At 45.1% G+C, this 144,179-nt stretch overlaps 2 protein-coding genes across 2 annotated transcripts; one reads left to right on the top strand and one right to left on the bottom strand.

Annotated features, from left to right (window-relative positions):
• The first annotated feature begins 41,535 nt into the window (after positions 1-41,535).
• On the top strand, positions 41,536-119,078 carry LOC130475217 (fibroleukin-like). Its single transcript, XM_056846962.1, has 5 exons — positions 41,536-41,759; positions 108,033-108,544; positions 115,644-115,688; positions 116,634-116,755; positions 118,485-119,078. Exons 1-5 carry the CDS (start codon positions 41,536-41,538, stop codon positions 119,076-119,078), a joined length of 1,497 nt encoding a protein of 498 aa, XP_056702940.1.
• A 7,586-nt stretch (positions 119,079-126,664) lies between these two features.
• On the bottom strand, positions 126,665-142,251 carry RPN1 (ribophorin I). The gene is made up of 10 exons (XM_056861089.1): positions 141,997-142,251; positions 138,033-138,097; positions 136,913-137,219; positions 133,798-134,007; positions 133,182-133,374; positions 131,376-131,475; positions 130,997-131,135; positions 130,647-130,766; positions 128,085-128,330; positions 126,665-126,868 (listed from the first exon to the last, which is right to left on the bottom strand). Exons 1-10 carry the CDS (start codon positions 142,234-142,236, stop codon positions 126,686-126,688), a joined length of 1,803 nt encoding a protein of 600 aa, XP_056717067.1. The 5' UTR covers positions 142,237-142,251; the 3' UTR covers positions 126,665-126,685.
• Positions 142,252-144,179: the final 1,928 nt, after the last annotated feature.

The raw sequence follows: 144,179 nt of genomic DNA on the forward strand, positions 1-144,179 counted from the left end.
CTACTTGTTCAGAAAGACATTACATGGCTATGACGTAATGTATCTATGGAACTGATAAAAGTGTTCTTCCCTCCCCCCCCCAACCTTAGCCCCAAATAGTCATTTCAAATGCGACAGGGGAAATCGTTGGAGAAAAGGGAGGCTTGGCTCAATAAATTCTATGAAGTCTGACTGACATTGATGCTCTCTGATAAGGCAGCTTCAAGACAAGACAGGCCTGTCAATTGAGTCCAGCCAGCTAGCCAGGTTGTCATCTTGAAAAGGCAAAGCTAGGGGAAGCGACAAGAAGGGCAGGATCCGAAGGCCCCGTTCTGGGCATGTTTACTGGGCAGCAGGGTCGGATTAAGACCCTAAGAGAGGCCCTAAGCACTTAAAAGATTTTGGTGCCCCCGTATATATGTAATCCAAAATATAAACAATAATAAACCATCAAATAAAATTTAATTTTTTGAAATGCAATGAAACTTACAGTAAGATGGAAAATAATGTTTATTTTTGTATACTTCCACCTTATTTATATTTGTGTGATTATTCTCAGTTCCCACTTTTTCTTCATTCTTATGTTTTTTAAAGGATAAGAGTAAAAATTGTGATGTTCCGTTTTTTTGTTTTTTGAGTCATAAGAACATAAAAAATGCCATGCTGGATCAGACTAAGGTCCAGAGTCTCACAGTGGCCAACCAGGTGCCTCCAGGAAGCCCACAAACAAGACAACTGCAGCATCACCATCCTGCCTGTGTTCCACAGCACCTCTCCTCTGATCCTGGAGAGAATAGGTATGCATCATGACTAGTATCAATTTTAATTAGTAGCCATGAATACCCCTCTCCTCCATGAACATGTCCACTCCCCTCTTAAAGCCTTCCAAGTTGAATGGGCAAATTCATAAGAACATAAGAAAAGCCCTGCTGGATCAGACCAAAGCCCATCAAGTCCAGCAGTCTGTTCCCACAGTGGCCAACCAGGTGCCTCCAGGAAGCCCACAAACAAGACAACTGCAGCAGCACCATCCTGCCTGTGTTCCACAGCACCTAATAGGCATGCTCCTCTGATTCTGGGGAGAATAGGTATGCATCATGACTAGTATTCATTTTGACTAGTAGCCATGAATAGCATCTTTTGATGGACCCTGGTTCAGCTGCACCATTTGCAGTTTTGCACCATATGGTCCATGGTAAATCCGGCAATGGGAAATTTCTGTGGTGCCCCCTCTTCCCTTGATGCCCTAAGCCCTTATTTTGCTTAATGGTTAATCCAGCTCTGCTGGGAAGCCATTGCAATGGGACTTACTTCCACAAAAGTATGCATAAGACGGGATCCTCTGTCTAAGCACTCTGCACTGTATTTTGCCTTCAGTTTTTTTCTTCGCTCTTTCTTGGAATGTTCCATCATTCAAATTAGTCTGTCTCAAGTGCAAGTTCCTTGCACAGTTTTCCAGGAAGTCTCTTTTTAGTCATGATAGGCCGCTGTACCATTCACAGGGAACTGCAAACCAGATAGCCTGAAAGGAGGAGGTTTACTCTTTTAAATAAAACTGGCTCTATATGCTCATGAAGAAAGCTTACCACTTCCAAACAATTTTTTTTAATACAGCAAACCAAGAAAAGGAGGAACAGTCTTGCTGCTATTTGACACTTTACAATAACTTAATAGCCCCCCAAGAAAATATATTTTAACACTTTAAAAAATCACAAAACCACAAAAAGAAAAAATCCCCAAGGTCTAGCCTGAAGGCACATGAACCTTGCTAAAGCAGGTCTGGATCTGATCACTGTGTGGATGGGAACCCTCATAGGATTCCCGCTGTCTGCTGTCTGGAGTTCCATGATGAAAAAAAGGCAGGATATCGATACAACCAATGAACAACAGAGACAAGCAAGATGGTGGGGCACAGGAAGGAAGTGATATCACAAGAGATAGCCAATAAGCACCTGTAATAGTTGTTCATCTCAACTCAACAATCTCAATAAGCAATGAAAGCACTACTGGCAGGGGAGGGATTTGTCATTTCCTCACGGACCAAAGAGGCATGTTTTGAGTGCTCAGGAAATAGATATTCCCACCCCTGAACCCCAACCTAGAGAGACTCTGTGTGTCTTGGATATAACAAATGAGGAACAGATATGTATTCAATGTTTTAGGCTGTTCCCCTGACTTGTTATGGCTTGTTTTATTATTGATAATGTTGATCTTATGATTTTATAATATAATTTTTACTTTGTGGGTTACCTCAAGCAGGTCTCTTTCATATAAATTTTCTAAATAAATAAATGTGTAAAATTATCCAACAATGTGAAAAGGTCCTTCCATCAGACAGGTTACCATTACTGATTTACAATGCCAATCTAAACAGAGTTATACCCTTCTAAATCCACTGAAATCAATGGGCTCGTGTAACCCTTCTGAGGATTGCACTGAAAGTAAACATGTACTCTACACACTGAAGCCAGTTTGAAACTGCTTCAACTGTTCTCTGGGAAGCATAGCTGTGCGCAGACACTGAGAATCCTTGTTAGGGATCCCCAGACACTTTAATGCATAGAGCCAGCATGATGAATTGGTTAAGAGTGATGGTTTGGAGCGGTGGACTCTGATCTGGGGAACAGGGTTGGTTTCCCCACTCCTACACATGAAGCCAGCTGGGTGATCTTAGGCTAGTCACCATTCTCTTAGAGCTCTCTCAGCCCCACCTATCTCACAGGGTGTCTGTGGTGGGGAGGGGAAGGGAAGGTGATTGAAGGCCGGTTTGATTCTTCCTTACGTGGTTGAGAAAGTCGGCGTATAAAAACCAACTCTTCTTCTTCTTCTTCTTCTTCTTCTTCTTATTCTTCTTCTTCTTCTTCTTCTTCTACCACTCTGCTTGTGGAGAGATACCTCCACTCATGGCAAAGGGATTGCTTAAACTGCAAAACAAAACTGGCATTTTGCAGCTACAAGCCTTGAAATACAGATGGCAGTAGTAAGAACAATGGCAGCATCAGTTAATGAGCCTTTCACATGAGCAAGAAGAAACGGGGTAACTGTGACCAGAGAGGGTTTTTTTGTGTGTGTGGCTTAGTTCTGTGACACACAAACACACATCCTTCCAGCAAATATAATGGTGCCCTGCCACAGAACACTGTTGTGTGTCCAGATCATAAACAACCGGCTCATAAATCATTCCACTACCAACATTAAAGACAAAAAAACGCAGACCTTTGTAAAAGCTCCTCTTGCCAGGCTTTAATTGACAGAATCCATTAATAATGTTTTCCAGCCGCCTCTCATTCGGCACTCAAACCTCCTTTTAAAAGTCCTGTCATGTTAAAAATTGACATGTGTTGACTTTGGCCTGCGAGAGGCCGAATGCTGGTTGTAGGTAGGAACTTTGGGTGTTTAGTCTGGCTTGCATTTTATTTTCCCCTTTCATCAAATTAGTTCAGCTGTAGTTTTAAAAAAGAGAAGAAAAGAGAAACGGCTTTACAATCTGAGGCTCCGGTTTAGAGTTGCAGCATTTTTCCTCCCTAAAACAACAACTCTCCCCCCCCTCAAATACCTCACAAATGTAGCACGATGAACATCAAATATAAGAATGGGAAACTGTGGCCACCAGAGAAAGGGAGGCACATGGAACGGCTTGGGGTAAAGAACACCTCTTTTCAGAGAAGCTCAGGAGACTCCTTTTCCTCCTTGCACAACCTTCCCTGTATGTTTTAAAAACCTGGGGCACAATTCAGGCAAAAGGAAATACTTTGAAGTTCCATTGATTTCCATGCAAAAGATTGAAGCTCATGCTTAACTCTCCTTTGGGTTGACTGTACCCTCAACAACCTGATGTATGGTAACCAATCTTCAGGTGGGCCCTGGAGATCTCATAAGAACATAATAAAAGCCATGCTGGATTAGACCCAGGCCCATCAAGTCCAGCAGTCTGTTCACATAGTGGGCAACCAGGTGCTTCTCGGAAGCCCACAAACAAGATGACTGCTGCAGCCTGTGTTCCACAGCACCTAAGTTAATAGGCATACTCCTCTGATCCTAGAGAAAATAGTTATGCATCATGACTAGTATTCATTTTGACTAAAAGCGCTATCCTCCATGAACATGTCCACTCCTCTCTTAAAGCCTTCCAAGTTGGCAGCCATCACCACATACTGGGGCAGGGAGTTCCACAATTTATCTATGCGTTGTGTGAAGAAATACTTCCTTTTATCTGTTTTTAATCTCTCACCCTCCTTGCACAACCTTCCCTGTATGTTTTAAAAACCAGAATTACATCTCGTCTCCGGACTACAGAGATCAGTTCCTCTGGAGAAAATGGCTGCTTAGGATGGTGTGCTTTATGGCATTATACCCCACTGAGGTCCCTCTCCTCCCCAAACCCCAACCTCCTCAGCAGCCAGCCCCAAAGTCTCCAGGAATTTCCTTACCCAGAGTCAGCAACGCAAAACCTGAGGCAGTGTAAGTTCTGTGTGAGTTCAGGGGAGGTTCTGTGGATCAGTGGTGGAGCACCTGCTTTGCTTGTAGGTCTCAGTTTCAGTCCCTGATCTAGCCTCTTTTAAAGGATCTGGAAGTAGGCAAAGAGACTCTGGAGATATCCTGAGACCATGGAGAGTGCTACTGACCTCAACAGGCCAGTGGTCTGACTCGGGGCCAAACTACACATTATGATTTGTAACAAGGCAGGTCAGGTTCCCTGCTTTCCCTGCAGCCAAACAGTAGTGGTGGGGAATGGCATATTATAGCCCCACAGAGGCTTGTGAACGCGGCATGGGATAGAGGGCTCCTGTTCCTCTCATTGTCTCAAGGCGAAACAGCCTGGGGGAGTTACTGGTTCCATTTTGGGGCCACACATGCATGGATCTCTGACCCAACTCATTACGAAACATAACACATAGTTTAGCTCTCAGTGTAAGTCATCTTCATGTGTACAAATGTTATTCCCTTAAACCTGGTCTCCTTGCGAAGATGAATGAACTTGGGATGCAAGCAAATGTATTTTATAGGCGTGAATCAAATAAATCAAATAAAAATACTCTTCCTAAAAAATGGGATTCTTACTCCCATTTGCTATAAAAATGATTCAAACTGAGTCCTTTATAATGCGTTGGGATTATGATACTTACAAGTGGGGACCTGTAAGAAACTTGCGGGAGCAGCTGTCCCATTCCCCCCACTGTTCCTTCCTCACCTTTCCAAATATTTCTCTCAGGCTCTCTCTCCCTTAGGGTTGCCAGCTCCGGGTTGGGAAATACCGGGAGTTTTGGGGGGCTGACCCTGAGGAAGGCAGGGTTTGGGGAGGGATTTCAATGCCATAGATTCCAATTGCCAAAGCAGCCATTTTCTCCAGGGGAACTGATCTCGATCGGCTGGAGATCAGTTGCATAAGCAGGTTAGGAAATTTCTGGAGATTTGGGGGTAGAACCTTGGGAGGGTGAGGTTTGGGGAGGGAAGTGACCTCAGCAGGAAATAATACCACCGAGCCCACCCTCCAAAGCAACCATTTTCTCCAGGGGAACTGACCTCTGTTATCTGGAGAGCAGTTGTAATTCTGGGTGATCTCCAGCCCTTACCTGGAGTTTGTCAACCCTAGTTCCCCTGGGGGAAATGGCTGCTTTCGAGGGTGGAATCTATGGCATTATACCCTTCTGAGGTCCCTCCCCTCCTCAAACCCCTCTTACCCCAGGCTCTACCCCTCAAATTTCCAGGAATTTCCCAATCTGGAGTTGCCAACCCTATCTCCTTCCCACCCAACAGCCAACCTACCTTTATCTGCCCCTCTTAAGTTTTCAATCTCCTCCCCACCTGCCACCTATACCTTGGACTACTACAGTTTTTCTCCACGGGGGGAGGGGGGGCGGACGGACCAAAACAGCTTACATTAATCTCCTCTCCTCCTTTTTATCTGCACAACAACCCTGTGAGGTAGGTTAGGCTGAAAGTGGTCCAAAATCACCCAGTGAGCTTCCACAGCAAGACAACAATTTGTACCTGGGTCTTGCAGACCCTGCGCTGAAGCTCTAACCGCAAAAGAGTTCTGTGCCCCTAGAGAAAATGGCCGCTTTGGAAGTTGGACTCTATGGCATTATACCCCACTGAAGTCCTTCCCCTCCCCAAACCCCACCCTCTTCAGGCTCTACCCCGAAAATCTCCAGGTGTTTCCCAACCCGGAGCTGGCAACCCTAACTTAGGTCCTAAGATAGCTGGCACTGTCTGAGTGTGGCAAGGGACTTTAATGGACGGGAAAGAATAGGGATGCCAACTCCAGTTTAGACAATTCCTGCAGATTTTGGGGTGGAGCCTGTGGAAGGTGGAAGACCTCAGCCGAGTACAATGCCATGGACTCCACCTTCCAAAGCAGCCATTTTCTCCAGGGAAACTGCACTTTGTAGTCTGGAGATCACTGATAATTTCAGGATATCTCCAGGCCCCACCTGTAGGTTGGCAACCCTAGGAAGGAATGCCTGTGGGCAGGCTGGTATCATAAAATGGGTGGATCTGGAAAGATGAAAGACTACAATTCAGAGCTGGAGATGAGACTGCCCTCCTCAGTTGGGCACATGGCCACTGAGAGACATCGTGAGGAGATCCAGATGGGGGGCCCTGGGAAGCCCTTGAATAGATTCAGCTAAGGGAGCCCATTGCAAGAGGACGGCAAAGAGAGAGCAAGAGAGACAGACATACAGAGGGAAATTATCTGAGAGATGTGCTCATCTGTAACTTAAAGCCTGGCATCTATGTATATCGACCTCAATAAAGACTTCCTTTTTAAAATATTGAGGATTTCTGTGGCAACTTTTAAGCAAAACGGTGAACTATTTATTGACTCTTATAATTTGAACAAACAGAGCTCATGCATTTGAGTCCACATCTTTTATTGTGTCACTTTGTATGGATCTGTCTTCATCACCATGCACTGAACTGATGCCAGTAGTGATTTTTAAAAATCATATTTGGATCATTTTGAAAACATAGCTTTTTAAAAAAAAATGTACTGGTTTTTTTTTTTTTAATGTACTGGGTTTTTTTGGTGGTGGTGTGCATGTGAGGGGGTTCTACTTCTGGTGCTTATTTTCTGATACATACCACTGACCTCAGTGCTCTGAAGTTCCTGCACTTCCCCTGTGAAACTATTTGACTGTTTAAACTTGGGTCTAAGGGTGCCAGTAGATTGCTGATGGAGATCCTGGGAGTCTGTGTGAAAAAATGTTTCCCAGTCAGAATACTGGACCAAACTGCAACGCTGCAGGTAGAGCTGCACATTATGTAAGCCCACCCCAAAGGTGGTCTTCATAGTCTCCCTCTTCACGAAACGTAATAAAACTGACCTGTATTCTGAGATCCTCCCATTCTGAGTTTTGCCATTCCTACTCTGCATCACTGGATCCCGCTGGTGGGGTGAATGGAAATGCCCGGCATGAGGATGTCAAGCCTCACTGTATGGAATGGAGAAAGCAACAGGGGGCAGCCATTTATAGCAGGCAGTTCCACCCTGTAGACCGAGCATTGGTCTTGCCCACCCTTCCTGAAGTGAGGAGCAGCCACCAAGCACGCCTCTTGTTGCCTCCTCACTTCATGTGCCATTGGTTTTGTTCTGACTGCAGTTCTTTGCTGCTTCTGCCTTCATTTGGGGAGCACGTTCCAGGGAACAGATGAGGGTTATCAAATCATTGCAGGAAGCCAAGCTGCACCGTGGGGCAGCTTAACAGGATTGAATGTTGCCCCGTGGTGCGTGTGCTCAGCAGGGTTTCTGTCCTACACAGCCTGTTCTTTCCATGCAAGGCGGAGTGACTGGCATGGCAGAGGCCAGGAGGATACAGGTTGCCGTTTCAGAGCCAAATGGAGTGGCATTTCTGAAACTTCAGGAAGTTAATAACATGCTCATGTCATCATGCTGCTGCTCGCAAATTGAATCCGTCTCTGCTCCACTCAGGGGAGATGAGAGATTCCGTCACAGAAAGCAGTGCTGGAAATAACAATGGAAAACCCCAGTGAGCAAATGACCTTGGAAAGGCGGGTAAGACCTGGCTGCTAGCAACTTGTCTTGTTTTAGGAGAGTCTAGAGGGGGCCACTGGCTCCAGATTTGACCCAAAGATGCCACATTTTTAGTCCTTGCTACAGCTGCCAACTGTCTGAAGAAAAAAATATATTCTGTCCCTTTAACAGAGGCTTAATAGGATTTTTTTTGGGGGGGGGGCAGGTGATATTACTTACCTCCATGCCATGAAAAGCTTCCACTCTCCCATTTCCACACATTAAGCCTCCTATTAAAGGGACAGTACATTTTTGTCTCCAGGAATCCTGTTTGTATAGAAGAACGGACACAAAGGAGAGAGCTAAAGTAGCTTGTTTGAGAGATCAATAATGTTCCAGTAGTGTAGTTTGTTCTGGGGATTTATGGCTGCCGTAATACAGAAGGATCTTTTCATGTATCCCTAAATTGGAGGCACCTCGTGATAAGACACAGCTGTGACTAACTGCAATTTGAGAAGCACCTTCCTGGGAGTAAGCCCCAGTGAATAGACCCGAGTAGGATTCTGAGTAGACCTGCTTTGATTGGTTTCTACCGGTGTCATCCTCACCAGGTCTCCTGAGAATCCTGCTCAGGTCTACTCAATACTCCTTGAAATGTGTTCTTAGGATTGTATTGTCAGGCTCCAATCCTGTGTGTATTTGTTTGGACGTATGTCCAATTGAAATTAGCCATACTGACTTCTGAATAGAAGGGGTTTTTTTACTGGAAAGCAGAGAGATAAATTTTAAAATATAATTGGTTTTGTCCTCTTCTTGGGGAGTGTTGCAGCACACCTTTTTTCTCCTTTGTGATACTACCATCACTGGTAAATCAGTTTTTCAGGATTGTTATAGCACAAATACTCACTAAAATCTGAATCTAAAGCACAGGCATGGTGGTGGAAAGTGCGGTCAAATCGCAGTTGACTCATGGTGACCCCATAAGGTTTTCAAGGCAAAAGATTTCAGAGGTGGTTTGCCATTGCCTGCTTCTGCGTAGCGACCCTGGGCTTCCTCAGTGGTCTTCCATCCAAGTACTAACCAGGGCCAACTCTTGCTTAGCTTTCGAGGTCTGATGAGATAGAGCTAGCTTGGGCCATCCAGGTCTGGCAGCACTCCTAAAATAGAGGGGTACATAATTTTATTTATCTGGCACGGTCTGGCTGGATAAAGCTCATGACATCACTAATTACACATACACACACACACTTCTGTCCCTGCTGCATGCAATGAGGACAGCACTCCTGAACTTTCCATAGTTGTGTAGAAAAGGGAATGTCATCCTGGACAGATTGTCATGTAGGACTGCTCCTCCTAAAATTCCCTCTTCCGTCTGATCACCCTTGAAGAGAAATGGCAACAGCCCCTTCTCTGAATCTTTTTAACCCACTGAGGAGCAAGCAGTGGGTCATGGGGCAATAGGAATCTGGGTTAGCCTTGGCAATAATTAGGGCTGTGCAAAAAAAAAAATCAGTAAATTTCAGATTTGGGTATATTGGGCCCAATTTTTTGGGTAAACCTGGAATAACCCAAATACCCATACCAGTAAATATCGGTATTCGGCTTATTACCGGGGTTACCAGAAAAATTGGGTCCATTATAATCTATAGGTTTTTTTTAAAAGCTCCTGTGGGGGCAGTTTTGGAGGTCGAGTCCCCAAATTTGCAGTGTAGACAGTCACCCAAGTTTGGTGAACTTTGGGACAGGTGGTCCAATTTTATGGGCCTGCAAAGGGGTCGCCCCCATCCTCCAGGCGTTTGTGAGCCGAGCTGTCCATTGGTTTTCAGGTTCAGATGTTCAGCATTGCCGAGGACTGGAGGAAAGAACAGGCTGGTGCCTCAAAGTCTGGGGATCCCTTCGTATCTGGGGCGCATAGTTTGATGTCCATGCAAATGAGCTTCCAAACTGAGGAAAATGGCTTAAATACAAGAGATGGTCACGGTGTGGGGGAAACGAAGCCTCTACTTGGGGTGACCTTCAGTTTCAGAGCAGGTTTTCGGGGTTGGTGTTGAAATTGGAGCCAGCTGAAGTCAAGACCAAGGCAGCTCTTGCGAAGGAGATTGCTCATCTGCGCAGGTTAGCAGACTTCTTCAAAAGCCTGGTAGTAGCAGCAATCAAAGATGGCCCTTTTTAGTTGGAGGGTATATCCCTCCAGACGGGACTTGGTGAGCCCCGCCTTTTAAAAAACCCTTATGCTTGATCCATATCAGCCCACTGAATGGTTGGTCAGACCAAGCTGGCTCCAATTACATGACCCCAACCTCAAAAGGGCTCCAACTATAGGACCCTTACAAAACCAGTCGAAAAAGGTTAGAAAAATGGGAGAAAGCACAGAGCCGTGCCTCTGAGCAAAGGCAAATAGCTGAACCCGAAAAAGCTGAATATTTATTCGGCTTCTTCCGGAATCACCTATTCGGCTTTGGGGAGATCCCCATGTTTTGGCGTTTGGTAAACCCAAAATCCAAATATTGCCAAAACGACTAATTTCGGGTTTATTTTCGGTTTGGGTTTATTGATATGCACAAGCCAAGCCACAATAAAATGGTTTTAGGAGACGCTGTATTATCTTGCTCCGTATATGTGTCCAGGTTGAGAGGGTGCTACATTTGCTGTGGGGATGCAAACTGCAGACCATTACACGGGTTCTGGCCATTCTGCTACAGCTGCATCAGCTGTTTAGTATGGATTGATGTCCGTTTCTATCTGCACTGAACTTGCTGATCCTGCATTTCACTGCTCTGCATCAGACCACTATAATTAGCAGTTGGCAATCTGCATAAGCACAGGGCAGTGCAGTGACTCTGCACTTGGGCTTAGCTGAAAAGGAGCACATCTCTCATTCCCACCACACCGCTCTCCTTGCACATTGGCTGCAGTGAACTGAAGTCCAAAACAGACACTGTGATAATTTGCGCCATCTACTTTTTTTCCTTTTTGGCTTTGTACAAGTGTAGAAATGTCTAAAAATAACGATTTGGGGATGTACCATTGTGCAGCTAAGAAGGTCCAAGTGGGGCCATTTAAAAAAAGAGGGGGGTGGCAGAGATACTTAAGAAATGCATATTTGGAGTGGGGAAAGGGACCATTTAGCCAGATTACATGTTTGATTTGTTTTTACACAGAGCATGCACTTTCCTACTGTTTATTTCTTTTCCTTTTTTAATGTCCGTTTCCTCCGAATCGCACCCCAGGCATGATACACCCACTCAGTGTTGTAGCTGGATCAGTAGCTACTCCCTTCTGGCCTATCTATGGCTGTACGTTTTATAAGAAATTCATACGATGCTTAAAGCCAAACTATGCATTACATGGGAGATCCACAATCAAATCTATAGATGCAATTTTACAACAACAACAACAAAAGTCCCGTGGGGTCAAGGCAACCCACACAGTCACACTCATGCACAAACACGCACTGCTTTTTAACATTAAAGTACACGTTGAAAGATCCAGCTGTGGATCCTCAGTGTAATATGCAAAGCGTGCTCTGTTTATCTTGGTCCCACTGAAGGTGGTGGAATGCCTATGGCGTATGTGAGCTGCAGTTTGAAGGCAGAATTAAAACCTTGCTTCTGTCAGAGAAAATCAGTATTAAGTGGAGCTATTTGAAACCCAGAGACGGTGCTGCTTCTCCACTGTGACTCTTCTAGTGCAAGACACTTTTCCAGGTTCCAGATCTGTGCTGGTTTAAGATCAAACTGGGGGAAACCAACTGAAACTTTTTTATAATAGAACAGCTACTTCTGGGGGGTGGTCTTATTACACATTGCATTGTAATGTGTAGCTCTGCCCTATGGTTACTTCCCCAGGAAGTGTGCTCACATGACACTATCCTGTCATCCACCCATTGGTCCATCTAGTTTAGGGTTGCCAACCTCCAGGTATAAGCTAGAGATCTCCTGCTATTACAACTGATCTCCAGCTGATATAAATCAGTTCACCTGGATAAAATGGCCGCTTTGGCCATTGGATTCTATGGCATTGAAGTCCCTCCCCTCCCCAAACCCCACCCTCCTCAGGCTCCACCCCAAAAACCTCCCACCAGTGGCAATGAGGAACTTGGCAACCCTAATCTAGTTCAATATTGTCTACTCTGACTGGCAACAGCACTCCAGGGTCTCAGGTAGAGAGGAGTCTTTTTAAACATCTGCTACCAAAGATCCTTCCACTGGAGATGCCAAGGATGGAATCTTTTGCACGCAGAGCAACATGTATCAGTACTCAGTCATGGCCTTTTCTCACCATTATACATTTTCCATTTAGTTATATGATTAGGGTTGTTTTTTTCCCCCTGTTGTAAATGCAGCCACTGGGGCTGCTGTTTTACTTGTACTCCTACTGGGGATAAGAATACTGGTTCTTTAAGTACTCCCAATTGGCAGTTAAAGCAGCTCAATCATAGCATTTTTTAGCAGGAAAATAGTGGGGATTAAAAAGAAGCCCCCCTTCTTCTTTACCGTTCTTCTCAAAAAAGGCATCTGCAGGGGATGCATCAAGAAAAGAAAAAACCCTGATAAAACGAAAGGTAATGGGGCAGTTCCACCCTCAGCATGGCATACTTCCAAGTGAAAAAATGTTTACGATCCATAATCAGGGCTTCTGTCCCTTACCTCTTGTTAGGGTTGCCAACCTCCAGGTGGTGGCTGGAGAGCTCCCTCTATTACAAGTTAAGTCAAGTTTATTTAAAACAGTCATAGACCAGAATATAAATAAGAACACAATTATTCCATAAGTAAAATAGCTTACATACTACTAATATATATCTTGTTAAAATACAGATTTACATAAGGCATCTTTCTATGCCACTCCGCCCTTTCTTAATTTTAAGAACCAGCCAACCAAATTTGGCAACTTTACAGGTAATCTCCTGCTGCTTATCCGATAGCAGGATTGAAAGAAGAGACCTTCTATTTTTATGAGGGTAACATGCAATTGTAGGCACAATCAGGGATTCTCTAATCTGCCTATATATTCTACACTCGAAAAGAATATGTTCTAAAGTCTCTACAGAGCCATCACCGCACTCACATAAACAACTTCCATATGGCACGCCTCTATATCTTCCCTCAAGAACAGCTGTGGGTAACATGTTATATCTTAACAAGGTAAAAATCCTCCTATATTCCTGGTTATCCAATAGCTTAATATATGGCATCATGACCACCCTATTCAACCCACTGATATCATAAAGAGGGCTCCTTAGCCTATTCATATCATGCTGTCTTTCGACATCCAATATACGGAGTTTAACAATTTCTCTTGCCTGAGCATAGTCATTTGTTTTATAAAGTTGTTTTGACAGGCCATGGTAGCTCAGTTTTTGCTCAATCATCTTACTCCAAGGGGAGACAAAGGTATCTGCCCGAGTGAGTGAAACAAGGCGCCCAGGGAAGTAAATCAGTTTAAGCCAGTAAAAAATGGCAGCAATCCAAACTCTAGCCTCGACCGTAACCGTTCCAACCTCCAGTCGAATGGCAGCATTTGACACTCCAGTAGATACTTGAAGGATATTTCTTAAAAATTTAGATTGAGTTTTTTCAAGCAACATCTTATTTGCCATTATGCAGAGTGGGGCTCCATATAATAATTGAGCCAAGGGTTTCATATTAAAAAGCTTAATAGTGGCCGCCACATTCCTACCCCCCCTAGACCAATAAAATCTTTGAATAGCCCCCGCACTCATCTGAGCATTCAGTGAGACATGGACTAAGTGGGCATTTTTCGAACCAGACTCTTGTAAAGTTACACCTAGATATTTATAGATATGTACCTGTTCTATCGGGGTAGTATCTATACGCCATGAGTGTTTTTTTGGCCTCTTAGCAAAGGCCATTATCTTTGTTTTTGAATAACTGATCTCCAAGTAGTTGTCCTTACAGTACTGGTTAAATGCATGGAGGGCTCTTCTGAGACCAATGGGAGTTCTAGATAATATTACTACATCATCAGCATAAAGAAGGAGATGTAGGTGTTTGTCAGCTAACTTAGGGGGATGAAACGCTGGACTTCTCAAATAATCCACAAGATCATTAACATAGAGGTTAAACAGTAAGGGAGCCAATATACAGCCTTGTTTCACTCCTTTTAGTGTTCTTATTTCCTTGGTCAGCTGACCCTGGGGATTACATCTTATTTTAATAGAGGTGTTTTCATGTAGGGCTCAAATAAAAAATAACAGTTGCCTATCTATATTGGTTGCTTCCAGTTTTTCCCATAAGATGATTCTAGACACAGAATCAAAAGCTGACTTAAGATCAATAAATGCTGTATATAGGGAGACTGTTGATTTAGAGGAGTATTTAGCTATTAAATGCTCCATAATCATACAATGGTCCAAGCATGAGCGACCCTCCCTAAATCCGGCTTGTACTTCTCGAAGGCAATTTTCCTGTTCTAACCAATCTCTAAATTTCCATTGCAGATGTCTTGCGTACAACTTACTAATTATGTTTAATAGATTAATAGGTCTATAATTAGCTGGGTTTTCTTTGCAACCTTTCTTATAAATAGGGACAATTATTGCTAGGCCCCAATCAGGAGGGATCCTACCTGTTCTATCAACTGCAGTGAATAGTGCGGCCAGGAGGGGTGTCCACCATTCCACATAACTTTTAATTAGGTCTGCAGAGATTAAGTCACTTCCCGGAGCTTTACCGTTCTTTAGTGTACCTATAAGATTCCTCACCTCTGCATACTGCACAGGGGGCCAGCATGGGACACTATTCAAGTTCTCAGTGGAGGGGGCTGGGCTCTCCAAGCTAGAGTAGAGGGATCTAAAATGTTTTTCCCATGCTTCAGGTAGAATAGTATTATTGAACGCCATAGCGGAATTGGTTAAACAGCTCGAGGTCAAGGACCAAAATAACGATGAGTTTTTATCCCTTATCGCTTGTGTTAGCTGTTGCCAAGCTAACTCCATCGACTCCTTTTTTTTTCTTACAGATGAGGGCTTTATAGTGAGACTTTAAGCTCTTTATTACCCCCAACAAGGCCTCATTCTCACTACATCGATATTTAACATAGGTGGCACTAAGGGCCCTCTTGGCTTCCCTGCATTCACTGTCAAACCAGGTTTTGGAGTGTACGTTTATCCTCTTTTTATGTATATAGTTAGGCTTAGTAATCACTTTGTATATTTCATCCGTTATCTGTTCATAGCATTCTAGCTGTGTGTCAATGTTGTCATCATCTAGTAATCTCTGAGCTAAGGCATTTAGAGGACCCGATTGAAGGAGTTCTTTAATACTTTTATCAACTCTGTCATTCCACCTAACTCTACAGTGTTTCTTCTCGTAAGTAAGGGTCTCTTTGTGTATTTCTATAATGCGCAGGTTAATATCTGGGGATTCAAACATCATGATAAGTGGTAAGTGATCACTATAATAAAAGGAGGACACCTCAAAGGATTCAACAGCTTGGACAAAATTGTCAGATACCATAATGTAATCTATAACACTCTTCCTAGTTCCTGAACAATAAGTAAATTCCGCTGAAAGATCGTTAGGATATGAGCCATTTAAAATTAAAAATTTACAGCTATTTGCCATCTGTGTCATCCTGTATCCGGCATAATTTGATTTTAAATCTTTAGAGGATCTAGGAAATGGAAGAACTGGATTCCTAATTTTGGGAAAGCAGCCCTTGTATTTCATGTGTAAATCCCTTCCCACCCTGGCATTAAAATCCCCGCCAATTATTACATGTTGTCAAATAGGTCTTTACCTCTATTGCAACTGATCTCCAGGCAACGGAGATCAGTTCACATGGAGAAAATGGCTGCTTTGAAAGGTGGACTCTATGGCATTAAACCCCATTGAAGTACCTCCCCAAACCCTGCCTTCCTCAGGCTCTACCCCCCAAATCTCCAGGTATTTCCCAGCCCAGAGCTGGCAACCCTACCTCCTGTCCATTGAATGGCTAGTCCACATGCTATAGAAGCTAATGAAACCAGCCTCTTAACCCTTGTTGGTGTGTCTTGTTTTTTCCTTTGCTGAATGCTCACATTTTGGTGGATCACAAGGTACCAGAGATTCCTGGACTAGTTCCCCCTTCGGAAACAGACATGGATGGGAAGAAAACTGGACACTGTGGCCTTTTAAAAAATTAATCCAAAATTCCTTTCTAGAAAACTTTGGCCAGGCAAAATGTCCCTGTGCATGAGAAATTATTCCCTTGTCAGTTGGTGGGAAGAAGGATGAAATATTTTCTAACAGCTACTTTGGTAATGTTAGTAAAATCAAAGCAGAATGTGTCAAAATGCCCATTAAAACACATTTAACATCCCAACCTTGGCCAGAGGTATAGGCCTTTGCCCGAAGGCAGGTTTAATGTTTTGTTTGGTTATTTTGCAAAGGCCACGAGAGCCTATTGGATTACAGAACAGAACAGCACAAGAATCTGCTCTCTTCAGGGGCAGGGGAGCTTTTCTAATCAGGATCAGTTTAAATCTGCATCTGCATTATTAGTCTTGCCCCGTCTGCTGCGTGTGGAGGAAGAAGAGAAAAGGGCTACAATTCTTCCAGGGCAGAGGGCAATGGGGCTAGCCAGCCAGACAGGCCCACAGGGTAATTAGAACCCTGTGTGTGAATGATCGGACAACTAAACAGTTTTCTTGGTTCCTTTCATTGTTTGAAAATGCCATATTCAATCTTCATGGTGTATATTTTAGTATATTTAATAACCCGCTTCATCCAACATAACCAATGCAACTCTCCCCCCCCCCCCCCACACACACACACAAACACACTTTGATTAAAGCCAATGTGAATCAAGTCTTTCTACACACTGGAGAGATTTTACTGCTCAAGCAACTGAGGCAGAGGTTGTAGCAGTTAAGAGCGGCAGACTAATCTGGAGAACCGGGTTTGATTCTCCACTCCTCCACAAGAAGCCTGCTGGGTGACCTTGGGCCCCACCTACCTCACAAGGTGTCTGTTGTGGGGAGGAGAAGGGAAGGCGATTGTAAGCTGCTTTGAGACTCTTTTAAAGGTAGAGAAAAAGCAGGGTATAAAAAACAACAATTCTTCTTCTTCACCCACCTCTCCTCTGAGTAGCATTGCCAGCTCCGGGTTGGGAAATACCTGGATATTTTGGGGGCAGAGCCTGAGGAGGGTGGGGTTTAGGGAGGGGAGGGACTTCAATGCCATAGAGTCCAATTGCCAAAGCAGCCATTTTCTCCATGTACTAAATTGGACCCTTGGTGTGCTTTAGACCTCTGCCTTGGAACGAATGGGAGGACTCTTGAATAAATACATGGAGATCCCTTCCCTTTCAGGTCTCAGTTAGACCTGAGTTTAATTAACTAAAATGTCTGCTTGTCTTTTTCTCCTGCTCGGGCTAACAGCAGCTTGGGAGAGGGATTTCTATACAGGCAATGGCAGGGGCTGCTTTTAAGGAAGATTAAAGATGTCACAAAATGTTCAATCCTATCATCACTGGAGGAAAGGGGTAGCATTTGCCTCCATCCCCCCATGTACAATGCTGCCTGTCGTCATAGAGATGCAAGCAAAACATATATTCACATCAGCAGCTGCTCTGCTTTTTATTGGAGCGACGAGGTGTGTGCAAGCATACCTTTTACACTTCTGCAGCAAAGCCTTTATACCAGGGCATGGAAGCAAATCTTTTGCCTCTTTGCCTAGCAGGCATAGCGCCAGAGAACAGAGTAGCCCAAGAAAATAAGCTTCTAAAGAATCAGAGCCACAGGCTCATCCACATGACTGGGAGGAGGATACCTTGCGCAAACAAACACTGATCTGGAAGCTTCTCTTTAGTGGCAAGTTTTATGCAATTCTGCTTATTTGTAAGCATCTCTGTTAGTTATAGATCTCCTAAACGCTTCCTTCTGATCCCAGGTACTCTGTGTCAGACCAGTAAGGCACTGGAATGGATCCAAATGTCCCCAAATATTAACAGCCATCATTTTTTAATTAGTAGTTATAATTATACTAGCCAAAGAGCATAATAGTGCATTTTTAATTAGTTACTATCTGAATGGACATCCCCGTTAGTTGAGTATCCCAAATGGCTAGAAGCTTTTCAACCTGAAAAGGCTAAAATTTATACAGAGCTAGGCATGTTTCTAGCTATTCAGGCTTTGCAGACCTATCCAAGAAAGTAAGTGGTGAGCAGAATTATGACTAAGGTCAAGTATCGGGGCAAGGCTCTTGAGATTGCCCTGGGAGAAGTTAAGTATAATACTACTCTGTAATTTTCTGCTTTACACTTCTTCACAAACCTGAGAGCCAGCATGGATTTAACAAAAATGTTTGGGCCGGGGGGGTGGAGGGGAGGATGGAGAGAGTTCTCAGATTCCACTTCTTAAAATTGAAGTCTACAAGGCAAATAGCTGTAGCAGGGGATTGAACCTTATGCCCCGTTACTGTGGTCTCGCATTTACCAGTCACAATGCATAAGCCAGTCCATGTCAAACGAGCCGCGAGTGAGGACCACAGGGTTGCTGCTGATGTTGCAATTCAAGGAAAGCATTAAATCCAGCAATCAGGTAGGTCTAGGAAGTCTATCTGAGCCTATCCGAGACTGAGGATATTCAGTGCCCTGGAACAGCTGCTTCTGCTCTCATCTTGCTTGCTAAAGAATTCCTTGCACTCCATTCACTCAACTGTAAAATAAAGGAATCCACAAAACCTGTGACTGAGGGGACCGATTAAATCAGGAGCAGGCATGCATATGGGATACCTGGGACTCAAGTCCCTTCCTCCATGTATCTAAGACAGCTACAACATTTTGGGAACAGTGCAGCCGGTTTGAATCTACCTGTGTAGTGCTGTTATGTTCCAGGACAAGTTCTGGGAAAACCAGTTCTGCAAGGTTGCTGCATGGCTATGTTGGAACCGGGTGGGGGACTGATAGCGGAGGATCCCTCTAGCAATGATTGGCAATTATTTGTACATTTCATCAGATCCCCCTCACACCTTTGCATCACGTCCTGTGCACAGCGCAACTGGATAAAACTGGGTTTGTTTCCTTATGTGAGGACAAGAGAGTGGGCTGCTTCCCCCAGGTTTAGTTTTGTTTTCCCAGTCCAGATAGGAAGAGTGGCAGACTCTTAGCCCATTCCTGAGGCTGGGGGCCGAATGGGCTTAGGACGCAGCATGACCCCTCCGCTGACATCCGTGCCACTTGCACCATGCAAACTGGCACAGACACTGGTGTAGGGGCAATTACGCCAGCCCCCCTGGACCGGGGTGGCAGAGCAGCCCTCGGATGCTGGTGCAGCCTCCCACCAGTATTGTGCAGGCGCAAGTCCCCACGCCAACATCCCAGGTGTTCTCAGGGCGCTCCAGGGGGGGGGTGGAGCTGCCGTTAGATAGCTTCCTAACCCCTTTGAGCCTGGAAATGCCCCCTTACGCTATGGCATTGCCGAAGCACCTTTTTGATGGCCCGGCATTGCTGTTTTCTATGGGGCTTCCCCCCATTTTCTGATTTTATTTTAAAAACAGCCCTTTTTCCTCCTATTGCAGCCGCGAAACCTCTGTGGAGGCGACACAGCAGTGCCTTGGCCGCACCTTGGCCGCGCCTTGCCCAGCCACTGCGGCTTTGAGGAATGGGCTGTAAGATTCAAACGGGCTGATTTGTGTTTCCGCTGGTGTAATAATCCAACAAACACACAATCCTTGGTGGCATCCCCTAACCAGTGAAGACTTACTCGGCTCCTGCATTCTATAGTTTCCGAGTTTCTTTCTTGAATATTGTCGAAGGCTTTCACGGTCAGAGTTCATTGGTTCTTGTAGGTTATCCGGGCTGTGTAACCGTGGTCTTGGAATTTTCTTTCCTGACGTTTCGCCAGCAACTGTGGCAGGCATCTTCAGAGTAGTAATACTGAAGGACAGTGTCTCTCAGTGTCAAGGGTGTAGGAAGAGTAATATATAGTCAGAAAGGGGTTGGGTTTGAGCTGAGTATTGTCCTGCACAATACTTGAAGGCTGAATGATTTTTTTAAAGTGCCACAAGTTGTCCCAGATGGCACTTCTGAGCATGTCACATCTCCGACAATGGTTCACATAACCTCTGTTTACCAGCTTTATTTGGGTTGTAGTCCAATGAGACTTCTCTCTCATCACTTGGGGGGATCAATAAACAAACCTGTTGTTCTCCTACTCTGTGCGCATCTACTGGAGTATCTAACCACACCCCAAGTACTAATTCATATAGCTGTAATACAAATGGATAAACTGGCTGTGTTAAACATTTTCCTTTTTTTAATTTTTGCACCTGGACTTCCTCATGGCTTCCTCAGAAGGCTCTGGGTATATTATCCTAGTGATGTAGCATGGCAGCTTTGGTTGCAAAATATATCCGGCATGGCAGTTGGCAGCTGTGTTGTGCAATTTTCATTAACTTACGGAAACCACTATGAGACTGGAGGGACAGGGAGAGAAATTTTGACCCCCATACATCACTCCAGTTGCATATGTTCAGCTGTCAGCTGACAAGGTATGTACACAGACAACACAAATTTTGTTTATATTTATCTTTGTTTTTTTAAACTGGGAAATAAACTTCATGGAATTCAAGTACTAGAACTACTGCTCCTATGTGCTAGACCATAGGTGCTAGGGAAACGATTTAAATAATACCTCTTGGGTTGCTTGGAATTTCCACCTAAGCTGGCGATTTAAAAAATGAAGCAAAAGCACTGACATTTTGCTAGTGCCATTGGGCAAAGGCATCTTGCAGCTGAATTAACTGGGTATAATCTATGCTTTTGTGCTTGAGAATGAAAAGAGAGGCCAGGATTAAGACCTGGGACATTAATTAGTTCAGGGGAAGTACATATTTGGTTTAAGGGGGGGCTACTAGATGGACAGAGCCCCGTGGCGTAGAGTGGTAAGCTGCAGTACTGAAGTCCAAGCTCTGCTCACGACCTGAGTTCGATCCCAACGGAAGTTGGTTTCAGGTAGCCGGCTCAAGGTTGACTCAGCCTTGCAGCCTTCCGAGGTTGGTAAAATGAGTACCCAGCTTGCTGGGGGTAAAGTGTAGGTGATAGGGGAAGACAATGGCAAACCACTCCTTAAACACAGTCTGCCTAGTAAACGTTATGTTGTGATGTCACCCCTTGGGTCAGTAATGACACGGTGCTTGCGCAGGGGACTTTTACCTTTATTAGATGGTTAGCCCTGCCATTTTGGACAAGGAGGTGGACCAGATGGCCCTTTGTCTCATTTAACTCCAAGATTCTATGATCTGAATAAAACTCTTGATAAAGATTCTATGATCTGATGTTGCCCACGACATCATCACAGCCATTCAATGAAAATCAAAGAATCAATTTCCAAAAAACAGACCATATCCACAATTTTATCTAAAGATGCTATCAGAACTCATGTTATCATGAGTGTCTGGATGACCTTAAGTTGGTGCAGTCTAAGGATCTGGGCAAATTGCTTGGAATAGTGCAACCTACCACCTCTGTGCTTGGCCATTTGAATGAAGGGGTTGGCTGGGCAGGCTGGAGAGCGGTACATCCTTCATTGAGGGAGAGTAAAGACCTGATTATTGTACAGCCTATCCTGAAGAAGCCTTCCCTAGACCCCAATGACTTGAGTATAGACCAGTCACAGATATCCCCTTTTGAGGTGAGGTGCTCAGACAGCTGGTGGCAGCACAGCTCTTTTAGATTAAACTTAACATATAGACTAATTTCATTTTGGCTTCAGATCTGGTTTGGGTCACCACCTTTAGTCATCTTCACTGGGAGAGGGGGAATGTCTGACTGTGTTGATTCTCGTGGACCTCTCAGTGGATTCTGATGCCATCAACCATGATAACCTTCTGGATTGGTTGTCTGTGATGGGTGACAGGAGCATCGTGTTCCAGTGCCAGGTTAAAACTTTGTTTTGGCCCAAGCATTCATTGATGGGTTGTCTAGTTTGACTGGTTAATGATTTTTCCTACTTCCCTTTCATATTCTGCTGCTATCTTTTCTCAGTGCAGCTATCAATTATTTTATCCCTTACGATGGTGGTTCCAGCTTAATGTTATACTGCTGTTTCATTGTGTATACATTTGGTTTTTAGTAGTTCATTTTTAATTTGTAAATTGCCTTGGGAATGTTGCAGACAATGTGATATAAATATATTAACTAAATAAACAGGCTGGGTCAAACAGTCTCTTCTCCTAGGGAACCTTAGGAATTGTGGCTTTGTGAAATGTGTGCAGGAGAAGAGTCATAGATCTCTAAGAATGTGTTCACACATACAGGAGAATGAAGTAGCAATGAGGTGGTAGAACACAGAGGTTTACCCCTTCAGAAAACAGATGGAGGATCATACCATAATTTGGAATACTCCCCTGTGTTAAAAGCTTCCTGCAAACAGAAGACAAGAACATGAAACAAAGGAAGGGGGTAGAATCTTACCTCTTGCTGTAATTGGGTGTGTGTTGTTGTTGTGTTGTTGTTTTTCCTGGCATAGACTTTTTTAAATGAAAAGAACTTTTAAAACTGGAATCTGCCACCTGCAGTCTGGAGATGTACAACCCATTCTACCATCTCACAGCCCTGCCACCTCATCCACCAGGCATAAAACAGAATTCTCCACATGACATCAAAGTACATGACATCAAAGTTACCTTCTCCCTCCCTCCCTCAACAGGCTTGCACACATGCTGTACATGTGTACAGGACCATTGTGCAAGGAGTGAGACATGCATTCACTTCACATGAGACATGCATTCACTTCACATGTGACTGAGACATGCATTCATTTCACATGAGCACTGCACAGGACCAATATACTTATAGAGGGAGAACAGGAATGAGTTTTCTGGCCATCCCCACTCATAACCAATGGGTATTCTCCCTCCTATGTGCTGTGGAACACAGGCAGGATGCTGCTGCAGTCGTCTTGTTTGTGGGCTTCCTAGAGTCACCAGGTTGGCCACTGAGTGAACAGACTGCTGGACTTGATGGGCCTTGGTCTGATCCAGCAGGGCCTTTCTTGTGTTCTTATTACAATTTCCTGAGTTCTTCAGAAGAAGTCACTACTGTGGTACAGAACTGATACAGGCAACCCCTGTTCTCAGCCCATCCCACAGTAGCCTCTAACAAGAGCAAGTGGTCTTTATTTTCTCCTACAGAGTTAGAATTTATGGATACTGGATAAGTAACCCATGTGTGAAGGAGTAGCAAAGGGGTCTCCCTTTAATCAAATCCTTTCATAAGCAATGGAAAGCAAGGAGGAGGAGGAGGAGAGTCACAGAAGTAATTATGAAAGGGACTGGAGGGAAAAACCCTGTCAGTATCATAATGTCTTTATATAAATCTATGGTGTGGCCACATTTAAACCGTGCATCACTCTAGTCACCTCACCTCAAAAAGGAGGTACGGTTGAAGAGCAGCTTAAATTATGCAAGTGTTGGATCATCTTCCCTTTAAGGAAAGGCTAAAGTGTTCGGGGTTTTTCTTTAGAAAAAATGTGCGTTATTTTATTTAGTCAGTTTTTAAAAGAAGATGAACAATCCATCAAAATAAGGAAACATCACCACCTGTTGATAATACACCCTGCTCCTGCCTCATTGCAATAGCTGACATATTTTTGAAATTGTGAATGGCATGGAAAGTGAGGGTGAGAGGGTTCTCCCTGCTTCACAAGGCAGGCCCTTGGAGTCACCCAGTGAAACTGACTGGAAGCAGGCAGTTAAAAAGGACACACATCTTCTTACAATGCACAGTTATGGGATCTGCTCCCATAGGTTAAGGTAAATGGCCACTAGCTTTAAAATGAGATCCATGGGGGATAGGTTTAGCAATCGCTATTAAGCATTAAAGCAAAATGAGTTGCTATGCCCAGACTGTCACTGCTTTCCAGATTATTGGGACTTATTGTGGACCCTGCCTGAGGGTTCTCAGAGAACCTTCCTAGTCACTGACACTGGACGATACAGAAGAAGAAGAAGAAGAAGAAGAAGAAGAAGAAGAAGAAGAAGAAGAAGAAGAAGAAGAAGAAGAAGAAGAAGAAGAAGAAGAAGAAGAAGAAGAAGAGTTGGTTTTTATATGCCAACTTTCTCTACCACTTAAGGGAGACTCAAAGTGGTTTACAATCTCCTTCTCTTCCCCTCCCCACAACAGACACCTTGTGAGGTAGGTGGGGCTGAGAGAGCTCGAAGAGAGCTGTGACTAGCCCAAGGTCACCCAGCTGGCTTCATGTGGAAGAGTGGGGAAACAAATCCAGTTCACCAGATTAGCCTCCGCTGCTCATGTGGCGGAGTGGGGAATCAAACCCGGTTCTCCAGATTAGAGTCCACCGCTCCAAACCACTGCTCTTAACCACTACACCACGCTGTCTCCTCTGTATGGAATGTCAGTCTCACCCAGCAGATTATTCCCCATTAACCATTTTGGACTTACTCTGCAAGCCAGAATCAAAGAGGTCTGCTGTAATGGAATGGAACCACCAGAAGGATGATATTGAGGCATTACCAGAGAACATTGTTCACAACTTTTCATTAAGCTGTTGCATTGAATTTGGAGTGAACCTTTGGATGGTTTCATTAGTGAAGTCTGAAGTTATTGGGGCATTTTACACCATTGGTGAGAGGGGAGGTGGTTGCAAAAAGGAACTCTCAAACTTGTAGATGAAATTCCTGTCCCCCTGTCCTCTCTTTGCTCCAGACTCCACATTCCCTCATTGCCATTCATCGTGCAGCTGCTTTTTCTCCAGCGCACCCACTTCCCCCGAGTCACCTTCAGTTCATTTCAGCCTCTGCAGACATATTAAATCTGGCGAAGTCTGCTGAGACAAAAACACCGCCATTATGTTGCTCCGCCATCAGCATCTGTTACACTTGTGAGAATCAGACACCGAATCAGAAAATAATAACAGTGGCATTCCAATTGTAGGAGAGAGAAGATTAAAAAATCTTTCTTTGGATCACGGAGGTCTCCTTGCTGCTTATTGCACATAAGGCTTTGGTCTATTTTTGGTCATCTATGTGGTTGTCCTTGTACATTTTCTTTCATGCTGCAGGTTGCTGGTTCATTGCAATCCCAGGAACAAATTGCTGGTCCTTCTAACCCAAAAAGTAGCATCTGTCCTTTTGGAAACTTTGTGTGACAGTTTTTTCATTTATTTAGCTGGTAATTCAAAAACATTATTCACCCCTAATTCATTGAATATCCATAAGGATCATGATTGGCAGAGATTAGTCCTGGTCATGAAAGTACAACCTACCCCTATGCTAAATCAATTTGCAGGATCAGACAGGAGCATGCCTCATTGCTCAACATGGAACCTACTTCCAAGTAGACCTGCTTAGGATCGCTTCCTTCGAGTGGCAATCGTGCCGGCGGTTATGGAGCAAAAACTAAAAACAAACAAGCAGGGCCAGACTTCAGGACAGGAACCCAGGAGTGGAATTATATTTTAAAACCCAGTTTTTAAAAATCAAAGTCACCGAAAGGGATCACTGAAGAATGCATGACAGACAGGTAAGAGCAGAAGAGCAACATAGGGGCACTCTCAGGACAGAACCCAGAAAAGAGATGGACCAAAAGTTCAGGTTGTCAGACGAGATCTGGGCTGGTGAGAAGCAGGGTGCAGGTTCAAAAAAAGGCCCGGGTTCATCTTTAAAAAGTCAGACTCATTGGGAGAGGATCTCCAGTTTTTTTATTCAAAAAATGTTTCACGTATCCAGCTTGCAAAGGACACAGAGGCCATTGGTGCATGGTTGTTTCCTCGCGGTCACCCCGCCCACTACTTCAGGGCTTTGCTTTGATTATGCTCGCATTTTCCGACTGTCAGAGGTTGCATCACTCTCCCCACGTGTTTCCACACATTTTGTCCACGTTTTCTGGATTCGTGTTTAGCCAGCATCCAGAAAATGCAGGTAAAACGCACGGAAATGCATAGGAAGAGTGAGGTGACCTCTGACGGTCGGGAAATGCATGGATAATCAAAGCAAAGCCCTGAAGTAGTTGGTGGGGTAACCATGAGGAAAGAGCCATGCACAAATGGCCAGAAAGTCCCTTTCAGAAAGTGTTGGAGGCAAAATTGATGCCATCATGCACCGAAATTGAGGTAAAAGAGCAAGATATGAGCAGCTCGTGACCATTCTGTTCTGTGAATTGTCAGTGCATGAGGCGATGGCCTCCTGTCTCCCAGAAGGCCCAAACAGGCTGCTTTCCGGGTTGGTTTACTTGGAGGGGCATACTGAAAGTTACCAACTGGCCGGGGGTGGGGAGTGTCCTGTCCCTTAATATTCAGAAACAGGCAGCTGAAGCTTTATTGTGGCACAAATCTAAATAACATCACCTGATGATTTCTGCAGAGCAAACCAATATTAAAGGGACTGCTAGAGAGATCCGTTTAAAAACTGGCAACTCCAAGCTTAGTCTACCCACACGGGTACAAAGTTGTGGTGTTGTTCTGGAGCCACTGCAAGTGGATAGCAGCAGTGGCCAGGAATGGTTTTTTATCATGCTGACTGCATCCCATTGTGAAGAGTCAACAGTGTAAACCCAGGTTCAGACCCTGTCCAGCACTGCACTTGAAGATGGATTGAAAGCTGCAGCTGGTACAGAATGAAGCAGTTTGCCCGTTGGGTGGATGTTCTCAAGTGGGAAGAGGTTCAACTAATTCTCTGTCGGCAGCACTGGCTTCTGATGAGATCCATGGCCTAATTTAAGGTGCTGGTTCTGATCTTTAAGGCCCGTCATGCTTAGTTCACTGACATACTTTAAAATTGCCAACCTACTTGCCTTTTAAGATCTTCGCTGGAAGTCTTGTTCTGAGTACCCTTCTTTGGGGAGGTAGAATTATCACAGAGCTGGATTTTCTCAGGGCTTCCCAGGCTTCGTGAAATGACCTCCTGCAAGAAATTCCTCCTCGTTCCTCCCTGCTGGTTGTCCTTTGGCCCCATCTCCAGCGAACAATAAGACCCAGACCAAGAATCAACATTCCGGATGGTGATTTAAGGGCCAGCTCCAAATCAAACACTCTGCCAAGTTACTACATTTATGTGCAAGGGATATTCTTGAAGAAAATATAAACCATAGCCTACCCTCCCTTCTGGTTTTCAGGGGCCTCTATAATGCTCAATTGTTCTGGAATGAAAGGAAGAAAGTGCTTCAGTTTTGTTGATGCTGCTGTTTTAAAATTCACCGTTTTAATGTTTACAGTTTGTTTTACTGTATGAAATTGTTTTAAATTCACGTTATGAACTCTCTTCAGCAATTGTGGAAAGCAGGGATATGAATATGTTAAATAAGCAAATAAATACATTCAAGCAGCTATTTAAAAATATCTATCTAAAACTGCGTTGAGTTGTAGGTAGGGCTGCCAACCTCTAGTTGGCTATGCAACAAAACTTCTAGTTGGCACCTGGAGATCTTCTGTTATTACAATTGATCTCCAGATGACCAAGAGCAGTTCCCCTGGAGAGAATTGCTGCTTTGGAGGATGGACTCTATAGCATTATACCCTGCAAATGTCCCTCCCCTCCCCACCATCCCCAAAATCTCCATGTGTTTCCCAATCCAGAGCTGGCAACAGCATGTTTGCCGTGAACTGTTAAACTGCTAGTCAAAGACTCACAATATAGATATGACATAGGAATTAACAAATTCTGTTAATTAATATGCATTCAAGGCCAGTTAGTAACTCATCAACCTATCTGCCAAGGTGTGACCTGAGAGCTGGGAAAGTGTATCAGTGTGTGTGTGTGTGTTGGGGGGGGGGGTGAGTGTGACTTCTGGCAGAAAGAAAGAATTTTGAGTTCTGGACCTGGCTGGCAAGAAGCAAATACAGGTTAGGGTCATTATCTTGGGGTCTGATGCTGATTTTTGGATGAGTAATGCCTGCCTGTGGCCATACCTGCTTCCCATGAGCTGATAACTGGGCATTCAGGAGCCACCAGAACATGTACCTGAGGCATCTGTGCTGCTGCTTCTTTCACTTCACCGCCTTCTTCTTTTTCAAATGGGTTATTTGCTCTGGATTCAATGCTGTTAGGCAGTGGGGGGGTTGCCACTCACCCATGGCATCACGGTACATTTGTGCACCTCTCAGGGCTTCCCTAGCTTTCACAAACCTGATTGGCTGCAAAGTTTGGGGAAAGATCCCAATTCCTGTGTGAGTGGGAAAGTTTGGATTTTCCCAGTCCTGTCCACACAGCAGTCATTTTCCCAGCCCCTGGCCTGTTGTCACAGTAGCCATCCCCCCACTACCACCTGGGGGCCTTTTTGTTTTGTTTTGGCAAATGAATATAATTATATCAACAAAATGATGCATGTGGAAGCCCCATTGCCACTGCACTGTATTGCTGCAGCAGTGACGGAAATATGCAAGCCTATCCCCATATGGAAAACACACCATTTTCATATGTATTTCTTGCTTGGAGGCATCCTTATTTTGATAACTGAAAAGCCCCCCCCCCCCCCACACACACACACACACATTTCCCCACTATCACCCAGATAGAAGCCAATGTCAAAAAAGGCAGGAAGCTTTGCTTAAACACTGGCTACTTTTTTGTGCAAATTCCCAAGGGGTGGTTCAGGACTTAATCTCTCTCTCTCTCTCTCTCTCTCTCTCTCTCATTTAGCATAAAATACAGCTGTATAACAATTTCACCTACGCAGCAAAGCAGAGGCAAAAATCAGCCAAAGGCCTGAGTGACTAAGGATGTTTTTACCCCCCCCCCCATGTAAATAGGGTTGCCAGCTCCGGGTTGGGAAATACCTGGAGATTTTGGGGTGGAGCCTGAGGTGGGCGGGATTTAAAGAGGGGAGTGACTTCAATGCCATAGAGTCCAATTGCCAAAGTGGCCATTTTCTCCAGGGGAATTGATCTCTGTCACCTGGAGATCAGTTGTAATAGTGGGAGATCTCCAGCACCACCTGGAGGTTGGCAACCCTACATGTAAAACTATAAAGCATAGGCACTGTAAGGTGCAGACACTCACAACTATGCTGAGGGCAGGGGGGCTAGCCTCCAGGTAGGGTGTTATATTCTGCTGAACTCCAAATCCTCCCTAAACCCTGGCCTTCCCACAAGGTTGCCAGGTCCTCCCTCTCCACAAGCGGGAGGTTTTTGGAGCACAGATGGTCGCACGCACGGCCACCGCTCCAAGCATGCTGCTGGACTGGCAGGCAATTGCCCACCAGTTCCAGCAACCTGGCAACCCTACCTCCCCAGGCTCCATACCCCAAATCTCCAGGAATTTCCCAAACCACAGTTGGCAACCCTAGCTGAGGGACTTCTAAGCAAACAGTGTACAACTTTATTCAGAATAAACGATATGAAACAAAGAAAAGAAAGTACTTCATGGTAGCTTGCCTAGATCCAGTCTACATACACCTGACGTAAAACCTGACCTGGAACTTTTCCAGATGTTGGTATCCTGAAACTACAGTAAAACATGGAGTAGAGTTTTGAATATTACGAGGCAAAGGGCTGTGAGGTGGGTATTCCAGACAGATAGCCGCTACTGAGAAGATCCTGTCTCTTGTTGCAGCGCTCATCTTTCTTCAGAAGATGAGTGCGTAAGAGTAGGGCCTACAAACTGGATCAGGGTCGTTGATATAACAACAAGGAAATGTTTCTGAAACTGAGCACCTGGAGAAAATGACTTCCCCAAATACGTAGGAGCAGAGGAGAGACCTCTAGGCTAGAGGGTGTGGCTTGTAGACAAGTTTTTACCCCAGAATTCAGCTGACCATTTTGTCGAACTGAACTCTTTTGCTGTACATACGTATGTGTGCTTTTGTGTGTGTATAAGGCACTCCTTTGCATTTAAATATTTACAACCATTTCCTCAAAAGGAGGCTGGGAGCTCAAGTCAGTTGCCAAGTGGAAATGTTGGCTCTAGTGCTGAATGTTTCAGAGAATGCTCAGTGTTTCCAGTAAAGCTCCAGGCTTGGCTGCAGAGAGGAGAATGGTATGGGGGACTGCGGGGGAGACAGGAACCGAAGCAGGAAGTGTGCATCGGCACTTCAGGAAGTTAGCCGTACAGGAGCCAAAGCTGGCTGGGCCGCAGCGGCATTCCTAGGCAGTGGAAACCTGAGTCGCTCTTCCTGCAGCATGCTTGGAATATTTCTGGCTTCTCTGGAGCCCTACCGCTGACCTGGCAGCTTCAAGGAGTGACTAACTTGCTTGCTGGTCAGGAGAAAGAGTGGGGGAAGACTATATATTGAAGGAGAGGATGATATTCCATGAGCAGACTGTAACCACGGCTCTACAAAGAACTGGAAAATGTATTCTCAGATTCCAGGGTCACACAGTGCATGCATTGAAATTGATATTGGTGGCTCGCTTTTAAACATTTCAAGACAGGGAAGGGGCCATGGCTCAATGGTAGAACATCTGCTTAGCATGCAGAAGATCCCAGGTTCAGCCCCAGCATCTCCAGCTAAAAGGATCAGGTGGGGGGTGATGTGAAAGAGCCTGGCCTGAGATCCTGGGGAGCTGCTGCTAGGCTGAGTAGAGGCAGCGTCATGTGTTCAGTGTTCATTTTTTTTTAACTGCAAAAATCATATATATGATTTTTATATATAAAGTGGTGGTTCCCAAACTGTGCTCCATGGAGCACTAGGTGCTCCCCGAAAAATCTCCTAGTAGGGCTGTTGAATTTAAAAAAATTCGGTATAGTTCAGATTCGGCTGAATTCGGCCCGTTTAGATTCAGGATATGCCGAAGTCCGAACTCCCCCGCTTCGGGTCCGTGCAATTCGGCGGGAATTCAAAGTTCGGGAAAAAAATTCGGCCAAATAAAGCCATTAAAAACACAACCGCGCCTTTCCGCGGCTCTGGGGGGGCATTTTTGGGGGTAGAGGTCCCAAACTTTCAGAGGAGCTTCAAAGGACCCTTCTTGCCAGACCCCCCAAGTTTTGTAAAGATTGGGTCAGGGGGGGCTGAGATATGGGCACCGAAAGGGGTCCCCCCACCCTTAATGTGCATCTCTGGGCAGAGCTTGCCGCCCATGCACAAAGCTCCCAGCCCCGACAAACAGCTGATGAGAGCAAGGGCGGGGCAGGTGCTAAGAACTTTGCAAAGCAACACAACTGCAAAGCAACACCTTTGCAAACATGCAAAGGGCGGGGCAGGTGTGAAGAATTTTGCAAAACAATACAACTGCAAAGCAACACAAGCACGCAATGCAACATCTTTGCAACAGTGCAAAGCAACACCTGACACCTGGGAGTTTGCAAACCATGGAAAGGGACAGAGGCAGCTAGCTATGCATAATGAGCAGGAGGGAGTGGAATTTCTCCTTTTGCATTGGACTTGGGACCAGACAGATGCATTCTTTAAGTCACCATTTGAAAACCAGTTTTGAGCAAGCATCAAAATAACCTAACTGATCTTATGAATGAGGGAAAACCTGAAGACATAAAAATAAAGCCCCCCCTCAAACCAGGGAGAGAGAGACTGGAGGGGGAACACACACCCCAGGCAGAACCGGCAAAAGCCCCCTTTGGCTTCCCCCACCCACCCACAGAAACTGCTCCCTCCCTCCCCACACACACACAGACTCTGCTTTCCCCCCACACACACACACAGAAAAGAAAAATTACAGATTAAAGCCCCCAAAGGGGTCTTACTGTGGCTGTCTTCTGTTCCATCAGGAGGGGCTGGGAGGCTGGGTAATCCATATGATTCCATTTGTATCCAATATGAGATCCATATGTATGCATCTCTTGAGGGTGATCCATTCATCCCAATAGGGAAAAGGGGAAAGAACATATCTTGGGGGGCCCTGAACCAATGTTTACAAAACTTGGGTGGTCTCTTAAGAAGCCTTGTCTGAAGCTCCGCTGAAAGTTTGGGGTCGGCACACCCAAAAATGCACCCCCTGCAGCCATGGAATGAGAAAGGGGGGGAGCCGATATTTCTCCCCCCACTGAACCCATCTTTACAAAACTTGGGTGGTCTCTTAAGAGGGATTGTCTGAAGCTATGATAAAAGTTTGGGGGCTGCACCTCCAAAAAAGCACCCCCTGCAGCCACAGAAATGGAAAAGGGGGGAGAGGAAAAAGGGGTGGAGCCCATATCTCGGGACCCCCTGACCCAATGTTTACAAAACTTGGGGGGTCTCTTAAGAAGCCTTGTCTGATGCTCCGCTGAATGTTTGGGGTTGGCACACCCAAAAATGCGCCCCCTGCAGCCATGGAAAGAAAAAGGGGGAGCCCATATCTCGGGACCCCCTGACCCAATGTTTACAAAACTTGGGTGGTCTCTTAAGAAGGCTTGTCTGAATATCCCCTGAAAGTTTGGGGTTTGTAACCCAAAAAATGCGCCCCCTGCAGCCACGGAAAGGAGCGAATGTGCACAAGCACCCCACACACACACACACACACAAGGATATCTCTCTCTCTCTCTCTCTCTCTCTCTCTCTCTCTCTCCCTCTCTCTCTCTCCCTCCCTCCCTCTCTCCCTCCCTCCCTCCCTCTCCCCCCCCCCAGCCGGGCCGCACATCAGCTGATTCCTCCAGTACTCAATCCTGACTGATTGGCTAGAAGAAGACCCAGCTTGGCCACCGATTGGCCGGGGGAGGAGAATGCTGCTTACTGACGGTTATGCTGCTTACTGACGGTTATGATGCTTACTGACGGCCCCGAATTGGCTGGATTTATTCGTGAACTCCCGAACTCGCTGAATTCGGCTCCCCGGTTGCCCGCCATTTTTGAGTTCGGTTCGTCCCGAACTAAAAACCACCGAATCAAGGGAAATTCGGCTGATTTTCAGTTCGGGCCGAACCGAATCAACAGCCCTATCTCCTAGTGTTCTGTGAAGAGATCAGAAAGAAAAATACTACTGACATTCGGTTTAGTATATAGGCCTGTGTTGGCGAACCTATGGCACGCGTGCCGACTCTGGCACGTATAACCCTCTCTGCTGGCACGCCCAGCTCAGCTGGTCGGCGGGGGCTCCACCCCTTTCCCTGGACTCCCCGCCGCTGGCTTTGAACTGCTCCGCGCTGCCTAAACGAAAACCTCAGTATTCAGGTTAAATTGCCGTGTGGGCACTTTGCAATAAATAAGTGGGTTTTGGGTTGCAGTTTGGGCACTCAGTCTCTAAAAAGTTCGCCATCACTGATATAGGTGCTAGGTGAAAATTAGCGCTCTGTAATGAATTTCTCTCCTGAAAAGTGCTCCATGGCTCAAAAAGTTTGGGAACCAGTGATATAAAGTGTCTCAATCAATACAATGAAGCAATGCAATTAAAAACACAATAAAAAAGTTAAATCCTAAAAATACTCCATGCACTGAACAAAAGTAGGTTTGCCAACTTCTAAAGGTATTGTGCTCTGCTTTAGGTATTGTGTGTCCTCGGGGGGAAGAAGTAAAGCTGTGGCTGATGAATTCCTCTGATAGCAGCCCGACTGGGAGCTCCTAACCTAATTTAAGAATTGCATGATTAAGCCCTTGTGGCTGGCTGATGAAGCTACCCTGTGTAGCGAAAGCGCTGGAATACTTCCGGAGCCGCGTTACCACCTTACTCTCCGTTGTTTGAAGAACTTGAAATTGAACATATCCATATTATTCTCTGTTTTCTGAAGAACTTGAAATTGAACAAAAAATGAGTAGAATGCAACTATATGCCTCATATGAACTTTTGCATATTGATTAGCTTTCGCTTTTTTGCTTTGTAACCTCGGTTGCTTAGCTTTGTTTGCTTATATCGTTGCACTTTGTAATATAGTAATAGCCTTGCTGCTGTTGCCTTTTGCTATATTTGCCCACTTTTTTTGCCTACTACTGTCTTATTCGAGCAACTTCTAAAGTGGGGCCTGGAGAGCTCCCAGAATTATAACTGATCTCCATGATTGCCTCAGAAGGTAGACTGGATTGGTATTATACCGTGTTTCCCCGAAAATAAGACATACCCATAAAATAAGCCGTAGCAGGATTTCCAAGCATTTGCGCAATATAAGCCATACCCCGAAAATAAGACATAGTGATAGGCGTGGCTATGCAGCGTACCATACCGGCGTGGAGCGGTAAAGAAGACGGGCTCCCCCTGTCAGTTCCCGGTCGTTCTGTGCGTGCTGCAAGCTGAGGCATAGAGGGAGACGTACTGGTAGAAACTGAAAGTAAAAGTCTCAGTGAAGTGAGGAGCAGGACGCTCTGCTTTAGGTATTGTGTGTCCTCGGGGGGGAAGAAGTAAAGCTGTGGCTGCCCTTTTACTCAGCACTGTGGGTCTCTCTCCCCCAGCACCCCTGGTTTGAGGGGGGGGGGCTTCGGTTGTGCAGTTGTGCATTTGCCTGGTCCCAAGTCCGATGCAAAAGGAGTAACTCCACCCCCTCCTGCTCCTTATGCATACAGTAGCTACCGGTACTTGCCTCTGTCCCTTTCCATGGTTTGCAAACCCCCAGGCATCAAGTGTTGCTTTGCATGGTTGCAAACGTGTGGCTTTGAATGGTTTGCATGGTTGCAAATGTGTTGCTTTGCATGGAGCCTTTTATTTAGCTGCCTTTAGGCCAAGTTATCAAAGTTAGTTCACATGCAGGGTAATCTGTTTTTGTCTCTTGAGTGAGCTCTGCATTTGAAATTCATTGGGATCCATGTGTTGGGGTTAATGATATTTGTCTTCTGCACCAGTTGGATTAATTTCTTTTCTTAGTCTGTGGCAGAAAGGAAGGCAGAGGCTTGGATCCCTTCCTTCCTTTTGTCAGCCCTTGGCCCACAGAACCAGAAATCACCACAAAGTCATATAGAGTCCAAACAGATGGCTTTTACTGATCAAATAGGCATACAGTGCAAACGAATAAAATGACAGCTATGAGAGGCTCACTAGCTGGGAGATATTATAAGGCAGGAAAGGCGGGAGATTACACGCATGAATACAGTTTCCCAGGAGCTGAGTTCCCAGGCCTAGGTATGCGACCTTGGGGGGCAGACAATACAGCACAGAGTCAGAGGCAATAACGAAACCGAGATAGCAGCCTGACATTCTGCTCCCCTCAAGGCCCCCTCCCAGTTCGCAAGGGGGCTGGCCTGTCCGGGTAAGCAATGTGAAAGGCGTCGACGAGGTCGGGGGCGGAGACATCCCGTGCGCGCATCCATTCGTCATAGGCAGGGGGGAAATGTTTCCAACGAACTAAATATTGCAGATTGCCATGGTGAATACGGGAGTCAAGGATCTTGGAGACTTCGAAGTGTTCTTCCCCCCCCCCACCATGATGGGTTGCGCAGGCGGCGGGTCCGGATGCCACTGTGGAGAAGCAACATGGGGTTTGAGGAGGCTTATGTGGAAAACAGGATGCACACGCCTCAAGGATTTGGGGAGAGCCAGTTCCACTGTGACAGGGTTTATGACCCGAGTAATGGGGAAAGGGCCAATGAATTTGGCGCTGAGCTTATGGCACGGTTGGGTGGAACGGAGATTTTTGGTGGAAAGGTAAACCAAAGCACCCACTTGCAGATCACCCCCGGGGGAGCGATGTTTGTCAGCTTGCGCTTTGTATTTACGTTTGGCCCGGTCAAGGTTGCTAACGAGCCAGGGCCAAGTGGTACGGAGGGCGTGTGCCCAGGAGGCAATGTCGGGGTTCCCCTCCCCCTCTACATCATCTGCAGGAGCGATGGGACTGAAATCTTGTCCATACACAGCAAAAAACGGGCTAAAACCTGTGGATTGATGCATGGCATTATTGTAGGCATATTCTGCTAAAGGTAACAGTTCCACCCAGTTATCCTGGTGGTAGTTAACATAACAGCGCAAATAACATTCAAGTACAGCATTGACACGTTCAGTTTGACCATCAGTTTGAGGATGGTATGCACTAGACAATCCCTGTTCCACCCCCACCAGCTTGAGGAAAGCTTTCCAAAACTTAGAAACGAAACCGCTTCCGCGGTCACAAATTATCTTACGCGGAAACGAATGTAAACGAAAGATATGCGTCACGAAGAGGCGGGCCAGTTTCTGAGCAGAGGGGATCCCTGCGCATGGAATCAAATGTATTTGCTTAGAAAACAAATCAGTAACAACCCACAACACAGTTTTACCCCCACTGAGAGGGAGATCAGTCATGAAGTCCATAGCAATCACTTCCCAAGGTTTGCTGGGCGTTTCAAGAGGTTGTAGCAGTCCCGGGGGTTTGCCCTGCGATCGTTTCGCAGCGGCACAAACGGGACAGCTGCGGATGAAGGAGTCAATGTCGGAACGCATTCCCCCCCACCAGAACTGTCTGCGCAATAAGTGAAGGGTCTTCAGAAACCCAAAGTGCCCAGCTGTTTTGGCTCCATGAGCTAAATGTAAAACGTCCTTCCGGAGAGCTTTGGGTACATACAATTTTGAGTCTTTGTACCAGGACCCCCCTTGTTCCAAAACACCAGGAGGTAGGGTATGAGCGGAACGTTCTAAAAGGCACTGGTCCCGAAGGACAGTTAAAAAGGACTCGGAGATGGGGATTTTGGAGGGAGCCCCCCCGTCGGTCATGGAGATCTGAGAAACAGTTATAGGGCTAGTGCTTACGTGCGGCGGCGCGCAGACTGCAGGCGGCTGAGCGGTCGGAGGGGTAGGAGGGGCGGGAACTCCGGTCTGTTGCGGTGGCGGCTGGGCATCCGGTTGGGCTGGCGGAGCTTGCGAGTTAGGGAAGGTGTGCTGATGCTGGGATCGGGTTTGCACAGCCAGCATAGGTAGGGCCCCACGTTGCATAGGGGTGAACAGAGAGTTGGTGGGTCTTTCGAGTTTTACCGGATATTGTGGTAAACGGGAGAGGGCATCCGCGAGAACGTTCTGCTTCCCAGGGACGTGCTTCAGGGTGAAACGGAACTGAGCAAAGAACTCCGCCCACCGTTGTTGTTTCGCCGATAGCTTATGGGACCCCGTGAGGGCAGCTAGATTTTTGTGATCGGTCCAAACTTCAAAGGGGACTTTAGACCCTTCCAAGAATTGCCGCCATAAAGTCAGTGCATGATGAACTGCAGAGGCCTCTTTCTCCCAGATGGGCCAGTTTAATTGAGCGTGCGCAAATTTTTTTGAAAAGTAAGCGCAAGGGTGAAGAAGACCGTCCGGTCCTTGCTGGAGGAGAGCCCCTCCCATGGCTACATCGGAAGCATCGACTTGCACAATGAACATTTGATTAGGGTCTGGGTGCCGTAGCACCGGCTCCGAAGTGAAGAGGCGTTTGAGGGCCAGAAAGGCGGCTTGGCATTGCTCAGTCCATAGGATTTTTGCGGAGGGCAAGGCAGCCGAGCTTACTTTTCCCTTAGTTCTCAGCAGGTCCGTAATGGGTAGAGCCACTTGGGCGAAGTTAGGGATGAATCCCCGATAGAAGTTTGCAAATCCCAGAAATTGCTGTACTTGCTTACGGTTGGTGGGGGGAGTCCAATCGAGGACGGCTTGGACTTTGGCGGGGTCCATGCGAAGACCTTGGTGGGAGATGATGTATCCCAAAAACGTGAGTTTGCTTTGGTGAAATTCACACTTAGCTAGTTTGGCGAAAAGTTGATGGTTACGTAGGCGTTGTAGAACTTCCCTGACCAGAGTCACATGCTCGTCCACAGTTTTCGAATAAATGAGAATGTCATCTAAGTAGACCACCACCCCACGATATAGAAGGTCATGTAGGATTTCATTGATGAGTTGCATGAAGACCCCCGGGGCCCCTTTTAATCCGAATGGCATTACAAGGAATTCATACATTCCGAAACAGCTAGAGAAGGCAGTGAGGTGTTCATCTCCTTCGCGGATACGGACTCGGTAGTAGGCTTCCACCAAGTCTAATTTAGAGAACACACGGCCTTCCTGTAATTGTCCCAAAATATCCGATATTAATGGGATAGGATAGGCGTTGGTCTGGGTAACCGCATTGAGCTTTCTGAAGTCAATGCACAGGCGAAGGTCGCCCTCTTTTTTCCGAACGAAAAACGCGGGGGCCGAGTTTGGGGCATTCGAAGGGCGAATGAACCCTCTGGCGAGGTTTTTGTCCAAAAAGTCCCGGAGGACAGTGCGCTCGGAAGCGCTCATAGGGTAAATCTTACTTTTGGTTAATGTGCAGTCCTTTACTACTTCAATCGCACAGTCCGAGGCCCGGTGGGGGGGTAAGGCATCACATTCCCTAAGGTCGAAGACATCTTCAAAGTCCCGGTATACAGCGGGTAGAGCCGGTGGTGCTGGGGCAGTAGAGGGTAGTGCTGGAACGGGCGGAAATGGCAGAGCAAAGTTTTGCCGATGCTGGTCGCAGGTGGGACTAGCGAAGGAGATAGTGTTTATTTCCCAATCAATACTGGGACTATGTCCTTTAATCCAGTTAATTCCCAAGACCACTTCAAATCGGATAGGGGCTATAGTGAAGTCTATTTGTTCCCAGTGGGAACCAATTCCCATTGCCACCCCTATGGTGCGGTGATCAACTGGACCCCCCTGGAATTGGCTCCCGTCCATTTGAGCAAATTGGACGGGGGCGGGTAAAGCCTCTGAGTCGGCTCTGAGTGCAGCAAACGTGGCTTCGCTTATGAGAGTGCGACAGCAACCGGAGTCAATTAGTGCTTTGACGGGGATTTGTGGGCCTCCGTTAAGTTGTTGTAAAACTGCATCCACGTAGACGGTGGAGTCCACTTCTTTGATTTTGGTAGGAGCATTCGGTTTGATAGGAAGATCCTGAGAGGTCTGTGGAGATGCTCCATTCACCACAGACCGGAGCCGTTTTTTGACAAGTCGAGGGGAGATTCCAGGTTTAAGGCTGGAGAAATCCAAGGATTTTCCTCATCCGAAGAGGGAAAGCTGTCCCCCAATGGGGCACTTGTAATCCGAGACCCGGCGGGGTCGTTGGAAGCAGGCAGGGAGGCTGGGTCCCCGGCATGGAGTGCAGAGGGTGTGGGCCTTCCCGGAGCTGCGCTGCGGGTGGCCGCGGTGCCTCTGCGTGGTGGACGACCTCGGGCGCGGGTTGTCGTGCTGGGACGAAATAATTCCTGGCGGCGTGGGCAAACGGCTGCAAAGTGGCCCATTTCTCCGCAAGTAAGACAGGCACCCCTCTGAAATCGGGCTTCACGTTCCTGGAGCGGACGTGGGGGATTTCGTGGGACGAGCAGTGGTGCCTTGGGTTGAGGCTTTTGGGTGCCCTTCTCCTTGTGCTTTTGACGGACGAGAGAAATAAAGCGGCGGCGGCTTTCCACTTCCTCGGCTAATAGGATCCAGCCTTCGAGGGTATCGGGATCGCCCCGCATGTAAGACCAGTTCAGAATGTCAGGATGCAAGGCTTCCCTGAAATGATGGATCAGGGTGGTCTCGGGCCAACCCACAATTTTACTTGCCAGTCGTTGAAATTCATCGGCAAATTCCCGAACTGTAGCAGAGCCTTGTTTTAATTGTAAGAGTTCCGTTTTGGCTCTTTCCCCCAGGAAGGGGTCCTCAAACCTCCTTCTCAGGGCAGTCATGAAGTTGTTGAGGGAACGAATCGCACGAGAGCGGGAGTCAAACTGGAGGACCATCCAGTCAGCCGCTTTGCCTGTCAGGAGGGAAGCTACGTACCGCACCCGGCTATCTTCCGTGGGGAAAAGTTGACCTTGTTCTCGCATATAACTGTCCACTTGATGCAAGAAACAAGGCAAAGTCTCAAGAGATCCATCATACGTAGTCCTCAATTTGAGTTGCTTCCAAGGGCCGGGCGCGGGTTGACCCGGTTGCACGGGTGGTCCGGGCGGAGGAGCAACAGGAGCTCCAGGAGGCAAGGGTGGAGCAGGCACATTAGCAGGTGGTTGCACGGGTGGTCCGGGCGGAGGAGCAACAGGAGCTCCAGGAGGCAAGGGTGGAGCAGGCACATTAGCGGGTGGTTGTACGGGTACCCCCTGACCCGGTATCGGAACGGGCTGTCTCTGAGTTATCAGGGTTTGTTGTAATTGCCTGTTCTCTTGAAGCATAAGTTCCATTACTTCCTGGAGTTGATCAACACGGTCGGAGAGCTCTCGATTCTGGGCTCGTAAAAGATGAACCTCCTCACTTGGGCCACCAGTAAGATGAGGCTTACTGGTTCGGAAGCTCGTGGCCCATTGAGAGCTATCCCCATATAAATCCTCGTCTTCAGACTCATCTGAGTCTCGACGTCGGTCAGCCAAACGGCGTGCGCGTTGGGTCGCACGCGACGGGACAAAAGCCGGGGAAAAAGTTAGACCTGATAGTCCCAGTACATAGTCCTTGGGGCGCGTGTCCACGTTCGCCTGATTCCTAATCCTTGCTGCAGCCGCCCTGGCTGCTTCCGCCGCCTCTCTCTCTCTTGCGACCCTAGCCGCTTCGGCGGCTTGCTGATCCGCAAGAACTTTGGCGTTCTCAAGTCTTAGGGCAGTCTCTGCCGTAATGCGCGGCAAAAGTTCTGTCTCGAGGAGCAAGAGTATGGGGTCAGGTTCCCCGCCCAGCAGAGGTTGTACTCGAACCGCCAGTGCGGATGCCTCGGCTCCAAACGTCGGGGTCAAAACTTGAGCCAAGGTGGCTACCGGGGTGTCCTTTGTACATTCCACAAGGAGAAGAGCGGTGCTAATAGCGACTCGCTTGGCCTCAGCCTGGCAGCTGGCTGCATCCGGGATCAGGGAAAAACCCTCCGGCGGGGCTCCCGCCATGGTAGAAAGAGTTTGTCGAGAAATAAGATTATCCAAAAGTCCAGTTAATATTTGTAAATCCTCAGTCGCCAATCGGGCATCGTCCAGTAATTGATCCAAGTCCTGAAGATCTAAACGAGCATCAGTATCCTCCGATGTTAACATCCAGAGACGTCCTGTAAGAGATTGCCACTGCGCCTGTACCAGTCCCCTCAAGCGGCAAACCTCTCGGGTCGTCCGGAAAAGTTCAGCGATTAAGTCTTGTAACAGAGTAGGGTCCTCTGAGAAGGGCTCCAGGGTAGTAGATCACCTGGAGAGCTGCACAGCTCCCATCCAAGTGGCAGGCGAACCCCCCTGGGCTCCAGCCTGGCTAGTAGAACGGTGAAGATGATAGTTAGCTGTCATAATGTCAGCCCTTGGCCCACAGAACCAGAAATCACCACAAAGTCATATAGAGTCCAAACAGATGGCTTTTACTGATCAAATAGGCATACAGTGCAAACGAATAAAATGACAGCTATGAGAGGCTCACTAGCTGGGAGATATTATAAGGCAGGAAAGGCGGGAGATTACACGCATGAATACAGTTTCCCAGGAGCTGAGTTCCCAGGCCTAGGTATGCGACCTTGGGGGGCAGACAATACAGCACAGAGTCAGAGGCAATAACGAAACCGAGATAGCAGCCTGACACCTTTCAGCTTACAGAAGGCACTTCCACCAGGCAAAGTTAGGCAATTTCCCCTCACACTGCATGCCCCTTTCCATGGTTTGCAAACTCCCAGGCATCAGGTGTTGCTTTGCATGCTTTGCATGGTTGGCAACCCTAATAAATAGGCATAACTAGCCAGGAGCCTTGTACTTTAAAGATTAACAAGTTTTTAGCCTAGCATGGGCTTTTGTGAATTACATGCGCTTTAGAGTGGCCGCCTGGTTGTGACAATAATGGCGGCGGTTCTGCAGTGATAACTCTGTCGGTTCCCCCCCCCATCGCATTCGCCGAGTCCCTATGAGGAGGAAGCGGCGGCGGCGGCAGCAGCAGCTGGGCGGCCATGGGCTCCCTGAGCAGCCAGGTGTGGAAGGGGCAGGGGGGAGCCCCGCGCGGAGGGGAGGCGGCGGTGACTGTGGCCATGAGGGGCGAAGGCCACGGCAGGAGCCACTGGAGCCACAGCGGGGCGGCCAAGAGGAAGCGGGGTGGCCATGGGGATGGCACAAGCAACAGTGATGGCGACAGGGAGGGCGATCGGGAGGAGCGGCTGCTTAACACCCCCAGAAGGTACTGAGTGGGGAGGCGGACGCCCTAGTCTGTGGGTCTCTCTCACCCCACACAAACACCAGGGGATAGGGGAAAAGCTTCAGCAAGCAGTCTTTGAATAAATGTAGATTGTTGTACCATACTTAATAAAAATAAGACATCCCCTGAAAATAAGCCATAGTGTGTCTTCTTGGAAAAAATTAAAAATATAAGATGGTGTCTTATTTTCGGGAAAACATGGTACCACACTGAGGCCCCTCCTCTCAAATTTCAAATTTCAATACCTTTATTGGCATACCATCAAGCAGTCGATCAAATAAAACCAACCCTCTAAACATCATTTAGCCTCCGCCTCTTAACAATTTCATTAAAAAAATTTAGCCACAGATTCAATAGTCTCAGAATCTCGGGAGGATAACAACAATTTGATCTTACTATCATCAGCTTGATCTACATGATTTGAGAGAAAGGGATCTAAAAGGACCGCACGAATTTCACAATAAAATGGACAGTACAAGAGCATATGGTCAATACTTTCAATCTCCCCCAAGGCACATTTACACACCCTGGCAGAGTATGGAATTTTCTTATATCTTCCATACAGAACAGCAGAAGGGAGAGCATTAAAACGGGCTAATATAAATGCCCTCCGGAGATGAGGGAAAGTAAGACAGGACAAGTACTCTGGCAGGGAATTTGATATTCCCCATTGCAGTGGTGAGCATATTCCAGAAGCTAGACTTCTAAGTTCTTGCATTTCAACATCAATAATTCTTTGCTTGATCAAAGCATAAGCTGCTCTCTCAGAAAGGAGCACCATATCCTCAACACTGAGCCCCAAAACAGTAATTCTTTTCTCAATATAAGAAGACCATACAGATATTTCCGATGCAGAGAGCATATTAGCAACAAGGGGATTAGTACTACTCCTAAAATGTAGACGCAACCAAAATTTAATTGTTGTAATCCATGCTTTTGTCTCCAGACGTCTTTGGTTTGTCTCCAGACATATAGCCGCATAAGACACACATGCTGGAGGCCCCTCCTCTCCCCAAACCTTGCCTTCTCCAGGCTTCACCCCAGATCTCCAGAAATTTCCCAACCCGGAGTTGGCAACCCTACAAAAAGTCTGACCCGTCAGTCACCAACATCAAAAAATCTCCAAGTCAACAAGGGGACACAAGAACACACCTCAATGTGGGATATGATATTTACTCTCTCCATCAGTGCAATGGCACACACATTAATAAATAAGTTTGCAGCTTCAGAGAACAAAGTTGTCCCGAAACAAGGGCCTTATATGCATGACAAGTTTGCCTTGGGTTTGACGCTCTCTTAGTGCACAGTTTTCTTATCCAAATTCTTAAAACATTATGCATGGGGCATACTGGCTGAAGAAATCCTAAGGATGTTAGTGGAGAAATTGGCCCATGCATATTTCCCCAGCCCAAACGCGAACTAGTGGCAGAATGGTCAGAGCGATGTCCTTGGTGTTACTTGGTTATCCACCCCCTTTTTTTGGGGGGGGGGGTGCATGTGTGATTTCCAACCCTCTTGCTTTTTTTTGTGATTGTCTGTGGTTTATTTTATGGCAAAACAGTGCCGTGGTTTGGATTCTTTATTTTTATGTGGAAAGAACCCCTTCTTTTTTTAAAAAAAAATGGTGCATTATCAGTGATAACATGATTAAAATATAGGATTTTTTAAATGTAGGGCAGACCCCAGTAAATACCCACCCCCCTGCATGATTACTTTACTCTTAGGTAAATTGACCCCGCCCCTCTGATGATGAGGGGATTCTCTGATCTGTGATTGGCCGGTTCCCCCAATAGTTAATTCATCTGAGCTAGGCAATGGCAATGTGAGAAATCCCACTAATGGCGCTGATTGCACATGTCTTCTTTATGGTCATAGACCCCCTATATTACGCACAATTTCCCCACAAACATAGTACCATAAATGCACCTATACAGTGAATATAAATCACCAAGTCAACGAGGGGACATGAGAACACACTTCAATGTGTGTTATGATATTTACTCCCTCCATCACTGCAATGGCACACACATTAACAAATAAGTTGGGTGTGACTCAACAGGGCTAAGAATGGCTATCACGATACTCCTGAGAAAACAAGAGGGGAGCTAAGGTTGTACTCCTTAAAACATCAATGGGAATACATACTTGTAACAGTAGGTGAAATGTTTTTGTATGAAAAAACCTACACCCCACATCAACCAGTGATTATGATCGCAAAGGAACAGGGGGGTGGGGGATGAACGGGACACAAGTGCCTTGCCGAATAATTGTATCAGCAATAATTTGATTATATCAATTAAAAATAATTCCGTGCAACTGGGGGAAGGGGGGAGAACACAATGGGGGGAAATTAAAACCCCAGCAACAAAAATGGCTTCTGGGGCTTCTGTAGCTTCGAGGGGTTTATAGAAGTATGGGGGAGGGGGAAACAAGAGGGTGGTCATTTGGGGCATGCATTGAGAAGCCCACCATTTGCTATATGCACAAATTGCATAAATTTGACACGAGTTGAACTCAAATTGGAATGTAAATTTGTGCTAAAACAGCATTGGGAAGACTTGGGGAAGAGTGGTGTGGAACAGAGTTTAATTTTGAAGGACTGAAAAATCAAGCATAACTCCAACAAAGAACCAAGTCAGACCGGCGGAGAATGTGAGTCAAAGTACCCAAGCATAAATGCTCTAGGTCCCTGATGTATGCCCCAGCAAATCTTACCTCTTCTGCTCAGGGAACTCATTGCATCTTATCTGTACTGGGCTTTTTGTAAATCCTCTTGGTTACCTTTTCCAAGCAATGGACAGACAGACAGACAGAGCAGCTACTGAAGAAAGCAGGAAACCTCTATTTGGCTGAGCATGTTAAGAGATACAAAAAGAGCAGCAAGGTAAGCAAAATCTTTGGAAAGCTGAGATAGCAGAAGAGCTGTACTACAAAGTTGGTGGTTCAAATCTCACTCACTGCTATGAAGTCACTAAGTAGCCTCAAGAAGTCATTCTTCACAAAGGTTATCTACCAGGTCCAATGCTTTTTTTCCTGCTTACCCACAGCATTGTTTTATATTAGTGCACCTTCTGGGATTTCCCCTGCTTTTCCACAATCTTTCTAAAAACTGCAATAGTTTGGGAAAGTTTACAGTAGAGAGAGGGTGGCTGCTGTTGCAGAGCTGTAAGGGGAAAGGCATTTCTCCACCTCAAAAGGGGGTAGAGATTTACTTTTTTTTTAATGAAAGCTGGGAATTCACAGCGCTTGCTTGGGGGGGTTGTGGCCCCACTCCCGCACTCACCTGCTCCAAAGGAGACTCCAGCAGAGGACGGCCTTGCCCACACACCCTACGGTTTAACTTGCAATCTGCACAGGCTTGATAAATAATTGTATATTTATTTTTGTATGTGTGTGTATATATTTTGTGAGACCACTAAGGAAGGCCTTTAGACCAAAACACATCTGGTTACAGTAGTTTGTGTGCTACCAAATTGTATTGCTTATATATGTTAGTTTTAATACCTCTTATGAGGCTTCTGTTTTTAATCTATTTATGAATTTGTGCACAATAAACTATTATTTTTATAGATTTTTACTGGAAGTGACATGGTGCCACAGCCAGAATAGTGTTTGTTTGTTTTTTAATTTCTTCCAGTCGCTGAAAGTGGTGGTGAGCAATGGGAGCGGGGGGGGGGGGGCAGAGGATCTCCTGCCCCACCAGGGGACTCAGACCTCCTAGCTCTGGCTCATGAAAGTTTATGCTGGAATAAATTCTGAGAGTCTTTAAAATGCCACTGGTCTATTTTGCTGCAGCAGTCTAACACAGCTACCCATCTGGATTTATCTGTTCCATACGCGAATGAAATGGAAACATGAAGAGAAATAGACATCTGCCATCATCTTGTCTGGTTGGGCCTGTGATAATGTGGAGCTGAGGACTTCAGCAAGTTAATATGACTCACAAAGTTACACTGTTCTGCGCATACTTCTCTGAAATAATGAGTCCGAAAGATTTCTGCCATCCCAAACCTCAAGTTCGCTTCAATAATCTTGAGCCCTAACATAGTGAGGGTCTCTTTGGATTTAAGAATTAAGTTTCACCTAATTTAAAATTCTGAGGTTTCAGATTTTCTTCCTTACCCACTGTGGGTGAATTATACAAGTAACACTCTGACTGATCTGCATTTATCTGGAAGATTATTAGAATACAGCTATATCTATCCTCCTTGGTAAGCAACAAACAAAACAATCATTTATATGTTTTGAAGAATTTCTCTGAATTCTATTCAGTTTATTGCTGTAGCCTGAGAACCCAATAATGTGGCAGTAGCATTGACATGAGTCTTTGCATATCCTACAAGTCATGGTACTCCCAACTGTATGTATTTGCATTTTGTACTGCCCTCTCATGGTGCAGAATCTAATGATGATTAGTTACACAGACATCCTATGACAATAGAGAAGAGCAAAAGTCGGCTTTCAGGGAAGGAAATCCCTGTGCTCCCCAGGTGTCTGTGCGTGCCAGAAAATCTCTGCCATCATGAAGCAGGAAGAGACTGTTAGGAATGAGCAAGGAAGTGGAGCCCTTGGCTCCAGCAGAGCAAAGTTTTTAGGACCGGAAAACTGGAAGTAAAAAGTTTGCTGAGATGTTGCAAATAAGCTGTGAAATGTTCACTGGGATCCTGAACTAGACATCCAGCTCCTATTGGAAGAGCGACAGGGTCTCGGGAAAAAGTCTCAATGAAAACTAACCTGTGAGTTGCCATTTCTACAAATCTATGAAAGAGGACCCAGAGGGACCATTAGGTCAGGGATATTGCCGTTGCAGTCTTTACAATCAGCGTCATTAAGCAACCGGAAAACCTCTGTTTCCTTGTCCTTGTTGTTAACCCTGCTAAACCCATCAGGTGAAGGAACATGAGTCCACTAAAATAGCTGCCGTCGCCACCCTAAATCTACAGAGAACTTTGGGGGCGACTGTTCTCAGGCACATCTTTTTTCTGGGCAGAAAGGTAGACTGGGCGAAGAAGCCATTCACAGTCTGTAATAGATTGTCTCCTTTTCCGGGCCTTCACGTCGTATAGCAGTCCTAATAAGCTTAACAATCATCTTCTGATAGATTGGAAGCTGGATCAAGAACAGGAAGTAGTGAGTAGGAGTAAACAGTCAGCTCTTGCAGCTTGGACAAAGTAGCTTGGATGAAACACCCTAAAAAATAATCAAGGAATGACACATAAGATGTAGACAAATCATTAGATGGCTTTGAAAGAATATTAAAGAAAGTCACTGATGATATCAGTGGCTGTTGGCCATGATAGATAGATGGAACATCCGAGGTCAGAAACAATGCCCCTCAGAATGCCAGTAGCTAGAGGGCAACATTGGGGGGGGGGGAGGTGGCTTCCCAGAAGCATTTGGCTGGCCATTGTTCAAAACAGGCTATTGGACAAGACGGACTTTTGGTCTGATCCAAAGGGCTCTTCTTACATTCTTACAGTTGTGACTTCTTTCTTCTCTTTAACAGACAATTTGCACATTATGACAGAGGTTGGGTCTAAGATCCCCACCCTTGTAACAGTCCAATGGGAGTTGTGGGTTCTCCTCAGTTTCCACATGTGTGGTGCTCAATTCAGACTGAGACCACTGAGAAGGGGCTTTCCTGCCATTCTCTCAATTGGAAAAGCTGCCCTAAGCTCTTTTTACACCTATTGGGGAAACTTATACATACTCATATTTTCCCCATAGTAAGCATCTTGGAAGTGGCTTTTTCCAGTGAGAAAATAGCAGGGGAGGAAAGAGTTAAAGCTTCCTGTATCCCCATACTGTTCTGTTCCTTGACAAAGCAATCCCAGCCGCTAAATCGGCAATAGAACATAAGATGTTTCAAATAAACATGGGAGAAACTTTAATTTACAGTTGAGCTCATACATGAAATACCAACGTGTAACTGTGCCCTCCTCTGCAACTAGGGAAAGGGTGTAGGAAGGGCATGCTGGTTTAGAGCTGACCAGGCAGCAGCACTATGTGTGTACAGCACCAATTCACACAGAGTATTTTGAAGAAAAATGAGTAGAAAATATGTCCGAATTAAAAATGCACAAACCGGAGCTGCATAGATTTAATATTCTGTTCAGAGATCTTTCCTAGAAAATCCTCATTAAATTCCAATTCTGACTTATTGCTCTCCTCTTGTTTTCTACAGCTTGAATCTTTTCACAGGCACACCCTTGAAGGAGCATGCTGATCTTTGGTCATTACTTCTCCAAAGATCTAGAAATCTAAAGGGAACCATCTTTGAAATAGCAAGACAAGAACAGGGAGGATCAAGCCATACTATGTTAGAAGTTTCCCATAGGTGGGGTTGCCAGCTCCGGATTGGGAAATACCTGGAGATTTTTGGGGCAGAGCCTGAGGAGGGTGGGGTTTGGGAGTTCAATGCCATAGAGTCCAATGGCCAAAGCAGCCATTTTCTCCAGGTGAACTGATCTCTATTGGCTGGAGATCAGATGTAATAGCAGGAGATCTCCAGCTTGAACCTGGAGGTTGGCAACCCTACCCATAGGACAGCATGATGCTGGATTTCTCAGTATGAGAAAGCCATCCTATCAGGAGGCAGAAGAGGTTTCCCTGGAAATATGTATATAAATCTATGCAATGGTGGGAGGTTTGGACTGAGACTGATGGGAAGGCGGAGAGAGTGTGGAGAGCAGCATTGCGGGAGGGCGACAGAGAGGGAGAGGAAGTTGGAGGAGAGGGGAAAAAAGGGTGAGTCCCAAAACCTTAAAGAGCAATTAGTCAAAGCTGAATTGTTTTTCTAAACTCTTAACGAAAACAAAGAGTGGGGCATGGCCCAGATGGTGCCAGGGGATCAAATAAACGTCGCACTCAGGAAGCAGGTGCTACTGGGAATGTTTCCTGCCAGCCTCCACTGCTGCTCACAGCTACTTTTATTATTTGTTATTTTTCATGACTGCAGCTGGGGTTTCCCTCCAGCTGTGTGGAAATATGTTTAAAGCTGGTTGTTGCTGGAAATAAGGAAAGGGAGGACTCACGAGGGCTGATCAACAAGCCTGTAACTTTAGAGTTTCTTGGGAAAAGTACAAGGAACCATCTGGATTCGGTTTCCCTGGTGAGGCTGGGATTTCCTTGTCTAGTCATGAAAAAGTCCCCCTCCATCAGCTTCTCCAGCGAGGCTTTTCCCCAGATCACGCTGGAATTGTATCCGTGCCATTGTTCCTTCCAAAACAGATACATGGCTCCAATTTCATGAGGCACTGAAGGCAGCTAAGAAACACTTAGTCCAGGGAACACCAAACACATCTTATGGCATCTCTCTTCAGAGAATTCTTGTCTTCATGCCCTACAATGCTTTCTGCTCACCCTGTCAAGCCTCTCATTTTTATGCAGCTATTGCATCATCTATTGTCATTTCAGCCAGGTTTCTGGTGCTGCAGCAAGTCCCAAGCGACGGTAATTTGTACTGTGATCTGTGTTCATACCTGGCACCATCAGGTTTTCCATGCCTCCTGAAAACATGGGGCATCTGATTTTGAGAAACCAATCCAATATCTCTTATGAAACTATAGAAGAAGAAGAAGAAGAAGAAGAAGAAGAAGAAGAAGAAGAAGAAGAGGAGGAGGAGGAGGAGGAGGAGGAGGAGGAGGAGGAGTTGTATTTTATATGCCAACTTTCTCTACCACTTAAGGGAGACTCAAACCGGTTTACAATCTCCTTCCCTTCCCCTCCCCACAACAGACACCCTGTAAGGTAGTTGGGGCTGAGAGAGCTCCAAGAGAGGTGTGACTAGCTCAAGGTCACCCAGCCGATTTCATGTGTAGGAGTGGGAAAACCAACCCAGTTCACCAGATTAGCATCTGCCGCTCGTGTGGAGGAGTGGGGAATCAAATCCAGTTCTCCAGATCAGAGTCCATTGCTCCAAACCACTGCTCTTAACCACTACACCATGCTGGCTAAGAGGAAGGGTTAGTTGCATTCACAAAGTTGGGTCATTCTCTAGAACTGCATTCAGGTTTTTCTATAGAAAAGAACAGTTTTTTAAAAAAATACATCTTGATGCTGGATTGGTCTGAATATGTTAATAGTTGTGTTGATGGGGCAGGGTAATCCTTTTTAGCTTTATAATTCATATTTTCCCAAGTGATCTGGGTTAGTAATTTGGTCAGCTCACCATAACAGGACAAATAAAAGAAAAACTTCCATGTAATCACCAAATTTTGTTTGTTGTTGGAAGCCAACCCAGGTAGAACAGGCAAAATTGGGTTTAACCTGTAGCAAAGAGGTACTCTCAAATATCAACTGTGTCTGTGTGCTTACTCATGATGTTGATAGTACAAAGAGCAAAATGGACAGTACATAAAACGCACTTGAAGCAGCAGCACAGTGAAAACTATCTCTATGATCTTGTCCTACCAGTCATAGCACTGGAGGTCCATTTGGACCTCAGCTTACCAAGAATGAAAGCAATCAGTTCCCACAGGAAAGGTCATTAAATGAAGGACCCCTGATCTTCTTGGAATTAGAATGCATCCTAGCCAACTGTTATTCAGCCATCAGGTAGGGATAATTATAACCTGGTGTTGGCAGGTGGGTTGAATACAAACAGCTCAAGATTAGCCTGATCTGCCCTAGAAACTGTGATACACTGTATTCTGTACCCGGAAGCATTCAGAGCTCTGCAACTGGGTCATCATTGAACTGCAGAGCATCTCTGCTCAAAGGTAACCAACACCTCTCTCTTTGAAGCAGTATGACCTGTCAATAGGGCTGCAAACTCCAGGTACTAGCTGAAGATCTCCTGCTATTACAACTGATCTCCAGCCAATAGAGATCAGTTCACCTGGAGAAAATGGCTGCTTTGGCCTATGGACTCTATGGCATTGAAGTCCCTCCCCTCCACAAACCCCACCCTCCTCAGGCCCCCACCTCAAAAACCTCCCACCGGTGGCAATAAGAGACCTGGCAACCCTACCTGTCAAACATGGACTGCTCCGTACCTGTTCTCATTCTGTTCCTTGTTGCTTCATTGCATGTTTGTGTCCAGCCCACTCTACCCACCTGCCTCTATTACAGGTCAAGTCCATTGGTAGAGCTCCATCAAACACAACAGCAGGGGATTGTAGGCCTGTTGGAAGAGAAATTCAAACTAAATCAGTCAGTTTTGTTGGCAGAGAAACTAAAGTAGTTGATAATTAATTAATCTCAGTGCTCTATTTGTCGTATCTCTAATTCTCAGGTGAGCCCCAATATTTTCCTATCTCATTCCTCTTGCTTACCTTGCAATCAAAGTTACGACAATTCCCATTTAACCTGAGGGGAACTCAGGCAATGATGTACCAATATCACCAATTATATCTACGTGAGGAAACCCAGGTTCAAGTCTAATATTCTCCTTTGGGCTGCACTGACCCAAAGGAGATTCAGTTGTGACCCACACTGCCATCTGACTGTAGCTTCTCAAAGTCTAATACCCTCCTTTGGGCTGCACTGACCCAAAGGAGACCCAGTTGTGTCCCACACTGCCATCTGACTGTAGCCTCTCAAAGAGCATTTCAGCAACGGGGTTATTACTAATGCACATTATTTCCTGTATCCTAGGGTGAAAGCAGATGTCTGCTTACTGCATGCTCACTGCTTACAAACCTCCCGCATGGCAGCTCTTAACCGCATGGGAAGGTAGCCTTCTGTAGGCTCCGGACATGTGGTGAGCCAAGCCTTATCACACTCCTGCAACCCATTGGAAATCCATGGAAACAGAACTGTGTGGAAAAGCTCAGGTCATCATGTGGCCAGATTTCTCATCTCACCTGTTTCCCAACTCTTTCCAAACAACCAGCTCACTGTTCATTGAGAGCTGCGGCACAAGACGTTTATAAGTGGTAAGCATGCAATAAAGGTGCATCTTCATCCCACCTGTGTCCAGTGCTTTGGAGGGCAAATCAAACTGCCTCTTGAAAGCCTCCAAAATAAAAGGGGGGAAATCCACTTTTATATAGGCAGGTTTTTGCTCATTAAATAAGCATTTGTTGCATTTCTGACACTTGGATTTTGACTCAGTTCCTCTTCCCTCATACTTGAAGTCGGGGCAAATTTCATATGGAAATGCTTGGAATGTGCATCAAATGCTGGTGTCCCGTGATGCCACATATTGGCATAAAAAGGCAGAGAACATGCCCATGGCAGAGAACTTGCATCTTGCAGGGTGTACAATCACCTCAGAGAAGATATCTTGCTCACTTGTACATAAATGCAGTTTTCATGGCTTTGCTGACACAAAGCTTGTTGTCGGAGCAGTGGAAAGGTCTCTGCTTGGACCTATCTTACCCGGTTCATTGTTTATGAGATCAGGCCTTGGAAAAAGAAACTGTTGCTCTCTGTGCTTGCTCTTAGAGCCTCAGGATGCAGATTTTCCATGAACAGCCATGGTTGGATGTGTACTGCTGTGAGCTTACGAAGGCCAGTAATGGAATATACAGCTAAATATATCAATCCGGAAACAGCTGAATGGCAAAGTCCATCCATTTATTACAGTTCTGTGGTTAGTTCATGCAATGCATACACTGCATTATTCACCTTTCTTTCCTATTACGGTCACTAATAATGACCCACCCTCCATTAGCCTAAAGAGAAAACCCCCTGGAGTCTTTTATGACAATATAAGCACCTGCCCAATGATAGGAGGATCTTCCTAATCAGTGGCAGCAACCCTGATTCTATTTCCTTCTGCAAATTTTATCTGTATTATTGGTGTATATAATTTCTAAAGTGTGCTTAGTGTGCACAGTGCTTTTAAATACTGATCTTGTACAGCAAGCATCTGAGGAACGCCATTAATATTCCATTTTATAAATGAAGACGTAAGTCTGAGAGACACTTACCAAGAGCCACTGTGTCAGACCAAGGAGACCCAGGTTCAAGTCAGCCTTAAAGCTCAGTGGATGACGGTGGGCTAGTCACTCTCTCTGTCAAACCTACCTCACAGGGTCATTGAGAGGAAAAAAATGAGGGATGGAGAACTGTATACACCAGCCTCAGTGGGTCTGGTTATGAAGAAACGTCAACTAGTTACTTCAGGAAGAGTGGGAGCAATTCCGCTAATGGGGGTAATTTCATTAGCAGAGCATGACTTGCTTGGCTCTCCCCTGCCCGCTGTAGGTTCAAATGATGATCCCAGGGGACAGGGACCCTCAGAATCAGCACAGGGGGAGTTGGTAGTCTGCTGTGGGAGGGCAAAAATTGCCCCCTTCCATAAGAACATAAGAAAGGCCATGCTAGATCAAACCAAGGTCCATCAAGTCCAGCAGTCTGTTCACACAGTGGCCAACCAGGTGCCTCTAGGAAGCCCCCAAACAAGACGACTACATCAGCATTATCCTGCCTGTGTTCCAAAGCTCCTAATATAATGGGCATGCTCCTCTGATTCTGGGGAGAATAGGTATGCATCATGACTTGTATTCATTTTTACTAATAGCCATGAATAGCCCTCTCCTCCATGAACATGTCCATTCCCATCTTAAAGCCTTCCAAGTTGGCATCCATCACCACATCCTACATAAGAACATAAAAATGGCCCTGCTGGATCAGGCCAAGGCCCATCAAGTCCAGCAGTCTGTTCACACAGTGGCCAACCAGGTGCCTCTAGGAAGCCACTAACAAGACGAGTGCAGCAGCACCATCCTGCCTGTGTTCCACCGCGCCCAAAATAATAGGCATGCTCCTCTGATACTAGAGAGAATAGGTATGCAGCATGACTAGTATCCATTCTAACTAACAGCTATGAATACTCCTCTCTTCCATGAATATGTCCACTCCCCTCTTAAAGCCCTTCAAGCTGGCAGCCTGGGGCAGGGAGTTCCTGGGGCAGGGAGTTTTACAATTTAACTCTGTGTTGTGTGAAGAAATACTTCCTTTTATCTGATTTGAATCTCTCACCCTCCAGCTTCAGCAGATGACCCCGCGTTCTAGTATTATGTCCACTCTCTCCAAACCGTGCATAATCCATCTACAGAAAACGTCCCCTGGATCCAACCCATCTAGTCCAACTTCCTATAAGGGCATCTTTTTGAGACTTTGGCCATTCCTGACTGACATCCACCAGTTTTCTTTTAACTATATATTACAGACGAGTCCTCCTAGGAACTAACAACAGTGTATACTGGATTCCTAGACAGTACCCCCATCCCAGCACCGAGCAGACCTAGAATTGCTTAGCTTCAGGCAGATTGCTGCATCCTGAACCTCAGACCATTCCCAAGAATATGATGGGGACTTCAAATAATCATGATGTGAATGATAGATATTTATAATCAGCACTGTCCCTAATTATCTGAGCGAGCAATTATTGCTTCTTATCTTATTCACCCATGCTGCAGTTTTGTAAGATAGGTCACTATTATGGATTTCCTATTAACAGGTCATGGAGGGACCACTGAGGCCAAGAGATGCTGGTTGAGGCCATTGAATAAGTGTCTGAAAGTATGTATAATTTGGATCTGAGGCTCCCTAGCTCAATTTCAAGAGTAAGTTGAAAGCCTATGTGGTGTAGTGGTTACAGAGTTGGACCAGGACCTAGGATACCAGGGTTTGAATCATCCTAAATTAAGCCATAAATTTTACTCACTGACCTTGGGTGATAGCAGTAGAAAAGAGCAAGAGTCCAGTAGCGCCTTAAAGACTAACACAATTTCTGGCAGGGTATGAGCTTTCGTGAGTCACAGCTCACTTCTTCAGATACAGCTAGAATGTGATTCCATCTATCCTTAAGTAGAGACGAGTGAATTAGACACACAATGGCAATTTAAATGTCAAAAGGAAGTAAATGACATTCGCAGCCGTGATTGCATTAGGACAGGGGTCTGCAAACTGCGGCTCCTGAGCCGCATGCGGCTCTTTGGCCCGTTGAGTGCGGCTCTCCAAACTTGGTTCGGAGCCCCTGCTCTTGCGCCCGCTCGCGCAGTAGACCAGGCCTCCAGATGAGGACTCCGGATGGGGAGGGGGAAATGGCAGGGACTTACAATTTGCCGACCCCTGCATTAGGACCATGGGTGAGTCACTCTCCCGCTACCTAACCTACCACACAGGGTTCGTTGGGAGGATAAGATAGATAAGAACCATGTATGCCACCCTGAGCTCCTTGAAGGAAGGGCAGGATTTTTTAAAAAAATAGATGGATAGATGGTTCACATGGCCCTCAGCATGTAGCCAGCATGAATCCCTGTTCAATTTGGCTATATATTGAGGAAGCACTGCTGCTGTTCCATCGCTTGCATAGTTTGCCTGCCAGTGTTTGGTGTGGGTTAAAAGATCTATACTTTTCACTGAGGTACACATGTTGAAGCCATCACATGATCTCTGCAGAAGGTGGTCAAACTGAATAAACATTCTGTTTATAGACTTCCATGTATAAACAAGACATGTGAATCATCCCTAAATGCTCTGTCTGCTAGGACATTTAATCTAATATGGTCTTGTGTCTGTTGGCACCCCCTCCCCTGATAGGGTTACCAACCTCCAGGTACTAGCTGGAGATCTCCTGCTGTTATAACTGATCTCCAGCCAATAGAGATCAGTTCACCTGGAGAAAATGGCCGCTTTGGCAATTGGACTCTATGGCATTGAGGTTCCTCCTCTCCCCAAACCCCGCCCTCCTCAGGCTCCACCCCAAAAACCTCCCACCAGTGGTGAAGAGAGACCTGGCAACCCTATCCCCTGGTCATCTGACATCTGCCATTCAAACACAGAGCATAGGAGCTAAAATTCACAGTATTTCCTGACTCCTCTTCCAGTCCTTTGAGTGAGCGCTAGATCAGGCTGCTCCTCTCGAGGGAAAAGTAGTGGCCTGGTTCCCAGGATCTCTGATCAAACATGGAGCCATAAATATCAGAGCAAGATGTTTCTCAGCCTCTGCCCAGACACTTCAGCGAGAGATTATTACCTTCCCAATGGCTGATGTGAAATGACCTTGAGACACAGAGTTGATGCCTGGCTCCAGAACAATAGTAAGGAGCTGGCAAAAAGGAAACTCTTTAAGCACCAGACGGTAATCACAGGGCCAGGGGGAGTGAGGGGCAGGAAGCTTCTGTGTGCCTACAGGTCATAAGTAAAGCCACGACGGATCTTACTGGGGCCCATATAGACAAACAGGAGCTATACGCAGGGGAATACAATCCATGTTTACAATTGCTGTGTTGGCGCACATTCCCATGCATGTGGGGCTGGGAAGGGAAGGACTGCGTCTCTGTCCTGATTACTTCTTCGATTCTTGCTTAGAAGACAGGGGGCCGTGCTTCCATGCTGTGTTCAGCGCTGAAATGCATTTGCATGATCCACATGGGGTTAATTGAATCTCTGGTATACCTTCCGCGTAGTGAACTCCTGTTGCTTTCATGTAATTATTATCATTGGACTGTCAACAGTCATTGCTATGCTTGGTTCATATCCCTAAAACAGCAGCAGTATTCTGCAGCACCACTGATACAATTTGGACACATTTATGGTGCTTTTGTAGCATCGACACAAGGCAATTTCTGGGAGCTTCACATGCTCACAGACTCTCTGCAAAGTCTCTGGGGCTTGTACTCAGCCTGCACTGATGTCCTTCTTATGTTATAGCCTGAGTACCAGTTAGACAATCCCCAGCAAGCAACAAGATTATGAGAAATTACTGGCAATGCAGTCAAAGCCAGTTCCTTTGTGGGTTTAGACTAGAGTAACTGTATAGGAATGCACAGTAAGACTGTCATTTTGTTCAAGAAACCTTAATCAATTAATCATATTTACTTCATTAATCAATTAGTCAACTGATTAAAATGGCTTTCACTTGCACATGTAAATTAGGGTTGCCAACCTCAAGGTACCAGATGGAGATCTCCTGCTATTACAACTGATCTCCAGCCGAGAGAGATCAGTTCACCTGGAGAAAATGGCCTCTTTGGAAGGTGGACTCTATGGCATTGAAGTCCCTCCCCTCCCCAAACCCCGCCTTCCTCAGGTTCCGCCCCAAAAACCTGCCGCCGGTGGCAAAGAGGGACCTGGCAACCCTAACGTAAATATTTTTGAAGGAAAAAGGTATCCTTTCTTAATTTTTAGAGGATTAAATTTTAGAGCATGCACATGTCACGGCAGGTACCATATTCTCTCTCACAGGAGGGAGAAGAGGGAATGCCCTTTTTGAAATAGCTCCTGTGCTTGCAGCTTTGTATATTTTATATTAAAAATGATCAGCTTATTTAAAAAATCTGATGCCTCATTAATCAAGAGCACCTTTAGTCAATCAAAAAGAGTTTAAAATCAGCTAACCTATCCAATTAATCAACTGCATTTTGCAGTCCTGCTATTTACATGGCACTGGATTTCCTTCTCTCTCTCTTTTTTTTTTTTTGCAGGGATTTCTTCCTATAATTCCTGCTCAATGCTAAAGCACCAGGCAGGAATTATGGGGCACTCCTGTGTACATTGACTCAAGAAGGTTATCACAGTTCCATCAGTGCTGATTTAAGGCATCAATAATGAACTTTTGACTGCATTGTCCTCAGTGGCAATATCAAAAGGATCAGTGCATCGTGGCACTAAAAATGGCTCCAGATAAAAGAACGCCAGCTTTCTCAGCTTCATTTTTTGTAGCTTAGACCCACTGGTCTCACATTTCTAGTAATGTTGTCCTTTTCCACTGCTTCCCTAATTCAAAAGGTGAGATTGACCTTTGTTTTCCGTTTCTTTGTTCATACTCAAAATGAGCAACAAAAGACAAGAAGGAGCAGCAGCTCAGTGGCAGAGGATTTGCACACAGAGAAGGCTTCAGGTTTAGTCCCTTCAGTCTCCAGTCAGAGGGATCAGGAGGAAAGGGCCATCAAGTCACAGAGTGAAGGAAGAAAGGGCCATCAAGTCACAGCCAACTTATGGCAGCTTGTAGGATTTTCAAGGCAAGAGAAGACAGAGGTGGTTTGTCGTTGCTTGCCTCTGTGTAGAAACCTTGGATTTCCTTGGTTTGCTCCTATCCAAGTACTAAGTGGGGCCAACCTTAATTAGTTTCCAAAATCCGATGAGATCAGACTAGTGCAGGCCATCCAGGTCAGGGTGGCTAGGTAGTAGGTGATGTGAATAGGCTTGCCAACTGCCCTGTGGGGGTGGGCAAAAGCTGTGAAAGACCCGAGACCTTGGAGAGTTGATGCCATTCAACGCAGACAATACGGACTGTGATAAACCAAGAATCTTCTGACTCAGTATAAGACAGTTTCATGGATTCAACAAGTGCTAATGTCTACCCAGAACATACCATTCATGCCATGTTGTAATGGTGTTTCTTTTCTGTTGATAGCACTGCATGCAGTTGCTCAGCTTATACAAAGAGGAAGAAGGTCTAGGGGGAAAAAATGGAATCCTAGCAATGGCTAGGCATTCCTAGCCCCAGTACTTGGAAAAAGCAAAACTGAATTCATATGGCATTGGGTATGAAATGAATGTAAGAGAGCAAGGTTCAAGGCCTTGCTTAACCATGAAGGTCACTACATAGAATAATCAGGCTCTCACAACCAAATCTACCAACAACACTCTTTCAAACCTGTAGTGAGGATAAGTGAGATATATTAGGAACATAAGAACTGCTTTGCTGAGTCAGACCATAGCACCAATATAGTCCTAAATAGTTGAGGTCAATGGGCTTAGAAAGGTGTAACTCTGCTTAAGATTGCTTTGTTCATCTCCTCCACCATTCTGTCCCCCATAGTAGCCAACCAAATGCATCTAGAAACTCACAAACAGGTCAAGAAGGTGACAAACATTTTCTGTGGCTTGTTCCCCAGTATCTGATTTTTCAGCTGTATATTTCCGGTGAACAGGGAGATTCATTTAGCCGTCATGGCTAATAGTCATTGGAAGACATCCTCCTTGGATTTTCTTAGGCCATTTGAAAAAGTTTGTTAAATTTTCTCATAGCCTACTCTAGGTTGACATAAGATAAGACAAGAACTCTTAAAATAAGACAAGCTGTTAACCATGGTAGGTATACCATGTGAACATACAAATGACAAAAGATTACCAACTCAAACCAGCTGGGGAGAATTCTTCTGCCAAGTGGTTTCTTGAATCTCATGGATTCTAAGACCCATCACTGCCAAGATTTATTTGGTAAGACGTATTTAACAATTATCAGTCCTTATAGCCCCCGCTATCCCAATCTTGCCAAAGCTTGGAAGCTAAACAGGGTTGACCACACTCAGTACTTGGATGGGAGTCTGCCAAGGAAAACGGGGGCTGCTCTGCAGAGGAAGGCAATGGCAAAACACTTGCCTTGAAAACCCCAGGAGGTGGAACTTTATGAGGTCCCCATGAGTCAGCTGCAACTTGATGGCTCACTTTGCCTTTTGCTTACCTTTTAATTACTTATCCTGTAATTAATTATACAAATAGGGCATACCAAGTAGCAACAGTCTGTGTTAAAAAAAACATGCACAGAGATTTGAGGTGTCCAGGCCCCTTCTGCTCTTGTCTGTGTAGGCACAGAGGCCAAATACCTAAAGCAGCATGTGTGGTAATAAAGCTCTATCACAAAAGCATTGTTCAGTTTTGATGCGAAAGGGTGGTAACTAATACATTTTGGAAAGGAACACTGGAGATAGAAGCCATTGTGGCAGAAAGAACACAAGCCACCCAGAGTAGCCCCTCCCTGTCCTTCCCTTCCCCCACCCCCACCCCAGCTTCTTCTGATGGGGGGTGGAGGAATCCAGCTTCCCAGGTAATGCAGGGAGCTGGCAGCAACTACACTTGGAGGATGTCATGGTGAAATCAGTCAAGCTATTTATAGGTGGCTAATTGATTAGGGTGGTAGCAGCCAGAGAAAATGACTTTCAGGACTGACAGAGAAGCGTGGTGTGAAGCCAGATTGGGATAGAGACCTTTAAGCAATCAGTGCCTTTCAGACTCAGGAAAGTTGGATTTTTTTGGAAAAGAAATTATGCGAGCAAAGACCAGTATTGAAAAGCTGTAACTAGAAAATCCTGGTTAGCATAGCTTTCCCTAATAGGGTTACCAGTTCCCTCTTCACCACCAGCGGGAGGTTTTGGGGCAGACCCTGAGGAGGGCAGGGTTTGGGGAGGGGAGGGACTTAAATGCCATAGAGTCCAATGGTCAAAGCAGCCATTTTCTCCAGGTGAATTGATCTCTATCAGCTGGAGATCAGTTGTAATAGCGGGAGATCTCCAGCCATTACCTGGAGGTTGGCAACCCTATTCTCTAACCATGATGTACCTCCTCATACTGTCCAGAGACTCTGGGCACACAGAAATCCTTGCCCATCCATAAAAGATAAAATGTGCCATTGAGTCACAACTGACCCATGGCAAAGGCAAGAGATGAGCAGAGGTGGTTTGCCATTGCGTTCCTCTGCGCAACAGGGGGGTTTCCCATCCAAGTACTGACCTTGTTCGGCTTCCAAGTCCTGACAAGATCAAGCTAGTCTGGACTGTTAGGGCTACTATTCACCATTCATAACTTCTGAAATAATACCATAATTTTAGTAGGATTTTAAAAATCAAATAATTAATTAAGATTTTAAAAATTGAAAGAACTATGTTGTGTCAGACAGAGATCCATCAAGTCCAACATTCTGTTTCCAACAGCATCCCATCAGATGTTTCTCAATGCTCACAAGCAGAACATGGAAGGGATGGCCTTCTCCTCTGGTTTGTCCCCCACAGGTAGTATTCAGAGGTACCCTGCCTTTGTATTTGGAAGTTCTACCATTTATTCCTGTAGATTCCTTCATGGCTTCTGCAGGGACATATTGGACTGTTTTTGCCTATGTGAAAGAAGGCAACATATGGAAAAGAAACATCTGGAGGCATAATTCCATGGTATACCCTTGGCTTTCTCTATACTATAGTTTGGATCCAATGAAGTGCTAGTGGAAGGTGCTTGCTGACATGGATTATTCCCATCTCTACCTCCCCCCAGCAACCCCTGAAGTCTCCAAAAAGCTGATGCTGAAAGTCACAAGATCTGTATGGACAAAAAGCCACCCAGCTCAGAAGTCTGCAGCAACAAAGGGGACTTGGGTGAGCTTGTCCTCACCTTCGACTTGGGACAGTGTTGCCTTTCTCACCAATGGAAGGAAAGTAAGATAGATATTTCCCTTGATTCCCTCCTCCTCCACACTACAGCCACCCCCAGTCTACATGGCTTTTGTCCATATGGGTCCTGCAGCATCTGCTTTTCAGAAGATGAGGGGATTCTGGGGGAAGGGAGAGGGCAGGAAAGATCTTCGCTGGTGAACAATGCCTTGGGGTCATGCTTCATTGAATCCAACCCATTGAGTTTGCCTCGGGTAACTAAGCTGTCTGACTTAATAGTTCCTAACCTCCAGCCTCTATGCTGAATATCTGGGCACTGATGTAAGCGCTATTCTGAAGTTCACTGAATATTACCTGATGCTTTGTGATCGTGGGCTGCACAGTACTGGTAGAGTGGGAATCATTAGCCTGATTGTTACATTGCATTATAAAGGATTTTAAACTTGCTGTAAAAAAACTCAAAAGACTTATGTTCATTCCTCAACATGTCAAGGCAGAAATACTCCAGTTACGTTAGATCTATAACCATCCCAGATCCAATTTCGCCAGTAGCATGGCCCTGTGCCTCCCTAATTTACTGATCTAGTGTCTGATCTTGACTTCTGTCGATGACTGACACAACCACACTCAGATTTTTGTGGAACAACTTACACCCCCTGTCTTGCTCCATATTTAGCAAATGCAGCATAAAATCAGACCTAGGTGGTCATTTATTCATTTTATACCATGTTGTTCATCAACATTGGCTCCCCAAACATTTTGCTATTAAAATTCATCAGCACACTAAAGCCAATGGCAGAGATACACTGTTCCATTGTAAGTTATTGGCTTGTTTGTTTTATATAATGAAAGAAGCATCACCAAAGACTACAACATTGGCTGGGACCTGTCAGGATACTGAGAAGCTGGGACTGTCCATTGGCAGAGATAATGGGGAGGGGAGTATCCCAGTCCTCCATGCTCACCTTCACCTTCTAGCCAGGCCCTTTGAGAGCCTTGAAGTGAGACTCAAATGTACCACTTTTAAAGATGCTGTCTACTTGTCAAATTCTAGACTATCACTTCACCACCTGGTACAACGGGTGGATTCCATCATCTGAAAGGCAAAATGTTCAGCTCCACCACAACAGATAAGAGGGCGTGGTCCTTTTTCCTTCCATTTGGAATGCAGGAGACATGTAAATACCAAAACACGGTAGTGCAAGAAGGTGGCCAGCTTTGCCTGGGTTTGGCCATGGGGCCTCTCTAGGCGAGCGTAGCTGAGCTGCTGAGAGTCCAGCAGGAATCCTCTGTCTCTCCGTTTGCTCATTGGGAAGTGGTGCTCTTTTCAACGGTCCTGTTATCAGATGGAGCATTTCCTTCATCAGTGTTAATATCCATGTAGCGAAACAATGAAAGGGCTTCCTATCAGTCCCAAATAGGACGTGAAAAGCTCTCACGTTAAGAGTAGAGGATGCTGGAATAGGGCAATGGGAAACGCCTGAGTCACTGAAATGCCTCTTTGATTCCAGTAGTCTGATACCTTCAAAGGGGGTGGGGGAGGGAAAGACAGACAGACAAAGCAGCTTGCTAATGATCTGATCTGAGAGACAGGAAAGGAGGGGTACATAGCAGGGATTCTAGGGGGAAACTGGTGGGCAATATACAAGTTGGCAAGCTGAAAAGCTGTTACTTAATATCTGGTGAAGGGAGCTTTGACTCTCAAAAGTTCACCACGCCCTGAAAATCTTGTTGGCCTCTAAGGTGCTATTAGACTAAAATCAAGATGTTATTTTCAACTGTATTTAGGGGCATTAACCTCCATAGAAAATGAATGTCACTTGACACATTACCCATCTTGGTCTCTCAACAGAGAGCTGCAGCCAAAATTACGCCTCGCCAATATGAGTGGATAATACATGTTTAGAAAATAACACTTGTCATATTTTCACTTCTATACGTACACATATAAAACATTTCAAGTGCATGCCTAAAAAGTTATGCATGAAGTCCCCCTAACATTGTCACCTAAGGTGCCACACCTCTTACCAAAGTCCATTGGAAGTATATTTGTTTACACCAGGGATGAAATTGACCAGTTAATTTTGACGACTTCCCAGTGGGATTGGAGTGGATTAGCCGGCAGCCATGGTTTTAATCGTTCTCTGCTATAAGTATGTCAGGAGAAACCACAGGCATAGAGGCCATGAGTACAGGCAGATATTAATGATGCTCTTGTCAGTATGTAACGGGAGCATGATAGATTGCAATACCCTGCGATTCCACACAATGCAAGACAATGCAGGACAATGTGATGCAGTACAATAAAATGCAATACAATGCGACAGACTGCTCTGTAACTCAATACAATGCAATATCACCCAGAATCAGACAATACCGTCGGTGAGCAGGGGAACAGAGTGCAATACAGCCTGTTTCAATTGCGGCACAGAACAATTTCAAGTGATAACACAGCCAAAGCCATTTAGAGTGAGGGAGAATTTTTCTCCCCCATGTGAAAAGAATCAGGTTTAATGTCACACTACATTAATTATTGCTTGTTTGAAAGATTCTAATGCAAGACAGTCACTTCCTCCCCTCACAAATCGGGTGCTATTGGGCCTCTTCGCACTTGAAATTTTGCCTGCATAGGACATATATAATTATATGAAAGAAATGTGTACATATTATCATGCGTGAAAACTATATCCCAGTTTTACCACCAGTGCATATGTCTGGAAGCTACTGGCATAGTAAAACAGATGCCCATATGATTTTATAAGAAGAGGAGTTGTTGTTTTTTATATGTTGACTTTCTCTACCACTTAAGGGAGAATCAAACCAGCTTACAATCACCTGCCCTTCCCCTCCCCACAACAGACACCCTGTGAGGTAGGTGGGGATAAGAGCCTGCTGGGTGACTAGCCCAAGGTCACCCAGCTGGCTTCATGTGTAGGTGTGGGGAAACAAATCCAGTTCACCAGATTAGCGTCCGCCGCTCATGTGGAGGAGTGGGGAATCAAACCCGGTTTTCCAGATTAGCATCCACTGCTCCAAACCACTGCTCTTAACCACTACACCACGCACAAGTGCATGTCAGAGAGTTCAGTTTGGCTTTTCCCATGATTGGTCCTACACACATACACCATGTGCACTGTGGCACTATTTTTCACAGAGGAGCATTCAAAACATGACATCCCCTCACCTTTCCCCACTAGATTTGGCTGCTTGCATCATAAATTGCCTTCAAGGGATTGCTGGGAGGTGACAGTATATCCCTTGTGAGCCAGCTTTATGATATGCTGGGGGAAAGCAATTTCCCAACAAGTGGTACCCATCATCTGGACCCCATGCAACTCAGCTACAAATGTGATTGCATTTGTCAACTGGAAAGTTAAACTGTTCCTTGTTATACCAAAAAAAAAAAAAAAAAGGATCCCAATGGATTATCTTGTCCTCACTCTCTGACCTAAGTTGGGATCTCCAGCATGTATAATATACAAATGAATATTTGACCAATAGTTTTTTTTAAAGCTCCAGAAAAGGAAATTCCAGTGCGTACTTGGGCAGTTTGTCCTACTATTGAACTGCTGAATCAACTCCATTCTTCCTCATGCTTAACCTAAGGCTATTTCCCTAAAGTTTTAAACTGTTTCTTCTAATGAATGCATTTTCAGCTTTTGAAAACTAGCACTGTATTCCTGGTTACTACTAGGGAGACTTGAAAACCCTCATGGCCTATTCACCAGTTATGAGCAGGGTTCCAAGTTTTGGACAGACCCTTCATCTGTTCATCAACCTGTTCATGGCTGTCCAGCAGTTTGCTTCCCCCGATTTCTTCCTAACAGTGCAGTAAGGTGCAACAAGCTTTTCACACACAAGCATTCACAGACACCTGCTGCACCACTGCTCCATCCAGCAGACAATTGTTTAAACAGACAGAGCAATCCTGAGCACAGTTACACCCTTCTCAGACAGTTGAAGTCAATGGCACTCTCAGTCAGTTGAAGTCAGTTAGGGGGTTAGGATTGCACAGCAAATCAAATACAAATCACACATATCCTACCATTCAGTTATGGAGCAGTGGACTCTGATCTGGAGAACCTGGTTTGATTCCCCACTCCTCCACATGAGTGGTGGACACTAATCTGGTGAACTGGATTTGTTTCCCCACTCCTACACACAAAGCCATCTGGGTGACCTTGGGCTAGTCACAGTTCTCTTAGAGCTCTCTCAGCCCCACCTACCTCACAGGGTGTCTGTTGATGGGAGGGGAAGGGAAGGAGATTGTAAGCCGGTTTGATTCTTCCTTATGTGGTATAGAAAGTCGGCATATAAAAACCAACTCTTCTTCTTCTTATCTAAAAGGGCAAGAGTCCAGTAGCACCTTAAAGACTAACAAAAATATTTTCTGGCAGGGTATGAGCTTTCATAAGCCACAGCTCACTGTGAATTATCTTCTTATCTAAGTAGACCTCAGCAACATTAAGGGCTGCCAATCTGTTTGGAGTTTCAGTATTTTCATGCATGGGTAGTTTTGAAAAAAATCTGTTGCCAGCTATTCAGCAGGCATTCAAGTCATTTGGCACCAAACTGAACAGACCAGGTAACGGGCTCATGTCCGATCATCACAGTCGTACATGGTCTGGGGATGGGCCTGGCCTTGGACTCCCGCCCAGCCCACCCCCAGCCTCAGTCTGGAGCCCCACCTAATGGGAAAACAACCCACAGGAGCCATGAGAGTGGCAGCCCTGGACTCACCACAGCTGGCAGAGGCTCAGCAGGGGCCCCAAAAGACTGGACCGGCAGCAGAGGAGATGGCATACCATCATACAGTTAGCTCCCTGTTAATTAATAATGTCAGTTAAGTAAATTAATCAATTATTAAATCTGCATAAATTTGAGTAATGTTTTAAAGGAGGGAAGCATATCTCTGTGAATGTTTCACACCTCACAGCAGTCATGATCTTAGAATCCCCTTCTTGTGCCCCACAGAAGGGAACGCCTCTTCTAAGATGCCACTTGCCACCTGAAGTTAAGTACATCTATTAAAAGGTGTTTGTTTGTTTGTTTGTTTTTAAAAAAAAGATCTGCTACCTAATTAATTGGAGAAAATATATATTCAATCAAATTGATTTAATCATTTCTTTATTTGCTGTATCACACCTTTCTCCCCAAGCAGGACCCAAAGTGGCTTACATCCTCCTCCTTTCTTCTGTCCTCACAACAACCCTGGAAGGAAGGTTAGGCTGAGAGTGTTTCTGTGTTTATGACCACAATAAGCTATTCAGGATTTATTCATTCCCTAAAATGTCACAGCACAAGGTTACTCCTGGTAGGATACTCAACCCTTTGTGGGGCAGGAATACTGGCTCTCTTACACCACGTGTGTCATTTCCTCCCTGATCTAGGTGGTGCATGGGGTGGGAAGGTGTGGCAGTTGGAGGGATGTTGAAGACATGCAGGGAGATACAACAGTGCCCACTGCATGTCTAATCTTGGTTCCATGTGGGGAAAATGTGTGGGGTGAGGCTCATGCGGCTCCACTTCGACTTTGGTGCTGAGCAATACCAGCTCTATGAAAAATAAGATCTTTATAGTATCAGACCTGTTGTATGTGGAACAGGTAGAACTGACCTGCTTGACAATGAATCTGATGTTGTCCGTTTGGCACAAGTAGTGCCATCTGTGTATAAAGTCCTTCACCACTCTCCAACTAGAAGATAAGGGGGAGCAGGGTAGTGATTATTTTCCATTGGTCTTTCTCTATCAGTAGGTATCTAGCTTCCCAGCAGGTTCCCTGGCTGAGCTGACAGAAGAAGAAGATGAAGAGTTGGTTTTGATATGCTGACTTTCTCTACCACTTAAGGGAGACTCAAACCCGGCTTACAATCACCTTCCCCTCCCCACAACAGACATCCTGTGAGGTAGGTGGGGCTGAGAGAGCTCTAACAGAGCTGTGACTAGCCCAAGGTCACCCAAGTAGCTTCATGTGTAGGAGCGAGGAAACCCACCCAGTTCACCAGATTAGCGTCCACCACTCATGTGGAGGAATGGGGAATCAAACCTGGTTCTCCAGATCAGAGTCCACCGCTCCAGACCACTACTCTTAACCACTACACCACGCTGGCTCTGTGTAAAGTTAATGTTAATAAGACCATACACAACAACTCTGGGTGATGAGAACAAGCACTTTGCAAAGGGGCAGAATAGGCCCCCTGACACTGTCCCATTAATATAAGGTTTTTGTTAGCCCATTCCTGCACAGTGACTTCGTCATGTAAATTCACTATGGAATTTGTGTTCTGATAATGTAAGGGGATCTGGCTGTAATCCTATTCCAGACCAGTCAGTAAAAGCTGCGGATTGAATGCTACAAAAATAACCCTAGTTTACGGATACAGACCACTGGCCATATGACCCTTTTGTATCCTCGGTAGAATTTTTGGGATTAGGAACTTTTTGCAATAACTATTCTTCTTTAACTAGCAAATCCCATAAGTAAAGCATTTGTAAATCTACATTTGTATAATGTGAGAGCAGAAGGCCACACATGGGCCCTGCACCACTGCCTACCTGAGCTAGGGCAAGGTTGGGGTGGGGCTGCAGTGGGCAGGGCAGCTTCCTCTTCCCCAGGCTGGATCCAGATAAAAAGTAAGGCCCAGCTGAGAGAGAAGAGGAAGAGCAGCAAGGAAAGGAGGTTGCCAAGAGTAAGTGGAATAAGGACCTCTTTGCAGGCAGCTCACTCAAGGGAGAGAAACAGAGACAGCTCTCAAGGACACAACAGGTCCTGAGGCTAGATACCAAGAGGACCAGGCAGCAGAGTGCAACAACAGGCATGGCTGCTCCCTGGGAGAGGCAGAGCCAACGGACAGGCTCCAGCCCTAGGGGAAGGCCTGCAGCCTCAGATTAAAGGGATGGAACTCTTGAGCTGCACATGTAAAAAATAAATAAAGGACTCATGGCTAGAGTTGCCAACCTCCAGGTATTGGGGGAGAAACAGGCACCTCTACACTAATACCAAAGGTTAGGAAAATAGTATAGGAGCGAAGAACATTTACAAACAAGGTGCAATTTATATAAGCTACTGAGATACCTATATACATACAATGTACAAACACAAGTAACCACACTATAACTTCACATCATGCAGTACCTTTTGGACATCTTATAGTAACCTGATTTATACTTACCCTGTGTGGGATATGAAAATGATTGTGTATGACTATACACCCTTTAGAAGCAATTCTCTGAAGGACTGAATTTGAAATGGCCGTATCCTATTGAAGATTGTGGCTTCTCATTCATCTTGAATATTGAACTTGAACTCATATTACTTACTTGGTACTCTGCTGAGACCTTTGAAAGACTTTTTGCCCTTTGATTGTATATTTTGTACATACTGTGTGTTGGTTATAGTGTGGTTACTTGTGTTTGTACATTGTATGTATATAGGTATCTCAGTAGCTTATATAAATTGCACCTTGTTTGTAAATAACCACCAGGTAGTAGCTGGAGATCTCCTACTATTACAACTGATCTCCAGTCGATAGAGATCCGTTCACCTGGAGAAAATGGCTGCTTTGGCCATTGGACTCTATGGCATTGAAGTCCCTCCCCTCCCCAAACCCCGCCCTCCTCAGGCTCCACCCCAAAAACCTCCTGCTGGTGGCAAAGAGGGGCCTGGCAATCCTACTCATGGCAGCTGATAATGAGGGTGGGCTAAAAGGGGAACACTGTAATGGGTAGGCTTGCCAACCTCCAGGTGGTGGCTGGGATCTCCTGCTTTTACAACTGCTCTCCAGGCAATAGAGGTCAACTGTTCAACTGGAGAAAATGGCATTACACACCACTGAAGTTCCTCCCCTCCCCAAACTCTGCCCTTCTCAGGCTCCACCCCCAAAATCTCCAGGTATTTGCCAACCCAGAGCTGGCAACCCCAGTAATGGTAGTAATAGTTCAGACCCCATTAGCCTATTCTTGAAGTTGGGAATTTTTGTCCCGATGTGCATCACCTCACACTTACCAACATTGAACTTCATTTGCCACATTGTCGCCCACTCACCCAATTTGTGGAGATCCTCCTGGAGCTCTTCACGATCTTCCTTGGTTTTCACCATCCTTCTCCCATGCAAAAGTCCCAATTTGAATGAGGCCCTGCTGTGTGCTTACTCATGAGTTGCCCCTGGGAAGTAGCAGCTACAATATAGCTGCAAGTCCCTGTGGCAAACTTGTGTAGTGTGTAGCATCTAGTTAGGCTAAAAGTTGCCAAGGTTGGCAGACTACAGATTTTGGACCCAATTTTTTTGCCTATTGTCCTCGTGAGTGGCAGGAAAGAAGTTTAGGATCTGGATCCAATCACTCAAGCAAATATTACTAAGTCTGAATGAAATATTGTGCTGGCTACCACCTGCAGCCCTCTGCATAATGTGCTGGAGCTGTCAGCCTTGAGAAATCCCCTTACTGGAACATGATGGAGAGAATGGAATATTTTTCCCATACTGCCCATTTGTTAGATCCCTTGGGCTTCCATGTTGTCTCCCGGATCTCATGAACCAGCTACAATTTCCCAAGACTAATGCAGAAATCTTCCAATTGTGCTATTGCCAGAATGGCCCAAGGAGCATTTTTCTCTATCTGTATGAAAAATGCAGGCAAACTCTCTACAAATTTATTACACATCATCCCTTTTCTTCTCCCTCCATGCATGCAAAATTCCTCTCTTCCTTCATACAACTCCTCCAGTTAGGTACTGGTGCCCCCTCTGGATAGAATGAATAACCTTGCATTTATTTAACCCACCTTCTTCATTATTGGACTGTCAGGTTGCTTTGGAATATTGAAATGGTCATATTTTTAAAATAATGCATTCATAGTCCCTGTGCTTCATACACAATTTGGACCTCAGAGAGATCATGCAATGTACTAGGATCTAATCTTGTATCATACCAACTGAAAGGTCAGACTGGACATTAGGAGAAATATTTATTTTGAACATATTAATCTCTTTTAAAACCGAATGTAGTACATGCATTTCAAACTAGTAAATTGTGGATAACCTGGGAAGCACAATCTGTCCACAGGTTAAAGATTATCCACGTTGCTTTTCTCACCACTGAGAATGCAGAGCCATTTTGGCCCTGGCGGCAATGGAGCTTCCAGCAGGGAGTTTTCTGTGCATTTTCTGGCTATCAGTCATAATGGCCACTATTTTCACCACGATGCTACTAGAGGGCTTTTTGAGAGCTTTTTTTTTTTAATGAGTAATTACTATAGTCCTATAGAATTATAACAATATAGCAACTACTTTTTTTTTTAATCCTTCAAAAACCCCTCTGGTGTTGCAGCAGTGAAAATGGCACCAGCGTGAGTGAGATTTTTGAAAGTGTGCACTTTCCCACCCAGAAGGCCCTTGGGCTGCATTCTGTCCTAAAAGAGTGCAGTAAAGCAGGTTTGGGAAAGAGCATACTAAGGTTGTGAATACCTGGAAAGAGGTCGATTAACAGCAAGAGGGCACACGCGTGTGTGTGTTAAGTGCCATGACGCGCCTTCTGGCTTATGGCGACCCTACGAGTCAATTACCTCCAAAATGTCCTATCGTCAGCAGCTGAGTCAACTTCAAGCCAGCTACCTGAAACCGACTTCCATCAGGATTGAACTCAGGTCATGAGCATAATCTGTACACAAGCCCATATTATACACTAGATGTTTTTAAACTGGAATAACCATTGATGTGACCTCAGTAGCCTGGTCTTCAGCTGGCAAAGCAGACAGTTTATGCATTGTATCTCTGGCATTTTGAGACATCTAGCCTTTCTGGATCTAAGTGTTTAGACTTCTGCAAATGTTGCCAGATTTAGAACCTTCTGCACTGCTAGGACTGTGGTGAGAAGCCCGAGCCAGTGAGGGATGAGCGCTACTCACTGAGGAGACATCAGAAGAACACTCATCAAGTGAGATCAACACTTTCGAATAATCCCATCTTGGGCAGACATGAAGACAAGTCACAAAGAGGATGCTGATAAAGGAGATGTCTTCAAAATGCCAGGAGGATTCAGTTGGCATCTTCTGGCCTGTTATTTTTCCTGTGCCAAGTATGCAGGCTGTTAAAAGCAGATTGCTGGAGGGGACATCCTGGGTCCTGACTTGAAGGTAATGAGAGGATCCACTGACAATATCCCAGCCTTTTAACTGAATTGCTTTCCTGAGCTCTTCAAAAGCGACAAGGCTTTGGGTGGGTAGATCTGCCTCATACCAGTCTTCCACCCTGAAAATAAGCCTTGGTTCCCAAGAGGAGGGGGGGAAAGCAGAGATGAGGTGGGTGAACTAGCCTTTTCCATTCTATTACCATGTCATTAAAGAGACCAGAAAACCTATTTGTTGCTGTATTGACTGTTGCAGTCCAGTCCTAACAAGGTTTAGTAAAAAAATAAATCTCGTTCAATTCAATGGGTCTTACTTTCCAGTAACTGTGCTTAGGACTGCAGCTTTCAGCAGCAGATGTAGAGTAGCCAGGTCCCTCTTTGCCACTGGCGGGAGGTTTTTGGGGCGGAGCCTGAGGAGGGTGGGGTTTGGGGAGGGGAGGGACTTCAATGCCGTAGAGTCTAATTGTCAAAGCGGCCATTTTCTCCAGGTGAACTGATCTTTATCTGCTGGAGATCAGCTGTAATAGCAGATCTCCAGCTATAACCTGGAGACTGAGGGAAAAATAGGCACCACTGTACTAATATCATGGAGATAGGGAATTCAGTACAGGAGCAACAATGTATGCAAAGGTGAAAAATATATTTATAATATTACAATACACATACACAGTGACTACACATCGAGGATAATGTTACAAAATTAGCAAAATAGGCAAAGTCAAAGTTTAAAGTCACAAATGAGTATATTTGAAGAAAGTCAGTCTCCAATTGTGATTAATTCAGACCAGCGAAGAGGAGTTGGCAACGAGGAGACGATCGTTTCGAGCTCCAAAAGAGACTCTTCCTCAGTCCTTCAGAGAATTTATGTATCCGACCTTTTGAGTCTTTACCCTATATGGGAATATTTAATATGACAAGATAGAAGAGGTCTCTGAAGGACTGAGGAAGAGTCTCTTTTGGAGCTCCAAACGATCGTCTCCTCGTTGCCAACTCCTCTTCGCTGGTCTGAATTCATCACAATTGGAGACTGACTTTCTTCAAGTATACTCATATGTGACTTTAAACTTTGCCTTTGCCTATTTTGCTAATTTTGTAACATTATCCTCGATGTGTAGTCACTGTGTATGTGTATTGTAATATTATAAATATATTTTTCACCTTTGCATACATTGTTGCTCCTGTACTGAATAACCTGGAGGTTGGCAACCCTAAGCAGAGGCCAGAACTAGGAACAGTGGGCTGCTGTTGAAAATGGTGGCTTTGGCTCTCTGTGTAATGTCTGGTACAACTCCTCCCATATCCTGATATTATAACTGGGTACTTTTCCCCACCCTACCTCTATGGAGGAGGGAAATGCCTTGGGGACAGCCATTTTAAGCAATGGTCCCATTTTTCTTGTAGTGCTTAGTTCTGTCCTAAGACTGCAGCTTTCCAGCAGCTTTTGGGATACAGAAACTTTGCTTGTAATTACTATTCTGACACTCAACAAAACTCATGACCAATAAAAACCTGTTCCTGACCATTACAAAAGGATACATTTGTTGAAAGAAAAATTAAACTGGACTCTTAGGGCCCCTTAAAGACTAAAAAGAAAAATTATACCAGAATAAGTTTTCATGGACTTCAGCCCACTTCTTTGGATGTAATGAGTGGATCTTCACTCTGCTGTCATTGTACATAGTATGAAAAACAAAGGGCAGTGTCAAGGGGCCTTGAATTGCAGGATGTACAGGGTGAATACAGGAAGTACTTAGTGAAAGAGTTCACAAGTACAATAGAGATTTGTAAGTCCATTTCCAGCTTTATCCTTTGCCCGTTCTCATTTAGTGAACCCCAATGACAATTCCGCATCTGTTCCTTTCATGCAGCTATCGGAGGACACTGAAGGAGAGGGCAGAAAGTGTGTCTGTTCTACCTAGGGTTGCCAGGTCCCTCCTTGCCACTGGTGGGACGTTTTTGGGGCGGAGCCTGAGGAGGGCGGGGTTTGGGGAGGGGAGGGACTTCAATGCCATGGAGTCCAGTTGCTAAAGCGGTCATTTTCTCCAGGTGAACTGATCTCTATCAGCTGGAGCTCAGTTATCATAGCAGGAGATCTCTAGCTAGTATAGGGTTGCCAGGTCCCTCTTCACCACTGGCGGGGCAGAGCCTGAGGAGGGTGGGTTTGGGGAGGGGAGGGACTTCAATGCCATAGAGTCCAATGGCCATTTTCTCCAGGTGAACTGATCTCTGCCGGCTGGAGATCAGTTGTAATAGCAGTCACTACCTGGAGGTTGGCAACCCTAAGCTAGTACCAGGAGGTTGGCAACCCTCTACGTCCAAAAAACAAATTTGGAGACCCCTTCTACCCCTGTACCTTTTGCCACCATTTTGAAAGACAGGTTGGCAGGATCCCCCTAGCTGTGGCCTGGGATACTACAGTCTCTGCCGAGAGTCCTAGATTCAGGTATGTCTCTAATTCCCTGGAGTGACAGGAATGCCCTTTGTGGAAGGCAAGATTAGAGCAAGCACACGGCTGCACAGCCTCGGCCCAGGTGACAGGAGAAGTGAGCCCTGCATTCTGCTGAAAAACAAGACGGAGGAGAGAGAGAGAAAAAAGTGACAGCCCTGGAAAGAGTCCAAAGGGGAGAGGGGGGAGGAAGAGGCTGAGGCACAAAGGGCCAGCCTGTCTTCACACCTGCTTGGACATACCGGGAGCATGGAGGCCCAAGGCGTACGGTTGTGGGGAGGGGGGGACACTGACAGATAGAAGCAGGGGGAAATAATTCTCACTGAAAGAAGCATGTCATTGGGAGATAGCTCAGTGAGACACTTCAAATAAAGGGAAGCAGCCGTGGTGACAGGATACATTCTTTGCCTCAAATGTGCTGCAGGGCTGTGAGTGCCAGAGACATTGGGGAGGGGGGGGGCGGAGAAAGAGAAAAGGCTATTTGAGTCGCATCAAAGGCAACCACCACTGACACACAGTTGAAAGCCCTTGCGCAACGATAGCCAACCTGAAAGCCGGTTCAGCACGGGCCGCTTTGTTCTTTGATTGGTCCAGTCACTTTGCTATCTCCGTTCTGACACTGGGCAAGTACAAGTAGGTTGGGAACGAGGCAAGTTTCTTTTCTCAAAGGGGAACCAGAACTTCAGCTGGTGTAGTACTAAAACTAGATGTGATGCACCAAACCAGGCCATGTCGCATTCCTTACAAACTGTGGGGAGATTGCACAGCAGTTGCAGAGCTGCTCGCCTCAGATTCGGAAATTCCTGGAGACTTGGGGGTGGAGCCTGAGAAGGGTGGGGTCTGTGGAAGGAGGGACCTCAGCTAGGTACCACACCAATACCTTCCAAAGCAGCCATTTTCTCCAGGGGAGCCGACCTCTGTCATCTGGACATCAGTTGTAATTTCAGGAGATCTCCCGGCCCCGCCTGGAAATTGGCAAGCCTAGGGAGAACTTTTCTCCCTCCAACTGTTTTTTTTTTTTTTTTGGTCAAGTTTTGCCCCAGAGGGGTTACTTCCACTCATGAAGCCCCACCAGAAGAAAAAAAAAGACCTCTAAAAGTGGCTGTGGCAGTGGAGTGGGGAGAATTAAAGGCAGGCAAATAATTCAACTCCCCACTTCCACCTGCCCAAAGTGTGCTTTAGATTGTCCACTTCGGAAAGGTTCAGTGGCAACCTGATCCTGACATACCAGACTGTTACCATCACATTTAGTTTGGGGATCTCCAGGAGACAGAACCGAAGGAGGACACAGAATAAACATGCAAACAGGGTAATGTGTAGTTCGTTCCTCAGGTCAGACCCTTGCTGTAATTCCTAGATGCAATTCAGCATCTGACAATTTAAAATGGGGCTCCCAAAAAGCTGGCTCTCAGATGATGATTTGATGATTGAAGAAGAGTTGGTTTTTATACCCTACTTTTCTCTACCTTCTAAGGAGAATCAAACCGGCTTACAATCTCCTTCCCTTCCTCTCCCCACAACAGGCATCTTGTGAGGTAGATGGGACTGAGAGAGTTCAGAGAGAACTGTGACTAGCCCAAGGTCACCCAGCAGACTGCATGTGTAGGAGTGGGGAATAGCTCTGGTCAGCACTACAGGAGCTGAGCCCCTGCTCTCTAGTCCCCAGCTGTGTGTAGCCCCAGTTAATGGAGTTGGCTAGGGTTACAGCATGATCAACAACAACAATATTGTTAGATGGATCTGCAACTGGTTGACAGATCGTACCCAAAGAGTGCTAGTTAATGGTTCCTCGTCCACTTGGAGAGAAGTGACTAGTGGAGTTCCTCACGGATCTGTGCTGGGCCCTGTGTTGTTCAATATCTTTATAAATGATTTGGATGAAGGAATAGAGGGGATGCTTATTAAATTTGCAGATGGAGGGGTAGCAAATCCGGTAGAAGACAGAGCCAAGATGCAGGATGATCTTGACAGGCTGGAGAAATGGGCTAGAACTGATAAAATGCACTTCAACAAAGACAAATGTAAAGTTCTGCATTTAGGCTGGAAAAATCAAATGCATAATTATAGGATGGGGAGACTTGTTTGAGCAGCAGTGTGTGTGAAAAGGATCTTGGGGTCTTAGTAGACCAAACACTGAACATGAGTCAGCAGTGTGCTGCTGTAACTAAAAAGGCAAACGCAGTCTTGGGCTGCATCAACAGAAGTATAGTGTCCAGATCACGCGAAGTGATGATATCGCTTTCCTCTGCTCTGGTTAGACCTCAACTAGAGTACTGTGTTCAGTTTTGGGCACCACAATTTAAGAAAGATGTAGAAAAGCTGGAAAGTGTCCAGAGAAGAACAACAAAGATGGTGAGGGGTCTGGAGACCGAGTCCTATGAGGAAAGGTTGAAGGAGCTGGGTATGTTTAGCCTGAAGAGGAGAAGACTGAGAGGGGATATGATAACCATGTTCAAGTACTTGAAGGGCTGTCATATAGAGGAGGGTGCTGAGTGGTTTTCTGTTGCTCCAGAAGGTCGGACCAGAACCAACGGGTTGAAATTAAATCAAAAGAGTTTCCGTCTAGACATTAGGCAGAATTTTCTAACAGTAAGAGTGGTTCCTGAATGGAACAGGCTTCCTTGGGAGGTGGTAAGCTCTCCTTCCCTGGAGGTTTTTAAGAAGAGGTTAGATGGCCATCTGTCAGCAATGCTGATTCTGTGACCTTAGGCAGATGATGAAAGGGAGGGCATCTTGGCCATCTTCTGGTCGCTAGGGGTGTGGAGGGGGGAGGTAGTTGTGAATTTCCTGCATTGTGCAGGGGGTTGGACTTGATGGCCCTGGTGGTCCCTTCCAACTCTATGATTCTATGATTCTAACCAGTCACACATAAGTTATGGGGCTGCTACACATATAAGCCAACTTTCAGACATGTACAGCTCTTAGGTGGATCAAGGGGATGGTTTTCAAAGAATCAAACACCAGGACACAGATCATGGCTGCTGGAAGACTGGCAATCATATGTACTTATGTACATATATGATATAGCTCTGACCTGGATGGCCCAGGCTAGCCTGAGCTCTTTAGATCTTGGAAGCTAAGGAGGGTCGGCCCTGGTGATTATTTGGATGGGAGACCACCAAGGAAGTACAGAGTTGCAACTCAGAAGTAGGCAATGGCAAACCACCTCTGAACATCTCTTGTCTTGAAAATCCTAGGGGGTCACCATAAGTCGCCCGCGACTTGATGGAACTTTCCTCCACCATAATGGTGGTCATTTTGGATTTGAGTCCTTGCACAGCTATGAAGCTGGGTGACCTTCAAGTAGGCAGAAAACAAGGCACCCGACACAAAATAAGAGGCCTGAGCATGAGCTACTGTGGAGACATCTAAAGCATCCTCTCATTTTGCCCAGTGAGAGGTGCCAGCCATCTTGGAAGGAAGGAAGCCTGAGAGCAACATTGGCCAAAACAATGGCAGAGTAGAGATCCCTCCCAGCTGGCCAGCGCTTGCCTCAACACTGAAAAAAAGGATACCCTCAGAGTAGGGTTGCCAACCACCAGGTACTAGCTGGAGATCTCCTGCTATTACAACTGAATTCCTGCCAAAAAAGATCAGTTCACCTGGAGAAAATGGCCGCTTTGGCAACTGGACTCTATGGCATTGAAGTCTCTCCCCTTCCCAAACCCAGCCCTCCTCAGGCTCCACCCCAAAAACCTCCTGCTGGTGGCAAAGAATGACCTGGCAACCCTACCCCAGAGGCCTCTCCATCATCACAGTGTCTTCTGTGAATATCCTGTGGTTTAGCACAGAGAAGCTACTTCAGCCTGAAAAGGGTAACAAAACAGCACTTAGGGTAGGGCCAGTGGAGATTCTGTGCCTGATGGGAATCCAGTCTGCCAACCCCTCCCTCGCAAGCTGCTTGGCATGGGATGATTTTGTCTCTCCAGGCTACAACAGACCATCAACACCCATTTTCATTTTAATCCACCACCACCCCGGACAGTTTTCCAAAATTAGCTCGAATGATACAATGCTTATCAGTATCTCATGTAGGCCGTGCACTTGCCACAAATGAATGTTAAATGAGTTCCTCAAAGAACACTGGAGGATAATTCTCTTTGGCCCTGTGCAACACTTCTTCCTAGAATCTCCTTAGAAGAAAAGTCAGGAAAGTTAAGTTGCATTACATTTGTTGGACAAACAACCTTATATTTTGTCTCCACGTTTCACTTATTTAATTTAAAGGGGGAAAATAGTAGGAAGTTCACCATTAGCCTCTGGGGTGGCAATGTAAAGCTTAGCTTTAAAAAGGCCATCCTTGAGGCCCTACACTCTGCCTAAGGACTTGCCTAGATGAGACGCTGGTACAAGGGGAAAAGCTCTTCTAAAGGCAACCAGCAGGCACTTGGGGTTCTGATTCAAATCAGGTGCAGTGGGAGAAGGGACTTAACTCTTCCGGCCCTGCATGAAGCAATTTTTAATGGATAGCCCTCCTCCAAGAAAACAACAACATTGTAAATCTTTCCTACAGAACATAAGAACAGCCCTGCTGGATCAGACCAGTGGTCTATTTAGTCCAGCATCCCATCTCACACAGTGGCCAACCAGTTATTCTGGAGGACCCAGAGTGCCCAACCAGTTATTCTGGCCTTGCTCCTAATGTTGTCTCCCAGCACTGCTATTCAGAATTTTACTGCTGCAGATTGTGGAGACTTCCTTTAGCCATAACAGCTAGTAGCCACTGATGGACCTATCCTCGATGAGTGTACCTAGTCTCCGTTTAAAGCCATCTATGCTTGGCCATCACTACATCCTCTGGCAATGAATGTAGATATTAGGATTGCCAACAAGTCGCTCTGAATTTTGGCAGGTAACACGTCGCGCAGTGTAAAGAGCTTCAGGGCAAGCACCATCCCCGGCTATATCAGGTTCTGCCCATAACATGGCAGATTCTGCCCATTATTTGTCATGTTCTGCCAGACCTTTTCTGTGATGTGCCACATTCTACCTATACTAACTAGGAAAGAGGACATTGGGGGATCTGCAGGTGTCTGCCCCCCTCCCTTAGGAATATTCCCTGATTCCCCTTCCCTGATTTCTTCAACTTTATTTTAAAATGTATGTTTTACCCTTTTATTTACAGAAAGAGAATGGAAAAATATACAACCAGTGTCCTACTCAGTTGCTCAAGAGTGAGATCCAATGTATCCAATATGCTTGTTGATCCTTTAGGAATGGGCTTTATGGCCACAAAATGATAAGAGGACAAGCTCACTAATCCTGGCACCTGTGTTAAACATAAGCTGTGAAGTGCACAGGCATTGTCCTGACCAGGAGATGTGGTAGTGTGGTGAGCCAGTTAAGACAATCAAGACACCCCTGACCTGGATGACCTAGGCTTGCCCAATCCCACCTGATCTCAGAAGCTAAGAAGCATTGGTCCTGGTTAGTACTTGGAAATACTGGTTAGTACTTGGTAAGTACCCAGGAAGTCCAGGGTTGCCACGCAGAAGCAGTCAGTGATAAACCACCTCTGTTCATCTCTTGTACTGAAAGCCCTAGGGGGTCACTATAGGTGAGCTGTAACTCGATTACACTTTCCACCACCAGAAAGGTTGGAAGGGAGCCCGCGGTCCATATTTCCCTAGGAAGGCTCATCTGAGACCCTATGCTCCGCAGCATCTTTATGAGGTAGTGGATAGCTCAATGAAGATGTCAACCCAGTGTGCAGCTGCTGTAAAAAAGGCAAATTCCATGCTGGCTATACTTAGACGAGGAATAGAGAATAAAACTGCTGATATCATACTGCCCTTGTACAAATCTATGGTGAGACCACACTTGGAATACTGTGTACAGTTCTGGTCACCACACCTAAAAAAGGATATTACAGAGCTTGAGAAGGTGCAGAAAAGAGCAATCAAAATGATTAGGGGACTAGAGCAACTGTCCTATGGGGAGCGGTTAAGATGCTTAGGGCTGTTTAGCTTGGAAAGGCGGCTGAGGGGAGACATGATAGAGGTCTATAAAATTATGCATGGTTTGGAGAGAGTGGACAGGGAGAAGTTTTTCTCCCTCTCCCATAATACTAGACCACGGGGTCATCTGCTAAGCTGGAGGGTGAGAGATTCAAAACAGATAAAAGGAAGTATTTTTTCACACAATGCATAGTTAAATTGTGGAACTTCCTGCCTCAGGATGTGGTGATGGCTGCCAGCTTGGAGGGCTTTAAGAGGGGAGTGGACATATTCAGGGAGGAGAGGGGTATTCATGGCTGTTAGTTAGAATATATATTAGTCATGCTGCATACCTATTCTCTCTAGTATCAGAGGTGCATGCCTATTATTTTGGGCGCGGTGGAACACAGGCAGGATGGTGGTGCTGCACTTGTCTTGTTTGTGGGCTTCTTAGGGGCACCTGGTTGGCCACTGTGTGAATATACTGCTGGACTTGATGGGCCTTGGTCTGATCCAGCAGGGCCTTTCTTATGTTCTTATGAGACGGATCACTTTTGCATGTATTTATGTTAGGAGTCTCCTCCTCTAGAACAGACTCTCAACAGCCACATTATCTTCATCAGCCTGTCCTGTGGATGATTTGCCTGATGTGCAGATTGTGATGATGACCTAATACATTTCCTCGTGCTCATTAAAGTGTCTCTAAAACCAAGGCAATGTAAGGAAGCTTCTTGCAACCACATCCTCTTGAACAGACCAAAAATAATTCACCACTGTTGGTCCAAGACACTGACTGGCTAAGGAGAAAGTTCTTATATTTTAGGCAATAGCAGCTCCAAGTGGCAAGTAATGGCATTGCCACTAATAAGCTGAAGAATATGGCTGTGGTGGGAGGGGGGGGGGACACCTTGTCTTCAACAATATTCTTTGCACTTCAGCTTTATCAGAATGTTGCCAATGAAACCACCTTGTTTGCTTATAAACTCTTATTTGTTTTCCTTCTTTCCCCCGATTTTCTCCCTTTTCTCCATGGTGACCACAAAATATGCCTCCTTGCTTTTATCACAAACATGAATTGTTACAACAACCAGTAATAAATGAGGCTCCCAGTCTCAAAAACTCGGCTTTCTGGTCCAATATACAACAGACCAGTAACAGTAACATGTTCATATGCTGAGGAGTACATACTGCATACTGCCACACTGTGGTGTAGGGTTGCCAGGTCCCTTAGCTTTTTGGGGGCGTGGCTGGGGCATGCAATGCACGTCTGCCCGGTGTGATGTGTGCACACGCCCTGCACACTGTGCATATGTCACTTCCGGGTTTAACTGGAAGCAATGTGGATGCTCTAGCAATTTCCACCAAAACTCTATGGTTTTCATAGAATTTCAGCAGATGTTGCTAGAGTGTCCGCGTCGCTTCTGGGTAAACCCGGAAGTGACGTGGGCATGGTGTGCGGGCGTGTGTACATGCGTTGTCTGCCAACCCTCAGCTGGTCGGCAGGCAGCAGGGTAGATTGGCAGGATTTTGCCCACCACCACCGGGCACTTGGCAACCCTACTGTGGTGACATGCTACTGTGTGCCAGGTAGGGATGCCAGGTCCCCCCTCTCCTCCGGCGGGAGGTTTTGGGGCAGAGCTGAGTGAATTGCACGCACATGCATCACTTCCAGTTTACAACCAGAAGTGCCGCCTCGCGAGAGGCTTTATACCACTCCCAGTTTGAGTGGTAAAGGGCCGCTTGCGATGCTGCACTTCGGGGTATAAACGCATTGCAAGGGGCCTTTTACCACTCAAACTGGGAGTTTGAGTGGTATAAGGCCCCTCATGAGGCAGCACTTCCGGTTTACAACCCGCAGCGTGTACGCGTCCATGTTTGCCTGCTAACCCTCAGCTGGTTGGCAAGCAGAGGGGTGAATTGCCGGGGGTTTGCCTGCTACCACCGGGCACCTGGCAACCCTAGTGCCAGACCAAGGCACAGGATGAAAGCTGCACATGTGAACCACCACTGATATCCACGTTCTCCATAGCCACAGTCTTGGGTACCATTTATGAGGATCAGAGAGCATTAAATGAAGGACTCCGATGTTATATTGAGCTGATGGCTGTCTCCTGACTCAATCCTTGAATTTTGTTTTTACTAACTCCTCATTCTGTAAGGATTTCAGCCTACTTTATATAAGAACGTTTTGTAGGCATTTGCAGTGCTCTTCAATTGACAGGAAGTGTTTCAAGATCAATAAGCAAGAAGAAGCCGGGACAGAGATGTCAGTGCTGGCGGTGCCAATTTTGTCAGTCACCCTCCTCTGCCCTAGGCTGGGGATGGGGAATGAATGGGTTTTGGGAACAGCAGCAGTCCTGAGAAACCTGGCCTCTGAAATCCCAAGATTGGGCCAATTTGGGCAGCCAGCTCTGAGTTAGGAAATACCTGGAGATTTGGGGGACAGAGCCAGAGGAAGGTAGAGTTTGGGAAGGGGAAGGACTTCAATGGGGTAAAATGCCATAGAGTCCACTTTCCAAAGCGGCCATTTTCTCCAGGTGAACTGATCTCTCTCACCTGGAGATCAGTTGTAATAGCAGGAGATCTCCAGGTTGGCAACCCTAGCACCAACGTACTGCTTCTGGGGCGCTGAGGATGATCTTCCCAGTCTCCCGAAATCAAAGTTCCCACAGGACTCTCCATCTTGAGCCCAACTGCTGTCTGCGTTTCCAGGGAGCAACACAGGAACTGGATGCTTTTGTTCTTGCTTTTCTTTCTGTCCTGGAAGTGCGGGGATGGGTCCCACTTTGTTCCCTCTCCGTTTGCTTCTTAATTCTGCAGCTCTTCTCCACATGGCCTTGCTATTAGGTCACATAGATCCAGGCCAGATGTCCCATCATGTAGCACCTGACTGGAAGAAATCTGTGCTGTCAGGCTCAAAGCATTCCAAACAGATGGCATCCTTTCAGTGATATCATTTCCTCTGGGGACCAGAGCAACAATAGTGAAGTGTGAATTTCAAGAGCCTTGCTCCACTGCTTGGAATAAAGTAAAGCTGCACTCCAACGAAATCAAAGGGAAGCAAATTCCAGAAGTAAAATTCTCTCTCCAGTGAAAATGTCCTGTCCAGGAGCATTCAGAGCTGGGGGTGTTTCTGGAAGAGTCCACGCTTACTACAGTTTTGAGAAGGCTTGTGTTTTAACAGCCAAGAAGGATCTAGCTCAGGTGATAAGAGATCAAATGTAAAATTGACTTGAAGGCACCATGTGAATAAGGAGCCAAGATGCCCACATCATATGCGCAACATATGTTATAACTGGCCTCAAAATTTTCCCACAGTGGGCATGAGTATACATGATTAGGCAAACACGGTGTTCCTAAATCCAACATTTGAGTTATAACACTAATTCTGGGGCATGGGATTTTGCAGGAGAGAATCAGCAGAGAGGAAAGGGTGCTTGACTCTTACCCTACCTGCCGAATACTTCCTGTAGCCCCCTCCACTGTCTGTTTTACCCTGGTCTGTTTCCCCAACCATGCTGTGAGATCATAAATATGTGTTTTATCTAAGGTGTTCACATTTTGCCTTTCCACTTGAAAAAAGGTCTTGTAATATTAAAATTAGGAGCCCCCTGGCACAGAGTGTTAAGCTGCAGTACTGCAGTCAAAAGCTCTGCTCACGACCTGAGTTCGATCCCGACGGAAGTCGGTTTCAGGTAGCCGGCTCAAGGTTGACTCAGCCTTCCATCCTTCCGAGGTCGGTAAAATGAGGGCCCGGCTTGCTGGGGGTAACAGGAACATGACTGGGGAAGGCACTGGCAAACCACCCCATAAACAAAGTCTGCTTAGTAAATGTTGGGATGTGACGTCACCCCATGGGTCGGGAATGACCCGGTGCTTGTACAGGGGACCTTTACCTTTTAATATTAAAATTACAAAATACCAATGAACATGAAAAATAAAATACTAAATATATATATATTCTTGCATTGTCTTCTAAAGTTGAGATCCTAGTCCTATTGCACTGTTCGTTGGAAGTTTTATGTATGCTGTCTGTTTGCAATGTTTTTATACTTTGTAATCTGCCTCGAGCCTCAGTGAGAAAGGTGGGCTTTAAATGAAGTACAATAAATAAAATAAGCTGGCTCCAGCAGTAAAAGTCAAATTAAATAATAATTAAAGGTAGATTATTCATAATTATAAATATGTATTTATTTTAGTTAAAATATTTATAGCCTACCTTTCTGCTCAATCCGGGCTACCAAGGCAGCTAATAATTAAAAATAGATCATTATGAAAACAGATCAGAAAACCGATTAAAACAACAATTAAAACATATATCTAAAAACACAAAACAGCCATTAAAACAGGGCAGGAAGGAAGGGGTCATTGAAGGAATGCCAGATGAAACAAAAACGTTTTGGAAGGCAGTGCTAGAAGGGGACAGATGAATATTGCTGGGGAGCAAGTTCCATCATTTTGGTGCCATGACCAAGAAGACCCTCACTTGGGATGCCATCTGTCTAATCTCAGATAATGTCAGCACCAGGCAGATCATCCTAGGAAAGGAATGCCAAAGTGGTGGTGGGGGGTGTTTTTCCACTGAGAAGGTCCCCTGACTCGGGGTGACTCCACATTAGTCAAATGTAGAGCAATAACCATCAATGGTACACCCAGTTATAATTGTTGGTTCCAGACAACTTTGTCATCATTCCTTCTTTTTTCCTCATTGTGGTCCTGTTTTTTTAGGAGATTTATGCTTTAGCATGGGATAGAAGCACAATTTCTGTGGTGGTTTGTGGATGGTCTTTGCAGTACACTTTGGCAATATTCTCAGGAGAATGTGGCCTTTTGTGCAGGGACGTTTCCCCACAGTTACCCCCGCTGACTGCTTCAGGGCTTCCTTTTCTGCCTGTCAGAGGTCACCTCACTGTCCCTGCATGTTCTGCCCGTGTTTTCCAGATGCTGTTTTAGCCACAATCTGGAAAAGACAGGCAAAACATGCAGGGGGAGCGGGAAAGGCATGCATAATCAAAAGGAAGCCCCGAAGCAGTCAGCGGGGGTGACCATGGGGAAACTGCATAAAAGTCCTGCGTGTTTTGGCACCTGCTGGAAAGCATCGTTCCAGTTGTCAGCCTCCAAACCGCTTGTAACAGTCACCTATTGGAACTATCACACCATTGCACTATTGTGAACTGGAACCATATAGATTTCTACCACGAGGTGATATTCCTGGGATCGTGATGTAATAGCTCTGTTATGCTCAAACTGGAAAAAAAATATTTTTCCAGAGGTATATGTCTACCATTTCAGTAAAAAGAGATGGAAGTAAATTCATGATGATAATGCAACTGAAAAGTCCAAGAGGTATTATTATTTCAAAAGCCAAATATCCATAGATTCCTTTGTAATTCTGCTACTAATACCAAAACAGTGATGTCTTGATGGCACAAAATGGCTCCAGTGTGGAAGCACTCTAGAAGTCATCCACCTAACCTCACAACAATCATCCCAGCTGTGAAGAAAAGAACTTGGGAAGGGTACTGTGGCTTGCATCCCACCAATTGTCCCTGGCAAATGCACTCTGGATTCCTGAGCAGGGTAGCAGGCTACTTGATGTGGGCTGGGGTAAGCCACTTGGCATCCTATGAATTCTTATGCCATGCCTTGAAGCAGTGACTCACAAGCTGTGCCCTCTGTACATGCAGCTGGGTACACCAGATCCTTGCTTCTGCTTCAGGTTCTCTGTTGCACATGCTCAAGTCCGGTTTTTAGAACCAAATTCAGCCGGCATGTTAGGAATACAAAACTTTGCCATGTAACCAAGAAATCCGGAAATGAAATTTATTATTTTAGCCTGCAGGAAAACTGCTTGTTCTTTTCCAGAGTAGCTCAGTTATAGGGTTATGCATATCTATATACCCGAACTGAAAATAAACCCCAAATTAGCCATTTTGGTAATTTTTTTTTTTACTGAATGCCAAAACCTGGGGATCTGCCTGAAGCTAAATAGGTGATTCCCAAAAAAACAAATAAATATTTGGCTTTTTCAGGTTCAGCTATTCACCTTTGCTCAGATGCACGGCTCTGTGCTTTCTCTAATTTTTCTCTCTTTTTTTTTTTTACTAGCTTTGTTAGGGTCTCATAGTTGGGACTCTTTTGAAGTAGGGATCGTGTAATTGGAGCCAACTTGGTCTGACCAACTATCCAACCACACAACCATCCGTCCATCACCATTCAGTGGGTTAATTTGGATAAAGCATAAGGGTTGTTTAAAAGACGAGGCTCACCGGTCCCGTCCAGAGGGATATACCCACCAACTAAAACAAGACCTCTTCTACAGCTACTCATTGGCTTTTTGAAGAAGTCTCCTCACCCATATGGATGTGCAATCTCCTTCACAAGAGCTGCCTTGGTCATGACTTCGGCTGGCTCCGATATCCCCCCCTCCCCCGAAAACCTCCTCTAAAACTGAAGGTCGCCCTGAGTAGAAGTTTCATTTCCCCACACCGTGACCATCTCTTGAAATCAGATTTTTTATGACAACAATAAAGGACTGTTCATGGGATGTCATTTGCCACCAAAAGAAATGTTTTCCGTTCCATATTTTTCTTGCATATAAGCCATTTTCCTCAGTTTGGAAGATAGTTTGCATGGATATCATGCTATGCACCCCAGATATGAATGAAGCCCCCAGACTTTGAGGCACCAGCCTGCCAATCAGCTCTTTCCGCCAGTCCTCGGCAACGCTGAACTTCTGAACCTGAAAACCGATGGACAGCTCAGCTTGCAAATGCCTGGAGGATGGGGGAGACCCTCTTGCAGCCCCATAAAACTGGGCCCCGTGTCCCAAAGTTCACCAAACTTTGGTGTCCGTCTAAGGAGAGTCCCTTGCAGCCATGCTGCAAATATAGGGAGACTACCCCAAAAATGCCCCCACAGGAGCTTTGAAAAAAATCCTCATAGACTATAATGGGCCCAAATTTTTCAATAAACCTGGAAATAAAGCCAAAATACAAATTTACCAGTATGGGTATTCAGCTTATTCTGGGTTTACCAAAAAAGTATTGAGCCCAATAAACCCGAAACCGAAATTGATTGACTTTTTTTTTTAAACAACCCTACTCAGTTATTACAGCCACTAATTAAACCTCAGCTCTCAGGGTATCCACTACATGGTTATCCCCCTTCCTCCATGGACCTGTGGATAATTTACATGGTTCATCCTTCCTCTATGTGATCCTCACAATAACTCTGCAATGCAGGTTAAGATAAGAAATAGTAACTGGCTCAGCAACACACAGTGACTAATCTAACCACTACACCATACTGGTTTTTAAAATATTCATCTCTTGACCTCCCTGGCCACCTTTCCTTTTACACAGGCATGGAAGGCAGATGTGATCCTGGCCTTGCACAAGAAGTAAAGGGAAAAGGTCATATGGCAGGGTATACATTATAGCCAAAAGGTATGGGATTGACTTTTTTTAAAAAAAAAATTGAACGCAAACTATCTATTTTCCTGCAGGTGAGGGTGAAGATGGAGGCTCCTGGGGGTTGGCAGGACATGATGGAAGGAAGACGAAGGCACTCAGTCTGGCTCCAAAGATGTGCTTAGGAACTAAGACAGGGACAATATCAAAGCCAGGGCCTCCCCACCTCACCCCCTGAACTGTGGGGATTAGGTGGTTCATGGCTATTATTGTAATTGTCAAGGTCCAAGGTAGAGGAATACTTGGCAGGATTAGGCAGGTGGGGCCTCCCCCTCTCCTTTGCTCATGCCCTCCTTGATCTGACAGAGACAACGCTACCTCAAAGAGGAGAAGCTGCAGGGATGACAGACAAATCAGGTGTGTCTCAGGAGAGCAGGAACTCAGCAACCTCTGCCTCTTTCCATCCACGTTGTAAGGGGTGAGATTAGCAGGCATTATTCCCAGGCAGTGAGTTCTCAGCAACTCTCCTTTAGTCCATTCCCAACTCTTAAATCACCCTTATCTCCACACAGAAAATCCTACTTTGTCTTTAGGCTATTACCAGGGTGCTACTGCAGTCATCGCCTTGTCAGGGCCCCCAAAGTAGTTAGGATTCACGAGCTACAAAAGTGGCTGCAGTTTCCAAAGCAATGATGCAAACATGGCCACTTCTTAAGCAATCTGATATTAGTGCATCTTTCTGAAGAAGAGGAAGGATAGTGCTGTGGTTATAGCAGTGAATTGGGGTGCAAGAAATCTGGGTTTAGTTCCTGCTTGCCTGTAGGATCCTGAGTGTGTCACTTAGCCTATCTGTGATTTTGTAGCTTCTGTATAAAGCATCGTTGGCATCCTGTCAGTGTCTACCGCTGGTAGTGGCAGTGTCATCCAGGTAGCACTATGAATCTGGTCTTCTGGTCCAGGTAATATACTGGAAAGGCTTTACGTCGAAGCAAGGGAAGAACTGAGTTTTAAGAATATCATCTCTTAAAGAAACTCCCAAAATGGTGCCATGATAATTTGTCCCCCTCATCTCCACTAGTGCCTTTTAGGGAGCTCATCTGAGTATTCCTCAGAATTTAAACCCCAGAACTTGTTTTAAAGGTAATTATGAACCCTGAAACATATGGAAATTATAAAAGTTAACACACCCCATCCACAGAGCATCTTTTTTTCACATATACACATACCATACGTAATGGAGATTAGGTGAACACCAGTTCCACATCACAGATATGGTTTTCAGCAAAATCTTTCTCTATAGCTGTCTATAGCCAATTTCAGACATTTTCTGAACAAGACATGTTGCAGTATGTTGTCCAATAAAAACTAAGATGGCTCAGTGGAGGGTGCTTATTATCAGGCCAAGGGCAGGCAGATCAAAGAAAAAATAGGACCAGAACTATATGGACCTATCAGAAGGACTGTGGCTCTGTGTCAGGTATAATCCCTGGGATCAAGTAATAGGTGATTTTAGAGACCTCCACTTGAGATCCTGGAGAGCTGCTGCTATTCAGCATTGATGATAATTACCTTAAAAGGTCCATAGTCTGACTTGGTATAAGGTAGCTTCATGGATGCACATCAAGCTCGATCTTTATTGATACAAGCAAAACCCATAATGGGGTACAATTTTCCAGGCGCCAATATGTTCTGCTGCACCATTCAGTGTCCTGCCCTAACTTTTACTTGACAGGATGTTTGTTTGTCCCCAATTTCTCCTCAGAACTGAAGCATTGAAGACATTGTATGGGACCCTGAGCACTGCTGGATTGTGCTCCTTCAGCTAACCCTGCTGATAGGCATTTTAATTAGGGTATAACAATACTACTTGCAGCAGTGTCTGTTATAGTAAACAGGCCAGGGGTGCCTCTATGGCTTTCAGGGAACTAGGTTCAGCTAACTTAATTCTTGTGTGGTCTGCTTTTTTTCTCACAAGCATCCCCATGGTCCACCAATGTGTTTTCAATTTACAAAGCTAGAGTGTACTCTCAGGATCTCTAAATAGTTTGGGTAGAACTAATTTGTTAAGACTGATTCTAATTATGGCCTCTCGCTTAAGAACATGCGCCTTGGTGGATCAAACAAAGGTCCACCCAGTCTGGCATTTGCTGAAAGTAATGGCACACCAGGTGATTCACCAGAAGCTGGTCTGTGGGCCACTGTTAGACTGCAGTTTACCTTCTGCTTCCCCTTCGTTCAGGACACCATTTGAGGACTTCTTCTAGTACATAACTGATTTAATTCCATTGCATTGTTTGCATTTGGAAAGCCAGACATTGGTGCCTGTGTGACCCAGTAGTTTCATCAAAGGGAGTACTAGGGTTGCCAACTCAGGGTTGAGAAACTCCTGGAGATTTTGGGGGTGCAACCTTTGGAGAGTGGGGTTTGGGGAGGGGAGGGACCTCATCAGGGTATCACATCATAGCATCCACCCTCCAAAGCAACTATTTTTGACAGGGGAACTGACCTCTATTGTCTGGAGGTCAGTTGGAAATCTCCAGGCCCCACCTGTAGGTTGGCTACCCTAAAGCACAGGAGGCCACTAGGAAGAAGTTAGAGAGACTGGAACCGTCAATTCCTCAAATATATGTAGCACATTTGCAATCTAACTTGAAAACACATCTTGCAAGAGCCTGGGGCAGGAAAGACAGAAGACACCTTCTGCCTGTTTTTTCCCCAGAAGCCACTGGGCTAGAAAGAGCACTAGAAAGCAAAGGACATTCCCATGCTGAAATCAAGTGGCTTGAGGTAAAAGAGGGAGATGAGCTATTTATGTTTCTTTTGTTTTCCTCTTTTTGGAAATCCAGTTGGTAGTTAATGCCTCTGAGAATCCGTTACATGCCGGTACCCAGGGCCCAACCCTCCCCCCACTATTCGGAGGTACAGTTTGTGAAATACATTGAGCTTGCGGTTGACCAGAGTTTGAGGCCGGAATTCATGCACTGCTCTGTATCCTGATGTGGTAAGAAGCTCAGGCCCATATGTGAGAGGGTGGGGTGAGGGAATAACCAAGGCTGCCAGTGGAAGTAAAGGCAGTGAGGCCTCTGCCAAGGGACCTTGTGTGAGAGGCTCCTGCCAGAGGACTGTTCTGTCGCTCCGGAAAGCTCAACCCGACACTAACAGAACTGGGATAAAAACGAACATGACTGGGATACTAGAACCAGAGAGATTCATGTCTGGATTGTCAACGGGGGGGGGGGAAGGGGGGGGGGAGACATGTCACAAATGAAGGAGGGATGGGAATCAAACAGAAGCTCCGGAGAAGATGCTGACTCCCAGCTGACCCCACAGAACCATTGCCCCTCTGTCTCCCCAGTATCCCTGGGCTCCGTATGAAGAAGGAAAGTGCAGGACAAAATGGAGTCTCCTGAAGAGTTTTGCTTTTCTGTAATAATCCAGTCTGTGCACATTTTTTAAATCTCCTGGTTCAGTCTCATTGATATATCTCTGCAGATACTCCCAGCTCATCTGCAATCCCACTCAAGTGCTAATTCAAAATTCCTTATTAGTTACACATTGGAAACAGCCCACAGTCTAAACCCAAGCTCTCTGACCAATTTTCCAGTTGTGCTTCTTATTCAGTATTCATGAGGAGTTTTCCATCCACCAACTTGCCGGGCAGGAGCAGTCTCTGTCTAATTAATCAAGCCTCAGTTCCTCAAGGTGAAATATTTAATAAGACCATTGTTGACCATGGTCCTGTTGAGAACCCCTAGTCCAAGGAATTCTCGGGGTGGGCAGTTAACACACAATTAACAAAATCTGAGGTAAGAATCCTCATTCCTCCATCTAGGTAGCTGCCACCAGTCCCTTTCTCTACCCAAACAGCCAGATGCCAAGGGACAAGCTCCCAACTTTCCTGGGATTAAATCAAGAAAGTCACCCCTGCAAGGTAGACCACTTGCAAAGTGAGTTTCACAAGAAAACAGTTAACTTGGTAGGTTCAGCCAATCCAGGCCTAGGTACTGGAATTAGACTGAAGTTTCCTGAAGACAAAACACCTAAAGATTATAATTAAAGTGCTTTATTAAAATTGAGCAAGAACATTACAAAAACAAGCAGTAAACAGTGAGGATTAAAATAACAATGCTAAATCAAAAGATTAACTACACTGTGATAACATTGGTTCAGATTACTGGATATTACCATTCCGCTGAAGTCCTTCAGCTTTCGAAGTCCACTTGTATCCAAGAGCAAGCATGGATAGTCAGCAAGACTCACCCAAGACAGGTACAAAATCAAAGGTCCAAAGCTGGATCAAGGAACCATGAGCAAGATATCAAGAAAAAAAACTAAAATGAAAATTCTGAACAATATGAGCAAGGATCTGAGTTGGCCTGATCTTAGTTGACTAATCAAATACATAGTTGACGATGTCAATTAATCATGGAAGCCAGTGGCTAGGCCTGTGACCATGAGGGTCAGAAGAGTTAATGATGTGACTAGACCAATCTGCATCTTAGTCCAGCCCACCTTTTCATAGGTCTCTCATAATCTCAACTTTTTTAATTAGATGGAATGTGGTTTCACAGTTCTTGGCGTTGGGAACTAGAAGGGAGGGGTAGAGAGATGCGTTCCTCCTTATCTGAGTTTCTAAAGGTAGCAGCTTGCTAAGTTTCAAGCCACAGCACAGTTATTTTCCAACTTAAACTTTTCCATTGTAGGCCTGAAGCCTGAACCAATCTTTGAAAATACAAGGAACTGTATTAAGGAACTCAGTTTCTTGACAAGTCCTATTTATTACTCTTGTTCATGTTTTAACAGATTTATCACAATTTTTCTGCCCTTCCTCCAAGGAGTTCAGGGCAGTACACATGGTTCTCCCCTGCCCATTTTAACTTCACAACAACCCTGTGAAGTAGGTTAGTCTGTGAGAGAATGGCTGTCCAAAGCTCACCCAGTGAACTTCGTGGCACAGTGGGGACCTGAACCTGGGCCTCCCCAGTATAGTACTCATCTAAATCCACAAGTTCTTTCTGGACTACTATTTTACTGTGAGTCATTGCTGAATAAAAACTGATTTATCCTTCACCTGATCTATGACACCTATACTGAAAACATCTGGGCATTGGTGGTGATGCCATCAGAAATGTGTGACATGTCTTTGAAGAGGCTCAAATGACTATTTGAAAATTAATGTCATTGTCTGACTGCCATTAAAGAACAAGTACATGACCAGGGCACAGAACGAACAGAGGGTTAGATCCCATGGAAGATTTCCACATGTGCCAGCAGAAATGCTAAATTACTCATTGCTGTCTGCTTGAACCAAGTGAAAGCAATTGTATACCCATTATCTTTTCCAAGTGTGCAAGACACAGCACAAGGTAGTTCTTCTGATTCAATTTCAAAGTGAAGTTAAATGAAATCATGTGGACCATCCATTATACATTCCATTGCTCCCAAGGGACATTATTTTGGTAAAAATTCTATTAAAAGCACTATATGTTGCAGCAGCCATTGTGCTATTGCTTGTGCATCGCTGCCCGTTATCCAGTTCAAGCCTCATGGACCAGGGCCGTATGCATTTGAATTGTAGCAAGATGCAGTCTAGACAAGCCCAAGTGACACATCTTACATCCCCCCTTCAGGAGGGTCCACAGGGCAGTTTCCTGCTCCTGCAGATTAAGATTTTATCACAAAGCATTTCTGGAAATCATTCTGATGACGACTGAAGCATTTTCTCCCCAAGACACCTCCACTCTCTTTCTTGGATGCCCTTTTGTTCCCTTGGCTACAATTCCTTCTCAGAGCCATTTTCCTTGTGATATTGTTTATGGTCATCTGTGATATCAACATGTTATTGACCCCCCCACCAAAAAAAAAATCACATGGGCTTCCACAACCAACAGCAAGCTAGAGATGGGAAGGGTAAGCAGTAGGGTTGCCAGGTCCCTCTTCGCCACCGGTGGGAGGTTTTTGGGGTGGAGCTTGAGGAGGGCAGGGTTTTTATATATACATACATATAACCTTTATTGGCATAAAGAGGAGGGCAGGGTTTGGGGAGGGACTTCAATGCCATAGAGTCCAATGGCCAAAGCGGCCGTTTTCTCCAGGTGATCTGATCTCTATCGGCTGGAGATCAGTTGTAATAGCAGGAGATATCCAGCTATTACCTGGAGGTTGGCAACCCTAGTAAGAAGGAAGAAAAGGATATGGCTCTAAGAAGAAGCAGAAGTCAAGAAACAAACGGGAAGCAAACAGCACAGACACACTCTGTGAATGTGTACACAGAAACCATGGAGAAAGTTGCCAGGAAAAAGGAAGTACCTTCATAAAATGGAATACAAAAAAATAAGGTAAATAGTTTTGTTTCCAATGCCATACTAATCTCATGACAGAAGCTGCATCCTCCAGGTGCCCATACTGCCAGTAGAAGCATCCATTTCTGGTGGGATTCAGTCATCTAGACCCTTCCGATGTCTCATTTAGGTCCATGTGTTTTACAGACGTCAGAGATCAGTTCACCTGGAGAAAATGGAAGGTGGACTCTATGGCATTATATCCTATTGAAGTCTTTCCCCTCCCCAAACCCCGCCCTCCTCAGGCTCCACCCCCAAAATCTCCAAGTATTTCCCAGCCTGGAGCTGGCAACCCCACTCCAGCCTATTAGGTTATTCGGGAGCAACTGGGAGAGTTGAATAGCAGCTAGTTTCCATCTTCTTCCTCATTAAAAAGTGAAAAACCTCTTGGAAGAACATATTTTATCCCCAGTATTCACTTTCTGGGAGGGACTCAACACCCTTTAAGGATTTTGTCTCATGAAACAGACACATACACACACACACACAATTTCTACTTTTACCTTCTTCTGCTTCAGGGGATACAACAAGTTTGACTCTAGTTTCTGCCAGGCCTAGCAACCTGAGAGACAAAATTCACCAAACAAAATAATCCTTGATTTGATACATTTTGCTAGTTTTTGAGATGCCATAGAAACCTGCAAAACCCATTTGGCTGGAGACAATAGTTCTCCCTCCCCTCAAAAAACAACAACTATTGTTTGTCTCCATTATCAATATGTTTGGTGCTGTTGAGGAAGTAGAAGTGTCATATAAATCAGTATCCGAATGAGGCAATGCTCTTAAAGAAGCCCACCTTAGTTCAAGAGTCAAGACAATACAACCCCTTCCTCCAACCTAAAAAAGCTGCTCAGGGGTAAGATCCAGAAGTCTAGACTTCTGGAACCAACATTACTATAGAGTAGATGTTGTCCCAGCAAAGGTGAACTGAGGCCTTAAATACCCTTGCAAGGAGTTGGAGATATAGTAGGGTTGCCAACCTCCAGGTGGTGGCTGGAGAGCTCCCACTATTACAACTGATCTCCAGGCAACAGAGATCAGTTTACCTGAATAAAATGGCCACTTTGGAAGGTGGACTCTATGACATTTTATCCTACTGAACTCCCTCTCCTCCCAAAACCCCAACCTCCTCAGACTCTACCCCCCAAAATCTCCAGGTATTTCCCTGCCCGGAGCTGGCAGCCCCAAGATAAAGACCCCTGTGTTCCAGGAGTAGGCTACCAGTACTTAAAGGTGTTGTGCCTGGTTATGATGGTGAGTACTGCTGTGGGGGGTGGTAGAGGTGGTTCAGGGCTTTGAGAGGCTTGAGGGGCTGACAGGAGAGAGACCACTAGTTCAGCAGCAGGCTCTGGGTTGCAGGGTTCAGGGCCCAAGTCCAAACCAGAAGGCAGGGGTGTATCCCAGGGTGAGCCGGCTGACTGAGGATCTTAGGGTTCCTCCCACACATCAAAGGAGGCTCTTGGATGTGACTCGACTAGGGTTGCCAGCTCCAGGTTGGGAAACATCTGGAGATTTGGGGGGTGGCGCCTGAGGAAGGGGGAGAGACTTCAGTGGGGTATAATGCCATACAATTCACCTTCCAAATAGACCATTTTCTCCAGGTGAACTGATCTCTGTCTCCTGGAGATCAACTGCAATAGCAAGAGATCTCCCTCTACCACCTGGTGGCAATCCTAGTCTCAACTGCCTTCTCTGTGGACATGTTAGCTGCCTAGCTGCCTCCTCCTCTAAGTCTTTGTCCTCTTCACTTGACAAGAAGGAGTCCATTCTCTGGTGAATTTCGATCATCGTACCATTTTCAATAAATGTAAGCCATAGTCTTATGGCTTAATTATCAGAGTCAGTTGCTGTGTTTATTGTTTGGACTGGTCTGTAGGTTTTTCTCTTCTTTGAGACTGTGAAATTTTCAAGTTATAATCTCCTTTGAGCCACGTGAGAGGGCAGGGTAACAACCTAATAAGATAAAAAAGAGTCTTACAGGTCTGTGTAGTCTACCACCCTTTTTCCAACAATGGTCTGACAAATGCTTCTGGGAAGCCCACAAAAAAGACTCCTCTCTAAGAGGCACATTGCCTCTGAGCATGCAGGGTCCATTTGGCTGTCAGGTTAATAGCCATTGATGGACCTGTTTTCCATGCGTTTATCATTTCCCAGTAGGGTTACCAGGTCCCTCTTCGCAACCGGCGGGAGATTTTGGGGACGGAGCCTGAAGAGGGCAGAGTTTGGGGAGGGGAGGGACTTCAATAGAGTTCAATTGCCAAAGCAGCCATTTTTCTCCAGGTGATCTGATCTCTATCGGCTGGAGATCAGTTGAATTAGCAGGAGATCTCCTGCTACTGCCTGGCAGTTGGCAACCCTATTTCCCAGGCACTTGCAGGCCCAATTAGGACCAGGCCACAGTGCATAGCGAGAGGAGGCTTCGACCCTCCCATGGTATTTTCCTGGCTAGCAATGGTCCCACAGGCACTATCTCCCCGCAACGGGGTCTGCATGTGTACTGAAGAGATACATGTTATGTTTTCACAGTAAGGCAAATAGTATCCCCCGGGCTATTTCAGTCCAGGAAAACAGCATAGCGGGAGGTCTAATCAGGTTCATTTAGAGATTTAGGTTTATTAAATACAGTCATTGACCAGCATAACAATTAAAAAAGCAATCACAATAGTACACAATCGTACAATAATATAGTTAGCAAGCTGTTTCACATTGCAACAACAATGATCTCCATATTCTGGTAGCACTATAGCAAAACTTTGCCACTTAGGATTGCCAGGTTCCTCTTCGCCACCGGCGGGAGGTTTTTGGGGTGGAGCTTGAGAAGGGTGGGGTTTGGGGAGGGGAGGGACTTCAATGTCATAGAGTCCAATTGCCAAAGTGGCCATTTTCTCCAGGTGAACTGATCTCTATCGGCTGGAGATCAGCTGTAATAGCGGGAGATCTCCAGCTATTACCTGGAGGGTAATTTTATTCAAGTTGTCATTGTACATATTGAATATATTATCAGCATATTGTCCTTGGTTGGACTTGTATATCAATGTATATACTATAAATATTATTTGATTTATGTGGATATGATATAAATACCACTAGTGTTACAAACTAATATATTGTTGCATTGTTACTGCTGTCTTTGTTTGCTTACTAATTACCTGGAGGGTGGCAACCTTATTGCCACAGTATGTGAGATGGTGGTATTCTTGTCTTCAAGCAGAAAATTTACCATTAAATCACTGTCATGACTGGAATGAATCAGGTTCATGTGGACCTGGGAAGTACAAAACGTCAGAACGTACCTCTCCACCTAATCCAGGGACATCCCATGGGGACGGGGGGGGGGCATCATGTGCAGTTATGCTCTTAAAGTTATCTTATGACAAAAAAGTCCACACGTTTTTGCATGAAAAACTACTGTCCTCTGCCTGTCTCAGTTCTACTGCCTATCAGTGCCTTTGGGCAACTCTGATATCATAATGTTATGAGGGTATAAATTACAGCACAACAATACAATTCTTTAACTGTACCAGTGTGCCCCGGGAAATGCACATGTCCATGCAACTGCGCTTTTTACAGTCTGTCTTAGAGGAACATCTAGTGGCTGCCAAGCCTCACTGCAAAAGCCAGCACTTTGACTCGGGTGAGGTTACAGAAATAAGACAAACACAATCTCAGCGCAGAGATTATGAAGGCAAGAATTATTTACTTATTTGAAATCCTTATATGCCTGCCTTTCTCCTGAGCATCTCCGCACCTGAGGTGGGTAACAACAATATAAAAACAATTTGATAAACACGCATTGAAACTATAGGAGTAAAAACAATAAAAACCAATATAAAATTTAAAAGGTAAAGGTAGTCCCCTGTGCAAGCACCGGGTCATTCCTGACCCATGGGGTGACGTCACATCCCGATGTTTACTAGGCAGATTATATGTTTATGGGGTGGTTTGCCACTGCCTTCTCCAGTTGTCTAGACTTTACCCCCATCTTTCTCATTGAGGCTCAAGATAGATTACATATTGTAAGTCAGTACAATCAGTAGGATGAGGAGACATCTAATAAACGATGCAGTAGGACTAGAACCACAGAAATATGAAACCAGTCATGACATGACATGTTAAACAATGCAATAAATGGTGTTACATAAGTAGAAATACAGTGCGGTGACAGCAACACAAAAACATACAGCAACAGACAATACATATTAGTAGTATAGTCCACAGTCCCATTCCCTCTATTGAAATGTCTTCCTGACTCATTCTGTAATAAGGCAGCCCTTTATAAAAATGCCATGCTGAATGGTTCTGTCTTACATAGTTTGCAGAAAGCCAAAAGAGTGGGAGCCGTCCTGACCTCTTCAGGCAGGCCATTCCAAAGGGTGGGGGCCACAATAGAGAATGTGCATGTGTGTATTAGACATATGGTTGCCAACCTCCAGGTACTAGCTGGAGATCTCCTGCTATTACAACTGATCTCCAGCCTGATCTCTCAGGGTGGAGCCTGAGGAGGGCAGGTTTTAGGGAGGAGAGGGACCTCAGCAGGGTACAATGCCATAGAGTCCACCCTCCAAAGCGACCATTTTCTCCAGGGGAACCGATCTCTGTTGTCTGGAGATCTCCAGCCACCACCTGGAAGTTGGCAACCCTATTGATATAGCAAGATTTCAGGAGTTGGATTTCAAACACAAAGACCCAAAGCCAGTTTCTGGAAGAACAGTTTTTTTTATTTCAAACAGGTGTTTGAGTCTCCAAATTCTGCCCTTAGAGGCTTTTCAAAATGGAGTTTGGAGCACCGGACAAAAGTGTGTTTAGACTTTTATAACCTTTTAAATAGCTCATTATAATATTCTAACTACGCATATTACATAACGTCATTGGCTCAGAGTTCTAGGGGATGATTTCATTGGTTTATAATACAAATCAGAATAATCTTATTGGGTTACAACATAAGGAAAAATCATAGGTTTACAGAACTACAGCAATATTTTCATTGGTCTAGATAATACTTGTTTAGAGTTATTGTTAGTGCACCTGGTATTTTATCTAGCTGCCCTCCCTAACAGATCCCAGACATCTTGTCTGCTTTGAGTAACTTTTCTCTGTTTTTCAACCTTGGGCTGACTTGAATAACAACTTCTTTTCCTTGCCTTCTTTGTTTGTTCATGATTTCCCTGGCACCCTTCTTTGGAGTCCAGTAATTTTCCAAAAGGCCTACTGATTTTCTAAAAGCCTGCCACTTCACTATCCACAGAGGCCCCTGGCCATACTAAAAAAATTAAAATGGTGACACATGAAAACAAGTTGTGAAACTTACCAAAGCTTGAAGCCTGGGCCAAGTGGCCCTCTGACCCTGCCTGCTCTGATTGGCCCTGCTGATGATTCCTTAGCTGCACTGCTATGGATTCCTTTGATTCCTTTGCCAATAGCTAACCCTCTGGCTGGGTTCCCCCATCTCTTTCTTGGTGAGCGCACAGAAACGTTCAGTGGGTGGCATATCTGTGACCCGCTTTGGAAGCTGACTGATGGAACTAGCAAGTCCACATGTTTTTCTGCCTTGATTAGGGCATGTTTTAGTAAACTACATGTTCACTTTGTTTTATCCCTAAGCTATTACCCTAGTCCCACTGAACTCTAAGGCATATTCTCTGTGTATGTGTTACCAACAGCTTTTCATTTATCCCATGAACACCGGCCTAATCTGGGGCACATTGTCCTATCAAAGATGGCTACTGGGAAGCACACTAAAGGACTCACAGCTAGGTTCATGTAGAAGGGGCAGCTACCATTGCATATAGAGCCCAGTTTTAGTCACTCCCTTTCTGATATATGCACCTACGTGTTTCCCCCATGCTACAAATAGCAGCGGGGGCGGGGGGCAATGAAAATACAACAGCAAGGGGAAAGTGTTAAATACTTCTAGGGCCATTTCATTTATTCAACACTAACACCATGGACCCTGAACACAGATTTTCTGGTGTCATGCCTAGTTTGCCCCTTTGTAGCCAATATGCTCCATTATCTCAGTTTCAAAAGGAATGGAGGAGGAGAGAAAGAACAAAGGAGAATATACATTGGGTTGCCAGATCCATCTTCGCCACCAGCAAGAGGTTTTTTGGGTGGAATCTGAGGAGGGCAGGGTTTGGGGAGAGGAGGAACGTCAATGCCATAGAGTTGAGTTCAATGCCATAGAGTCAATTGCCAAAGCGGCCATTTTCTCCAGGTGAACTGATCTCTATCGGCAGGAGATCAATTGTAATAGCAGGAGATCTCCAGCTAGTACCTGGAGGCTGGCAACTCTAATACACACACACACACCTCACTTTTCCTCAAGGTGCTGCAAACAACTGACTTTAAAATATATTAATCTCAACAATAGCAACAATAAAAATGACAGATTGCCCATGTAGTCTCCAACATAACTGCTAAAAGCCCTCTGGGAAAAATACTGATTTGCAGGCCCTCCTACAGGCTAGCAAATATGGGGCCTGGCACATGTCCCCTGGCAAACTGTTCCATAATTGTGGGGCAAAACAAGAAAATGCCCGGTTTCTGACAGAGGATGTGGGTATTAGCCGCAAGGAGGGAACAACCAGGAAGGCCCGCTGGGCAGGTCTGAGAGGGTTCGTACAGGGTTTTTAATAATCAGCAACCTCTGAAAGAAATTTGAAAGAAATCGGTTGTTTCTCTTTCTGACAATTCTACTTTGAGTTTTGTGGTACACCGATGTTGCACAAATGAGGGCTGCATGGCTAAAAGACTGACACCCAATATGCAGAGAGTTCAGACCAATTCTTCCAAGTCTCGTTCTTATTCTGGTAGACTACACTGACTATTGGGATCAGAACTCTCTGTTTTAGTCATCTCTTGTCATGATCAGTGTGAACAATTGTTCTTTGCAAATCACCATGCACTACTCACCAGGCAGCAATATATTTTGGAATCACCAAGTAGCAGCTTGGGTTTATTTTTTTAATTATCATTCTTCCATGAGTAGTTGATCCCATCTGCTAAACATCAGTATCGGAAATCAGCATTCTCTTTCTACTCATCCATCAATCCATCTCAGACTGGGTTGAGTTACTGCAGTGCTATTCAGAAGATCACCTTGACCTGGATGGCCTAAGCTAGCCTGATCTTGTCAGATCTCAGCAGCTAAGCAGGTTAGTACTTGGATGGGAGACCACCAAGAAATACCAGGGTCACTGTGCAGAGGAAGGCAATGGCAGACCACCACTGTTTGTCGCTTGCCTTGAAAACCTACTGATTTGCCATATGTCAGCTGTGACTTGACGGCACTTTACACACACACATTCTGAAGATCAGTGGGACCTAGGGTTGCCAACTTCCAGATATTAGCTGGCGATCTCCTGCTATTACAGCTGATCTCCAGCCGATAGAGATCAGTTCACCTGTAGAAAATGGCTGCTTTGGCAATTGAACTCTATGGCATTGAAGTCCCTCCCCTCCCCAAACCCTGCCTGCCCTCTTCAGGCTCTGCCCCAAAAACCTCCCGCCGGTGGCTAAGAGGGACCTGGCAACTCTAGTGGCACCCAGGGCAAAGTGAAAGGAGACATCCTTGGCATCTTCAGTTAAAGTATCTTTGGTAGTAGATATTGCTCTCACTTACTTGCAAATCATCTTATTTCCTTTCTGACACAGATTCTGCATTTACCAGTGGAATTACCTTACACAGAAATACCGTACAATCCACACCACCCAGTCTTGTAAGTTAACATGCTATAAAGATTTGGGTTAGCTTTTTCTGTTGATGCAGATGAGCTTTTAAAAGCATTTGCTGTGGACATCTGCATCTCTTTAGGATTTTGAATACAAATTACAGGTTGGTTGTAAGTTCCTGGGACAAAGGGACAATTCTCCCCCTCATATTGATTCTAGGCCTTTATATGTTTATTTTATATTGATAATATTTTATATTGATAATATTGATCTTGAATATATCAGTATCATATTGGCGGTGTCTACATCTTTTAGCACAGCAAAACACCATAATGCTATTTCCAGCGCACACCCTTGGAACAAGTGAGATACTTCTTGTGCCTGAAATTCTGTTTTCCATTAGAGAGAAGACAAACGGACTACAATTTCTACAAGCTTCCAAGAAATAGGAGATCCTTCGTTGTTTAGATCCTTCATTATTTGTATCCTTGTTTATCTGTTGTTACAGCATCCTGCAGTATGAGACTTCTGGATGATAGGTGCATGTTGGGAAATGTAGTTGCATTCAAGATAATGTCCTTGATGCAATAGTGATGTGATATGCTTACATTCAGCCACCATAGAGAACAGATCGTGGCAGTGTTTAAACTACTATCCCTGTTATACTAAAGTGATTACAATGTGAATAACATATACGTTTTAATCTGGTGTGAACCACAGAATTGCAAAGGCAATCGTTTTAGCCATTACTACAGAGTGCTCTGGCAAAATCATGGTTTTTGGATTCCTACCCCACTTAACATGGTTAAGAAAGTGTAGATTATTCTAAAGACCTTCTTTGTCAGTGAGAGCTTCTCCTGCCCCACAGACTGTGAGCCCCAGAGAGATGTCCCATCTAGCTTTGGCTCGGTGCTATCATTTGAGGCTTTGATGGATGCCAGACTTAATCCCTTTGAAGTTTACCCTTTAATTTATGAGATGGAGAAATAAGTGTAGGTGGAAAAATGTAAGGGAATGCAATATTTCTGATATTTCTGACAAAATCAGTTTCCTCACATTTTCCCTTGGTCAGATTTCAGCAACAGGAGGAAAACCTGTTATAGGGCCGTGTAAGCATGTCCTGTTTAGGAACACCAGTAAGGCATTTAACAAATAATCTGCACAAAATCTACAGTCTGCTTACATGGGGCTATTCCTGTGAACACAGGGAAAGAGTTCAGGGGTTGGGACTGAGAGGGCAATCATTATTCCAGCCATCTGAAAAGCCTTCATGCTATTCCAGTGGTTCACTTCATGACCCATACAAAATGGCTCCCAGGGCCTTGGTGAATGGTCCTAGGTGGCTTCTGCTGCCTCTGGCAGGGAGGCCAGAGCGTCTGCCTCTCTCTTCAGTGACAGTGGCAAGGATCCAGGGAGCCTTCAGATCAGAGCCATCAGAAGGTTTCCTGCCTGACGTCCTGACAGAAGCAGTGGGTCCCCAACCGCTGCTAACTCTTAGGCTTCCGGCCGGGGCTCCAGCCCGAACCCCCCTGTGCTATCAGCTCCACACCAGATGCTTTTCAGGATACTGTGGTAAAACTGTGCAAGGCATGAGCTGCAATTTGGGGTTTTCTCCGATGTCAGCCTCGAAGACAAATTGGACGGGGAGGGGGAGAGAAAAGATGCCCTGCCTTGTCACCGCTCATTATTCACCCTTGTTTTTCTTTTGCTTGTGCAGAAAAGAAGCGATGACTCTCCGAGAGAGATTGTGTAAAGGGCTGAAATAAGGAGAGAAATCTGATCAACTGTTGACCTGGCTAGGAAAGATCTAGACGTTTTCCCACCATGGCCTGACCATTACTACTTTGATCTGATCATTTGTGCTTCCCCCTAGTGGTAAAACGGGAGCCACTACGACTTCTGGCTCTCACATTTCCGGAGAACAGAGCAGGTAAAGGATATTCTTTTTGAGCCCACAATGTAATGCTCAATTCATTTTATTTATTTAATTTAATATATTTCTATACTACATTTCCTAAAAGATCAAAGCTTCGGACAAATCAGACAATTTTTGTCCTCTGAAGTGACCAATGTGAAGATACAGTTATGTTCACCTCGCGTCAGATCTGTTCCGTGGACTTTCCAACCTTTTTGCAAGAACAGTATCTTGTTTCATGGAAGTCTGATTCTGTTTGTTTAGGGCTGAAAAGGCAACATTTGTATATTAGTACAATGTGGGGTTCTTGCCTTGAAAACCCTACTGAGTCACCATAAGTTGGCTGCGACTTGATGGCACTTTACACACATAATATGGGGTGTGTGGCACCTCCTACCTTGGTAGGAATTCTTATTCTTGGATAGATGATGACCTATGCCTGAGAAATCCAGTATGTTCCACCATAATGGCAGTATGGGCTGGAAAGTAAATGTTTCCCCAGGATGTGTCTTGTTCAGGAGCAATGCAGTGCCATTAATGTACGAACTGAGGTTCAAGACAGCCAGTGCCTGTTAAATGTGGCCCATCAGAACTACCTATCCAATCTTGATAGTTGATCCTCATTCTCTTTGTCAGCCATGTAAGAGCCTGCTTCCGAACCTCAGTGATCAACAGAACCATATAGTTGGAAGGGAGCATCCTAGTCCAACCCCCTGCACAATGCAATAAATTCCCCCCTCCCACACCCCCAGGGACCCCTACTCCATGCCCAGAAGATGGGGGGGGGAACCCTCCAGGATCCCTGGCCAATCTGGCCTGGAGGGAAATTGCTTCCTGACCCCATAGTGGCAATCAGCATTATCCTGGGCATGAAAGAAAGGCCCACAAGAGCCAAACACTGATGCAAGCCTTCCTGCCCTCCCTCTCATGATTTGCCTAAGTTCACAGCATCAGCATTGCTGACAAATGGCCATTTAGCCTCTGCTTAAAAACCTCCAGAGCCCATCACCTCCCAAGGAAGCCTGTTCCACTGAGGGACCACTCTGTCAGGAAGTTCTTCCTGATGTTTAGCCGGAAACTCTTGATTTAATTTCAACCTATTGGTTCTGGTCCAACCTTCCGGGGCAGCAGAAAACAACTCCGCATCAGCCCCTATATGACAGCCCTTCAAGTACTTGAAGGTGGTTATCATATCACCTTTCAGTCGTCTCCTTTTTGGCCTAAACATACCCAGCTCCTTCAGCCTTTCCTCACAGGACTCGGTCTCCAGACCCCTCACCATCTTCTTGGAGATATGAGCTCATGCATGCTGGAAAGGGACAACCAACAGAGAGGTTTTGCATCCTATGCCTTTCAATGAGCTCCATTGTATTTATGTGTAGGAGCAAAGCAGAACATCCCTCTGACATGGCACATGATGCTGCTGGGTGTTGACAAGCCACCTCTGGGAATCCCACACACTTCTCACAGTCTGCTCACTGATTTCTGTTTCCATCTTCTACAAAAAAAGGAAAGGGGTTGGTACAGCATGATTACTTGTTTTCTGCTTTAGCAGGTGGAGTCCTGCAAGTCACAAAGCTGGGCCTTAGAGGGTGTATCTCCTGGACAGGGCAAGTCCCTTTTGTCTATGAAGCACTGAGCAAAAGAGCCAAGTCCAAAGAACACCGAAGGACTCCTTTGAAGGCATCAGTTCCTTAGATTACAGGTTACAAAGAGGAAAAGAAATGCAGGGGGAGTCAGCAATGAGCTGACAACCAAACTTCCGGACTGAGTTTTCGGTTGGAGTTTAAACAGGAACACAGGGATTTTGATGGTGGCATTGCTTTAAATCATTTGACTCCATTGCAAGGGTCTACGCCCTCCCTGCAGTGCCAGGGGTTGCTGCAAGCTGCATGAAACAGTAAAAGAAGTGGGGGGGGGGGCTTAGCCTGCAGCCTGTTCCAGTGCCCTGCTCAGAACACTTCCCTTCTGACTCTGCTCTTCCTCTTGGCAAGATGGGTTACTTAATGCAGGGGGGAGACCAGAAACATTCATCACTTTTAAAGAAAGACAGCAACATGCCTCCTTCTGCCCTTTATGCCCCAGCCTGCTTTTTTCTCCAGTTACAAAAAGAATGGTTTTTCCAACATGTGTGGGTGAAAAACTAACACGTGAGCTTTCTGAGCTGAAAGTATACATACCATAATACAATTACTCTAAAACAGTCACTTCAGAGCTCAAATAATGAAAACTCAGGAGTTATTGTTATGAACATCTTGAATGACTGCTAGGTAAAACACAAACTAGATGAACAGAGAAGAGTTGTGGCCTCTAGGTGGCGCAGAGTTACTGTTTTTCACTAGTTTCAGAGCTGAAAGAAAGTCATGCAGATAGCTAGTTCTGTGTGCCAGTTCTTTGTGAGATGTGTTCTCAATGCGTATTCACCACCAATCTGTTGTGCATCTTCCAATCGATTGGTAGTTTCCTCAAAGAGCATCCAATGCATAGGGTTGCGAACCTCCAAGTGGTAGCCACTATGACCAAAAGTATACATATGTATACCATAACATATATCACAAACTATAGGCTCCAAAACATAAATACTTCCATGTATTAACACGGCATACACTGTAATGATATCACATGTAGTCAGTTTCACAATTCAAATTAAAGAATCCAGCTCATATGGAGTCCATAGATAAAAGTCTTTTTTCAAAAGTTCATATTGAGCCAAAAGTGTGATGAATGTCAACCAAGGAATGCGGAGTGATGAATAATAAGCAGTACAGGCTTCCTGTATTTATAACCTGTTTCCAAATGTCTTCATCAGCTGCCTATTCATTCATAACAGCAAGCCACAAAATATATGTCCGACATAAGCCTGGACCCATTCCGTCTTCATTCTATAGAGTTCAACACTTGGTAGGAAATTGACTACAAAATACACAAAAAAATGCACATGTAAACCGGAAGTGCCGTGCTGCAGCATGTAGACTCGCATGCATGTGTGCCTGCCGACTCTAAACGTAAGGCCTGCGGGCTGGATGCAGCCCGCAAGCCATCCGAGCCAGTCAGCCACCCCCCACTCTCGATCTGAACTGGTGAGGCATGGCCCAGGCCAACCAAGTGACATTTATGTCATATCCAGCCCTCGTAACAATTGAGTTTAACACCCTTGCCATAGAGTCTACCCTCCAAGGCCGCCATTTTCTCCAGGGGAACTGATCTTGGTCATCTGGGGATCAATTGCAATAGTGGGAGATCTCCAGGTGCCACCTGGAGGTTGGCAATCCTAGTATCAGCAAACCCCCTTTCATTTAATGTTCGTTCACAGCTGTAATTTTTATGAAGAAAGACAGATGGGATAGAAGAACAATAATAATAAATACAAAGCTGTTGTACTACTCCATCTTATTTCCATTTTTTACTTCTTCCCAAAAGACCAAGGGTGCAACCTGACACCAGAACCCTTTTAAAGTCTGTGTGCCTGCTCAACATTTTACAGAGGATGCTGACAAGATAAGATCATGATCCGCTATATATGCTCCCCTTACTTTTGTATTTTATTTTTGTTCTTAACATCTGGGCTGATAAAGAATTCTGGAGAACCCAAAAACTTTTCACATTGTTTTGTGTTGTTTTGGTTGGTCCTAATAAAGGGTAATACATAATATGCGGCTTTTCGTTTTGGTTATTTCTCTCAGGACTTTATTATTTTGTGATGAAAAACTAGACATGATCTGAAATATTCATGCCCAAAGGCAAATCCATTTGTCTTGCTGGATGTTTTGTTTTGTTTCACTCCAGGATTTCCCACTTGTGACATGAAAAAGAAAGGTCAAAGAATTGACCCCTTTGGTGCCCATACATGGCTTGGAAGGAAGGTGAATGAATGCCTACAGGCAGACGTTTAAGAAAGCTAATATTTTCCTTTAGGCCTGTGAAAGAGGCAAGCTGAGGAGACATAAGCCCTCCCAGCTTTTCACCCACTGGCTTAGCTGGAGACAAGAACAAGAAACTAAATCCGAAATGTATTCCAACAAATAGAGATGTATTCTGGGTAAATAACAGCATACTAGGATTTGACGGAATACCTAAAAATAAGGAGCAATTCAAGGAAGTGGAAAATGTCTTACTATGATCTAAGCTTCTGCCTAGTACAACAGTTTCACACAAATTCTGTTTTAACAGATTGCTTGTTAACTACAGTCTCCAGTTTAAAATCAAGTTCGGAAGGGTAATTCATAAGATTGCATTTAATGAGTCTTTAATGTCTCTAAACTGGGGATTGGATTTTTGCTAGACAAACAGGCCTTACCACCTAGCATTTTACAGAGGGCAGCACTTTTGGTTCTTCAGCAGATTTTGGCATATTTACCTGTCTTTTTGGTAGGGTTGCCAGGCCACCGGCAGGAGGTTTTTGGGGTGGAGCCTGAGGAGGGCAGGGTATGGGGAGGGTAGGGACTTCAATGCCATAGAGTCCAGTTGGCAAAGCAGCCATTTTCTCCAGGTTTTCTCTATCAGCTGGAGATCAGTTGTAATAGCAGATCTCCAGCTAGTATCTGGAGGTTGGCAACCCTAATTCTGGGAGATCTCCAGCTCCACCGTTGGCAACTCTACATGCCCAACACTGTGAAGTTTGGGCTCCTAAATTAGGTTTAGGGTTGGGCCCTTAACTGGATTCATTGCAAGACATGATTCTGCTTCCTCAAGGCTTCTGTTGAATGGGAATTGGCCTGTATCCATTCCCAAACTAGGAAATTCAGTGAAAATCTTCATAACAGTCACTTAAAGTAAATGAAAAACAGTAGGTCTGGTTGTTTAGTAGGCCGCACATTCATAGCCATACTGGTTTAAGGGGAGGCAAGAAGAGGGATGTGGGTGGCCACACTGACTGTGCCCATGGCCAGCATTCTCTGTGGGGCATTTTGAGATTAAAGCTGCTTTCCCTGTTTTCATGCTAGTATTTGGGTGATTTCCTTCTGCCTTTAACATCCACACAAATTACAGGCCTTTCAAGTCAAGCCATTTTGGTTATGGGTGAAGTCTGCACAAGCAGAACGCTAATCAGTGACTCCCACCAGAGCCTGGCTTTAATTCCCCACGACATGCTAATATGCTGGAGAGTCTCAAACCCTTCTTTATCAGTGTGTCTCTTTTCCCTCCTCCTTTCTCTTTGCAGCTCCCCAATCTCCTCAGCCTCCGTGAGCAGTTTCACTCAGCCTGGGTGTGGAATTCCCAGCCTACAGAAGCTTCTTTTCTGAGACAGAAGAAGCCCTGTTGCAGCTCAGAGCCTTGCCTTCTTGCAAGTTGTATGCATTTCTAGAGGCAGCTGTGAGAGAGAATGAAACTCTTCTCCCCCTTCAGCAAGTCTTTTTTCCTAGTTGTCATCTTTATGGTTCTGCACGGCTCAGGAAACCTGAATTCAGACACTCCTGAATGCACCCCAAGAGAAGTTGATCCTGTGTGTCTGGGGTCTCTGGTGGCCATACCCCCTCCTTCATCGGAAGGCGGTTGTGATGGATGGGGGAGCTGCAAACTCCATGTGCTCCTGCCCGAAGAACTGGCAACACCAGAGGAACTGCCAGATGTTCCTCCTGGGCAACAGCAGCAGATGGAGTTCAAGCAACTCCTGAAGCACTCTGGAGATACCAACAAACAAAACCCTTCGAGGACAAGGACCCTGATCGACCGGCTTAGCTTGGTGGAAAACAGAGTCTTGTCCATGTCTTCAAGTCTGCAGAAATTGCAGGAAGAGAACCGACTGAATCTGAACCGCCTGGAGGAGCAGCTCAACTCCTTGACAGCCCTGTTGCTGGGGATCCTGTCTGGTTGCAAACTGCCTTGCAGTGAATCAGTCCTGAAGACATCCATTCTTGGTGAGTACATTGACACTCTCGGCTTCCTATTCTCTAACTGCTCTCTTGAGAAAAGCTAGACTAATCTCCAGCAGAATGAATACAACACACAATGTTGCTAGGTTTTACCAAGGTTGTAAACACAAATGGACTCACTGGAGGGAAACCGAGAGAGTCATCTAGTTGGATTCCCTATCGTTATTAATGACACCCCCATGCCTAAACATATTCTCTAACCCCAACAACAGATGTTTATACAAAAAAGGTGTTCATTCTCTCTATTCCTACCCACAACCTAGCCTTTCCTTCTAACAATCCAATGATAATGTTAAAGCAGTCTCTGTAGAAGACTGTGTGCATTATTTCATTTCGTTTCTAACCTGCTTTTCATCATTATGTAGATCCAAGGCTGATTACGTTCAGAAAAACGTGTAGTTGGTCTGCACTGGGCCTGTGTAGTACAAAGCCAATCTGATTTCTCAGCAGGTCCTTTGCAAACTTGTTGCTATACTTTAGATATATTACCATACATATTGCAAAGTTGGCACCATAATGGTCAAATGGCATCTTTTTCTTGTTTTAGGATCCCAGCATCGGTAGTCTCATACACTGAATCAGGCAAGCTCTCATTCACAAATCCCTAGCCAAACTCCAGATGGTGGCTGAAGATCTCCTGATATTACAGCTGATCCCCAGCCAATAGAGATCAGTTACCCTAGAGAAAATGGCTGCTTTGGCAATTGGATTCTATGGCATTGAAGCCCCTCTAAACCCTGCCCTCTGCAGGCTCCACCCCTAAAATCTTCAGGTATTTCCCAACCTGGAGGTGGCAACCCTATAAATCCCTCTTCACAGATTACCACAACGACTGTTCTGAGATCAAGTGTAAGGATTCCTGTCAGCTGGAAATCCATCCCGTCCTGATGGTTTATTATGTTGCATCGATGTTACTGCCAAGTGAATCTCATGTACACATGGAACACATGAAGCTGCCTTATACTGGATCAGACCTTGTGGACCATCAAAGTCAGTACTGTCTACTCAGACAGGCAGCAGCTCTCCAGGGTCTCAGGCAGGGGTCTTTCACATCACCTACTTGCCTGGTCCCTTTAACTGGAGATGCTGGGGATTGAACCTGGGATCTTCTGCATGCCAAGCAGATGCTCTACCACTGAGCCACAGCCCCTCCCCTGCTAAAATTAGAGCAGCAACCCATAGCTAGGGAAGGGCAGCAGAAGCAGCTGCAGGGGATGTAGCTGGAGAGGGGGGATACAGCAATGGCCAAAAAGGACCAAGGCAGAGAGTTTTAACCACTGAAGTTGCCAGTGGAATTAAGCATCAAACCGCCACCACTCTTGAGTAGTGAATGCGAAGGAAGAGAGCCCTGCACCTTTAGCAGCAATGCTCTCTTGGAGGCAATGGAGGTAATGGAGGTCAGAGGTGGCTTGCACAGCACTGTGTGGGCACACTGCGGATGAATGGCTGGAAGCACCTGGTACAGCACAAAGACATCCTTCACTATTCCCAGTGTGCCTTCACAGTGCTGAGTGAGCTGCCCTCCGCAGGTTGTGGGGCTCCCTTCTCTCTCAGCAACAGAGTTCATTTCCTGCATTCCCCCCCCCCCTTTCACCAGCGTGAATGCGTGGGCAGGTTTTTAAAAACATTGCATAGGATATGGAAGCGTCAAGCGATATAATTGCATTGCTAAAAGCTGGAACCTCCACCAAATGGAGTCCTTTTAGATCTGGATCTCTTTTTGCACCATGGAGTTGTAAATAAAACTTTGGAAATTGCTCACAGAGGTCTAGCGGGATACAGCTTCTGATCCTCCTGGCTATGCTGATCTTAGCTGAGAGAGGCCATGTCCGCAGGGCCAGAGTGGACCCTCGTTTCCTTCCCAAGGTGTGCTTTGCCCAGAATGAGAGTAGTTCATAAGAAAGTGTAACTTGTCACACCTGTGATCCAGAGTGACTACCGCATCATCTCACATCCCCATGTTAACCTGTTCTGAACTTGCAAATGGCCACATTAATACATGCACCAAGTGGATTGAGCCTGGCATAGGGTTGCCAACCTCCAGGTAGTGGCTGGAGATCTCCCACTATTACAACTGATCTCCAGCTGACAGCTATCAGTTCCCCTAGAGAAAATGGCCATTTTGGCAATTGGACTCTATGGCATTGAAGTCCCTCTTCTCTCCAAACCCTGCCCTCCTCACCCCCCCCCCCCCAAATCTCCAGATATTTCCCAACCCAGAGCTGGCAACCCTAGCCTGGCATAGCTTGCTTATTTCTTTCTTTATATTTGTATTTGTTTAGGATATTTCTATGCCGCTTCTTCAGAGCCCTGCTTGAGGCAGCTCACAATTAAAACAGCATGACAACATAAAAAGAAGCCACTGGAGATAAACAGCATAAAAACATATACTCAATCTACATTTTTACCAAAATAAAACCTGGGCTGGGCAGCATTCCCATGTCTGCGCATGACCCCTCTGTAAATGAAGGGTACCGAGCACAGAAGTGATTGTGTGAATTGACCCTCTGTCTCAGAGTAGCCAGGATTCCATTGGAACAGGCAATGCTTGAGAGTCCTCCTTCGCTACTCGCCCAGCTTTCTTTATCTCTACCTTCCCCCCCCTTCCTTCCCCTCCCCATTTCTTCTGCATGACATGTTCCACTCCTCTTCTCTTTGATGTCTGATATCCCAACAGTTTGCATCCCTGCAGGAATTCCAGGCAGCTGGATGCTGTATTAGAAAACCATTTGAGAGGGGTTTTGCTGCTGACTTTTATAGCTCTCAGGCTGTCTGGGGCTGTAAAGGGAACTATTCTCTCTCTTTTGAACACAATCCCCCCACTGTTTGCCGTTTCTTCAGATTGGACCTCCAGATAGTGCCCGCTCCCTCTCGACATCCTCCCTTCTGATTATAGCGGACCCAAAGATGAATAGAAAGGGAGATGGAGATGTTATCATGGGAGAGGGGAGAAATGGCACTTGGCCAGCCACCGTCAGAAAGCCTATTTGGCGGGGGGGGGGGATGGGGGGGAGACATGAGATCAGCTGGCTTTTATTTAGACATATAACTTGAAAAATAATACATGCTAAAAAACCACAACCCCCCTAATTGGTTTGTAAACATATGCCATCCATTTCTAGGGAACCACCATGGTGCAGAAAGTCTTACCCAGCCAGGCACAATGCTAGAAAATCTAGATCTGTATTCTTGCTTAGGGTCATACCAGAAGAGCCCTGCTGGATCAGACCAGTATACATCCTAGGCCAGCATCCTGGTTCACAGAGTGGTCAACCACTTGCCCTGGAGGACCAGCAAACAAGGCACAGAGGCCTTCCCCTGTTGCTGCCTCTTAAAACTGGAATTCCGAGGTCCACGGTCCCGGTTCCCTTTTGTCACAATGGGCCGATCTTCCACAAACCTATTTAATCTCTTTTTAAAGCTCAAGGCTGATAACCTGTGTGGAATTTTCATTGCAAGGATGGCCAGCTTCTGAACTCTTAAGAGTAGTGTTGCCAACCTTTGGGTGAGACCTGGGGATCCCCTGGAATTACAGCTCATCTCCAGACTACAGAGATCAGTTCCCCAGTATGTATGCTTTGGAGGGTGGACTCTGTGGCATTAGATTACGATGGGTAGCCGTGTTAGTCTGTCACTAGCAATAGAAAAGGGTAGGAGTCCAGTAGCACCTTAAAGACTAACAAAATTTCTGGCAGGATTTGAGCTTTCTATGGCACTATACTCCACTGAAGTCCCTGTCCTCCCCAGGCTCCATCCCCAAATCTCCAGGAGTTTCCCAACTTAGATCTAGCAACCCTACCCCCCCACTAGTGACCATGGTGGGGGGCTGGCCACCCTACTTATGAGTCACTGTAGTCACCACCAGAGCTAGAAATGTATTTTTTTTTTACCAAAGCTGATTCCTTAGTGGGAAGACTCTGGGTTGGACCAGCACAGCACTTCCACAAGCACAAGGATGGCTGGCCATGGAACATTAATTTCTCAGCTCCCCCCTCTCACGGTAGCCCCATATCCTGTTCCTGGGAGCTGCTTCTCCCCAAGGAGCAGGATTTCAGGAGACATTACAGGCTGCTGCAGGAAGGGAAGCCAAGCAAGTCACACTCCGCGAACAGAAGATCTTGTGTCCATACAAACACTGCGTGATCAATAATGGTAAAAATAGATATGAAAGCAGCAGACCCTTCCCTTTAAATGCAGGTATTGTGTGTGTAAAGTGCCATCAAGTCATAGCCGCCATATGGCAAGCCCATAGGGTTTTCATGGCTAGAGGTGGTTTGCCAGTGCCTTCCTCTGCACAGCAACCCTGGTATTCCTTGGTGGTCTCCCATCCAAATACTAACCCAGGTTGACCCTGCTTAGTTTCTGAGATCTGGCAAGATCAGGCTAGCCTGGCCCATCCAGGTCACAGCAAATGCAGATATTACCCAATCACATACTTACCAAGCAGAGCTCGGACATGAAGAGGAACAGGAGCACATAGATGCTGAACCTTCCCACCTACAACTTACCTTCATGGAGTCTGTTCACAGAAGTAATATTTTTTTCTCCCAGCTGGGCTCCAACTCAGAAAATGAGCCAAGCTGGGAGATAAACACTTTGGGTAAGAGCCTGGGGTTGAGGGAGTATTCAGCGCCCCTCACCCACATGCCGTTTTTGATTTTAAAACTGGACCTCCCCATTCCCCAAGACCCACAACTGAAGAGACAAATCAGCTGCCATTAGACTTAGCGTACCCTTATAAAGTCAACAGTATTTTAGCAATCAGGGCTCACAATGTGCTGTGATGCACTGAGGCCTTGAGAAACCAGAGATGACCACATTTCACTGATGTGAGTCAAATCACTCTTTGATGTACCTGACTAATTTGTCTTGACTGATTGATTTAACTGTGTTAACTGGCTCTTCTATCACAGTAAGGACTCAAAAAGTCTTACCAAAAAATAATAATACAAAAATACAATTTATATATGCACACACGTGACAATACCATCTGGCAGTCTGTGCTGGTGCTGGTTCTGCCAGTCCTGCTCACACAGGGACACAAGATGCAAGCCACAGGTTACGGGCCCAGATCCCGTTGGCTCTTGCCCTTCAACTTGCATCAAAGGCTCGCCCCTCTGGCCATACCCAGAATTTAAAGTACCTGCAGGAGGGGGAGGCAGAAGCTGAGACCTGGTCTAATGCAACTGGTTCAGTTGTTACCAAACACCCCTCTGTTGGCTACTGGTTCTCTTCTGACTCCAAACTATTGGCAAATGAATGAAATCAGTCTGGTCCCAGCATAGGCTTGAGGCAAACTCCTATCTACTTTCCTCAAGTGTGAAAATGGCAATGCGTTCCTGGCCACTGCTTCCTGTTATTTTTAACCAGTTACTGATCCATAAAAGCAGGGGACAAACAATAAGGCATATATGTGAACATCCCTGGGCATAGGTCTGACCACCTTTGGGGACAGAGTACTAGTCTAGACTGCTCTTTTATCAGATCCAGCTACGCAATTTTCAGTATCTTTTATGTTCTCTTGTGGCACTTTTTGCCACCTCTTCCACAAATGTGTATTGCCAATGTCCCAGAACTGAGAAACTGATCACCTGTTCAGATATGTAAATTTATGTAACTGTTGTATTGGGAACCGGTCACCTCTTGAGGAGAATTAAGGAGATAGTTACAGATTCAGGCTGAAGACAGACATAATGTTTAAAGAATGGTAGCAGCAATTTGAAAGCACCATCACTGCCCATAATACACATATGCATCTGTTTTGCTGTGCTGTAGAAGCCTCTGAAGATACCTAGCCTTCAGGCTTTTGCCACCTTTCAGGGTGGATCAGATGAAAGACCCCCCCCAAGAAGGGAGATGAGTAGAGAGGTGTATTCATAGTTGCTTCAGCCTCCTATTGGGTAACTGCTGTGATATTGATGAAGCGAAGCCAGACGTCCTTCACTTGTTCCCAGAGCTGTTTTCCAACTTCTAAATTTTCTTTTTCAACTAAAGGGCATAAGCACACAAAAGCTACATTGCTGTTTGAAATATGGAAAAAATATGCAAGTCTACCCACTTACTACCACAGCAGTGCCCCATAATTTAAAGATGTTGCTGTAAAAAAATTTTTTTCAGTGGTCATAATGTGATCCCTGTCTCTAGCACGAAAGCCAATATTGCCTGGTTTAAAACATCTTTTTGAAGGGGAAAGCAGGTAGCTTTCTTTAACAGCAGATTCCTTTTCCTCTTCCGGTTCTGAAGCAAAGCCCCCTCTTTCCTTCCTTGGCTGTGTCTTGTTATCTAGTTTTAATGCTTAGGTTGGGGGCACACTGCAGCAGTTTAGAGGAAAATCACGCTTTCCTGCCTCTCTTTGTTCAACTCTAAAGGGAGTGCAAAAAGAAACCAGGGTTTGGATTTTTAGCCTTGCAAAGCTTCAAAAGCCCAAGAGACTCTTCACCCCCAGGCTTAAAGAAATAACCTTTTCCTTCTGTGGTCAGCCTATAGAAATTAATTGTCACATATCTCAGGAAGAGATGTGACAGCATCACACTTTTTCTTAGAAGATTTCTGTGCTTTCCATTGTCCTTTTGCACTCAGTGGATGTATAAGAGTGTGACTAGAACACCCTCCTCCTTCTTTCATTTGAAATCCAGTCATGGTTGGAATGATGTGAGATGTTGGCTAGATAGTTCTCTCCTGCAGGTCAACTATGAGTTTGCAAAAGGACTGACAACTTCAGCTATTGACTGAGAGCCTGTGCCCTTAAAAGTTAGGTTTCAGGATGCAATTCAGGAGGCCCAATTCTTTGTCACATCTCTGTGCTGGGGGACAGCTTCAGTCCTTGAATGGCTGCCTCTCAGAATATAGCTGGTAACTGACTTGTACAAGACCTCTCTTGTCCATAGCATTCTAGGCAGCAAAGTGTGGTGGTTAGATTCTGCATTGTAAAATAGATGGGGATGGAACAGATGGATTCAAACATCAGCAAATCTAGAGAAGACTGGAGTGACTCCCTCCCTAGTGACCCGAAGTGGAATAGATGATGTTTATAATAAGAAGTATTTTGCAGAAATCTCACTGACTCCACATACTTTTTTTTCAGATTTAGGAAAAGACCACAAGGCTGAAGAGACACCAGCACTTTTGGGTTAGTCGAAATCAACCATCTCGTTCATGCCTCCATGGATTATTTATTCCTTATGTTGTACCATTATTATGCATGGTTGTTTTGGAAAGAATACATCAAAGAGCTTTACGATCTAAATTGGAGACAAAACAAGAGGAGAAAAGAAGGGCCTTAGGGGAAAGAATAGCCATCCTTTCCAAAGAGGTCAGTCAGAATATGCCCTACTCACATGAATCTCCAGTGAACAAAGATTACACAGAAGCAGGATCATGTTACCAACATCCAGCTTTGCATCCACGCTTTGGTCATGATGGTTAATCAGGGTCTAAACGTGTAGGTCTCTTCTGCATGGCTGTTCCACTCGCCGTCACCCCTCCTATGACTACAGGTCTTTGTTTTGATTATGCATGCTGTTTCCAACCATCAGAAGTCGCCTCACTCTTCCCCTGCATTTTGCTCGTGTTTTCAGGGACCTGTTTTATTTCAAATTTGAAAATGGAGGGAAACGCAGGGGGAGAGCGAGGTGACCTCTGATGGTCAGAAACAGCATGCATAATCAAAGCAAAGACCCAAAGTCATTGGAGGTGTGACCTCAAGGGAAACATGCATAAAAGACTGTAGATTCCTGTGCACATAGATCTGGCCCTCAACTAGAGGCCCCATTTAACCATTATGTCCAAAGTGTGGTGATGAGGTTGGGCAGACAGATGTACAGTCTCATTGCCCAATCATAGATACTCTGCTCACTTGGGAGGCACTGGTGCATAGGGGCTATCTTGCTGAGCATCTGCTTTCATACCAAGCAGAATTCCTCTCTGCCCTGTTAGCATAATTGTAATAAAGTTTAGGCACCCTTGACCATATAACAAAGGGGTTTCTGCAAAGCAGGGAACATGTCCAGGACTGAATCCCATTGTCAGGCCCTAGTAGTGGCTTAGTACAGCTCACTATGTCATCTGCTTCTAGTGGAACCTTCTGAAAAATCTGAGCACTCCTATCCTCGAGATTGTGCCGAGATCCACAAAAAGGGCATCCAGGACAGCGGAATTTACACCATACAGCCCGTTCCTCTCCGCCAGCCCTTTGAGGTAAGGTAGGTAGTTTCAAGCATGCACCTAAATACATTGATCAGATCCACATTGATCAGATCCATTAACATGTATCTCAACTTCACTGTAACATTTGTCCAATTCTCCTGCAAAATCCAGTGACGAAAGTGCTGTACCCTGTCATCACATGGTAGAGAGGAAGACATGCAGTCCTCGGTCACATGCTTTGCATGCAGATGGTAATACTTTCAATCCCCAGCATCTCCAGTTATAGGACCACGTGTAGCAAGAGTTGGGAAAGACCTCAGACTCTGGAGATTCACTCCAGGCAAAAGTAGACAGTACTGGTCTAGATGGACCAATGAATGGGCTCACTCCATGTCAGGCAGCTTCATATGTCCATCCAAGAGTCGTTATAGGAAACCTAGCCTTGCTAGGAATAGCGGTGCTGCTATTGAGAGCCATTCATAAAATCTGGGTAGATACTCAGTAAAGATGAATTCCAGAGCATTAAAAGGAATTAATTCCAGAGCATTACAAAGGAACAAACTAAACTTCACAAAATTGTGATATTCACTTTATTTGAAAACAAAACAAATAATAGCTAATCATGCACTTATGTGCGGGAGCTACACAGCCACCACAAAATTAAAGGAAAGTAAAATTCACCAAGTGGGTGAATGGGTGGTGCTGCAAATTGTATCATCTGCTGCTCATCGTCACAAGGCCAATAGCTAGCCATGTATTTCAATAGAGTCAGTCCATAAAATGCAAGCAAAAGGATATTTAATCCAAAAAAAGATGAATATGTTTTGTACAAAGCCAAAATGGCAATGCTAGGCATTGCCTGGGTGATAAGGGAACTATCATTTGTATGAGTAAAGAATCTCTCTCAGCCCTCAGTCATGAAGCAATGGGTTTCATCCGATACGGGTCTTGAAACCGAAGCTGCAACCAAAGTCTGAGATAAACAAAGTATCTCAGAGACATTGTCAAAGGCTTTCACGGTCAGAGTTCATTGGTTCTTGTAGGTTATCCGGGCTCTGTGACCGTGGTCTTGGTATTTTCTTTCCTGACGTTTCGCCAGCAGCTGTGGCATGCATCTTCAGAGGAGTAACACTGAAGGACAGTGTTACTCCTCTGAAGATGCCTGCCACAGCTGCTGGCGAAACGTCAGGAAAGAAAATACCAAGACCACGGTCACACAGCCCAGATAACCTACAAGAGCCAATATCTCAAAGAAGTTTAGATCATTTTTATATCAGCTTTACAAAGGAATCCTTGGAATTGTATTTTGATTAAGGGACTGAGAATTCTGCAAGAAATGGCTAGGCCTCTTGTTCCAACATTTCCCAGGGTTCCACGTGAGCAGGGGCTTTATCATTAAACCTATTCAAGCTTGCGATGGGTAGAGTTTGAGAATGAGCATAAGCAGGAGAAAACTTCCAGTCTGGAAGATGATGTTATCGCGGCATGGTGTGAGTTTGGAGTGGAAAAGCTCAGAAAAGGGATTTCTTTTCTGTTCTCTTCCAAAGTTGGAGTAACTGCCCGACCCAGACCCTATAAGCCCCCTTTCCCTTGGGCCCACCCCTCTTCATATGTCAGGCCCGAGGATGGAGACTTGCTGTCTGTTCCCACCACCAGCAGCCAAAATCCGCCCCTCCCATCACTTCTTTGAAGGTGGGATGGGGCGGTCTTCTTTTCTGTTTGCTGTAGGAGCGTTCAGCTTCTGATGCTCACTGAGGACTCTCATCTTTTGTACTATCAGGCATACTGTGACATGGCAACAGATGGCGGTGGATGGACCGTGATCCAGCGCCGGCAAGACGGTGCTGTGGATTTCAACCGCACTTGGCAGGAGTACAGGCAAGGGTTTGGCAGCTTGCAGAGTGAGCATTGGTTGGGCAACGAGCACCTTCACAGCTTAACCCGCCTGGGTCAGCATATCCTACGGGTGGAGCTGGAGGACTGGAATGGAGTCAAGCGGCACGCCACTTACCGCAAATTCAAAGTGGCCAGTGAGGCCAACAAATATCGCCTGACGGCTCGGGAGTATCAGGGCAGCGCAGGCAATGCTCTGAGCTACAGTCGCAACTACAACCACGACCACAAGTGTTTCACCACCTGGGACAGTGACAATGACAACTACCCCATGGGCAATTGTGGGGCATACTACGGAGCTGGCTGGTGGTTTGATTCTTGCCTTGCAGCCAATCTCAACGGGAAATACCATTGGGGACGCTACAGCGGGGTGACCAGTGGCATCTACTGGGGAACGTGGTACATTTTGATTGACAAAAGGACCAATCAGAAGTACTCCTTCAAGAAGGTGGAGATGAAGACCAGACCTCTCAGCTTTTAAGAGCAGAAGTCAGTGAAAATGACATCTACAGAACTTGTGGCAGGGAAAGGATCTTCTCGGACAAGATATCAAAGTGAACAGGAGGAAAGGAAAGACAATTGCCTCCTGCTGAGATCAGCAGGTCTAAAGCAAAAGGAGACTTGGAATATTTTATTCAAAATAGGATTGAAACCTTAGTCACGGTGGGTAGTTTTGCCTAGACTTGGGGGAGGAGAAGATATAAACATAATCTCCAAGCCGCCCACAACCTTCTTTCTTAGTAATACTTAGCAAGACCCAGTCCTGCATCCACCAAGTTGCATCACAGCTGTAGAGTCTTGCTTCCGCTTTCCTAATTTCGCTGAGTTACAGCAGACTCCTTCATGCTCCGCAGTGGCTGCAGCTGTACAAGGCTTCATTTTAATGGGTGTGGAGCTCCTGCTAGGCTTTTTCTCACAGGCCGTGGCCACAAACCAGGAAGTCGTGCTGTATTTTGAGAAGGAATCAGAGCAAGGGAGTGGTCCAAGTCAGATGGAGTGTGAAGGCTTTTGTTGACACTAGTGGCCCACCAAGCATCCTCCATGGCCACCACCCCTTGGGGGCATTATACTGAGTTTTACAGAAACAACTGTGTGCCTCTTTAAATGATCTGGATGTTCCTGGTCCTTACCTTCTAAGAGAGGGAAGTCAGGGATCAGGCCTGGAAGCCGTGCTCCTTTACCCCATATATGTATGTAGACAAGTTAAGAATGTCTGTGTTGTCTAATTTGCCTTTTCTAGACATGGGAGGGTAGGGGAAATTGCTCCTGTTATCAGGCCTTCCAGATTCATGCCACTTTGGGGACATGATACTGAATTTTACAGAAAAGATTGTGTGCATCTTTAAATGATCTGGATCAGGGATGTCAGACATTAGGCCCGCAGGCCAGATCCAGCCCCTTGACAGCTCTTCTCCGGCACACGAGCCAGACACCCCCAGTCCTGATCTAGGCTGGCAAGTCCACAGTGGGCTCGCCAGCCGAGGCAGCCACCCCGCCCCTCTCAATCTGGGCTGGCAAGGCATTGCCCAGCCTAAGTGACATTTATGTCACGTCTGGCCCCCGTAACAAATTACTTTGACACCCATGATCTGGATTTTCCTGGTACTTGCCTTCTAAGAGAAGGATGTCAGAGATCAGGCCTAGAAGCCCTGCTCCTTTACCCCATATATGTATGTAGACAAGTTAAGAATGCCTCTGTGTTGTCTAACTTGCCTTTTCTAGACAGGGGGGTATTCTTCATGGATATTTGCTGCTGTTTCGACGCTGTTTTGCGTCGGAGGCAAATTTTGGTTATTCACTGCAGAGCCGTGATTTCCCCCACTGAGCAAAATAAGCCGGTTTAAAAGAGAGGCAATCCAAACCACTTCTGAGCCGTACTTTCCAGTAAAAGAGCATTTTGTTGCTCGGATGCCCATGAAGAAATGTTTGCTTCGCTCCCCGGGACGTCTCCTTTCTCCTCCCCCAAGAACGGTGATTGGCTGGGGGAGTTGCCACTTTAACAGCATCGCACCGGCAGGAGGGAGACCCAAAGCAGACTGGCTGCCCTTCTTCAGAAGGGTGATGGGGGTTTTGGCTTGGATTTGCCGCTCTCAGGATGCCCCCCCCCAAACACACACACACAGGATCATGGGAAGAGTGGGCAGGATTAGGCGGATTTGGAGCGGTGAGTCATGAGCGGCAGCAGACGTAAGCAGCGCAGAGAAGTGCGCTGTTTCTCCCGTGAAAAATTGGGATGGGGGGAGAATCTGCACTGCCATGAAAAAGCTATTTAAATCAGTTTATTATTTGCTCCGATTTGAAACCGAAGCAAAATCCACAGTGAAGAATACCCCATTGGAAAGAAGGGGAAATTGCTCCTGTAATCAGGCCTTCCAGATTCATGCCAGTTTGGAGCATCAGAGCTGAAGGAGTTTCTTCAATGAACAGCTTTAATATCATACTTACTTGGCCAGAAATCCACCTGCTCACTTTAAAAATGAGCAAATTAGGAAGCAAGAACCAGACTAAGGTTGAACTCATTTTGTGTCCACACCATTGGGTTGCTTTTGTACCTATTTTTTCTTAACCCAGAAGAACTTGGTCCTAGCTCTGGTGTATTTGGGTTTTACTCACGGTATAGCTGAGCCACAGGTCATAGCTCCAAATTATACTAAAGAGTACCAGCTCCTAACTTTGTCATGGGGGGTGGAATCCCACCAGGATAGCCATATTAGTCTCTTGCTTAAAAAAGTATGCTGCACTTTAGGAACTAACAGATTGATTGAAATATTTTGCTGGCATTTCCCTTTGGTTTTTGAAGAATGGCAGATTCGAGGTCTGTGGAAGTTTTTTCCTGCAGGTCTTGTGCCCGTTTATTTTTTTTTAATAGAGGCGGACCTGTTTTGTCCTAGGCGGACTGCCGAAGGGTCTTGCCTGATGACTGCATAGAAATCAGTGAGCCTCTGGCAGTATAGTTGATGTTCATAGATCCTGTAGTAATAGAGAGCCAGCATGGTGTAGACTCTGGCCTGGAGAACCGGGTTTGATTCCCCACTCCTCCACATGAGCGGCGGAGGCTAATCTGGTGAACTGGATTTGTTTCCCCTCTCCTACACACAAAGCCAGCTGGGTGACCCTGGGCTAGTCATACTCTCTCAGCCTCACCTACCTCACAGCGTGTCTGTTGTGGGGAGGGGAAGGGAAGGTGATTGTAAGCTGGTTTGATTCTCCCTTAAGTGGCAGAGAAAGTCGGCATATAAAAACCCAACTCTTCTTCTTCTAATACTTCCTGAGTAGATATGGAGACCAAGTTGGCATCCAGGTTTGTTGCAGCCACTGAGCCCTAGGCTGACCTCTATAAGTGGGCCACTGTTGCTGGTGACTGTATTAGATTAATAGGCTGTTTGGGCAGTTCCAGACAAAATAACTAGTACTGAAGTAAGTTTAGTTTCTTCCAGTCAGTATATTCCAATCTTTTTGATGCCTGGGGGCAGAGATTTTCTCCGGCTTAAAACTGAAAGCATACTTAACAGAAACACTGTCAGCTTCCATAATAAAGGGTAGCCATCTCCTTGATACAAGGGGAAATTGCAGTTGATACTACATCCCTTGCCTTTTGTGCAGCCAGTCAGGGCTCAAGAATGAAAACAATCTTTCTGGACAATAGTGATGCTTTTAGGATTCCTTTTACCTATAGTAGAAGGAATCCCAGTACATCTATACTCCATCCCCTGGCATGATTTCACTGTCCCCCTACTGACAGGGAGGAAAGGTATTGGTGCCTTATAGGACCTCCCCTCCAAGGGCAGAGTGGTAGATGCATCCAATAAGATGACTTCATTTCTCAAGACTTCTTTTGACTCCATTCATAGTACTCAAATTAGGATCACCACTTCAAACTGCACAAAAATAGACTGGCGAGCAGTTCTGTGGCTAGGCTACTTTTTGACCTTATTAAAAATATATTTCAAGCAATCCTGGGTCTGAAATCCCTGGAGGCCCAAGACCTGGGCACTGTTCAAACTAGAAGCTGCTCATGTGTCCTTGGGTACCAGTGATGACATGACAATGGCCTGCATCCTTAATTTTTTAAAGATACCAAAAAATAGTATCAATATCAGGGAAGTCAGAATACCAGACCAGCTTCTCTGCATCTGCATTTGTTACAGGATTCTGAACTGGGAGCAAAAATGCTGTATATAGCATATGAAATTGGCTTAATACCAAGACAGCCCACTGATTGCTTTAACTGATATTATTATCTACTCTGACCCTCAGCAACTTACCCAGGTCTCAGCAGGAAAGTCTTTCCTAATGCCTACTACTGGGAGCCCCTTTCGCTGGAGATAGCAGGGGTTGAACCTGGGAGTCTCTGTGTATGTAAGACAGTTGCTGTACCACTAGGCAACATATCGTTAGATGCGTCATTAAAGCTGGAAGCCAGGCCTACGCAGATTCTAAACCCCACATCTCACCTTCATACATTGGCTAGATTTTTTTTTTAAATGTAGAAGAGCCAACAAAGCATTTGCTTGTTACCTTTTTTGACTGCTTTCCTAGTTTGGGATGCCTGGGGCCTTGAATGAACATTCCTTGGCATGGGACTAGCCTTCGGAAATGGCAATGTGCTGTAATTACAGAGCAGATGCACCAAGCCTTAAAGCCAAAATGAGAATGGGACAGATGCTGAAGCCAACATGGGAAATGACAGTTTCCTCATTCTGCCTTTGACAAGGCAACAGGAATGTGGTAATTAACACTGCAAAAAGTCAGTATGCAGTCCCAAGATTGTCACACCTCAAGCACCAGTAGAATGGAATAGTTACTAGTACTGTAGCATCCAAAACAATGGGTGGGTGGGGAGTGGAAGAGAGAACAAACTAATGGGGATAGGAGCTCTTCTCTCATAAATCACATCCAAAGCAACAGATTTCCTGTGCCAGTCACACATGGTAATAGATGCCTCACCTAAGGTACAAGTCCAAGGCGCTCTTTCCTTACTGCAAAGTATGCAAGTATTCCAAAACCAGACAGAGGGCAAGTTTAACACAGTATGGATTTTCCATGCAAAGATGACTTAGTTTTGCACTTACAGCCTCAAAACTACTTTTACAATATTGACGCATGACTAGAAAACTGAGATCTTAGGAAACTCTACAAACCAAAGGACTGTGATATTTAAATTCACCCTCATAAGTCAAGCAATAGAAATATTTACTCAGAAAGTTACTCTCTGACTAGAGGCGAGATTAAAGGGGAATATCATGATGCACAAGTACTTTAGGAGTAAAATAAATTATATTTAATATTGAAGCCAAGGTAATTGGGAATTTGCTCTTGATTCCTCACCATGTTGCTTGCCCTAGTTGAATACCAAGAGAACTTCCCTGTACAATGTTGTGGTAGCCATTCTAGTATGTAAGAAGAGCCCTGCTGGATCAGGCCAGTGGTCCATCGAGTCCAACATCCTGTCTCACACAGTGGCCAACCAATTTCTCTGGAGGCCCAATGACAGGGCAGAGAGGCCGAGGCCTTGCTCATGTTGCCTCCCGTCACTGGCATTCGGAGGTTGACTGCCTCCAAATGTGGAGGTTCCCTTTAGTCACTATGGCTAATAGTCACTGATAGACCTCTCCTCCATGAATCTAGCCAATCCTCCGTTAAAGCCATAACTTTGGCTATCGCCAGATCCTTTGGCAGTGAATTCTACATTTTTAATCACTCGCCGTGTAAAGAAGTATTTCCTTTTGTCCAGCCTGAATCTACTGCCCAGCAGCTTCACCAGATGCCCTCAAGATCTAGTATTTTGGAAAAGGGCAAAAAAGTTCTCTTTGCAAACGCTCTCCAAGTCATGCATAATTTTACAAACCTCTTATCATGTCCTCCTTGGTCATCTACTGACAGCCAGTTCACAAATTGCATTAAATTGTCAAGGTAGAGAAAAAGGGTAGCGTTATTGTTGCACATGACCCAAGCAACTAAAATGTGCACACCTGGTAGGGGGAAAAAAAATCATGTTTGCTTCATGTAATATACATGTATTTTTCTACATTAATCTTGTCTCAATTTCTATATTACCCCTTGTCAAAAGAAAACTAGTCTCCTGCACTGAAAACGCAGTTCAGCGCCATCTGGTGTACAGCTTAGTCCTGAACCCAATTTATATGCGAAGAGTTTCACACTAACCAGGCATACTATTAAGGGGCTGTCTACAAGGCACCTTTAAGGGACACCACTGCAGATCTGAAGGTAGCATATTGGCAAACGTCCTATCCCTGTACTGAGCCTAGTCAAGCGTGTGGAGTTGCAAACACAATCTTAAATCTGTTTCTGGCAACAAACAGCCACATTGGAAGTTGGCCTATACGGCCCCTTCCAACTCTGTGTATGAAGCACTGTCAAGTAATAACTGACTTATAGCAACCCAGTATGGTTTTCAAGACAAGAGACTAACAGAGATGGTTTGCCAGTGCCTTCCTCTGCATAGCAACCCTGGTATTTCTTGGTGGTCTCCCATCCAAGTACTAGCCAGGACCGACTCTGCTTAGCTTCTGAAATCTAACGAGATCATATTATTTTAAAATACATTGCATTATAAAAATAAAAAGCTCAAGAGGGAAGACCCGGAATTAATAAAAAGTTCAAGTTGTTATAAATGTAATTAAGACACGCCCCAACAGTTGTCCATGTGTCTTCCACTACTCTCTTCCTCACCCAAAAATGGAAGGGAAAGGGCAGGCCTTGTTTTAATGTCTTTGAAAATAAATCACATAAACAACGTGGTAAATATGGTTTCCTACTACTCAACTCCAGAGTACTACCAGCTGGCATTGGAGGAGAAATCCAAGTCTCCTGTTACTGTGCACTGGCCATAATCCGGCGGCTTTGGATTCTTCTTTCTGCCCCAATCCAGACACCATGCAAAAAGCTATTTGCACTTCCCCTGAAAGAAGTTATATTAGGACATAAGAGCAGTCCTGATAGATCAGACTGATAGTCCATCTCATCCAGCATTCTGGTTAGGCACTGGGTGATACAGAACAGTGGACTAGACTGACCACTGGACTGCTCCAGCAGGTCTTTTCATATGTTCTTATACAGTATCTACAGAATGCTTTACAAGCTAGGTGTTGTAAAACGATTTAATGCATAGTGATCTAACCCTGCTTTCTTAGGAAAGTTTTATTTATTTCTACAGCCAGCTTAATATCATTATATTTGAGGTAATTAGTTTAAAAGTCCAAATACATCAGGGAACAGTATCTTTTAAATAGTAGCAGTACAAGAGAAGGGGGTGGGAGCCAGACCAACCTAATTTACTGCTCAATTTAAAAGCCCAAAAACTTTAAGAAATATGGTACAGACATTAAATACAACCAGAAGCAGAACAGACATAAACTTTATTTCAGTTTGGCCTTTTCTACAAGTTGTTAAAAAAAAAGGGAACACATCTGAGGGAAAGCACAGGCTTATAAGCAAATTAATCCCACCCATACCTTTCACCTGCACTAGACTCTACCTGACACTGTAATTTCAGAGGCTCAGAAATTTCAGGGGCCAGAATCACAACTTCTGCGACAACACTGTAAAAAATTCATTGGTTCAAGTTTTTCATCTACACCCCACCTCCAAAATATAAAAGTATAAATTCAAAGACCGGAAGAAACATTTTCCGCCAAACATTTGAACAACCCACTTGTATTTATCCTCTCCGGTTGAGACTTTCAGTGCCAGCAGAAGGCCTCTGTATACACACTTGCCTACCGAGAACTAAAGGCTCCCTTCAGCACATCAATAGAGAAGACTGTTAAGTCACTTTACTAACAGTTTGTCCTTTACACAAGGACCGTGGTTACAGTAAGTACAAGGCACATTATGCCATGGCCTCTCCCAGGTAGTGTACACATCGCAAACAGGCCCTAAAATAATTATTCCAACTTAAAAAAAAAAAAACACAATTTCCAAAAATCATTTCTTGCCCCAATGTTACAAGCCAGTGACCTCCTCCACCCCCTGCCAATTCCCCATCTTTTAAGTGGCTCAGTATGCCCGTTCGACAGCCTTTAGCTCTCCCCCCCCCCATTTTTAAAAAACTTTTTAATTTCCACGTTATAGCGCATCCAGGATGTTGTCGATTTTGGTGATCAGCTCCTGCCGCTTGTTGGAATGCAGCTTCTCGTTCTCTATGTATGTATCCTTCTTCAGCTTGCCAACTACCAGCCGCTCGGCCTCCACAGAGGATTTCAGAACCAGCTCCTTAACTTGGCCATCGAGTTTCTGAATTTCACTGACCTTGAAGAAATTTTTACAACAAACATTATTAGAGAACTGGACAAAACTCAAACCTTACATGCAATGCAATAAAGTTTTAGAACACAGAAGCAGTAAGCTTCCCAACGCACGCTGGAGGCCATTTCTTAAAACTAACAAGCTTCTTCAAGGGTCTCCCCTCTGGTCAATAGCAGATGCGTTGGAACGAAAGCAAACAATGATAAGCCAGACTGTACAACGGCAAAACCCTGAGACTACACCCACATGACAGGCTGAAATAACATTACAGACTCCCCACATTAATTACAGTACTAGATAACATCACTAAACACAGATTCTCAACAGAACTATGAAACTTCAGCAACTATCATGGTTATCTGGGTCTTTATAACTTTCAGAGTATAGCCAGTATATTTTTTTTATTTTGGCTCGTAACTCTTCTTCCGCTAACAGCAGCTAAGTGAACAGAATGTATTAGTGGTCGTCTAATAGCAAGTTATGCCTAAACATGAAGGTAAAAGTGGTCCGTTTTTTCTTCCTATAGATTGGGACAGACAACTGCATGTCTAGAAAAATCTGCTCACATGGCAGGGCTCACAAAAGCGCAGAGAGAAGTAATGAAGACAAACGCCTACAGCAGTGTCAAGCTGGGTAACAATCAGGAGAATGGGATACCTAACAAGCTCTACTCACTGATGGTGGGCAGCAGCACACAGGAGACCTTTCGTTTCAAAGCAGAAAGCGTGCTAGACGGTGGTAGCCAAAACGCTTGTGAATTAGGGATGGGATATGACATGTCACCTATGTTGAGCTACAAACAGCACAAGGATTAGGCCAAGCCTTCTGCCACTTGCATCTTCTCACTAAATAAAAGGGTCTGGCTGAATGGGTAAATGGATCCTGGCCAATGCATCCTAGTCAGCTGGGATGGCCACCAGCTCTGGTTTAAAGGCAACACGTTTATTTCATGACTCTAAGAATTTGGGGGCTTTTCTCCTGGGTTCCCCAAGAGTTTCAGACAAATGCCTGGATCTCAGGGTTCTCTCAAACACCAGGAAGGAGAGACGCCTCCAAGCCAGGGTCTGTTTGTTTGTTTTTTAAATAGTGCACATAAGAAGTAAAACACACTACAGAACAAAATACACTGAAATACACACTATGTCCAGCAGGAGTGACCTGAGAACAACAGCCCCCAAGACCAACAAGAGCAACTGTAAGACAGGCAACAGATTCTTACTTTGTCACACAAGTCAGAGCCTTCGGCCTTCAGTTTTGATTGCAACGAAGATATTTCACTGGTTAAGGCCTTGTGTTCGGTCTCCAGAGATTTTTTGCCACTGTTCAGGGTGGATATATCCCGTGACTGCTTGTACTTATTCACAGATTCATCAAAATGGCGGTACAGACCGAGCCTCTTGTTCACCAGGGTAAGAACTTGCTCTGTAATGCAGGCAACCTTCATCCTAGCTTCTGCCGCTGGATCCTGAAGGACATCAAAGGTTTACCACGAGTGCAAACTTAATGTTATTAACACTTAGAATTCATGCACGGCATTTCAAGGGATTAAACCACTTCACAGGCACTCTCTGCAATCCTTACAACAACCTTATAAAGTAGGTCAGTATTATCTTCATTCTGCAGTGAATACCTGAAACTGAGAAATAGTGGTTTACCTCAGCTCAGGCTCTCACTCACTACACTGGCTAACTGGCACAGCAGGATCATGCAAACTTTACATTTTTTGCCAAATGAGTTGCAGGGGCAAGATTAGACAGGCTTGCAATACAAGATAAACCAGGATATCCACTTAGCCAGGCAGGACAAACTAGGCTGATAGCACCAATATAAAAACAGCCATATCAGTCACTAATGATTAAAGACAAAAGGATTTGGCAGTTATCTGAGTAAGCCTCTGCAAAAGCAAGGTCAGACCTGTTCATTTCTTCACTCCAACAATTTGTACAAGCATTTCAAACAGATTTGTCTTTGGAAAGGAACTATTATTAAGCCTCTGAGCATTACATAAAAGATTACATACTATACCAAAGAATCACAGAATCATAGAGTTGGAAGGGGCCACCACAGTCATCTAGTCCTACCCCACTGCACAATGAAGGAAATTCACAACTACCCCTCCACTCCCAGTGACCCCTACTCCACGTCCAGAAGATGGCAACCCCCACCCAACCCTCCAGGATCCCTGGTCAATCTGGCCTAGAGGAAAAATTACTTCCTGATCCCAAAGTGGCAATCAGCACTACCCAAGTCAAACACTGATGCAAACCTTCCTCCCCCACCCCCCATGATCTGCCTAAGGTCACAGAATCAGCATTGCTGACACATGGCCATCTAGCCTCTGCTTAAAAACCTCCACGGAAGGAGAGCCCACCACTTCCTGGGGAAGCCTGTTCCACTGAAGAACCGCTCTGTTAGAAAGTTCTTCCTAATGTTTAGCCAGAAACTCTTTTGATTTAATTTCAACCCATTGGTTCTGGTCCGACCTTCTGGGGCAACAGAAAACAACTCAGCACGGCCCTCTATATGACAGACCTTCAAATACTTTAAGATGGTTATCATATCACCTCTCAGTTGTCTCCTCTTCAGGCTAAAAATACCCAGCTCCTTCAACACTTCCTCATAAAACTTGGCCTCCAGACCCTTTTCCATCTTTGTTGCCCTCCTCCTTTGTTGCCACTTTCCAGCTTGTCTACATCCTTCTTAAATTAGGGTGCCCAAAACTGAAACCAGAGCAGAGTAAAGCAATACTATTGCTTCACGTGATCTGGACACTATACTTCTGCTAATGCAGCCCAAGATCACATTTGCCTTTTTAGCTACCACATCACACTGCTGACTCACGTTCAGTGTTAGGTCTACTAAGACCCCCAGATCCTTTTCGCACACACTACTGCTCAGATAAGTCTCCCCCATCCTATAATTATGCATTTGATTTTTCCTACCTAAATGCAGAACTTTACATTTATCTCTGTTGAAATGCATTTTACTGGTTTTAGCACAATTCTCCAGCCTGTCAAGATCATCCTGTATCCTGGCTCTGTCTTCTACTGTATTTGCTACCCCTCCCAATTTAATATTGTCTGCAAATTTAATAAGCAACCCCTCTATTCCATCATCCAAATCATTTATCAGTAAATACACAGATTAAAATAGAGAAGGGGAGAATTTTGTAAGCCACTTTGGGACCCCATTGGGGAGAAAAGTGGGGTTTAAATGAAATAACAAATAAATTCAACTGAGTAATAGCTAAAGGGAAACAATGGACCAGAAGACAGATAATAACCAGTCCCCTAAAGTATTTCTTATTTAAAAGTTGGCAGTACAACCTAAAACCAGCAACATTTAGCACTCGGTCACAAATCAACATAAGGCTGTTCAGTGCCAAGACCACAGAAAACAATACATTGGATACTGTGAAGTACTAACAGAACAGAAATGTGACTTAAAACTGTTCCACTGGCTTAAACTGCACTGAAGAGTAAACAAAGATTATTGTCATGCTTGCATGCAGAGCTTGATTAAAAACTTTCTGGTTTCATCCAGCTCCACATCATCACAACATCTGAATGGAGGCCGCCAGGACTTATCCCTAGGTGGGACTGCAGGCTGTAGTGCTAGCAGCAAACCCAATTTGGAACCATAAGGCTCCTGCATGAGGCATTTAACGCTCTTCTGATGGTATCACATTATGTCAATGGAACAAATCCTGCGGATCCAAGTCAATAGGATATATTCTCCTTTCCCCGTCCATTCATTCTCTCTCAAACTTGCATTAGGGTACCTTAGTGATGGAGAAGTCAAGCCTCACATAGAGGATCACGGTAAAAAACAGGATGTAAAAGGCTCCAACTACCAGTAGAGGCTCTTGCAACATCAGGACCTTGTTAAAGTTGTAGTGCACCTACAAAAGACAGAACGGAAAGGGGAGTCAGAGTGCCTTATTACCCTAGCCATTTCAACCTGTATAGGATCCTAAAAACAAAAACAAGCTGCAGCGTCAACAGAACCAGTTCAGAATACAAGCAACAGTAAGGAGGTCAACCATGTCACATTGTAAAAAAAATTAAAAGCCCTTTAGCTTGCAAAGGTCAAGAGCTTCCAAGGCTAGATGAGCAAAAGTGTTATGCTTACCACAATATCCTGGATGTGCTGCTCTACTAAGTTGCTTTTGTGTGCTACAATAACCGGGCGGCCAAATGTGTCCAAGTAGGTATAATGAAGCTCATCTGGAGCCCGGCTGATTTCATATGGACTATCCACATGGATATTCCTGCAGGCAGAGATAGGTACATGAATATTAGCCATCCTCCCCAAAAAGAAACAATCTAAACATATATTCATACACACACAGTGTGTGTGTGGGGGGACACTTCAAATAAAAAAGCAAACTGCAGGACAGGGATGTTGCATGCATCATACCAAGTAGTTATGGCTTTATGACTGACAATCATACGAAGAGTCTTAATAGTCAACAGGCAAATACAACATTAACAACCATATTAATACTTACTTGGCACCTTCTGGAAGAATTATCTTCACGGTCAGTGAGTCTGTAACTTGCTCATCAAACACATGGTCAACAAATCTCATCTTCAGAGCATACTGATCACCTGGGGAACAAGGACAGCCAGTGTCCGTGAATTTTTCTACATCTGAATATGCCAGCAATGGAAGTCACATTGGGTAAAAGAATGGGATTCTAGAGATGCAGTCACAAAAGCCATTAAGTTCCCCTGGAGATGGTTTTAATGCAGGAAGACTGCAACAGAAAAGGGGAAGCTATTCTGCTGTTTTCCCTCTCTGCATAGGGATCCCCCCAAGAGTCTGTCCTTGGCCCTGTTGCATCCTCTCAATTTACGCTGTACTTGAGCGATCTCATCAAATCCTATATGCTGATGAAACCCGGCTCTACCCTTCCCCAAGTCCTTTATTTGTGTGAAGGAGGGGCATTATGACCCAGTGGTAGAACATCTGTTTGTGTGAAAGCTCCCAGGTTCAATCTCCAGTTAAAAAGATCAGATAGCAAGTGACGTGAAAACCCCTGAGACACTGGAGAGCTTCTGCCAATCAGAGCAGACAATGCTGACCTTGGTGGACCAATGGTCTGACTTGATATAAAGCAGCTTCATATGTTCTGCTCTGGACTTTCTTCTTCCATCTAATCCTACATGTCCAATTTCCTGTCTGACATTTCCACTTGGAAATCTCACCACCATCTCAAATTCAGTATTTCCAAAACTGAACTTTCAATCCTTCCCCTGCAACAATCGTCTTCTTCTCTAGTGCACACGGCACATCCACTGACATCATCATGCACCTTACAAAAGAGGAATGAAGTGCTAACATTGTTTTGGGCATGTTTCTTTTTTTTTTTTGTTCCTCATATTTGGCCTGTAAACAGGCTGCATCACTTTCCCTTTCACAATGCTAAAAAAATGACCCTCCATCCATACACAGCCCCAGGAAAAACTCTGGTCTTCTCTGACCTTGACTATCGCTACCTTGTCCTCTTCGGTTTTCCACTGACCTACCTTGATCCCCGCACCTCAATACCCCGCTCTACTAGCAAAATCATTTTCTTCTCTTGCCATTCAGACCACATGATGATTCTCCTTGCTTTTGCCTTTGAAGGCATCCATGCCCCTTGCCTTCTCTTCCCTTTCCTCTCCCATCTTCAAATACATTCAAGTCCAGGTCCTTCACTCCTTCAGCTCCACCACATTCAGCTGTCCAACTGTTTCCTGCTCCCTCAGACATCTTTTGCCTTCTCTTCCTTTCTGCCTCCCAAAACATGTACTTTTTCCATAGGACTTTGAAACAAGCCACCTTTCCTACTCCAATTAATCCTAAGCTGAACAAGTGTGCGTTTTCTCTTGTTTATACCCACCTGTCAAATTTTGGAGTGTGACAGATGTATATATAATTTATTTATATATACATGTATATATAATTTAGGAGTTTTTGAAAGGGATAAGGTGCCAGGGGAGAACAAGAAATTGGAAGCGAGTGATAGAGCTAGAAGAAGCATGCTTGTTTGAATGCTTTGAAGGAAATTATGATAACCATGCAAAGAACAGATACCTTTCAGGCCCAGCCTGCATGGCTTCAATAGTCCTGACAATCATAAGGCTTGGGATGTATAGCTGTGTAGTACTTTGACAGGTAATAATCAACAATGAAAACAATTCTTCACCATCTCAAATGTGACATTCAGCACAGAGGTGCATCCATTGAACCAGATTGATCCCGTTACCTTTAGATACATAATATGCTCCTAATAGCTTGGGATGTTGCTACCTTACCAAGGAAAACCTACCAAGATTAAAGAGGTATTCATAGCTAGGCAGGTTATAACCAATGATGTAGTGGGTCTTCCAGCCCCCAAACAGGGGGAAACGAGGCCGAATCTCCATCTCCACAGAGTCATCCAGGATAAGAAGGTGGCTGGTCGATATATTGCCAATTTCATCTCTGTAATAGACATCCTGAGCAGCGGCAGGAAGAATAGTCTACAAAAGCAACAAAAATAAGCATTTGTGTGCGTTTTCACAAAGACAGGGTAACAGAACACTGACCCCTCCCAAAAATAATTATATATTGATCTGTCCATTACTGGTTTAAAAACTCCCTGGAAAAAGCCCCCCATGACTCCATGACACCAGGGCTTCCAGAGGGAAAATATCACGTGGAAAAGGTTAGATGGGGGATCAAAGGGCTCAGGGTGTTGATCACACCCTTCAAAAGAAAGAGCAAGAGAGAGGACAAGACTTCTTGCATCCAGTTGCCCAGCTCAATTTTTGCTTGGCTCCTCCCTCCCACATTCAGCAGAAGGAATGGAAAAGAGAGCAAGGTTCTCTTTCTACAAACAGCAGCAGTTAAGAGGACGTTTCTAATAACACAAGGAAGAAATGTGAAACAAAGGTACAACGAACCTTAAAAGATTTCACAGAAGATATTCCACTGTCTGGCTGCCTTTGGTAGTCGTATCGAGAGAAAGGCCCTTTGAGCACAGCTCCTGTATGCTTTAAGTCAATAGTCTCTTCGACGGCAATATTACCCCAGTGTGAAACTTCAATGACACGTGTCATACTTGTGATAGTTAGGAAAGGGCTGTTGTTTTCATAGTGTACCTTAAGGGTGTCCTAAATAGAGAAAAATATAATGAAGAAACTGAACATTCTAAAAATTCTTTCCTTATTTAGCTGTCAAACTAACCCTTCATTTACAGTACAGTTTATAGCAACAGGAGCCCTGTGGTGCAAAGTGATAAGCTGCAGTACTGCAGTCCAAGCTCTGCTCACAACCTAAGTTCAATCCTGAAGGAAGTCAGTTTCAGGTAGCCGGCTCAAAGTTGACTCAGCCTTCCATCCTTCCAAGGTCGGTACCCAGCTTGCTGGGGGTAAAGTGTAGACAAATGGGGGAGGCAATGGCAAACCACCTTGTAAACACAATCTGCCTAGTAAACACTGTGATGGGATGAAAATTCACATTGTCACCATTTCTCAAAGGACAGCATATGCAGAGGAGCTCTATATCAGGACCACAAGATGTCACTTTGTCACACCCTTATAATTTTGTATGTGGTGGGCACCGTGCCCTGTATCCTTTTCAGCATTACTCTTATTTTAAGTAAAAATACCTCTTTTGTATCCCAAGCACAAAGCATTGGCTGTATGTTTCTCCTGTTCCAGCTCAACATAGAACAACCCATGCCTTACGCTAAAGTTTACACAGACATCTATTTGGGGTGCTTCATCCTTGAGAATTTAAAACAATTCAAATCAGGAGTAGCTTTTCCCATAATGAGGCCCGCAGGCATTCCAATTTAAAGGTGCTATTATAAACTATGAGGTAGGGCACTACTGAGGAATATTTCCCTATGGAAAGTCATGCACTCTGTGAATGATCAGAAGAGCACCAAGTGATTCTTGAGCTTATTTAAAAGTGGCAGAATTGAAAGAAAAGTCAAAGAGCAAGCATCATTGATCAAGAGGCTACAGATTGGCACACAAATCACACCCTCTTATAGTGACTCTGCACACACACACAATGATTTTGACAGCACCAGTGTGTGCATTCAGCTACAACAAGATATAAGAATCTGAAACAACCCAGCCTGGAAGACTGATGAATATGCATTACTGTGGTGGCTTTCTGTGTTCAAGTCCCACATGATACTCAGAGATCTCACCATGTCTTAAACTGACAAGCAATCAGGCCTTTGCTACACAGGCTCTCAGGGTGGTGCTTCCAGAGCCAGCATGGTGTAGTGGTTAAGAGCGATCAACTCTGATCTGAAGAACCAGGTTGGTTCCCCCACTCCTACATATGAAGCCTGCTGGGGGACCTTGAGCTAGTCACAGTTCTCTCGGAACACTCTCAGCCTCACCTACCTCACAGGGTGTCTGTTGTGGGGAGGGGAAAGGAAGGAGATTGTAAGCCAGTTTGATTCTCCTTACAAGGTAGAGAAAGTCGGCATATAAAAACCAACTCTCCTCCTCCTCCTCATGTGCTATATTTAAAAACAGGCTTTACACATTTTCTGCATTCCAAGTATTCCATCTTCATTAATTATTTATTGTGTTTTTAACAACAATGTATTATGTAAAACACTTGGAACATTCATATTTTATTGTATTTTGTGAGGTGGCCAGATCACGACTTACCAAGAGAGCTTTCTATAAATAATGTTATTGCAAAAGCTTCATTTCTCACATGATTTTTTTCTTAAAGTTAGTAGGGAGATCATACAGTGGACATACAATTGGTTCTAGAGGACTCTTTGAAGCTACAGCTGACTATAACTGCCTGTTGAATCTTGTCCATCTAGCTCATAGCCTCAGTGGTGAGCCAGATGCCTATGTAAAGCCACAAGCAGGGCAAATTGTAACAGCCCTCCTGTTTGTCACTGGCATCAGGAAAACAGAAGTATGCTGCATCTGAGCATGGACATTCCAGTTAAATAGAACTTCCATCTTCAGAGGCAGTATACCTACAATGTTAATGCTGAGAAACAGCATCGGACAATGAATTCTATACTTACACAAAACACAGGCTAAGAGCCAGCTGCATTCTATTATGGGAATGCACCCATTCCCACCTTGAAGGTAGGGATAGTGATCCCAAAATTATTGTTCCACATGCACAAGCCACTGGAGGAGGGCAGAGCATGACTGGAATAAGGATCATGAAGGATGCAAATCTTTCTGGTTGATTGCAAATGGCACTAAACCCATAAAAAGCTAGGCCAACCACACAGGCTACTTTGGGCCAGTATCATACTGAAAGTGAACAAGTCTAGAAACCGCAGCCTTAACACAATCTTCCTACTCCTTCAGCTTCTCTTATGATAGATACACGAGGGTATGCGCCACACACCTGGCAGAATTTGACAATTACTGCAGTGCCTGAATAAGAAATGTTGTTATGTAAAGGTTGTGTTGTGCTTTGGGTCTGGGAATATTGTCTATGGAAGAAAAAGTAGATCTTACAGCCTTATGTAGATTTTGAGGCATAAGACAAACGAATAAAACGGATGGTCTCATGTAGCCATGACAGCTAAACACTTTTCAGGTTCTGCAGGTTCTGTACTTGCATATGGACCTCTGAAAGCAGCACATACATAGCCTTGTGAAAACACAGCCTGAATTCTTCAAGAACTGAAACATTTTTACTTCACATGCTAGAACTTTGACCAATTGGAAAGGGAACAAAGGCAGCACCCAAACCACTCCATTCCTTGCTAGCCTTTACTTTTTGTTCCATCGTCTACCTATAACCCCCACACACAATAGAATCATACAGCCTGTGTTTTGTGAAGCACCTAGCATGTAACTGGTACTACAAAAGTAATAAACAGTAATCCCAGTTACAGAGTGACCTTATTCCAGATGTGCCTTTTCAGATTAACTACTGTAACCAGTCAGATCACAACCTGCCAGTTTAGGGACTGAACAGCATTTATAGGATTAGTTGCTAAAGAGAAACAGGTACATTTCAGGAATGTTTTCTGCAATCCTGGTTAATGGACATTAATTTGCAGTTTACCTCACTATATGGTGGTGTATCTTTGAAGGGTCCATATTCAATCATGTCTTCTGACCGGCTGGGATTGCCTAGCTTGGTGTAGCTTTCCACATTCCTTGAAGCCAGTTTCACACGAGTAGTTTGGGTCTTGGTTGGGTATGGAGAATAAAAATAGTGATTGCCCTCAAAAATTACAAACTGTTTCTCTGCCTGGGTGATGTGCGTAGGATACGGCTGCAGGACATGAGTGAAAACTGTTTCAACAGATAAGCGAATTTTTGCTCCTGGAGCCAGAGGAGATGGCAGTTTTACAGTGAAGAATCTTCCACTGAAAAGGAACAAAAAGCAGATAAAACAGTCAGGCTTTGCAGGCCTGAGTCACCTACAAGTATAGATACAAGTTCACAAAGAAACACTCACTAAAGGAAATATCTTCTCTCTCCTACTCGAAGGCCAACTTTGCAAGTGCACTGCTATGGATGCTCAAGACTGTCTTCCTATTCTACATTCCTAGCTCACACCACCTGGGCCAGGATTATTCCAAATGGCAACTCTGCCTAGTCAGCAATCAGGACATGAGAGTCAGACTCTAAGGATTTAGGCAAAGTATTTACAATTTAAAATATTCAAATGTGAATGCAAAAGTATTCAGTAGCAATTACTTTCCACATCCAACTAACAATTCCAGATTATAAACAGCAAACAGGAACAACAATAAACTGCTGTACTTCCCAGAATCAGGAAGCAATCACACTTGCACTGCAATTGCCAACTTGCATATCTTTTTTAATTAAAAAAAACACACTGGTACATGAAATATCAACCTTTCAGTGTCTGCAGTCTTGCCAAGTGACACATCTCTGATCACTTGATAGTATAGCATCCATCTCTTAATATATTATGATTTTAGGGCCACTTCACACTTTAAGGTGTATACTTCAATGTACTCTGTGTGAATACAAACTGGCAAACTTGTTTATTGTACAGATACACTTTTCAGGGAGCCAGATTGGCTGGCAAACTTGTTTATTGTACAGATACACTCTTCAGGGAGCCAGATTGGCTGTGGCTCTGTTTAGTGATTTTTTCCTTCATCACATAAATGGTCATTTCATATATTATATCCCAGAGTGAAACTCACCTTTTACTTTTAACCTTTGTCTCCTTCACCTCCAAAGTATTCTCCTCCTCTTCTTCACCTTTCACCTGTTCCAAAGAACATTAAAGTCTAGTCAACGCCACCATTTATAAATTCCCACAATAAAATCACTGAATTAGTCAGGAATAATGCATGATGTGTATTTCCTATTAGAAGAAAGCAAGGGATTCAAAATTCTAAAGCGAGCACAATTTTAATTGATGACATACATGCTAACATTTAGCTATCCAATAATTAACAATATGGAGCACACTTTAGCTCTGTATTACCTAAAAGTAACTTCTAGAGATGTCTGGCAAATCTTTGAGACTCTTCTACTAGTTTTCAAAACAAGAAAAATAGTTCATTGAATAGAGGTATTCAAAGACTTACACTTAACTGGAGGTCTTTGGAAAGAGCTGCTTGAAAAGCAGCCACCAGCTAACCAAAATAATGGTGTAAGGTATAATTTTGTTCCCCCTCCACTGAAATCAGAAAAACACACTTCTGATTTCTGCTTTTCTGACAGAACTCCCAAAGCTTACAGAGCAAAATAACACACCTGGCAACCCTAGGCGTTTTCATTTTGGGCCAAGCAGACTAAAAGAAAAATGGATGTACATGATGCTGCATGGTTCTTTCGAGGAATGAGGAGTTAAAGGTGTGACTAGGGAATAATCATCCTTAGAACCAGACTTTACATGGATCCAAACAAAAAACTACCATGTATATTATTCAATATTGCACTAAGTTTACTCTTAAAACTATCAACAATATCTTTTGGTTGCACTTTTAATACACATAGTACTTTGAGGCTTCACCACAATTCTAAGTAGATTTCTATTATTTTGCAGTTCATGTGATGATGACTCACCCAAGGATTCCTATGTTACCATCTGAGGGATTTGTGATCAGGTGCGCTCTGTGAGTTCTGTATTCAGAACTTTTAATTCCCAGACATGCAAGGTCAGAGGGGACAAGAGTGGGCAAAGGTATAATTTTAGTCTGCCCTCGCTGAAATTGGGGGGGGGGAGACACATTCCAGATTTAAACACTTTTACCAACCTGAAACAGCTCTAGCTGCTATTTGCCCCACTGGGGAAAGTTGCATTTGGTTACACTAAGTTTCCTCAACAGGGCAAACAGAAGGTCCTGGTGATGTTCAGGTTGGGAAACAATGAGTGGGGGGAGGCTTAAGCCCCCTTTCCCCAGTGTCCTACTCCTAATCCAAATCAGCAGTGCACGGATATGGGAATTAAGTTCTGAGCATGGAACTCCCAGTGCATGTCTGATCAAGAGCAGCAACGTGGGAGACAAAGACTTTGGTGCTGAGATAGGTCTGAAAACAGGAACCAGCAAAGGCCATATACCCACTAACCCAGCAGCATACCAGCAAGCAAACAGACTGCAGAGCAATCCTATGGACTCCTACAAGGAAGGAAACTCCATGGAACTCAGGACTGACTTCGTAATTAAATATGTTTGGATGTGACTGTAAGTCACATGCCAAATTTGGCTTTAGGGATGGTAAATGGAACTAGGCCGTTCCTCCCATTCAACTTGAGCAACTCTTTTGGCTACCAGATGAAGGACCAAAGTCTCTGTCCACTTTCCTTACCACACTCCCATCTCCGCTTCACACCACCCAATCCCCTCCCTTCCCCCATAAGCTGATCAAACAAACTCTGAGCAGCTCTGTCAGCAGTATTTTAAAATGGAAACTTTTTAATGAAAATCAGGCAGGGAAAAAACATCCAGAAGGTGGACAGAATGCAAAGGCAGAGGAATTTTCGATGCAGCTATTGTAAGGCTATAATATATGCCAACATACTGGAATAGAGAAGGGGCACTGAGCTAGAACGTTCATTTATTTACCTACTTTATTTATACTCTGCCTTTCCCCCAGTGGAGACCCAAAGCAGCTTACAGCATTTTCTCCTCACAACAATCCTATAAGGTAACTTAGGCTGAGAGCCAAGGTCATCCAACAAGCTGCAATGGAAGAGTAGGTGTTTGAACCTGCAGTCTTCTTCATCCCAGTTTGAAACTAACCACTAGACTGGGGGGTGGGGGAGAGAAGACAAAAAGATGTAGATGTCCACTGAATGGTCACTGCGAAGTCTCTGCATACAGCCAAGCCTGCTAGTTTCTCATACATTCCCTAAAAGCAATCTGCTTTTCAAAACTATTCATCCTCAAATAGTAGAGATGGCTTTCTTTCTCAAGCTTCAATTCATATTTGTAGCCATTCAAAGTTCGGGATGCAGCTTCCTTATTAACTTGTAATCACAATAACAGAAACCCTTTAAAAGGTCTTTTGTACAGGCTTTCAAACACCCCAAGATCACATTTACTGACATCTTCAAATACCCCAGCCGACTAAGAAGCATAGATAGTGCAAAATGCTAAGAAACTGCTGAAAAAATTCTCTTGCCTGCAGCCTGTGAGTACCGCTAACCACAGGCTTTGTAAACTGTCATGCGTATAACATTTTACAGACATGCCTCGAGATCCACGCCTCCCTCCCTCCAGGTTGTTACTGGCTACACTCTGATTGAAGCACTTATGCTTACGTGTCAGCATTCGCCAGGCCACTACTACAACAGCAATTCACAAGAGAACCGACAGTCAGCAGGAAGAGAAGTAAAGGAAAGTGATAAACCAAATCATCACTTTGCACATTACTTACTTAGAGAGACACGTTGGCAAAATCCAAAATCAGTTTACATACAACAGCTGGCGTTCTCTCCCCCATCCCCCAATAAATGCTATTTTCCTTACACTGTGTTCCTAGGTAACATAGGACTCTATGCAGACAGCTTCAGGGAGCCACATTTCTACTGAATCAACAAAATTTAGTTATGTTCATAGCTTCAATCTTTACCATACTACCGAAACCAGAAGGCTAGCTTCCTGATCTCTCTCCAATGCCATATGCCAGTGCAATGTACAGCTTACAATGTCTGACTAGGATCTGGGAGACTCATAATCAAATCCCCACTCTGCCATGGAAGCTCATCCTGTGAACTCGAGACAGTGACTCTCTCAGCCTAACCTACTTCACAGGGTTGTTGTTAGGATACAATGGAAGCGGGGAGAACATGGAAGTGGGGAGAACAATGTTGTTAAGCCACTTTAGATCCCCATGGGGGATAAAAGCGGGATAGGTGTATCTAAATAACAGTGTTTCTTCCACTCACAGACTGCATCCTAGCAGACCATATATTGCGCATGAAAAGAGAAGGGACCAGGCACCGCCATCATCACCAGCACCTCACTCAAAAACCAGTCAGTTACCCAGCACAGTACTGATACATGGGCATGAAACCATTGTGGAACTTGCATTTTAAAAATCACTACCTTTTCTTTTCCTTTCCTCCCTTAGAAGCTCCTTGATCCATTGATCTTGAGCAGCCCATATCTAGTGTTGGAGGGATATAAGGACTGGAACAAATCTTGCCACTGACAATGTAGCCTTGGGGTCCCTGTCGCTTAGTAAAAAAGGCATTATGTCAGTCACAGAGGCATTGGGTTTGTATATTAAAAGGGGGGAAATATAGTGCGATCGAAGTCCCTCGTCAAAGCGGCCGTCCAAAAGGGCATGGGCTAATGAGTCAATGGAGCCAGAAGAGAAAAATCACTACCAGTACCCCCCTCCAAAAAAAAAAAAAAAAAAGAGGAAGCAACGGAAGATATAGACCAAGGGAAATTAATGCCACACTGGGAGAAAACGGGGAAAGTGTCGCCACGGGGCGGGGAGGTGGAGGAACGCTAAACAACACACCAAATTAGTGGTGCAATGTGCATTCAGAAGTGACAGGCCCGCCATAAGTGGGCCTGTGCAGCATCTTCATGCAGAGAGAGGGAGGGAGAGAGGGAGGGAGGAGGTCCGGCCTTGAAACAGTCGCAGGGGGGAAGGCATGGAGGGGCGCGAGAGGGAGAGACGACGAGTCCCCAAAGGGCTCACCTGCACCCCCAGGTACGCCAGGCGGCTCTCCAGGCCGGGGTCCAAAGCCAGCAGGAAGGAGGCGGCAGCCCCGGAGCTCCCCGCGGGGTTGGCCAAGCTCAGCTCGGCCGTCACTTTGGCCAGGTGCGTGCCGAGGTCGATCGTCCGCTTCACCTCTTCGTGGAGCAGCTCCGGGGCCGCCGAGGCGCGCCCCAAGCAGAGGAGGAGGAGGAGGAGAAGGCCGGCGAGGCGGGACGCCATGGCCGGCCACGCTGAGAGACGAAGCCGCGGGCCAAACCGGATGCACTCGCTCCGCGGCGGCAGCGCTCATTCATCAGGAGGGCACAAGATGGCGCCCCCCACGCTGAGGGGAAAGACAAGATGGCGACCCCCAGCGAGCAACCGGCGCCCGAGATGGGCGCGCGAGCAGCTATAGGACCCCTCCCTCCGTACGCCCCGCCCACTGAGCCCACGTGATCGAGGCAGCTCTGCGGACGCCTGCGTGCAAATGAAACGTCGAAGCGAATGTCGTTTGGGTGCGTCAGACTGCGGTGCTGGCGGCGTCGCAGCCGTTCAGAACAACCAAGGCAAAACCTTGGGCATTTGCAGCGCAAATGTAGAGTCAAGAAAAGGACTGAGCCTATTTCTCTCTCTTGTCTAGTCGTCTAAAATCTTAAGATACGGATTTCAGCTTGTGGGAGGTACCAACCAGGATTTAGAGACATATTAGCATAAGAACATAAGAAAGGCCCTGCTGGATCAGACCCAGGCCCATCAAGTCCAGCAGTCTGTTCACACAGTGGCCAACCAGGTGCCTCTAGGAAGCCACTAACAAGATGAGTGCAGCAGCACCATCCTGCCTGTGTTCCACCGCACCCAATATAATAGTCGTGCTCCTCTGATACTAGAGAGAATAAATATGCAGCATGACTAATATCCATTCTAACTAACAGCCATAAATACCCCTCTCCTCCATGAATATGTCCACTCCCCTCTTAAAGCCCTCCAAGCTGGCAGCCATCACCACATTTTGGGGCAGGGAGTTCCACAATTTATGCATTGTGTGAAAAAATACTTCCTTTTATCTGTTTTGAATCTCACCCTCCAGCTTTAGCAGATGACCCCGTGTTCTAGTATTATGGGAGAGGGAGGAAAAACGTCTACCTGTCCACTCTCTCCAAACCATGCATAATTTTATAGACCTCTATCATGTCTCCCCTCAGCCGCCTTCTTTCCAAGCTAAACAGCCCTAAGCGTCTTAACCGCTCCCCATAGGACAGTTGCTCTAGTCCCTTAATCCTTTTGGTTGCTCTTTTCTGTACCTTCTCAAGCTCTGTAATATCCTTTTTTAGGTATGGTGGCCAGAACTGTACACAGTATTCCAAGTGTGGTCTCACCATAGATTTGTACAAGGGCGGTATAATATCAGCAGTTTTATTTTCTATTCCTCGTCTAGTTATAGCCAGCATGGAATTTGCCTGTTTTACAGCAGCCGCACACTGGGTTAACATCTTCATTGAGCTATCCACTACCACCCCAAGATCCATTTCTTGGTCTGTCGCTGCCAGCACAGATCCCATCAGTGTATATGTGAAGTTGGGATTTTTTGAGGGCACTTGTTTGTGAGCGTTTTCCAAAACTGAGTCTTGGAACTCAGTGCTAGTTCTCAAGGAATGCTAACTAAAATAACTTTAAAACAACATTGTAGTGTGTCTGTTAGAGCACTTATTTTTTCAGTTATCAAAAAAAAATTGTTGCTTTTATGCTGCTTTGTTATTTTATGCTGGCCAATGGCCGTAACAATAAATTACTAGTTGGCATCAAATTACTAGCTTCTATTCTGCACTTTTGCACTGCTATTTCAATAGTTATTTAATTCATTCATACCCCGCTTTTCTCCCCTATGGGGACCTAAAGTGACTAACATCATTCTCCTCTATTTTATCCTCATGACAACCCTGTGAGGTAGTTTAGATTGAGAAAGTGTGATTGGCCCCAAGGTCTCCCAGTGAGCTTCCATGGCAGAAGGGACTTGAATCTGGGTCTCTCAGATCCTAGTCTGATACTCTTTTAACCACGCTAGCGCAATAGGAATTCAATTGTATAGGTTTTATAGTTTTATAGGTATCTATTCTATTTTTTTCTGTTTAGGAAAAAATACAAAGGCATAGTAGTAATAAAAGTTCATAATGAATCCCATCTTG

Source organism: Euleptes europaea, chromosome 1 (assembly GCF_029931775.1).
Source record: "Euleptes europaea isolate rEulEur1 chromosome 1, rEulEur1.hap1, whole genome shotgun sequence".
NCBI lineage: Eukaryota > Metazoa > Chordata > Lepidosauria > Squamata > Sphaerodactylidae > Euleptes > Euleptes europaea.

Excerpts from the sequence above, each read along its gene's own strand:
- LOC130475217 (XM_056846962.1), top strand. The coding sequence starts at position 41,536 with ATGGGCTCCCTGAGCAGCCAGGTGTGGAAGGGGCAGGGGGGAGCCCCG. Across the intron at positions 41,760-108,032 it reads CTGCTTAACACCCCCAGAAG|CAAGTCTTTTTTCCTAGTTG; the intron begins GTACTGAGTGGG and ends CTCCCCCTTCAG. Across the intron at positions 108,545-115,643 it reads CCTGAAGACATCCATTCTTG|ATTTAGGAAAAGACCACAAG; the intron begins GTGAGTACATTG and ends CTTTTTTTTCAG.
- RPN1 (XM_056861089.1), bottom strand. The coding sequence starts at position 142,236 with ATGGCGTCCCGCCTCGCCGGCCTTCTCCTCCTCCTCCTCCTCTGCTTG. Across the intron at positions 131,136-131,375 it reads ATTCTTCCAGAAGGTGCCAA|GAATATCCATGTGGATAGTC; the intron begins GTAAGTATTAAT and ends CTCTGCCTGCAG. Across the intron at positions 126,869-128,084 it reads GCTCTGACTTGTGTGACAAA|GTCAGTGAAATTCAGAAACT; the intron begins GTAAGAATCTGT and ends AATTTCTTCAAG.